Source organism: Eschrichtius robustus, chromosome 17 (genome assembly GCF_028021215.1).
Source record: "Eschrichtius robustus isolate mEscRob2 chromosome 17, mEscRob2.pri, whole genome shotgun sequence".
NCBI lineage: Eukaryota > Metazoa > Chordata > Mammalia > Artiodactyla > Eschrichtiidae > Eschrichtius > Eschrichtius robustus.
In genome coordinates, this window is record NC_090840.1 from 45,162,542 (window position 1) to 45,306,720 (window position 144,179).

Genomic DNA, 144,179 nt, shown 5'->3' on the forward strand with positions numbered 1-144,179 from the left:
CAGAGCAACTAAGCCCATGCACCACAACTACTGAGCCTGCGCTCTAGAGCCCACGAGCCACAGCTACTGAGCCCGCGTGCCACAACTACTGAAGCCTGTGCACCTAGAGCCCGTGCTCTGCAACGAGAAGCCACCGCAATGAGAAGCTTGTGCACTGCAACGCAGAGTAACCCCAGCTCGCCACAACTAGAGAAAGCCCACACACAGCAACGAAGACCCAACGCAGCCAAAAATAAATAAAATAAATTTTTAAAAAATGTGTTAAAAAAAGAGTTTTTTAAAAATCAAAGTTGGAACTTATGTTCCCATTACACATATGTTGGTGTGCTGAATGGTGACCCACATTTTTCTGAGGCTCTGTTCAATTTTCTTCTATCTTTTTTCTCTTTGTTCTTGGGATTGCATAATCTCTTATCAAGTTTGCTAATTCTTCTGTCAGTTAAAATCTACTGTTGAGCCCCTCTGCTGTGTTTTTCATTTCAGTTACTGTATTTTTCAACTTCAGAATTTCCATTTGGTTCTTTTAAAAAATAATTTCTTTCTCTTTGATATTCTTTGTTTATAGCAACTCTGGATATTGACATCCCCCTGTTCCCTGGAGCTTGTTAATTATAGATGGCTTATTTCCTTAGTGTTGGATGGACTGTTTTAGTGATGTCTATTTCCTCCACATTGTGGAGCCTCTGTTATTGGTCCTCAGATGTCACTGCCTTGATCATGTACACATACACTCTAGCATGACAGTGATTTTAGTAGGGCTCCTTACCATCTCTTTCCTTGACCCTATCCAGCTGTTAAGCTCCACTAGTCATCAGCTGATTGCTCTATTTAGTTTTCAACAATCCCCTGGGGCATAAATTGCACCACAATCTGATCCAATTAAATCCTGGCTCCTTTGAAGTGTAGTATTAGGGAACAATGTTTTTGGTTTGTTCTAAAGCTAGGAGGGCTCTTGGCTCTCTGTTTCCCTGGTTCTGTCTGGTAAGCTAGGTGGCCTATGGTTTAGCTGGTATCTCTCTTTTTTTTTTTTTTTTAATTTATTTATTTATTTATTTTTGGCTCTGTTGGGTCTTCGTTTCTGTGCGAGGGCTTTCTCTAGTTGCGGTGAGCGGGGGCCACTCTTCATCGCGGTGCGCGGGCCTCTCACTATCGCGGCCTCTCTTGTTGCGGAGCACAGGCTCCAGATGCGCAGGCTCAGTAGTTGTGGCTCACGGGCCCAGTTGCTCCGCGGCACGTGGGATCCTCCCAGACCAGGGCTCGAACCCGTGTCCCTTGCATTGGCAGGCAGATTCTCAACCAGTGTGCCACCAGGGAAGCCCTCGCTGGTATCTCTTAAAAAGCTACCAGCTTCCTCTTAGTCGCTTTCCATCAAAATATCCATTGTTTGGAGTCGGCTTAGACTTGATCTTTCCTACACTCTGTTTCAAATAAAGTCAGTTCCTTTGGGGATAGCTTTGGAGCTCTGTTTTACATCCTGGCTCTGTCCCTAGGCAAAATCACTGAGCCACAGCTGTGGAGCTGGGAGTGGAGACAGAGTTATGTGTCTGAGTGACACTCTTACTTTAGGAGCAGGCTTCTGGGTGGGGATGGTCTGGTCTTCTTGACATGCCTCTCCCAATGGAAACTCTGTCTTACAAATTAGCTGGGGGGAGAGTGATCAGGGGCCCACTATTCTCAGTGTGCCATGCCTGAGGTAGAGCCTCTATTCTAAAAGTGGGGACTAAGTGAAAGAAGGTAGCCCCTCATTTCTTGGCTTCACTTGCTTGGAATTTAGCCTCTACAACACGTGGCTGGGGGAGATGAGAAATTCTGGTACCCTACTCCTCTCAGGAAGATACTGTAACCCTTGGCTGGGTACTGAGGGGCTGTACACACCTGTAGTGGAGTTTCCATCATGCTGAGCTGGAGGGAAAAGGGAGGATTCCAATACCACATGGGGTCAAATGCTACAGGCACTGGCTGTTCTTACAGAGTTTTAGCAGATATTTTGGAATAAATATTTCTTCATTTGCTATATGTCCTTAGATCAATTTCCAGAGATTTTTAAGTGGTTGTTTTTTTTAAAAAATCATTGTCGGAGGGCTTTCCTGGTGGCGCAGTGGTTGAGAATCTGCCTGCCAATGCAGGGGACACGGGTTTGAGCCCTGGTCTGGGAAGATCCCACATGCCGCGGAGCAACTAGGCCCGTGAGCCACAATTGCTGAGCCTGCGCGTCTGGAGCCTGTGCTCCGCAACAAGTGAGGCTGCGATAGCGAGAGGCCCGCGCACCGCGATGAAGAGTGGCCCCCACTTGCCGCAACTAGAGAAAGCCCTCGCACAGAAACGAAGACCCAACACAACCATAAATAAATAAATAAATAAATAAATAAAAATAAAATCATTGTCACCAGTTAGGTTTTTTCAAGGGGGCTCCTCACACTGCCATTCCAACTGTGGGAGTGTATATGTAAACTTTAAGGCTATTAAGGACTGGAGAAAAATTTAGCAGGTCATTTACAGGACCTACTAATCAACTTTCTCTCTTGATAATATATTGTTAAAGAAATAGAATTAATGGAATTATTGCTTACCTGAAAACTTGGGGCTAGAGCTATTGAATGAGGGAATGGCTGTTTGTCAGTCTGATAAATGTCCTACAGAAATGAAAAAATAGGCCCAAGTAATTGATGCAAATATTCAGTTATAATACTATTTAGTGGATTTCATAACCACAGTGACAAAGTACAATGAAATGAGGATAATGTTTACCCTGTAGGGTAAGTGGTGAGAAATAAAAATCAGATTTTTAAGTAAAGCATTTTAAGTTCTTGCTACATAGCTAGTGTTTTGTAAATGTAACCTATTATTTTCTCACATTAAGTTTTTGTCCAGTTCCTAGTACAAAGCAATGTAAGCACTTTCACAGCTCCTATACAGTATTGTCTTTTAAAAAGCATTAAGTGTTGCATTAGAAATTAATTATTCAAGAGTTAGCCCTAAGGGGGAGATAAAAACAGCCCTAAGGATGAGCTTATTAAATAAAATATAAGTATATTGGATCAAGTAACTAGCAATGTATATTTACATGATTCTAAGGACTTATAATTTTTATAAGCAAAAAAAGTGATACACACATACACACATATATAATTTTTTTTAAAATTTGAGATCCTTTTTTACTCCCTACTCAGTGAGCATTAACATAAACAAATCTCAGCCATTCTATTATTACCTTATATGATTGGATTTGAATTTTGAGTCATCTTTAATGGTGAAATGCAAAGAATTTTCATGGTCATACTTTATTTATAGGACCAGCTCTGAAATTAATCCTGCTTTAGTCACACGAAACATGTATGTATGACCAGAGTTAGGGTCTGGTTTCTTTTCATCACTACCTGCTTTCCTGGAGCAGAGAACCAGCTGGAAACTCCTGTTTTATAGTTGCTAACTTAATCCAGATGGAAGCAGGGAAACAAAGTGATGTCATGTCATTTTGTTCCAATCACAACTGCGGAATCCTCTAGTTAAACACTTCCACTGGCAAAGAGCAGAAGTTAACATACCTTACTAAAAGTTAAGGAGGGAGGAGTTTCATTGTGGAAATAAATATCAGGAGCCAAGACCTCTTAAGTAAGCAGTGTCTCTCATTTGCTGCATGGTCCCTCACCAGACATCTGCATCTCACTGCATCTCCTCTGTTCTCTTAACAGTTAGTTACCTATGCTTACTCATTTTCTGCTTTTTTATTCCTTTGGCTTGGCCTATTCCTAAACCTGGGTCATGGCATCATTTCAGCTTCAACTCCAATTTTTTAATTGCCTTGATCTATTATACTCATTTCAAGTTTCTGAGAGAGGGAATCTGGCCCAGCTTGAATTTTTGGACTAGGCCACTGGCCATATTTAGTAACAATAAACACTTATTGAGCATTTACTTTGTACTAGTCACTATACTATATGCTTTGACATAATTCTTTCATTTAATTCTTTGACAACTTTATAGAATAATTAGTATTATTATGTCCATTTTACAGATAATGTTCATACAGCAAGTAAATGTTGTTAACTGGGATTTAAAGCTAGATTTACTCTCTTGGCTGGCTTCTGGCATTTATCTCAGATTTATGGAAATGGGAGATCTAGGAGATGGGGACCTCTTTGGCAGAAAGAACTGAGCAGCAACCTCCGCCAAAGAGGTTGAGACAGGCTGGGACCTGGTACCCTTTGCTGCACTGCTGCAATGCCTGTACCTGGACAAACGTCTCCTCCAGCTACAACATATTGATACAAAGAAACTATAAGGGACTAAAAATAACTATGTGCGTGCACAATTGGGACGAATTATGGACAAAAAATACAAAAAGACCAAAAAAAACCCCCAAAACCCCAAAACTAACTGCCACCTATGAAGACCCGGAGCAAAAGCAGGGTACTACTGCACATGCCCCCTGCACACACCACCACCACCAAAGGGGTGGGCAAAACACTTGAGTCATCGCTCTGGCCCGACCACTGGACACACCCCTACCATCATCCCATATAAGGAACCAGCTCACCGCCCTCAGGGAGTGAGCAAGGGAACCTTACTTGTTATTGCTCCTCCCTGCTGTAGCAGGGGCCCCAATAAAGCCTTGTCTGAATTTCTTGACTGGCCTCTGATCAATTTCTATTGACTGGGGAAGGCCAAGAACCCTGTTCAATATCAGTTCCAGATTATTCTCAGGTGCGTAAGCTTTATTCAAGGAAACAGAAGCCAAGAGACCATGTGATAGAGGCTAACGTGAGGTCTCAGTGTACCAGTTCTAGAGCCGTCTGAGTGCAGCTGCACAGTGCGCAAAGGGCCCTCTGCCTGGAATCTAGGCAACTGCAGCAAGGATGGGCACCCCGGGAAGCGCCCCTGGTGGGTGGTCTGTGTTGAGACCAAGTCTCTCGATTTGGCTAACGCTGCGAGGCATCCTGAAATCGACGAGTATTTAGAGACTACTGCTGGGCACTAATTAATGGAAACCGAGTTGACAAAGTGAAGGGAAGCCTAACCCTCCCGCAGCAAACAACTGCAAAGGCTCGGTGGCCAATTGCCCAGGAAGCGAATGGAGAGGGGGTGGGGCCCGTCGCCAACCGAGGGGAGCGGATTGGCTGCTGAGGATCGGGGAGCGGAGCCACGTCCTAGTGTCTGGGAGCTCCAGCATCCCAGTCGCAGGCCGCCGCTTTCCTGCCTGCAGCCCCCAGCGTCTGGGTCTCGGGTTTCGGGGGCGGGCGTTGCTTCTTCCTTTCCTCCTGGGCTTCAGAGAGTCCCGCGCTCCCCCAGACGGCTTCACAGGGTCGTGGGCCCCGCCCCTCCTTGTCGCCTCCGTGGGACTCCTGGAGGGCGTCACACCTCGTGCGGGTGGTCTCGGGAGGACAGCCTAGCCACCAGCTGTTCGCGGTGCCCCAGGTCCGCGCTTGTCCGGGGCGCGGCCGGTTTGAACTGCTCGCAGGCGGCCAGCGGCTGCCCGGCGGGGGCGTGCCCAGGTGCGCGTCGAGGTGCAGCTGCCCAGTAGATACTGTAATCCCGCCGGCGGGCGGAGCAGCGGGTGCGCCGCTCCCCGCGTGGATACCGGCGGGCGCCGGGCGGCGAGGCGCCGTCCGAGCTCCGCGGCCCCCGGGTCCATTCCCCAGGCTGCGCCTGCATCGCCGCCGCCGGGGGAGTGGAGGTGGCCGACTGCCGCGCGACGTCGGGGCACCGGGGAAGCGGAGAGGGAGAGCCTGGGACCTCGGGGTCCGCGGCCAGTCGGGGGCCCGAGAGTTCTGGAGTCCTGTGGGTGATGCGCCCTTTCTTCGGTCCCTCCAGAGGCACTAATGTTCGCAAGCGTTGTTTTTGATTTTATGCGGCGTATGCAAGTAGCCAGCAGTTTGGGGCACAGCTGCAAACACAAATGGAGTGAAGCGCCGCCGGAGCGGTGGGGGACTCTGGCTCTTGGGTGCGCTCACTTATTGCTACCCTCTCCCGGACGCTCCTGGTAGAGTTGACCTTCTCTGAGACTAATTCCACTACAGCTACTTAGAACTGCAGGTTGGGGGCGGGGGGGTCGGGAAGTGAGGAGGCTTTGATTCCCTTATTGTTCCTGAAGTTTTCGAAGTGTGGTCATGGGAAAGATTTGGCGCCTACTTGGGAGCTGGGAACGACCTGGTGAAGAGTTCGTTCAAGGCACCTTGATGGGAAGAAGGAGCAAACCTAGTCAAAGCAAAGTGCAGCAGTCGAGTGTGGATGGAGGGCGCCCCTGCTCCGGGAAGGCCTGGGCCGCTCTCTCCCTGCGGCCCAGGCAGTGGGTGTCTCTGGTGATAAGGGTGTCCTTTTACCTCCAGAGGCAGGGAGGAAACCTTTCACATGGGAGACTCAGTTCCTGCTCTCAGGAGGACAGGGAGGAGGGTCAGTGCCCCTCTTGTATCAGCTATTTCTTAAGTAACTTTAATTCAAAATAATTAATATGCCACTTAGGCATATTTGGGGGCAGCCTGCCCTGAGCCCCAATACCCCTTGAGATGATCAGTTTATTATGAAAGGATATAACTGAGGAACAGCCAGATGGAAGAGATGCACAGGTTAAGGCGCAATGAAACAGTGCAGAGCTTCCGTGTCCTCACTGAGCTCGCAGCTCTCCCTGAATCTCCGCTTGGTCACCAACCTTGAAGCTCTCAAGAAGGAATGACTTTTTTGTAAAGGTGTTGAGGCATAAACCAGATAAAGGGCCTTAATATATATATATATATATATTTCCCCTGCTTATTCCAAAAGGTTCTTAAATAGTTTACATCAATATAGTAGCACAAGATAAACAAATTGAAAATAATTGGGGGAGGAGTTCAGAATAGGGAAATAAGGACGAGTTAGGTTATGTAAGTGGATGGTTTGGCTCGTAGAATGGAAAAGGGAGGAGTAGTGAGGAGAGGTGAGAGAGCGTGTATGACACCAAAAGGGGTCACTTAACACACACACACGTGAATGAATGCAGTTTTTTTTTGTAATGCTGAAAATATATAGAAGGCCTATAGTTAACAATAATGGACTAACGTTCCATTTCCTGTTTTGATATTGTACTACAGCTATATGAAATGTCACCATTGGGAGAAGCTGGGTGAAGGATATAGTGGAATCTTTGTGTTATTTTTGCAACTTCCTGTAAGTTATTTCAACATAAAAAGTTTTATTTAGAAAAACTATAGGGCTTATGGAATAAGTAGGGTTGGGACACTATCCTGAAAAACTTCGTCAGTGACACTTCTTTAAAGAAAGAGATAAAACCAGTAACACAGCTTTACACATGTTAAGTGATTGCAAAATTTATAAGTACTACAATAAATATGACTACCTTGAAATAAAAATTGGTATAATTTTACTTACCTCCAGCTCTAGCAGTTGGTACTGTTAGCTTAAGTGTAATATGCACTGTTCAATGATCGTGTATGCCATTCAAAGATGGCTCTTTTATTCCAGAACTCCTCTTTTCCCTACCCCCTCTGCTCTTACTGCATTCCCCCCCCCCCCCCCCCCCCCCCCCCCCCCGCTTCTGTTTTCTCAGCTTCTGTTTTTCCATTAACTCTTTTGAGAACTCACATGGTGCCTATTGACTAATGCCCTTTGGACCTGAGACCATTATTTAAGATGTGCCCCGAGTCCCTGTCTGGGTGTGTGAAGAGAATCATGCCTACAGCTGTTACTTTACTCCCCAGGCATACAGTTAGTAAGCTGCCAGTTGGTGTAAACCAAAAAGTGAAGAGATCAGCAAGTCGCATTTCATTGAAGCAGTTGTACTTGTTTTTATAGCTGTTGCTATTTCAACTGTTATTGTAAACATTCGAAACTTGCCTGACTTTAACAGAATTACACTCAGCCTGTCATTTTGGCTGTACTTGAGAGCTATTGTGGCATAGTGTGACACCGTGAGCCAAGTATCAGTTTTCAAGTGTAGCTTTCTTGATAGTTTGGTTCTTTAGGAAGCTTAATTTCAACACTTTCATATCAGATCTTTTTCCTACTGATAAGATAAGGAGGTGGATAGGGGATGCAACTCAACATGTTTGGGGGGAGTCACACGATTAGGAAGAAGAGAGAATAAAATATAAGTATTGTGGCAAAAAAAAAAAAGAAAACTTAATTTCTCAGTTGCCCATTTGGGGAAGGCACAGGGTAGGGTTGTGTTTCTTTCTGGAGAGGGGGCATGCTAGTCTGACTTTCTTTCTTTTTTTTTTTTTTTGGCCATGCCCCGTGGCTTGTGGGATCTCAGTTCCCCACCAGGGATTGAACGCGGGCCCTCGGCAGTGAAAGCGCCGAGTCCTAACCACTGGACCGCCCCTAGACTGACTTTCACTGCTTGGTTTATTTCAGATTTTTAGTTTCCAAATGCTAAATATGCATGAGATTTATAGCTGCACGTCTAACCTTAATGCACGGCCCTTCCTCTCCACATGGACTGTGGCCTGAAGAAATGGTTTTGTGGTTTAGGGAGCTCTGCGTCCAGTGCTGTCAGCCCCCAAATTTGAGGTCACAACTGGGATTATCCGCTGTGTTGAAGGGAGGAAGTCAAATGATGTGCCCTTTGCTCTGGCCTTTGGGGTCAGATTGTGGGTTTAGGTGTTCCTTTAAAAATCTCAGGGAAGGGCTTTTTAAAATTTTGGCAAAAATGGTCAGGCTGCTTCTAAATCTGTGTGCATTTACAGTGAAAGAAAAATTGTGTTAGGTGTTGATGGTTTCTAGTTGCCTTCCACATGCAGTAATAACAACAACATTAACATACACACGATTTATCAAGTTCTGTGCAGCCTGAACGGTCTGTTTCATGCTCTTACTCTCCTTGAACCCTCCCAACAGTCCTATGAGGCGGATGGTTTTAGGAGAGGGGAAATGGTTTCCCAGGCTCACAGACGCCTCCCTCTCCAGCACAAACACTTTTATTTCAGCGTTTTCTCTTTCTCTTTAGCTTCTCTTGTAATAAAATGGTTTCCAAGGAGTTTAACTTGTCAACCCTTGATTAATAAAAGAAAAAAAAAAAACAAAACCTTTTTTGAAGGGAGCAACAACCAATATTTTTATTAGAATATTAAAGGTGGTTGTTTAAGTGTGCAATTAGAGGATCTCACTTCCTGGTATTCTCATGCTTCTATTTGGGTAAGTTTTAGGAAAAACCTTGTGGGGGAAAGACTGATTCTTGGGAAATTTGGTTTTCACCCCTTATTTTCCCCTTTATAGTCTCCCATTCAAGCACGTGGTGGGGTGCGGGATGCATTCTTTGGTGGGGTAGGTAGGGCACTGGCAGATTCTTCCAGTCGGGGAGACCCCGGCTTGTGCCAGGTGTGGAGGAGGGCAGAGCCCCTCAGGGCCTGGCTGAGTGCAGCGCTGGTGGGGACACCATGCTTGGCATGGAAGCCACAGACCCAAGAGCTCATGTGGGCTGGAATGAGAGAAACTTTGGCATCGTGTTAAGACCCAAAGCTTGATACTCCCCTAGGAAGGTGAGTGAGACCCCCAGGAATGACCTGGGTTACATTTTCTGCCAGCCTGGCGGGATGGAGTCTGGAGTCAGCTGTAACACTGAATGAGACTGAGATTCATACCAGTTATGTGAGTAGACTTTTGTATAATAGGTGGATGATATCAAACTTCTTTTAGAAGTCCTACTCTATGTGAAATAGCCGAAGCTGAACCATCCAGCCTGAAGCAAAAGGAGAGGTGTTTGTTCTTGAAAGGAAGGTTGGGTTCAATTCATTAGATTACAGGCATACCTCGAAGGTATTCAGTTCCAGACCACCACAGTAAAATGAGTCACATGAGTTTTTTGGTTTCCTAGTGCAAATAAAATTATGTTTATGTGGTACTGTAGTCTATTAAGTTCATATGCAATAGCATGTCTTAAAAAATCAATATACATACCTTAATTTAAAAATACTTCAATGCTAAAACATGTTAACCATCATCTGAGCCTTCAGAGGGTTGTAATCTTTTTGCAGGTGGAGGGTCTTGCCTGGATGTTGACAGCAGCTGACTGGTCAGGGTGGTGGTTGCTGAAGGCTGGGTTGGCTGTGGCGATTTCTTAAAATAAGACAGTAATGAAATGTGCTGCATCGATTGACTGTTCCTTTCACAAATGATTTCTCTGTGGCGTGCGATGCCGTTTGGTAGCATTTTACCAACGGCAGGACTGCTTTCAAAATTGGAGTCAGTCCTTTCAAACCCTGGTGCTGCTTTATCAACTAAGTTTATGTAATATCCTGAATCCTCTGTTACTTCAGCTATCTTCTAGCATCTTCACCAAGAGTAGATTCCATCTCAAGAAACCGCTTTCTTTGCTCATCCATAAGAAGGAACTCCTCATCCGTGAAAGTTTTATCATGAGATTGCAGCAATTCAGTTGCATCTTCAGACTCCACTTCTTTTTTTAAAAAAATATTTATTTAATTTATTTATTTTATTTCTTGGCTGTGTCAGGTCTTAGCTGCAGCACGTGGGCTCTTCGTAGCGGTGCGCGGGCTTCTCTCTAGTTGTGGTGCGTGGGCTCTAGAGCATGTGGGCTCTGTAGTTGTGGCATGAGGGCTCTCTAGTTGTGGCTCATGTGCTCAGTAGTTATGGCACACAGGCTTAGTTGCCCCGAGTCATGTGGGATCTTAGTTCCCTGACCAGGGATGGAACCGGTGTCCTCTGCATTGCAAGACGGATTCTTAACCACTGGACCACCAGGGAAGTCCCCCCCAGACTCCACTTCTAATACTAGTTCTGCTGTTTCCACCACATCTGCAGTTAAGTCTTCAACCCCTCAAAGTCATCCATGAGGGTTGGAATCAACTTCTTCCAAACTCCTGTTAATGTTGATATTTTGACCTCTTTCCATGAATCATGAATGTTCTTAATGACATGTAGAATGGTGAATCCTTTCCAAAAGATTTTCAATTTACTTTTCCCATATCAATCAGAGGAATCACTATCTATGGCAGCTATAGCCTTACAAAATGTGTTTCTTAAATAATAAGACTGGAAAGTAAAAATGACTCCTTGATCAAATGATCCGTGATGGGCTACAGAATGGATGTTGTGTTTGCAGGCATGAAAACAACTTGAATCTCACTGTACATCTCCATCAGACCTCTTGGGTGACCAGGTGCATTAATGAGCAGTAATATTTGGAAGAGAATCTTTTTTCCCAAGCTGTAATTCTCAACAGTGGGCTTAAAATATTCAGTAAACCTTGTTGTAAACAGATGTGCTGTCATCCAGGCTTTGTTAGTCCATTTATAGAGCACAGGCAGAATAGATTTAGCATAATTATTAAGGGCCCTAGGACTTCCCAGTGGTAAATGAGCATTGGCTTGAACTTCAAGTCACCAGCTGTATTTGCCCCTAATAAGAGAGTCAGCCTGTCATTTGAAGTTTTAAGCGAGGCATTGACTTCTCCTGTCTAGCTATGCAAGTCCTAGATGGCATCTTCTCCCAACAGAAGGCTGTTTCATCTACATTGAAAATCTGTTGTTTAGTGTAGCCGCCTTCATGAATTATCTTGGTTAGATCTTCTGGATAACTTGCTGCAGCTTCTACATCAGCACTTGCTGCTTCACCTTGCACTTTTATGTTTTGGAGCTGGCATCTTTCCTTGAACCTCATGAACCAACCAGCTTCAGACTTTTCTTCTGCACCTTCTTCACGTCTCTCGACCTTCATAGAATTGAAGAGAGTTAGGGCCTTGCTCTGAATTAGGTTTTGGCTTAAGGAAATGTTGTGGCTGGTTTGATCTTTTATTCACAGCAGTAAAACTTTCTCCATGTCAGCAATAAGGCTGTTTACTTTCTTATCATTCGAGTGTTCACTGAAGTATCACTTTTAATTTCCTTCAAGAACTTTTCCTTTACATTCACCACTTGGCTAACTGTTTGGTGCAAGAAGCCTAGTTTTTTTTCATTAAGTTCACTGTCTTATTATGGCCATGCTTCGTGGTACCCCAAAACAACAACAATAGTAACGTCAAAGGTAACTGATCCCCAATAACAAATATAATAATGGAGAAGTTTGAAATATTGTGAGAATTACCAAAATGTGAGAGACACTAAGTGAGCAAATGCTGTGGAAAATGGTGCCAATAGACTTGCTCAACGCGTGGTTGCCTCAGACTAATTTGTATAAAGAAAGCATTGTGGGCTTCCCTGGTGGCGCAGTGGTTGGGAATCCGCCTGCCAGTGCAGGGGACACGGGTTCGAACCCTGGTCCGGGAAGATCCCACGTGCTGTGGAGCAGCTAGGCCCGTGTGCCACAACTGCTGAGCCTGCGCTCTGGAGCCTGTGAGCCACAACTACTGAGCCCATGTGCCACAACTACTGAAGCCCGCATGCCTAGAGCCCATGCTCTGTAACAGGAGAAGCCACCACAATGAGAAGCCCGGTCAAGGAAGAGTAGCTGCAGCTAGAGAGAGCCTGCACGCAGCAGCGAAGACCCAATGCAGCCAAAAAGAAATAAATAAATTTATTAAAAAAAAAAAAAAAAAAAAAAAAGAAAGCATTGTTTGTGAAGCACAATGAAGTGAAGCTCAGTAAAAGAAGGCATGCTTGTATTCTCCAAGGATGTTCAAAACCTGGTACAGTGAGCCATGCGAAGAGCATTGAGGGAGTTGTGCGGGGGGTGCGGCAGGGGATGGGAGGAAGGAGGTAGGACTTCATTCTTCTGGGGGCTTATTTGTGCCAGACACTTATCCTTCCATCCACATTGTGAGGTAGGTAGTGATACTTGTACTTTACAGATGAGGAAACAGGAGACTCAGGAGAGCACTTGCCTGTGTCTGAAGAACTGGCGTGAGGGTAGTGGAATTTGCCACACAGGCCCGTGCTTACCGCCCTCTCTCAATTTCCTGGAAACTCTTGGGTTGCACATTTACCTATCAAAACAGTCAACGATTTTGAAGCGCCTCAGGTAAAGGTCCTGGCCAGTCTCTCCTGCTCTCCATTACCTCCTCTCTGAGGCCTGCCTTCACCCTCAGAGACGAGTCCATTCTTTGCAGGTTATAGGTTGAGTTATGTCCCCCAGAAGACATGTTGAAGTCCTCACCTGTGAATGTGACCTTATTTGGACATAGTCTTTGCCGATGTAATCAATTTAAGATGAAGACATTAGCGTGGGCCCTCATCCAATGTGATTGGTGTGCTTGTAAGAGGAGAATGCCATGTGAAGACACAGGCACACAGGGAGAAGTCATGTAGAGACCGAGATTGGAGTGACGCGTCTACAGGCCCAGGAAACCCAAGGAAGCTAGGTGAGGCATGGGACAGATACTCCCTCTGAGCCCTCAGGAAGAGTCAGCCCTGCCCACACTTTGATTCTGAACGTCTAGCCTCTAGAAATCTGAGAGAATAAATTTCTGTTGCTTTAGTTACCCAGTTTGTGGTACTTTGTTACAGCAGCCCTGGGAAACGAATACACTACACTGCCTAAGAGTTTGTAACATGAGGCCCTTCACAGGTTTTCTTGTAACTGGTGGCTCATCTATCTCTCTCCTGGCTCACCTGTGGGCTGGGTTGGTCTTCTCTCAGCCCTGTAATCATAGACTTTGAGCCTCCTTTCACATGTGGCCTTAATTTTGTGTGTCTTAAAAGGCCAAAAGCTAAGGCTTCTCTCAAGGCTAATGCTTCCCAAGGGCTCTGGGGGGATGAGACCAAGGAGCAGGTGTAGTGAGTGAGTCCAGCAGTGGGTGCCAATAGCCCTTCTGTGGCTTCTTTGGCCCTGAGGTGGGCAGAGCATGGCTGTGGCCAATGCTGGGTTGGTGGGCATCATGGGGGCGCCTGCAGGGCCACTGTTGCCAGCTGCATTTGAGGTGCCTGTGGAATGCGCCTTGGATACGTGTACACATTTAAACTCTTCCAGAGGAACAGTACCATGAAATGGTGTGGGTCCTGCCCTCTTCAAGCTCTTGACCCAACCTGTGGGTTTCAGTGTTGGACACCATGTTTTTAAACTTTCTATGTGACTTGAAAAGATATTTTGGGAGCTAAGAACTGGTTTGTAAAAGAACTATCACTGCTCAAGTGAAACAGAAGATCTCCTTTTCCATTAAAAATAATGTCTCATTTAAAAAGGCAAGCAACACAGTTTAAAGAGGCACAGCAAGCATCAGAACCAGACACAGCAGGGTTGTTAGAATTATCCAACTAGGCATTTAGGATATGGTAACATGCCAAGGGCTCCAATGTACAAAGTAGACAGCATGCAAGAACAGATGGGAAATATAGGCAGGAAGATGAAAATTCTAGAAAAGAATCAAAGAGAAATGCTAGAGATAAAAAAAACAGTGGAACAGAAATGAACAACGTCTTTGATGGACTTATTAGTAGACTGGACATGGCTAAGGAAAGAATCTCTGGGCTTGAGAATATATCAATAGAAACCCCAAAATATACAAAGAGCTCTTAAAACTCAACAATAAGAAAACAACCAGATGGGCCAAAGACCTTAACAGATACCTCACCAAGAAAGTATACAGATGGCAAATAATGCTCCATGTCATATGTCATCAGGGAAATGCAAATGAAAATAACAACGAGATACCACTACACACCTATCAGAATGACCAAAATGTGGAACACAGACAACACGAAATGTTGGTGAGGATGTGGAGCAATAGGAACTCTCATTCATCGGTGGTGGGAATGCAAAAGAAGACAGCCACTTTGGAAGACAGTTTGGTAGTTTCTTATAAAACAAAATCTACTTTTACCATGCAACCCAGCAATTGTGACCCTTGGCACTTACCCAAGGGGTTGAAAACTTATATCTACACAAAAACCTGCACATGGATGTTTATAGCAGCTTGATTCATAGTTGCCAAAACTTGGAAGCAACCAAGCTGTCCTTCAGTAAGTAAGTGCATAAATAAACTGTGGTGCACCCACATGATGGAATATTATTCAGTGTTATAAAGAAATGAGCTGTCAAGCTATAAAGAGACATGGAGGAATCTTAAGTGCATATTATTAAGTGCAACAAGCCCATTTGAAATGGCTACAAACTGTATGATTCCAACTATATGACATCCTGGAAAAAGTAAAACTATGGAGACAGTAAAAAGACCAGTGGTTGCCAGGAGTCGAGGGGAAGGATGAATGGGCAGAGCACAGAGGATTTGAAGGCAGTGAAACTCCTCTATATTATGCTGTAATGATGGATACATGTCATTATATGCTTGCCTAAACACCTAGAATGTACAACACAAAGATTGAACCCTAATGTAAACTATGGACTTTAGGTCATAATGATGTGTCACAGCAGGTTCATCAGTTGTAACAAATGTACCACTCTGGTGGGGGATGCTAATAATAGGGGAGGCTACATATTTGGGGGCAGGGAGTATACGAGAAATCGTTACCTTCTTCTCCATTTTGCTGCAATCCTAAAAACTGTTCTAAAATTTTTTTCTCTAAAAGAATACTGATGGCTCCATTCAACAGGCTGGGATTTTGACTAAGTTGGTCTGAGTATTAGGATTGGTTAAATCTCCCTAGGTGATTCTAATGTGCATCAAAGTTTGAGACCCGTGGCTATAATGCATGCATCAGAATCACCTGGTGAGTTTGTGATTGCACAGCTCTTTGGGCTCCATGCCCAGACTTCCTGATTCAGTAGGTCTGTGGTGGGGTCTGAAAATTTGCATTTCTAGCAAGTAATCTGATGATGGTAATGATGCTGGCCCAGGAAGAACACTTTGAGAACCACTGTATGAGAGTGATGTCAGTTAACATTTTCTTTTCTACCCACTTGCTCCTCCCTCCCATACCAACCCCTGACAACTAGTAGATGACTCTCTTAGTTTAGTTATATCTACCCAGGCAGAGTACATTCAGTTTAGGAAAGCTATGTCATGAATAGGGTTCTGTTACAAAGCAGGGAGAAAAATTAGAGAAAGATATTGAGAAATTCTTTTTCTCATTTATTTCTCATCACTTGAGTGGAAGCGATGGGTAACACTGGGACAAGTGAGAGGGTGAGGCTGAAGGAGATCTCTCTTCCTTTAAGTTGGTCAGTCTGGGAGCCAACTCCATCACCCACTGCTTTACTAAACATTTCTCTTAAATTGCATTCTTCAAGGAACAGAGACTGATTTCTGCCCTACTTAACACATTCCATAATTTCAACATTCCATGGCTGTAAAAGTGGGAGATACTGCAGTGGTGGGTGCTCCCCAACACTGTGTGACACGGCTGGGATTCCATGGTGCTCCATTTCAGTATCCTCTGAAACATTTCAGTGGTGCTGAGAGAGACTCATTTCTTTACATCTAAAATCACTTTTTTGCTAGAGAATGAAGTTGTGGAGTTAAGGTGTGTTTTATTAGTTTGCTCATTTGTTTCTCATCAAGTCTTCAAAATGCTAGGGGGTCAAAACTCAAAGACCAGTGTTACGTTTTAGGCCAACAGGAAGTGTAAAGCCAGTTTTCTGGTTGAATACAATAATGCTGAGAAACATTCTGTGTGTAGTTTTAATTTAACACAAATTTATTTCATTGAGTTTTCATTGTCTTCTCCTGGAAAACTAGAAATCAAATGAACATGACAGTATTTATTATCAATGTTTATGTAATGAATTACCCCAAAATTAGTGACTTACAAAAATTAACATTATCTCATAGTTTCTGTGGATTGGGAATTTGATAGTGGCTTGGCTGGGTGTTTCTGGCTCAGGGTGTCTCATGAAGTTTCCATCAGGATGTTGGCAGGGACTATAGTCATCTAAGGCATGACTGGGGCTGGAGAATCTTCTTCCCAAATGGCTCACACACATGGCTATTGGCAGGAGGCCTCAGTTCCTCACCATGTGAGACTTTTCCAAAGACTTCCTGAGTGTCCTCCACTAGTACATGCCCAGCTCTGAATCTGGGGGTGAAGTCTGAGTCCCTGGTTCTCCAGAGGAGAGTTGGGGTGCAATGGTGAAAGAAAGTTCAGTGTATTCTGGACATGAAAAACAGCAAATGCTTATGCCAGTCTTTATCTTTGTGCTGCAGGCTGCTTATTTAGCATAGCAGATAACATGTAGTAGACATCCAGGAAAACTTTCTTGAACTAAATATAAGTCCTGCTTTTAGGGAGACAAAATTTGGTGATGACAAGTAAACATACATTTTAAGTACAGTGTGGTAAATGTTCTGATGGGGGCCATGGAAGCACAGGATGGGGCACTGACAGGCCAGTGGTGGGGAGAGGGCCAGAAGAGGCCATGTCTGAGCAGAGTCTCTAAGTCAGCCTTGCGTTAGGCTACATGAGCTCCAGCAGAGAGACTGTGAGGAGAAGAGTATGTGGCACCATTGGGAAGCTGTAGATCAGTCTGTGTGACTGAATCAAGGTGTAAGGAGTTGAGACCATGGCAAGACCAGAGATCAAAGAGATGGACGAGGTCTGGCAGGCCTTGCATGCCCTGCTGGGGACTTTGGGTTTTATCCTTAGGGAGATTCAAAATGATCTGATTAATGTCAGAGAAAGATCCTATGGCAGCAGAATGCTGGCTGGATTTAAGGAGAGCAGGGGATGTGTGTAAATGATGGCAGAGGGACCAGTGAGCTGGTCACTGGAGCAATTAGGTCACATATAATAAGGGCTTTAACTGAGGCAGAGATAGCAGCAAAGAGGATGGAGACAAGGGACGAGAGTAGAGAAAGAGTAGAGAAGAAACTCTTTCCAGTTTGATGTGGCAGGTACTGCTAATTGTCTCCCAACACCCATTCCCCCCTTCTTCCTTTAGAGTAGGATACTACTATACCTCCAAGTACTTTAGCTGGGCACATGGTTACCCAGAACCATGACTACATTTCCCAGCCTCCCTTGCAGCTAGGCACAGCAGCCCTGTGACTAAGTGCTGGCCAATGGGATGTGAGCAGAAGTGGTGTGTGCAACTTCTTAGTGTGTCCTTAAATGAAGTGGAGTGTCCTCTGCTATGTCCCATCCCCCACCCCTTTCTGCCAGCTAGAATGTGAACAGGATGGTTGGAGGTGGAGCAGCCATCCCACACCATGAGGTGAATACCTCACTTCGAGGACAGCAGAGCTACAAAGACAAAAGGAGCCTGGGCTTCTGACATATTACCTCTGGGTCTCTTTCCTACAAGAGCTAAATGAACTTTGTCTTTTTATTTTTTTTTAAACCTCTTATTTTTATTTTTAATTTTTTAATTTTTATTTTTTGGCCATGCCTCGTGGCTTGTGGGATCCTAGTTCCCCAACCAGAGATCGAACCAGGGCACCAGCAGTGAAAGTGCTGAGCCCTAACCACTAGACCACCAGCGAATTCCCTGAACTTCTGTCTTGATTGATTCTTGTTGTTTTGGATTTTCTGTCACTCACAGCTGAACTTACTCCTAATGAATAAACTTGGGAAGGACTCATGTCATTTATCCATTCTGACTTCCTGTCTTTAGACAAAACTTCAAACCATTCTAAATAGAGACAAGCTTGCTGTTTTAAAATATTTGAGAGGGTTTTCTCATGAAATCTCTTTTGCTTTTCATTGTTGATTTTTAACAGGTGTTTGATGTAAAATGCTTAATATAGTGCCCAGCACATGGTCAGTGTAGCTAATGTGAAAGAAATCGCTATCTGGAAGAGATATCTGCACCCCTACGTTCATTGCAGCCTTATTCACAAAAGCCAAGACATGTAAACAACCTAAGTGTCCATCATGTGGTATATATATACACAATAGAATACTACTCAGCCATAAAAAGAAGGAAATCCTGCCATTTTTGACAACATGGATCAACCTTGAGGGCATGAGGCTGAATGAAATAAGACAGGCAGAGAAAGACAAATACTGCATGATCTCACTTATATGTGGAATCTAAAAAAGTCACTCACAGAAACAGAGTAGAATTGTGGTTGCCAGGGGTAGGGGCTGAAAGAAATGAGGAAATGTTGGTGAAAGGTTACAAACTTTCAGTCAGAAGATGAATGAGTTCTGAGGATCTAATGTACAGCATGGTGACTGGAGCTAACAATGCTGAATTATATACGTCCTTGAAATTTGCTAAGAGAGTTAAGTCTTAAAACCCCACACACAGAAAAGGTAACTATGTGAGTTAATGGATGTGTTAACTAACTATATTGTGGTAATCATTTCACAAATATGTGTATCAAATCATCATATATACTTTAAATTTATACAATTTTATTTGTCGATTATATCTCAAAGCTGGAGGAAAAAAATCAGCGTGATGTAACTGAGGAGAACCCACAGAAAATAAACATATATGTATTTTGCATTCCTGAGACTCTTCTATTGCACTGTCTCTAAATATTAATTAAATGTTTTTGTCTTTAAAAAAAATCTGTGAAAACTGCTGAAGAATAGGAAAGTTATAATTAACGGCTATGATTCCACAACTAAACTCATCCTTGTTAAGTCTGTGGAGATAGTTTATCCCGGGATCTGACTTCCTCTTGAGGGGGCAAAGTATGATTTAAAGTGATTATTGTCATAACTGGCCGGCTGCTGCTTTCCTGGAACCTGGATTGTGTGGTCGGCGTCCAGGCCACTGACAAGAATGGCTGCAGAGGCCTAATTGCATCCATCTCCAGCTTGGTGGGTTCCAGGCCTCCCCAGTTTATGAATGTGATTCACAGTGTTCTTATTCCAGAAAATACACCAGCAAAGGAGCCACAAGGGTAGCAGTCAAGATCCCAGCAGGAAACAGATGAGCAGCACTCAAACAGTTAATTGAAGAGAGGTACGGGCAGCCGTAATGGGCCCACAAAGCATGGAAAATTACCCAGGGCTGCCACTGTTAGCCCTGAAGAGGCAAAGGGGGCAGGGGTGTTACTGGAATCAGGGGAGAACTGTAGCCTTGAAGGGGGGCCACCGGATAGGAGCCACTGCTCAAAGTGAGGTACCACAGCAAGGGAGGGCAGTGGGGGTGGGCAGGAAGTGCATACCTGACCTCTTCCCCCTCCTTCTCTCCTCTCCTGCCAGTGCCTCCCATTGGGTGAATCCAACTGGAAGCCAAAGACAAGGGGACCCAGGCCTAGAGTCCATAGAAATCAGCCCCTTTGCACTTAGTTTGTTGTCTTAGCGATGGACAAGGGGCACCCCGCACAGATGGGTACCACCTCCACCCAGTTCTGTGAGGCCAGTGTGGATGATGAAGGGCCACGTTTTCTCAAGCAGTGTGAGTTCCCGACAGTGTGCTGTTGCTAAGCAACCTGCTAACTTCCCTAAGAAAAGCCACTCAGTTCCTATGAGAAGTCAATGAAATTTACAGCACCACTTTGAAAAGGGATATTGGCCTGGGAAATGCCAGCAATGAGTTCAGTATTGTTGATTATCTCTCAGACCCTGGTTGTCAGTGCCCCTTGAACACAAGGTGTCCTCAAGGTGGTATCGTGGTGGTGGTCATGGGATGGGGGATTCCTGTGTGAGCACAGGCAGCTCTGGAGCTACCGAGGGCCTGGGCAGAGTCAACGAGAGGCAGGTAAGTTGTGTTCATCTATGGTGCCCCATTTCAGTCTTTTTTCCGCAACCTGATTCAAATTTTCTGCCCTTGTCATGTTCTCTCTCCCATCTTTAGACATGTTTGCTTTGTGCATAATTCTATTATCTAATATTTATTTAATGTTCTGTAGTCACTGAGCACTGGTGATTTTATTTTTCAGTTTTGTTTTGGTTTTTTTGCTGCGAATGAAATGCTAATCAACTTCTGCCATGTGTTACCAGGAGAGCCCTGACAGCTGGTGTAAATGATTCTCTGACCAGCTCATGATGGTTATTGTTGAGTTTGTTGGGTTGAATTACTTGACGTTCTCTTAAACCTAACCCAGGTCACTGAGAATACTGTTGGAATAATTGCACTTGCAACGAAGTGTAATGAAATCTTTTATCTTCTATATATATTTAAATGATAGTTTTATTTATTCTAACGAATACTTGACAGTGTGTAGTTCAACAAATTGTGCCAATGAAATGCTCCAAGATGCTATGTCTCTCCTTCATAAATAGTTGAAAATTAGGAGACTTTTATACTGTATGCTTTATACAAGGTTCACTTTATGGGAGAAGCAGGAAAATATTGATGAGAAGCAAGAACAGGTTGATTATTTCACATTTTCTTGTTCGGCTAGAATGCCCTGGTTGAAGTCTGAAGTCTGTGGCTTAGCAACACGCTGGCCTTTGGGAGGCCCTGGATGATTACCTACATCACCTAATGGCAGAGCTGCCTCTGTCTTCTAGTTCTCTCTGTAATTAGATAGTATAGACTGAAAGCAATCCATGTTCAGTGTAAAAAAAATCAGGAAAATTGAGAAACCCATGAAGAAAAGGTGCAAAAATTTAAGTGGATTGAGGATTTTGGAGAAGAAATCAACATTCTGTGGGTTTGGACAATTTTATAATGTCATGTTTCCATCATTATAGTATCATACAGAGTAGTCTCACTGCCCTAAAAATCCTCTGTACTCTGCCTATTCATCCATCTCCCTTCCTTACCCCAAAGACATGGCAACCACTTATTTTTTTACTGTCTCCATAATTGTGCCTTTTCCAGGATGTCATATAGTTGGAATCATTCAGTATGTAGCCTTTTCAGATGGGCTTGTTGCACTTAGTAATATGCACTTAAGGTTCCTTCATGTCTTTTCATGGCTTGACAGCTCATTTCTTTATAACACTGAATAATATTCCATCATGTGGGTGCACCACAGTTTATCCACTCACTTACTGAAGGACAGCTCAGTTGCTTCCAAGTTTTGACAATTATGAATCAAGCTGCTGTAAACATCCATGTGCAGGTTTTTGTAAGTTTTCAACTCCTTCGGTAAATGCCAAAGAGCACAACTGTTGGATTGCCTGGTAAAAATAGATTTTGTTTTGTAAGAAACTGCCAAACTGTCTTCCAAAGTGGCTGTCCTAGTTTGCATTCCCACCAGCGATGAATGAGAGTTCTTATTGCTCCATTTCCTCCCAAAATTTGGTGTTGTCTGTGTTTCAGATTTTGGCCTTTCTGATAGGTATGTAGTGGTATGTCACTGTTTTCATTTGCATTTCCCCGATGACATATGATATGGAGCATATATTTGCCATCTGTATATCTTCTTGGTGAAGTATTTGTTAAGGTCTTTGGCCCATTTAGTAAGAACAACAATGAGGCTGTTTTCTTACTGCTGAGTTTTAAGAGTTCTTTGTATATTCTGGGGTTTTCTATTAATAGATTCTCAAGCTCAGAGATTCTTTCCTTAGCCACGTGCAGTCCACTAATAAACACTCAAAGACACCCTTCATTTCTATTACAGCGTTTTTGATCTCTAGCATTCTTTTTGGTTCTTTCGTAGGATTTTCACCTCTCAGCTTACATTTTCCATCTCTTGTTGCTTGCCCTCTACTTTATTCGTTAGAGCCCTTAGCATATTCATCATAGTTGTTTTAAATTCCTGGTCAGATAATTCCAACATCCCTGCTATGTCTGGTTCTGATGCTTGCTATGTTTCTTCAAACTATGCTGCTTGCCTTTTAGTGTCTCTTGTAATTTTTTCTTGATAAATAGGCATAATCTACTGAAGTGCTGTACTTACGCCTTTAGCATATGTGGGGGAAGGTGTGGAGGAAGGGGAAGCATTCTCTAGTCCTATGATTAGGTCTTGGCCTTTTAGTGAGTCTGTGCCTCTGGAATGTGAACTTCACAAGTGCTTCTCACTTTCCCCCACTTAGGTGGGAAAGGATGGCTAGAGTGGCCTGGGGTTGGGTATTTCCCTTCTCCCAGGACACTTAGGCTCTCATAAAGCCGCAGCTGTTAAGCTGTGGTTAAATAGTTTTTCCTGAGGGCAAAGTTCTTTGTACAATTTTGGATAACAGTCCTTTATCAGATATATCTTTTGCAAATATTTTCTCCCAGTTTGTGGCTTGTCTTCTCATTCTCTTGACATTGCCTTACACAGAGCTGAAGTTTTTAATTTTAATAGTCTAGCTTATCACCTATTTCTTTTGTGGATCATGCCTTTGGTATTTTATCTAAAAAGTAATCACCATACCCAAAGTCATGTAGATATTCTCTGTGTTATCTTCTAGACATTTTATAATTTTTCATTTTAGGCCTATGGTCCATTTTGGGCTAATTTTTGTGAAGAATGTAAACCTTGTGTCTAGATTTTTTTTTTTTTTTTTTTGCATGTGGATGTCCAATTGTTCCAGCACCATTTGTTGAAGAGACTGCCTTTGTTCCACTGAATTGTATTTGCTCCTTTGTAGAAGACCAGTTGACTCTATTTATGTGGGGCTCTATTCTGTCCCATTGATCTATTTGTCTATTATTTCATCAACACCAAACCGTCTTGATTACTGTAGCTTTATAGCCTTAAGGAATTTTCAGGAAGACTGATAAGCAGAAGAAACAACAACCACACCATGCAACTGCCCTAGAACAATCCCTACCGCCTCTGCTTGGACCTTAGGTCACATGCAGAGCTCTGGATGGGATTCTGGGAAATGTTGATTTTTAGCTTTCCTTACAGAAAAGAAGCCACTAGAGGGTCATTGGGATGAGTGATGTTGAGCCAATTTATCATATATGCCACAAGGATGATCCAATTTTTAAAAAGAATTGTGCATACAGATGAATAGGAAAAGGACTGGGAAGGGTATATGGGCTTTCCTTGCTTTGCATGGTTCCAGTATACACTGATGTCATTTACCTTGGTTTAGTTAAATAACACCAGTCCCTCCACAATACAGTTCAAATTTCAGTTACCATGGTCTATTAACTGTAAGGAATTAAATGAAGTATAAACTTCGCTGCCAGGCCTTCAATCTATGAGTCACTATGGAAATAACAGATACATGATGAGTCATGATCAATGACCCATTAGGTCACTTCTTTCAAAGTCTGTGATTGGTAACTGCACATCTGTTAGTCAGTTCACACACAGACAGCAAAGCATGTTGATTCATTGACTCCCAGAGAGAACCCCAAGTGACATTTTACAGAAATGGATCATTGAAAGAGGGAGTTGACCAACCAAAATAAAGCTACGGGAAAGAAAGAAAGAAAAAGTGATAATGTTTGAATGAAATTGGAACCAAATGTAAATGGAGTTGTGGAATAAATACCTGACCATGGGTATATCAATGTTGTCACTGTTCAGAGACTAGATATGCGACCAGAGGAATTTCGTGAATGTATTGCTTTAAATGAAGAAAGACGAAGATGTCCCAGAGGAAGTCACATCAGCAAAAAAAAACTTAACATTAAAGGACCTGTCAGAGATATTTCATGACATTGAAAGCACAAAAGATAAAATTTTGGAAGCTGATCCAAATTTAGAAAAAAGTATGGGAATTTGCCAAGGTGTGGAAAAGATGATCGCTCCATCTCATGAGTTATATTATGAGAAGAAGGCAAGCTCTGTTGAAACTACTTCTAATAAATTTTTCTTTTTTTACCTTTTGGGTTTATTTATTTATTTATGGCTGTGTTGGGTCTTCGTTTCTGTGCAAGGGCTTTCTCTAGTTGCGGCAAGTGGGGGCCACTCTTCATCGCGGTACGCGGGCCTCTCACTGTCGTGGCCTCTCTTGTTGCGGAGCACAGGCTCCAGACACGCAGGCTCAGTAATTGTGGCTCACGGGCCCAGTTGCTCCGCGGCATGTGGGATCTTCCCAGACCAGGGCCCGAACCCGTGTCCCCTGCATTGGCAGGCAGATTCTCAACCACTGCGCCAGCAGGGAAGCCCACTTCTAATAAATTTTTTATGAGGAAATAAAATATTTTAATTTCGAATATTTCTAATGTTTAAATTACAATGTACTACATAAATATTAGTTTTTCTATTTTTTCAATTCCCTGTTCATTGATAACCATCAGAGAGCTTTTAATGTTCTGACAAAAATTTTTAAAGGTTATGAAACAATAGTAATGTTTTCCATTGATTATTGAGATCATTTTTGCATCGTTTCAGCTTGCATGGCCATTTTTATGGTTCAGCACTACTATGCAAAGCAAGGACTGCCTATATATCAAAATGTTGATAATGGTAAAGTGATAGGATTATTGGCAATTTTTAATTTCTTCCTTTTGCTTATCTGTATTTTCTAGTTTTAATTCCATAAACATGTATTGATCTTGTAATTTAAAAAGTGGCAAAAAATTATGAAAATTTTAGAAGAATTAAAACGATACAGTTTTGTGCAGATATAACTATTAGAAAGTGTCCATTAAGCCTTTTTTTGGCGGGGGTTGGGGGAAGCTCTGAGGAACTAACACAGATCTCTTGTGGTTAAATATTATCAGTAATAATGAAAACATTTCATGATGGATTAAATCTCATTCTCTAAGAAAAGTAGAATCAGCAACCTAATATTTTAATTGGAAAATCAATGAGAACTGATTATGCAGTTTAGTTACTACCTAAAGTGGTGTAACAGCAGCAGCAGTAACTATTGGATTCACCATAATTTAATTAGACCAACAGTGTTAATATTTTAGAATAGATTTAGGTATAAAGAGTAATACATTTTGTAATTGTTTTATGTTTTGACTGCTTTTTAAAGTATTTGAATCAGAATCAGCCATGCTAAATTTGTTCATTGTAGTTCACATTGTTTGAGAGATTAAATTAGAATTAATATTTAAATGTTTAAGAAACATTGGTTCTCAAAAATGTGTTTATTGGATTTAACTATGTGAGCAATAAACAAAGTCCAAATAGTAGTGAATGCTCCTCTCCAAGCACAAGAAATCCTTGGATGGTATAGAATCTTATCCACAAATACACGGAAAGGATTAGTACTCTGAGTAACCCATGAATGAGAGGATACTTAATGAGCAGCCCTTATGTGACATATATTGGAGAATAAGGCCACCTGAAATCCTTTTAAGAACAAAGTGGAGGAAAGAATGAATGGACATTGGAAAGTGTATGCATCTGTAATCAAATAAGATGATTACGTTTTTATAAAATTGTAAAATTCCAGCCAGAATAATTTTTCCAAAAATCACAAAGGCCCAAAGGAGTCTACCCTTAACAAATAGTAAGTTAGCTTGTTTCATTGTTAAGATTGAATGATTCTTGTCCTAGTAACAAAACTCATGATGGTATTCGAACATTTTTCTGTACTTTGGTTGAAAATATTTCTCTCAGAAGATGCTGGTCCTAATACCTTAGTAGCTACTGTCCACGCTATGGATCTTGAGAGCAGTGGCATGTTACATAAAATTGCAGGAGGAAACAATAAGGGGGACTTTGACCTGCAGAGAGTCAGAAAAGTAGAGATAAGGGCTTAAGAATGAGGGCAGGACACAGTCATATCCATCATTTTATTTGAGCCTGATGACAACGCTATAAAAGTCATTGTTATCCTCATTTTAGAAGAGACAAAACAGGTTCAGAGGGATTGATTTGCCCAAGTTCCCACAGCTGTGCCAGAACTGAATCCAGAATTGAATTTCTGGCTTCTGTCTCATGTTCTCTACTCTATACCACATTCCATGTGGAAATCTCAGGATTTAGCGTGAGTCTAGACAAATGTTTCTCAATTTCTTCTGTTTTCTTATGGCCTCCTAGGGAGCCTTTTCAGGTATTCTTTTTGCAATGGTTTCCCCCATGAAAATTTAATACCACAGACATACTGTATATATCTGTCTATGTACCTGAATGTAGGTTGTGCTTTATCCATAAAAAAAGAATTTTTCACTCCTCCAAGAACGAGTTTTCTCCTCTTTGGGCCTAATATCACTCCCTTAGAGAATGCGTGGTCTAGAGAGCCAGTCTTTTTCACCTTGTGGATTTGGGGGAGAAGGTGATCGCTGCTGGTATATTGGTGAGACTCAAGCACCCACTGGGCAATCCCACTGGATCATACTGCACACCCTAGGTAACACAGTTTAAAATCCCCTAATTTCTTTTGAGAGACAGATTATATGAGACACACATCATCCTTGGCCATGGACACCTTCACTGACCAACAAGGAAAGACATCTTTCTCTATCTATGGTAGAATTACGAATTCTACTGTGAATTTTTCTTGGTCCAAAGTTAAGCACTCTAGTACTTTGCTCTAGGACATTTCTATGGGAATTTCATTGTTGGAGTTGCTAACACCAGCTCGTTGCGTTCATTATATCAGCATTTAGAAGCTGAAATCATGGGGCTTCCCTGGTGGCGCAGTGGTTGAGAATCTGCCTGCCAATGCAGGGGACACGGGTTCGAGCCCTGGTCTGGGAAGATCCCACATGCTGCGGAGCAACTAGGCCCGTGAGCCACAACTACTGAGCCTGTGCGTCTGGAGCCTGTGCCCCGCAACAAGAGAGGCGGCGATAGTGAAAGGCCCGCGCACCGCGATGAAGAGTGGCCCCCGCTTGACGCAACTTGAGAAAGCCCTCGGACGAAACGAAGACCCAATACAGCCAAAAATAAATAAATAAATTAATTAAAAAAAAAAAAAAAAGAAGCTAAAATCAGCTGTGGCAATGAGTCTCAGTTCAGTAAGAAAGCAGACTCTTAAAAGCAAGTGCTTAGAGGCAATGCCATTCTATTGGTCTAGACACCTTGTCCAGGGGTGCGCTGTGAAATGCAGCATCGTACAACGGTTGCCTCGTGGCAATGGATCATTAAGATATTGCAGGGACAAATCATTCACGTGATGCAGTGTCCCAAACTGGGAACTGGCAACGACGAGGTATACTGAGATTTTAGGGATTACAAAGAACAGACAATCATCGTCATGGAAAGAAACAAATCTCAATGAAGACAGGAAACTCAGGGAAAACACAATACTGCTTAAAAGTCTCTTTAATTCTATCTGCAGCAGCTGGCCTGAAATGGATACTAAAAAAAATCTTTAGGCGTTTAGTTACTCTCTCTCTCCTTGGAGCTAAACCTGGTTTCGTATCTCTGCTTCTCCTTGTATGTCTGCTCCATTCTCATCTCTTTGTAGACCCGCTTGCTCTGCTTACGAAGGACTGCTTCCAGCTCCTAGGCCTCGTGATCGTCCAGGTCCAGTGCCTGCCACAGGCAGTGTTAGTCTCTGGGCCCCTTAGTTCATCCGTCGAAGGCATGTGGCAGAAGTCACAGACTGCTGACCAGCCAGGGGGCTGCCTGCCTTTGGCTAAGTGACGGTCCCTGGCTCTCCCAGGAGCTCATGGGGGGCAGCACCACCTGAACTGTCAGAGTAGAGGAGGGCAGGGTATCAGAAGTGACCTGCTTCTATTATCAGCACAGCTGAAGTCACCAAAAGCGCAAGTGCTTTGCAGCTAGTTAGAGCCGAGAGCTGAGTTCCCCACACATTTGCAAAAGGAATGTGGCTCTTGGTGACAGTCAGGGTCGTTCCAGCATCTAGGTTTCTCGTCGCCCGTGACAGTCTTGCGGCTCTTCGTCTCGAGTCCTGTGTTGTTCTCTCACAATGTAGTTTGGATACATGACAGGCGGCTGAACGGAAGACCTTTACCTCTGGACAGTACAAGTGTGGGGCCTGCTGTGGCCATGGGCGGATCAGGCACTGTGCCGGGCGCTGCTCCTCAGGCTGCCACACCAAGCCCTGGCAGTCCTTCTCGCTGCGGGGACTTGTGGGGAAAGCGTGAGTGCGCGTGCGCAGAGCATTCTCCTTTCCTGTCTCGCTGCTGACCTTGCCTCCAGACCGAGGGGGTGTGGCTCCCGGAGAAGCACGTGAAGGAATTGGGTCAGGTCTGATTTGGCTTAAATGACAGCCTGAATTATTCTTCGTTCATAAAGGTCCTTCCGGGGTTTTGTTGTTTGTTGTGTACGGTGAACTTCGGGCTTCTGAAACGTGGCTGAGAATTCCTTTCATGCTAGAACAGTGCTTCTCAAAACCACCCATGGTGAAGAAGGAGTTTTTTGTTTTGTGTTTTAGTTTCAATCTGTTACAGACTGACGTGTGGTTTTCCAGTTCACACTGCATGTTGAGCTGTCACGCAGGCCCCCAGCCTCCAAACTCTGCTGAATGCGCCCGCAGGCCAGGATGATGTCCACGTACTGTGAACATTTCCAAACTCATACTTTCAATCCCAGTACTTAGCTCGACGCAGACCAGTAACAAGCAGTTTGCGGGCTGACACCAGTCTGTGGACCCCATTTTAAGCATTGCTGTTCTCTGACTTTGTGTGTATGGGGTCTGAAATCAGGTGATTTGAAGCAGTCACATCGTTGGCCACCATATTCTCATCTGTCCTGATTCTGAGCTTGTCTGGATAACACTTTGGAAACTCATCTTATGCCATGGATTGAATGAAGTCAAGTGCTTGCTAAGAGCTGAGCATCTGCCTTGGTCACTTATGATTCTTCCACAGCATGAGGAAATTGAGAGTAAATATGGCCTGTGGTGCCCAGGTTGATATGTTAATGTAACAAAATTCTTCTAGCTACTGAGAATGTCAGTAAAGTTCTGGGGTCCAATTCTGAAAGCACACCTTGAATTTTTGTCCTATCTGTATGCAGAGAAATTTTTATGTTTTCAAGCCTTTAGTGTAGAGGTATATAGTACTTGGAAGTAAAACAAAAAGAGATCAAAATGAAAGTTCCCATGACTTCTTGTCTCCAGATGCCCTGCTGATAGACCGGACGTGACAGACTACCAACTAGTCAGAAGGGCTGTGCCTTTTTCTGTGAAAACTGGAAATGCAGAAATGGAGGCACCTGTCTGGCCCAGACCCTGACTAAGGTTGTCTGCCACTGTAGACAGGGTTATACAGGAAGGTGGAGTGAGGCTGGCAGGTCGGAGCAGAAAGATCTCGAGGACGCAGCTTTGACTCCATCGTGGCGATCAGCATGTGCCTGTTCCTTGTATTAGGTAAAGAAGATCTATGTTTAGTTACCCATTCAGCTGGGAATTATTTATGGGTAATATAAAGACAGATGTTTGCAATGTGAATGCTGCCTTGTAAGAGCTTTAAATACGTTGCTTGGTTGTAAAACCTAGAACATAACAGTGAATCACAAGTCTTAGGAGCAGTTTAGTAATGCTGTAGGTCAGAGAAAGGAGATAAAGGTTTGCAGCTCTGGTTTATAGGGACGCATTTGCTTGTATGTGAAATGTAGGTGCTACATGTTCAATAAAATGTCTTATTTAGTTGGCAAATATTTATTGGGTGCCTGTTATGTACCAGGGACTGTACTAGGTAAACAATGCAACCACTAACCTGCTCCTTCCCACTCTACCCTTGAGAGCTTAGGGTCTAGCAGGGACATTAGACTATTAAGTAATCGCAAGGAGGTGAGATGAATGCCAGGATGTGGATGTGCAGTGCTATGGCAACACGGAACAGGACTCAGAGAAGGCTGCAGAGAAAGTTAATGTAAGAGTAAGGAATTTATGTTTGATAGCTATAGGACTCACTTATTATATCTCTCCAAAGATCTATTTTTGGAAGTCTCTATGAAGATGTGATTCAGTTAGGTGTAGCAGGATAGCTAGATTACCTCTGGGACTTCCCTGGTGGCACAGTGGTTAAGAATCCGCCTGCCAATGCAGGGGGCACGGGTTTGAGCCCTGGTCCAGGAAGATCCCACATGCCGCAGAGCAACTAAGCCCGTGCGCCACAACTACTGAGCCCGCGTGCCACAACTACTGAAGCCCGCGCACCTAGAGACCACGCTCCACGACAAGAGAAGCCACTGCAATGAAAAGCCTGTGCACTGCAACGAAGAGTAGCCCCCGCTCTCCACAACTAGAGAGAGCCTGCGTGCGGCGACGAAGACACAACGCAGCCAAGAATGAATAAATTTATTAAAAAAAAAAAAAAAGACTAGATTACCTCCAATCACCAGCCTCATGTTATGTTCCTTCTTCCACGTTGCGAAGTATCAGAGGTGATCTAGGTATGAATACCACTCCCAAAAGGCCACAAGATGGCAGTGTAACTATTAGCAAAATACTTGAATAGTTTAAATTACACATTCGTAATTGAATTGTATTGCAATGGCTTTTTAAAAAAATTTCAAATAAATGAATTGCATTTAAATTTATTTATATTTATGTGATTCTCAGAGGTCCTTTGTGAAAAAAATCTTTAGGGTGCACAATAGTAATAATATCTCTATTCATTTTTTTTTTCATTATAACTCTATTTTCCTATAGTAGTCAGTGGGGGAGGCCAGATTTCAGAAGGCAAGAGTTTATGACTTACTGGAAGAACAAGAATGCTGGGAGGATATAAGAGAAAATATTTTAAACTCTCACGAAGTCTTCTTATAACATGAAGGCTTCATGAGGAGACTATGACCAGCTACTGCTGTTTATTATCAGCATAAAACAGAAACTCCTACTTGAATAATTGTTGAGCATATACAGAATATGGACCTTGCAAGATACTCTGTGACACATAACCAACATAGTAAAAGTGTTTGCTAGAATTCCACTTATTCTTATGATATTACTAAATCTGGTACCATCTCTTTTGTGAATTTTTCCTTGACCTAAAGTTACACACTCCAGTGCCTTTCAGGTCCTGTGTCAGCCTTCAGGCCATTTGATTAATTAATAATTACAACAAGCTTCCCTTCCCATCTTCCTTTTCCTTCCCGTATTCCTCCTCCAAGGGGAGATGTCAGCACCCAGCATCCAAGCGTTTGGGGGCAAAGTGAGGAGTTGTTGCACGGCGACTTGCCTAGCATTAGGGCTTGTCCCGAAGGCAGCCAGGGTCACTGGGTTGTAGGACTTTCACTTTTAAAGCTGGGACAGTCCTGGCCAAACCAGGATGAGCTGGTCACCCTATTGGTGTCCAAGGAAGCAGGGTGGTCCGAGAAGATGTTGCGGAGAGAGGATGATGGAGGAAGTGTAGTAAAATATTAACAATTGAGACATCTGGGTGAAAGGGTTGTGAGAGTTCTTGCAACTTTTCTGCAGGTTTACAACTATTTAAAAAACAAACAAACAAACAAACAGCAAAGTATCTTCTTTTGGCCACGCTGTGTGGCTGTGGGATCTTAGTTCCCTGACCAGGGATTGAACCCTGAGCCCACGGCAGTGAAAGCGCCGAGCCTTAACCACTGGACTGCCAGAGAATTCCCGCAAGGTATCTTCTTGATGAAGTAGAATGGTAAGTTTGGCTTCTGGGATCCAGTAAAATGGAGACTCAAATCCCTATTTTACTACTAACTAGGTGTGTGATACCGGGTAAGTCACTTAATTCCTTTGAGACTCCGTTTCCTCATCTATAAAATGGGCACACTTAATAGTACTTACCTATTGTAGGACTGTTATGAGGCTTAAATGAGATGGTATATGTAAAACACTTGGCACAGTGCCTTGTTCATAAATGATAAATACTATATTAGCTATTATTTTTTATTATATGTTTCAGGTGTACAGAATTATTATTCATCATCTGTGTATACTACAGAATGATCAACACCACAAGTCTAGCTACCATCCATCACCATACAGCTGACCCCCTTCACCCATTTTTTTTTTTTTTTTTTTGGGGGCTGCGTTGGGTCTTCATTGCTGCACGCGGGCTTTCTCTAGTTGCTGCGAGTGGGGGCTACTCTCCATTGCGGTGCGCGGGCTTCTCATTGCGGTGGCTTCTCTTGTTACGGAGCACGGGCTTTAGGCACGCAGGCTTCTGTAGTTGCAGCGCGTGGGTTCAGTAGTTGCAGCACGCAGGCTCAGTAGTTGTGGCTTGCGGGCTCTACAACGCAGGCTTAGTAGTTGTGGCACATGGGCTTGGTTGCTCCACGGCATGTGGGATCTTCCCCGACCAGGGATCGAACCGGTGTGCCCTGCATTGGCAGGCGGATTCTTAACCACTGTGCCACCAGGGAAGTCCCCCCCTTCACCCATTTTGCCCACCCCTCAACCACCTTCCCCTTTGGTAACCACTAATCTGTTCTCAGTACCTATGTTTTTGTTTAATTTTGTTTGTTCATTTGTTTCATTCTGTCTTAGATTTCACATTTGAGTGTATGGCATTTGTCCATCTCTGTCTGACTTATTTCATTTAGCGTAATATCCTCCAAGTCCATCCGTGTTGTTGCAAATGGTAGGATTTCATTCTTTTTTATGGATGAGTAGTATTCCATTATATACATAATCTTCTTCATCCATTCATTTATCAATGGACACTTGCAGGTTGTTTCCATGTCTTGGCTATTGTAAATAATGCTGCAATGAACATAAGGGTGCATATATCTTTTTGAGTTAGTATTTTCATGTTCTTTGGATAAATACCCAGAAGTAGAGTAGCTGGATCATATAGTAGTTCTACTCTCACTCTCTCTCTTTTTTTTTTTTGGTCCATGCTGCGTGACATGCAGTATCTTAGTTCCTCAACCAGGGATCGAACCTGTGCCCCCTGCATTGGGAGCTCAGTGTCTTAACCACGGGACCACCAGGGAAGTCCTTGGTAGTTCTATTCTTAATTTTTTGAGAAATCTCCATACTGTTTTCCGCAGTGGCTGCACCCAATTTTCAGTCTCACCAACAGTGTACAAGTGTATATGAACTATTATTTTTAATGCAGAAATGGGTTATATTTCCTTCTGCCACATTTAAGAGCAGCAAATGATTCTACATGGGTAGAACTGTCAAAGCTTAAAGGAGCAGGTTAGTTAAACTGATGTTAAGAAAGAAAATAGAAATAGCCCATGAAGATGAACTACAATTTCAGAAACCTAGAACAATTACTTAGCCCTCTTTTTAAAATTATTATTAGTGCTTATGAATTGCAGTGAAGGAATTTATGCTTAAGTATAATTCCTCTGGCATGTAATTTTATTTGTGAGGAATAAGATTCTAATGTAAAATAGCTCATCTTTAGAAACAAAAAACTCAGCACATATAGATACTGAAAATGTCATCAGGCAGCGGGCCATGACAGAAAGACTCATTTTTTGGTACTTGCAGAAAATTGCTTCTCTTTCTGTTTTTTAACATGGTGAAGTATTTCCAAGAAAAGTTTCAGTTGGAACATTTAAATCAATTTAAGTACAGCATACGGTCTAATTATAATTTAGAGTTATCAGGTAGAAGGTGGTCCATTATACTGAAGCCCAAATAAGGGCTCAAATTCTGGTTTCACCAGGATTGTTTGCTGGGAGACTTTGGGAAAGTTACTTAACTTCTCTGATCCTCACTTTCTTCAGCTGTAAGATGGGGTCATAATACCTACCTTGGAGGATGTTGTAAGTATTGAATGAGAAAATGAGGGTAGAGTACCTGGTATGAGTCATGGTATATAACCAATGCTCCATAATAGTTTGTTTCTATAAGCCCATAACAGTTTTCATGGGTTTTGAGGAGATATTTGGGACTGTAAAAACATGAATACATTTTTATACTTCTTAAGAATAATATGTTTTATTTAAATTTTTGAGAATTTAAAAACGTTTACAGAAGTACAAATAATAATATACTAGACATATGTTTTCACCATCCACCCAGAATTGACAAATGTTAATTATAAAATATAAATATTAAATATATAAATATTACAGATAAAGCTGCAGTACCTGTGACCCTTCCACCACCCCACCTGCCCCTTCCTACCCTACTCCTGTCCTAGCCCCTTTCCCCTCTCTCTCAGAGCCAAACAGTGGAAAGACTTTGCTGTGCAAGCCTCAATAAAGTAGTGTTTCAAACTTTTTAGTCTCAGGACCCTATTACACTCTTAAAAATTATTAAGCACTCCTAAGAGCCTTTGTTTATGTCAGTTATATCTATTGATATTTACCATATTAAAAATTAAAACTGAGAAAAACTTAAATATGTAATTCATTTAAAAATAAAAATAACAGGCCTATTATGTGTTAACATATAATTTTTATGCAAAAACCCTTTATTTTCATTAAAAATATAGTGAGAAGAACAGCATTGTTTTATATTTTTGCAAATCTCTTTCATGTATGACTAATAGAAGACAATGGATTCTCATATCTGCTTCAGCATTCAAACTGTTACAATATGTTCTTTTGGTAGAAATATCAAAATTTCTTTTCAATGAAAAGCCAGCCTCGGTGCTTCCCTGGTGGCGCAGTGGCTGGGAATCTGCCTGCCAATGCAGGGGACACGGGTTCGAGCCCTGGTCTGGGAAGATCCCACATGCTGCGGAGTAAATAAGCCCGTGAGCCACAATTACTGAGCCTGCGCATCTGGAGCCTGTGCTCCTCAACAAGAGAGGCCGCGATAGTGAGAGGCCCGCGCACCGCGATGAAGAGTGGCCCCCGCTTGCCACAACTAGAGAAAGCCCTCACACAGAAACGAAGACCCAACACAGCCATAAATAAATAAATAAATATATAAAGCATGACACAAATTAAAAAAAAAACAAACTTAACATTAAAAAAAAAAAAAAAAAGCCAGCCTCATATAGCTATGTAGTTGAAAAAGGAGAATGTTATGAGCATTTTCAGATAGCTGTAAATTCTCTTCTTTGATACTATACCAAAACTCGAGAGTGGTGGGTTTTTTTGTTTGTTTTGTTTTGTTTTGTTTTATTGGAGTATAATTGCTTTACAATGTTGTGTTAGTTTCTGCTGCACAGCGAAGTGAATCAGCCATATGAATACACATATCCCCTCCCTCTTGGACCTCCCTCCCCCCCATCCCACCCAACTAGGCCATCACAGAGCACCGAGCTGAGCTCCCTGTGCTATACAGCAGGTTCCCACTAGCTATCTATTTTACACATGGTAGTATATTTATGTCCAACTTAACCTCCCAGTTCATCCCACCCTCCCCCTTCCCGCCGTGTCCACACGTCCGTTCTCTACGTCTGCCTTTCTATTCCTGCTCTGCAAATAAGTTCATCTGTACCATTTTTCTAGATTCCACATATATGCGTTAATATACGATATTTGTTTTCCTCTTTCTGACTTACTTCACTCTATATGACAGACTCTAGGTCCATCCACATCTCTACAAATGACCCAATTTCATTTCTTTTTATGGCTGAGTAATATTCCATTGTATATATGTACCACAGCTTCTTTATCCATTCATCTGTTGATGGACATTTAGGTTGCTTCCATGACCTGGCTATTGTAAATAGTGCTGCAATGAACATTGCGGTGCATGTGTCTTTTTGAATTGTGGTTTTCTCTGGGTATATGCCCAGTAGTGGGATTGCTGGATCATATGGTAATTCTATTTTTAGTTTTTTAAGGAACCTCCATACTGTTCTCCCTAGTGGCTGTATTAATTTACATTCCCACCAACAGTGCAAGAGGGTTCCCTTTTCTCTGCACCCTCTCCAGCATTTATTGTTTATAGGTTTTCTGATGATGGCCATTTTGACTGGTGTGAGGTGGTACTTTACTGTAGTGTTGATTTGCATTTCTCTAATAATTAGTGATGGTTGAGCATCTTTTCATGTGCATCTTGGCCATCTGTATGTCTTCTTTGGAGAAATGTCTGTTTAGGTCTTCTGCCCATTTTTGGATTGGGTTGTTTGTTTTTTTTGATATTGAGCTGCATGAGCTGCTTGTATATTTTGGAGATTAATCCTTTGTTTGTTTCTTCATTTGCAAATATTTTGTCCCATTCTGTGGGTTGTCTTTTCGTCTTTTTTATGGTTTCCTTTGTTGTGCAAAAGCTTTTAAGTTTAATTAGGCCCCATTCACTTATTTTTGTTTTTATTTTCATTATTCTAGGAGGTGGGTCATAAAAGATCTTGCTTTGATTTATGTCAGAGTGTTTTTCCTATGTTTTCCTCTCAGAGTTTTATAGTGTTCAGTCTTACATTTAGGTCTTTAATCCATTCTGAGTTTATTTTTGTGTATGGTGTTAGGTAGTGTTCTATTTTCATTCTTTTACACGTAGCTGTCCAGTTTTCCCAGCACCATTTATTGAAGAGGCTGTCTTGTCTCCACTCTATTCTTGCCTTTTTTGTCATAGATTAGGTGACCATAGGTGCGTGGGTTTATCTCTGGGCTTTCTATCCTGTACCACTGATCTATATTTCTGTTTTTGTGCCAGTACCATAGTGTCTGGATTACTGTAGCTTTGTAGTATAGTCTGAAGTCAGGGAGCCTGATTCCTCCAGCTCCATATTTCGTTCTCAAGGTTGCTTTGGCTATTCGGGGTCTTTTGTGTTTCCATACAAATTGTGAAATTTTTTGTACTAATTCTGTGAAAAATGCCATTGGTAATTTGATAGGGGTTGCATTGAACCTGTAGATTGCTTTGGGTAGTATAGTCATTTTCACAATATTGATTCTTCCAATCCAGGAGCATGGTATATCTCTCCATCTGTTTATGTCATCTTTGATTTCTTTCATCAGTGTTTTATAGTTTTCTGAGTACAGGTCTTTTGCCTCCTTAGGTAGGTTTATTCCTACGTATTTTATTTTATTTTTTGTGATGGTAAATGGGGTTGTTTCCTTAATTTCTCTTTCTGATCTTTCATTGTTACTCTATAGGAATGAAAGAGATTTCTGTGCATTAATTTTGTATCCTGCAACCTTACCAAATTCATTGATTAGTTCTAGTAGTTTTCCGGTGGCATCTTTAGGATTTTCCGTGTATAGTATCATGTCATCTGCAAACAGTGACAGTTTTACTTCTTCTTTTCCAATTTGTGTTTCTTTTATTTCTTTTTCTTCTCTGATTGCCGTGGCTAGGACTTCCAATACTATGTTGAGTAATAGTGGTGAGAGTGGACAACCTTGTTTTATTCCTCATCTTGAGGAAATGCTTTCAGTTTTTCACCATTAAGAATGATGTTTGCTGTGGGTTTGTCATATATGGCCTTTATTATGTTGAGGAAGCTTCCCTCTATGCCCACTTTCTGAGAGTTTTTATCATAAATTGGTGTTGAATTTTGTCAAAAGCTTTTTGTGCATCTATTGAGATGATCATATAGCTATGTAGTTGAAAAAGGAGAATTTTATGAGCCTTTTCAGATAATTGTGGATTTTCTTCTTTGATACTATACCAAAACTCGAGAAAGTGGTGTTTTTTTATTTTTTTATATGTATATATGAATTTATTTATTTATTGGCTGCGTTGGGTCTTCGTTGCTGCACGTGGGCTTTCTCTACTTGTGGCGAGTGGGGACTACTTTTCGTTGCGATGCGTGGGCTTCTCATTGCAGTGGCTTCTCTTGTTGCGGAGCACAGGCTCTAGGCATGTGGGCTTCAGTAGTTGCGGCATACGGGCCTAGCAGTTGTGGCTCGCAGGCTCTAGAGTGCAGGTTCAGTTGTTGTGGTTCACGGGCTTAGTTGCTCCGCGGCATGTGGGATCTTCCCGGACCAGGGCTCGAACCTGTGTCCCCTGCACTGGCAGGTGGATTCTTAACCACTGCGTCATCAGGGAAGCCCAGTGGTGGTTTTTTAAAGGTTAGTTGCAATTTGGAATCTGCAATTGTATCAGTTAACTTTTCGAACTCTGTTCTATTAAAATCCATTGCTCTGTCTTGTAATTAGAATGCATCTTGTACCCATTACAAAAATATTGATTGGTTTTCTGAATTATATGACCACCCAAAAGTTGACACATTTTATTCCAATATCCAAAAAAACCTAATTACATCACCACCTATTTCATTAGAAAAGTCTGTAAGCATTGGAAAGCTGTCAAGTTCACAGTCCAGAATTCTAGTTTTTACTTGAAAACTCAAAATTTATCATTAGCCACAAATACTGTCAGTTGTTTTCCATGAAGTGACAGACTCACTTCGTCCATTTTTGAGAAAATGTCTGCCAAATACCCAAGTCTGAATAACCATAATTAGTCTGTCCTTGTTCTTTCAAGTAAAAATGGTGTTTCATGAAAAAGCTGCTAGTTCGGATCATAGCTCAAATAGCTCAAGTTGAGACAACCACTGTACTTTGCTTTCCAGCAGAGGTGCTTTATGTGTGTTTCTCATCTCATATAGAGAATATTAAAAAGATATGACATGTATTCAAGGTTCAAGAGTTAATAAAATTAATACTTGTTACTGTGTCACCGTGGACATAAGTGAAATCGTCATTTTTTAAAACTGCTAGTAAGTGGTGTTGGTGAAAAACAACGTCACTGCTTTGATGCATGCTGAGTTGCTACAAGTTCTTCCCACCATTGCTTTTGAATCATCAGCGCAAATGTTAACACAGCAAAAAGGCAAATTGCATCTTAGTATTGTGAAAATAATTCTGACCTCAAAGACTCTCTGAAAGGATCTGGGAGGTCCTCTGGGGATGGCAGACTATACTTTGACAATGCCACTTCAGTCCATTTATGTGTACATATTTGTATGTATACATACATACATATCTATGGACAGTATATGGCATTCTGAGGGTTTTATAATTCACACATATCATATTGTACTTATTTTTTCCATAACTTGCTTCTTTTGACTCAGCAGTATGTTTTTGAGATCTATTCATATTCTATATACTAGTAACAATTGGAATCTGAAATTTAAAAAATTATTTGTAATAAAATTTAAATAAATTGTGAAGGAATTTAAATAAATTTAAAGGAAGATGTGAAAGATCTCTGTGCTGAAAAACTACGTCATTCTTGAGAGATACTAAAGAAGATTTAAATAAATGGAAAAATATGCCATATTTATGGATTGAAAGACTCAAGATGTCAATTCTTCTCAAATCTTTCTATAAATTCAGTGCATTTTATAAATTTATTTATTTATCTTTTTATTTTTGGCGGCACTGGGTCTTCATTGCTGTGCATTGGCTTTCTTTAGTTGCGGAGAGTGGGTGCTACTCTTCGTTGCAGTGCGTGGGCTTCTCATTGCAGTGGCTTCTCCTGTTGCGGAGCACGGGCTCTGGGCACAAGGGCTTTAGTAGTTGTGCGTGGGCTCAGTAGTTGTGGCGTGTGGGCTCAGTAGTTGTGGTTCGTAGGCTCTAGAGCGCAGGCTCAGTAGTTGTGGAGCATGGGCTTAGTTGCTCCGCGGCATGTGGGATCTTCCCGGACCAGGGCTTGAACCCATGTCCCCTGTATCGGCAGGCGGATTCTTAACCACTGCACCACCAGGGAAGTCCCTACCACATCTTCCTTATCCATTCATCTTTTGATGGACATTTAGGTTGTTTCCATGTCTTGGCTATCGTAAATAGTGCTGCTATGAACACAGGGGTGCATGCATCTTTTCAAATTTTAGTTTTATCTGGGTATATGCCCAGGAGTGGAATCGCTGGATCATAGTTCAACTCTATTGCTAGCTTTTTGAGGAACCTCTATACTGTTTTCCATAGTGGCTGCACCAATTTACATTCCTACCAAGAGTGTAAGAGGGTTCCCTTTTCTTTACACTCTCTCCAGCATTTATTATTTGTAGACTTTTTAATGATGGCCATTCTGACTGGTGTGAGGTGGTACCTTATTGTAGTTTTGATTTGCATTTCTCTAATAATTAGCGAAGACGAGCATCTTTTCATGTGCCTATTGGCCATCTGTATGTCTTCTTTGGAGAAATGTCTATTTAGGTCTTCTGCCCGTTTTTCAATTGGGTTGTTTGTTTTTTTGTTATTGAATTGTATTAGCTATTTGTGTATTTTGGAAATTAAGCCTTTGTTGGTCGCATCATTTGCAAATATTTTCTCCCAGTCTGTAGATTATCTTTTCATTTTGCTTATGGTTTCCTTTGCTGTGCAAAAGCTTATAAGTTTGATTAGGTCCCATTTGTTTATTTTTGCTTTTATTTCTATTGCCTTGGGAGACTGACCTAAGAAAATATTGGTACGATTTATGTCAGAGAATGCTTTGCCTATGTTCTCTTCTAGGAGTTTTATGGCGTCTTGTCTTTAAGTCTTTATGCCATTTTGAGTTTACTTTTGTGTATGGTGTGAGGGTGTGTTCAAACTTCATTGATTTATATGCGGCTGGCCAACTTTTCCAACACCACTTGCTGAAGAGACTGTCTTCCTATTGATATTTTGTTAATTTAGGTCCTCATGATTTTATTACTCTAATACATGATTTCCAAGCTGTGTTCTTTAGAGCCTAGGATAGAGTTTCAGGAGTGGGGGGAGTGATGCAGGGGTGGTTTTTACAGTGATAAGAGGACTAATACCAGGACCCCAGGAAGCACCAAAATGAAAGAGTGGGAGAGAGGCAGGGCAGAATCCAGAAAGAGGATTGCACAGCAAGAGAACAAGGCAATGGTTGCCACTGAAGCACTGATTTACTTTCACGTATGGAGGAGCTACTTCCATTTATTTTTCCTAAAACTTTTCAAAGCTCTACCATTTCATTCTGGAAAAGACCATAAGCCATCAGTCTTATCCTCTCTATCGAACGTTGGAAGCAGCCTGAGTACAGTGGAAAGATCACCAAAGCTCTGGCTCCACCCCTTGTTTGTTGGGAAACCTTGGGCAAATGATAACTCTGGAACTTCAGTGTTTTCATTGGTTAAAACATGTGTAACAGGGTCGTTTATAGGAGAAAACTAGAATCATGTATATGAAGAAAGCACTATATGATATTTGCTAACATTTGCCCATGTTTCTAGATGTCAGGCCTTGTTTAAAAAGCTTACCTGTATTATCAAGTTCTGCCTTTAATTCTCTTATCAACCCTAAGATTAGGCACTATTATAATTCCTGATTTACAAATATGAAAACTAAGGTTCAGAGAGGTTAGTTTGCACTCAGTATAGATCGTGTGCACGATCTATGAATACATTTTTTTCAACTTCGTTAATAAAAAACACAAGAACATTACAGAATGAAGGTAAATGTAAAAATGGGCTTAGTAACTCTAGCCGGGATATCAAGAGAGTTAATCAGGCGCTAAACACTGAGTGCTAGTCCTGAGAAGCAGCAGAAAAGCTAGATCTCACGTGGGCCATCAGGTGTCTCGGAAAGGGGGCGGAGACGCTGGCGCCCAAGACAGGAGGGCACATCCGCCGAGAGGACCTCGGTAGTAGGAAATCTCAGAAATGGAAGTGGGAAAATTGAAAGCACCGAAACAAACTTTGCCTAGATCACAGTTTGAACCTGTAGTGCTCACTGCCTTTTACGAAGACAATGAGGCCTATTGATGAGGCTGTTTCATTTGCTCGCTGAGAAACTCCCAGGGAACCGGGAAAACCAACCTGCGACCCAGCTTACCCGCAAGCCGTCTCCCAAGGCAACTGGGAGGAGGCGTGGTCTGAGGATAGGTCCCGCCCACTTTCTCCAACTCAAATAACGATTGGCTTGGAGGCGCGGCGGTGGCGCCGGGAGGCGGATCCAGGATACCCAGCTCTGGCTGGGCCGCGCAGCCATTTTGGACTGTGTGGGTTTCCGGGACGTTCCGAGTGCGTCCTAGGTCCCAGGGGTTCTGCAGATCACAGGCCCAGGGTCCACGTCCGAGTGTCAGGTTGGAGCCGGGAAACGTCCCGGGGGGTAGCGGCGGCGGGGGCAGGATGAGCGCGGAGGCGGCGGACCGGGAGGCGGCCACCTCCAGCCGGCCCTGCACCCCGCCGCAGACCTGCTGGTTCGAGTTCCTGCTGGAGGAGTCGCTGTTGGAGAAACATCTGCGCAAGCCCTGCCCGGGTAAGCGCGGCGCCTGCAGCTCGAGTGGAGCGGAACCCGGCCACCGGCGCTGCCCTCCCGTCTCTCACCATCCCGCGCCTTCTCGGCCACGAACCTGCGGCTCGGGAGGCGGGGACCGGAGCCGAGCTCTGGCGAGGCCCCCGGCTAAGTATTAAACACACCAGTGCGGGGGCACTGCTGTGGGAGGCCAAAGAAAGGCGCAAAACAAAGGCGCTTCCGCATCCACCCCCTTTTACTGTTCGGGGTTTTAACACCTGCGAGATGGCCTTCTGAGAGTATTTGGTTTGGGGAGGCTGGCTCGAACCCTCCTCTTGACAGAACCCCGCACAGTTTGGGGAGATGGGGAGAAATCAGCTGTTCGGGGGCTGATCCTGACACTAATTAGTTAACTATCTTAGGTTCCTATTTAACTGTTTTATTCCTCAACGAGGAGACTTTACCGACTCTTAATTATATATTTCAAAGTTAGGCTGTAAATCAAAATGAGGAAATCTTTGAAAGCAGAAAAAAACTACAGTTGCAAGATGGTTATTGTATAATGATGATCATGATTAATATCCCAGTTAATGAGTGCTCTCAGGGAAGGTGGAAAACCCCAGGCATTTCTAGAAAGAGGTACTGGCATGAAAACGTTAAGTTCCTTGGATGATACTTTGCTGATTAAGTTTGAATCCAGATGTGGCTTGTTCAGTCTAATAGCCTGGCCTTAGTCTCCTGGTGGAGACTGCTGTGCGAGAAGTTAGTGTACTTCACTTGGGCAGTTTTACCACCTGTATTATGTTCTTTTAATTCATTGCTTTTGACTAACGCTTGTTGAGTGTTTCTGTGTGCCAGTCATTGTGCTTAATGCTTCGTATCTGTTATCTCATTTAATCGGTCTTCATAGTAATCCTGTGAGGTAGGTGGCATTATCCTCTATTTTGCATGACAGAAACAGGTGCAGAGGTAACTTGATGCAGGTCCCACTAATTAAGCGTTAAAACAGTGTTTCTAAAGAAGACATCTCTTTCCTCTAATTGACATTCGTTGTTTGCTGAACTGGAAATCTATAACCATTATGTTCTTCCCTGTAAAGTGCTTTCTTCTGCAGGAATCTGTTATCCTTTCTTCCTTACACCCTTCCTGATCTTTCCCTTTAATCCCCAGGCACACTTCTTATAAATCATAATCCTTAGTTATTCTAACTACATAACTGTTTGGATTTTTTTTTTTTAACTTTCTTTTTAATTGAAGTATAGTTGATGTACAATGTTTCAGGTGTACAGCAGAGTGATTAAGATACATATATATATATATTCCTTTTCAGATACTTTTCCATTATAGGTTATTATAAGATATTGAATATAGTTCCCTGTGCTATATACAGTAGGTCCTTGTTTATTTTATATGTATCTGTCAATCCCAAATTCCTAATTTATTCCTCCCCCTTTCCCATTTGGTAACCATAAATTTGTTTTCTTTCTTTGTGAGTCAATTTCTGTTTTGTAAATAAGTTCATTTGTATCACTTTTTTAGATTCCACATAAAGTGACGTCATATGACATTTGTCTTTCTTTGTCTGACTTACTTTTCTTAGTATGATAATCCCTAGGTCCATCCATGTTGCTGCAGTGGCATAATTTCATTCTTTTTTATGGCTGAGTAATATTCCAATGTATGTATGTACCACATCTTCTTTATCCATTCATCTGTCAGTGGACACTTAGGTTATTTCCATGTCTTGGCTATTGTGAATAGTGCTGCTATGAACTTAGGGGTGCATGTATCTTTTCAAATTAGAGTTTTCGTCTTTTCTGGATATGTGCCCAGGAGTGGGATTGCTGGGTCATATAGTAACTCTATTTTTAATTTTTTAAGGAACCTCCATACTGTTTTCCACAGTGGCTGCACCAGTTTACATTCCTGTCAATCATGTAGGAGGGTTCCCTTCTTTCCACACCCTCTCCAGCATTTATTATTTGTAGACGTTTTGGTGATGGCCATTCTGACTGGTGTGAGGTGATACCTCATTGTAGTTTTTTTTGTTTTTTTTTTAATAAATTTATTTATTTTTGCTGTGTTGGGTCTTCGTTTCTGTGCGAGGGCTTTCTCTAGTTGCGGCGAGCGGGGGCACTCTTCATCGCGGTGCGCGGGCCTCTCACTGTCGCGGCCTCTCTCGTTGCGGAGCACAGGCTCCAGACGCGCAGGCTCAGCAGTTGTGGCTCACGGGGCCAGTTGCTCCGCGGCATGTGGGATCTTCCCAGACCAGGGCTCGAACCCGTGTCCCCTGCATTGGCAGGCGGACTCTCAACCACTGCGCCACCAGGGAAGCCCCTCATTGTAGTTTTGATTTGCATTTCTCTAATAGCGATATGGAGCATATTTTCACGTGCCTGTTGGCCTGTTTGGATTCCTTTGTGGTCAAAAACTAATACAGTGAATCCTTTGGATCTTCATAATTAGAACTTAAGTTCAAGAATTATTTTCTTTTAAATCCTAGATCCTGCACCAGTTCAACTTATAGTCCAGTTTTTGGAACAGGCTTCTAAACCTTCAGTTAATGAACAGAACCAAGTTCAACCTCCACCTGATAACAAGAGAAATCGTATTTTAAAGCTTCTTGCTCTTAAAGTTGCTGCACATTTGAAGTGGGACTTAGACGTATTAGAGAAAAGGTATACAAGATTTAAATGAATTTAGTTTTAGTACTTGGTTTATTTCAATATGTGTTCTTATAATATTGGCCCTTGGTTTATTTCAATATGTGTTCTTATAATATTGGCCCTTAAAATGAAAATTATTTTTCTCTGCATTCTTGGTAAAATATGCAAGTAGTTTTCAAAAGGTGTAAGAAAATATTTGACTATTAGATGAATTTAAATAACCTTTTAAAGTATAAACTTGGTGTTATCAATAATGAGCCATTTTATTATTGTTCTTTTTTTGATGTGATAAGTAGAGAAAATCCACGCCTAAACAGTTTTAAATGTTCAGTTTACTTTTACATATCTGAAGAAAATGAATAAAGATTAATGATGGATGGTACATAATGTTATGGATGATTCCCTATTGAATAATTAAGTTAATTTTACTGGGCATAAATCAATCACTATCTCCCAAACCATTAAGCTGTCTTATTAGAATCAGTGGTTATTTGTTTACAAATAAATAATTTCAGAGGCGTAGTTATAAAATGATTTGTTTTCATCCCCTTCTCACAATTTAAAAAGAAATACCTTACAGAACATTTGGGAAAATTCAGAAAATAGGAAATAATAGAGGCGGGAAGAGTAGTATTTTTAACATTTTTGTGTGATTTTTGTTGTTTTTCTCCCTTTATTTTTAAACAAAGTTGTGAACATACCTGATATACTGTATTGATTTGTTTTATTTCACATAGCAGGATATCATGAGCATTTTCCCATTTTGTTTTTTGGAGTTTATTCCATTGTATAGATAATTTATTAACTGTTCCTCTATTGACAGTTTTCTCTAGTTTTTCACTTTTATAAATGACAGAGCCTTAAATGTCTATGTCCGTAAACTTTATCTGAATTTCGAGTTACGGCCTTAGCATAGATTGTTAAATTGCTTGGTCGAGTGGTATAAACATTTTTAAAGCACATGATGCATATTACCAGATTGCATTCCAAGGGAGTTGTATTAGTTTATACTCACACTAGTAGTATTTAAACATTGTTTTTTCACCATATCTTCTATAGCATTAAAATTAGAATTAAAAAAAAAAGTTTTATTCTTTAATCTAGGGGGAAACTTATCCATTGATAGATTTGAGGCATATCAGCAGGTAGCATTGTGTACAAAAAAATATGATGTATGTGTTACACTTGGAAAATTGAGCATTGATTGGCTATTTGATGGTAAGCAATTAAAATTTTTTTAGATGTGAAATTTACACTGTCATTATGTTAGGAGGTAATTTTTTGGAGATATATTCTGAAATACTTGTGGAAAAAATGATTTAATATTGGGAATTTGCTTCACAATAATATGGGAAGGAGGGAAGTGGGTGGAGTGGAGATGAAACAAGATTGGCCGTCAGTTGATAATTGTTGAAGCTGGATGATGGGCACATTGGGCCATATTATATTATTCTGTCTACTTTTGTATATGTTTCAATTGTTTTCATAATGAAAGCTTAAACAGTCTTTTTGAATTTGATAGGTATATTTTCATATAAGTTGTTGAGACAGGTTAATAAAATGGTCCTGTAGATTTACTCCTTTAACAGTATAATTATTTTTAGTGAAAATACTGAATTGTGTATTTTGTGCTTACACAGCTTATATATCTTTTGATTCTTCCTTTTTAAGTTTGTCTGTTCCAGTATTGAATATGTTGCTGAATGAACTGCTGTGCATCAGTAAAGTCCCTCCTGGAACAAAGCACATAGACATGGATCTGGCCACTTTACCTCCAACCACTGCCATGGCTATACTTCTCTACAATAGATGGTAAATGTTTTCATAAACCTGAAATGTGTTGGGCAGCCTCTCTTTAATTGCCCTCTGACTTTCAGGAATATGCTTTTAAGTTACCCCTTCTACTCTAGGGATCTCTCAGAGGATCTTGGGAACAGTGAATCTGTTGGTGGAGAAAATTTATGACTGCATAGATGAAAAGAATTCTGATAAAGATGTGGATGACTTACAAAGTTTTTACTATATATCAATTAGAATTTCAGATAGTTTTTAAGTCTTCTAAGGAGTACTTGAAAAAATACTTGAAGTGTTATTTATAGTGTGTTAAATTTTGGTTTTTTGGTCTTTTTTACAGGGCAATTAGGACAATTGTTCAAAGTAGTTTTCCTGTCAAACAAGCAAAACCTGGACCTCCTCAGTTAAGTGTGTAAGTTGGCCAATAAGACACTTACTTGGCACTTTTTTCATCAGAATTTTTTTTTAATTTTCTAAGTTTTTAATAACTCCTGGTACAGAAGGGATAGAGCAGAAATCGGAGGGCAGAAGGCCTGCATAAAGGTGGGTTTGGAGGAGTTAGAAGGGTGAGAGATTCAGATAGTGCTTTGGATATCTAGAGTAGAGAGCTCTGAAAAAGAAGGGGAGCACTTTGTAAATTGTGCCTTTCATCTTAACATTAGCTGACCTGCTTCCAAGTATTCAGATTGTTTTCATTTAATTAAATTTACTTGAAGGAGATATATTTGTTTTGTATGCTGGAAATTATTTTAATTTAGAGTGCAAAAGTTAATTACCATAGTTTGATCATATCCAGAGTTTTAAACCTAGTTCTTAAATTCCAGATAGCAACTTACCCAAATTGGAGGAAGAGAGTATAGTTTCTAACTTGATACAAATGAGCTTTTGCTATCAGTAAGTTTTATTCTTAAACTGAGGGTTTGTTTATCCTTAATGTCTTAATCATTAGTTCATCTGAAGAGTTTAGCAGCATTCCTAGCACATTTTAAATGCCTAAGAAATATCTGATAAGTAAATGAATAAATGGAAGAAATCATTATTTCTAGGCAACATTATTTTCTAATGCTACCTACAAATATCACCTAAAAATATCATTAGTAGAGGGACCCTGGTGGCGCAGTGGTTAAGAATCCGCCTGCCAATGCTGGGGACACGGGTTTGAGCTCTGGTCCAGGAAGATCCCACATGTCGTGGAGCAACTAAACCCGTGCGCCACTACTGAGCCTGAGCAACTACTGAGGCTGCGCTCTAGAGCCTGCGAGCCACAGCTACTGAAGCCCGTGGGCCTAGAATCCTGTGCTCCGCAACAAGAGAAGCCACCTCAATGAAAAGCCCACGCGCAGCAACGAAGACCCAGTGCAGCCAAAAATAAAAATAAATTAAAAAATATATATATCATCATTAGAAAATCATTTTCTGGGTAATGTTTTGATGCTTAGCATCTGTGTTATATTTTTGTTTGTTTGCATGTCTATATCACCATGCAGATGCTTATCTTTTGTTACTTTTTAAACACCAAAAAACTGTTTGAGGAAATGAATAAATGAAGAAGTAAAAAAAAAAAAAAAAAATTGAGAGTTTTTTTGTAATACAAAGCAGATGAGAAAATAATGGTAAAGGAGCATCAGCATTGAGTTCTTGTTTGTTTTTTAAGCATGAAAAGAAATAGCATTAAAAACATTTTTATTTAAATTCAACCTCACTTTCAAGAATGATCTTTAAGCTGTGAATTTTCAGTCTTGCAAGTAATGTTCGATACTCTTCAATCATTTCTCTTCTAGTATGAATCAGATGCAACAGGAGAAAGAGCTAACAGAAAATATTTTGAAAGTGGTGAGTATTGGCATCAGTTACACTAACCTTTCTGGGACATATTTAGAGCATGTGTAGGTGCTTCTTCTAATCTTAGGTATATAGGAGTTGGCAAGGTCTAGATGCAGTGGCATTTAGATTTTTACTTGTTAGAACATAGTTTGGTAATATTCTAAATTGTACATGAAAAAAAAAAAAAAATTAATTAATTAATTAATTTTGGCTGCGCTGGGTCTTTGTTGCTGTGCCCGGGCTCTCTCTAGTTGCGGTGAGCAGGGGCTTCTCTTCATCGCGGTGCGCGGGCTTCTTATTGTGGTGGCTTCTCTTTGTTGCAGAGCACGGGGTCTAGGCGCACGGGCTTCAGTAGTGGTGGCTTGCGGGCTCTAGGGCGCAGGCTCAGTAGTTGTGGCTCACGGGCTTAGTTGCTCTGTGGCACGTGGGATCTTCCCGGGCCAGGGCTCGAACCCGTGTCCCCTGCATTGGCAGGCAGATTCTTAACCACTGCGCCACCAGGGAAGTCCCTGTACATGTTTTTAATGTTAATGAGAGTGCTTTACCACCAATTCTGTTGTCACATATTTCACAGTACTTCAGCAGATGTGAGAAATCACTGTTACAGGTGATATGTTTATATTCTTTTATGTTCTCCCAAAATTCTACAATAAACATGCATTATATTTTAAAATTTTATTTATTTATTTATTTATTTATTTTTATTTTTTTTAAATTTTATTTTTTAAATTAAAAAAATTTTTTTTAAATTTATTTTTATTTTTATTGGCTGCACCGCACAGCTCTCGGCATCTTAGTTCCCCAACCAGGGATTGAACCCGGGTCCCGAGAGTGAAAGTGCAGAGTCCTAACCACTGGACTGCCAAGGAATTCCCTAAAACTACTTATGTAGTCAGAAAAATACAGTTATTTTTTAGTTGCTCTAGTCAGTATAAAAGTAGAAACACAGTAGTTCCCGTAATTTAAAAATGATCTCTGTAATTCTTTATTTAACACCTACAGTGTGCCAGAGATAACAACTAAAGTGCAGGGGCTGGGAGAGGAGAAGGAAGATAAGAGACAGTCTGTATCTGTATACAACAGATAATGTATTTTTAATGTAGAAGCAAAAAACCTGCATCGGTTTATTATTATCTAATGCCTACTAAAAATGGCTGGCACATTGAAGCATACAAAACATTTCTTGAATAAATCAGTGGAACTGTGCACATCTTTAAAACATTTTTCATTATTAACTGTTTTATAGAAGAAAGACATCAATCTTTTCCAATATGTGTTTTCTAATTTCACAATAGGAACCTACTGTTTCATTTAAAAAAAAAAATTTTATTTGGCTGCACTGGGTCTTAGTTGTGGCACTTGGGATCTTCGTTGCCATGTGCTGGATCTTTTTTTTTTTTTTTTTATTCTTTTTTAAAAAATTTTTATTTATTTATTTATTTAATTTTGGCTGCATTGGGTCTTTGTTGCTGCGCGCGGGCTTCCTCTAATTGCGGCGAGCGGGGGCTACTCTTCGTTGTGGTGCGCAGGCTTCTCGTTGCGGTGGCTTCTATTGTGGCAGAGCACGGGCTCTAGGCCTGCGGGCTTCAGTAGTTGTGGCACGTGGGCTCAGTAGTTGTGGCTCGTAGGCTCCAGAGCGCAGGCTCAGTAGTTGTGACACACGGGCTTAGTTGCTCCGCGGCATGTGGGATCTTCCTGGACCAGGGCTTGAACCCATGTGCCCTGCATTGGCAGGCGGATTCTTAACCACTGTGCCACCAGGGAAGCCCCCCGTGTGCAGGATCTTTTAGTTGTGGCGTGCAGGATCTTTAGTTGCAGCATGCGAATTCTTAGTTGCGGCACATGGGCTGTAGTTCCCTGACCAGGGATCGAACCCGGGCCCCCTGCATTGGGAGCGTGGAGTCTTAGCCACTGGACCACCAGGGAAGTCCCTCTTTTTTTTTTTTTTTAAGATAATTTTAACAAATATAATTGCACTCCTGCTATGTTAGAAACATTTTAAAAATAGATTAATACACTAAGCTACTAAGTATCCTGTAAATATTTTTTGGTTAATATAGTCCAGTGCTGCCATTTTTGTATTTTAATAATTTGTTTATTGATCTTCTGTAGCTAAAAGAACAAGCTTCTGATTCTATCTTGGTACTAGAGGCAGCCCTTAAGTTAAACAAGGATCTTTATGTCCACACGATGAGAACTCTAGATTTATTGGCCATGGAGCCAGGCGTGGTAAATGGAGAGACTGAGAGTTCCACTGTTGGATTGAAAATCAAAACCGAGGAGATGCAGTGCCAGGTATTTATTTCAGTATTTAATCAATGCATGGCAAATTTTTGGAAAATCTTATTTTTAATTAGAATTTATTTCTGCCCTTGTCCCTTTGGTTTTGACTTCAGATGCTATTAAGACTTTGCATTGTATTTAATTTGTGAATTTTGTAAGACCTCACTTGAAATTTTTCTAAAAGAAATGGAAGGAAAATTTCATTTGATCTTTTGTCTCTGAACTGGTTTCCCAGTTGTATTTAGGAGACTGACAATGCAGTGAGTATGTAACTAATTTACAGTTCATTCAATATTATTAGAAATCTAATCATACCAAAAAAACAAAACTAATATTGTGCTAAACTTTGAAAAATGTGGGGTACTAGAGAAACACCTAGTTTTTCCAAGATCTTAAGGTTGCCTATTTCTGTAACTCTGTGCTGTAGTTCCTTTGTTGCTTTCAGCTGTTGTTTGTTGTTAGATATTTTTTGTATTGATGTCTTCTTTTTCCCTGCTGGATTGTAAACTCTTTGAGGTCTCTTTTTTTAATATATTTGCCTCTTTCTCACTTTCTAGCACAGAGTCTTGAATATAATAAAAATTTTAAAATATTTGATGATTGCCTAGAGAGGGCCACTAGCCTTTTACTTTCTGTGTTCTTTTTACATTCTATGTTCATTGTGTGAGTTGGCATGACTTCTTTAATCACTATTTCCCAATCTTGAAAGGGCAGAAGTAGCTCTGACTTTAAAGGGTTTGGAGGTACCTTTTCAGATTAGCTGGTTCTGGAGTTGAAAATAATCCCTTTTCAAGACTTGTTAAGATGGAGTCTTGTACAGTAGGAGTAGGAGTCAAGAGGCAGTGACAGTTGGTAACCACTTTAAATGGTCAATGAAACTTCCATGTAGGAGGTTTCTGGTACTGTCATATCTTACACTCACTGAGTCTGTTTAAAGTCTTGGTAACATGTCTGATTTTCACAATGTAGTGGATGATATGACCTGAAAAAACAGAACTCTTACATAAATGTGCAAGGTAAACCCTATCAAATATTCTTTTAATTACATAGCTGAGCCGTAATTTCTGTTTTTTGAATAGCAAGTTAGTACTAATACTCATTTCCTGACATGTTAATGTTTAAAGTGCATTTGCAGTCTTTATGTTACTAAAATTTACCTGACTCAAAAGAAAAATCTTAAATTTTTCCTTAGTTAAACCAAAAGTATTACTGTCCTTCAGGGCAGCTTCATTATCAGATTTGTTTTTTTGTTTGTTTTAACCTATTGACCACCTCTTAACTATAGAATTTAAACTCGTTTTAATGGCTAGTCAGTATAATTATACTTGAAAGTATCTTTTTGGTATCTTGTACTCTGCCTGGAAAGGGGAATTATATGTAACTGTAATATGTATGCATATGTATGTGTGTTTAAATCTTTCTCTATTATGTATACACACACATACTATTTTTAAAAATTGCTTTAACACTCTTTTACCCTAGATGGAAGGAAGCGCTCTAGAATGAAAATCAGCCCAACATTAAATGTGTATTAAATAGTGCAAAGCAGTATTCTGGAGGCTGAGAAGAATTAATCTTGATTTGTTGAACAGGGCAGAACAGTATCTGTAATGCATATCAGTAAAGAGTAGTTCAGTCATGAGTACCAAAGACTATTACAGCTTAGGAGTTCAGAGGGGGAATGAGTATCTGTTGGCTAAGGTTGGTTTGGTGTAAATGGAAATACGGGGTGTGGAATGAAGTTCATTTGTAGATCTGATGTGAATGGGGAATTGAGAAAACTGGTGTGATTGAAATAGAGGAGAATAGAGAGGTTTGGAGAGAGAAATTAGTCCAGATTCTGAGATCCTTGAAGATCAGGCCTTGGGGTTTGAACTTTCTCTTACCTGGGGGAATAATTTGAAGGCTTTTTAAGAAAGTCATATTGAGAAGACAGAACAGTCAGCCTTGTGTAGAGTAAATTTGAGATAGAGTATTAGGAACCTAGAGATCTGGCTTCAAGTCTGGGCTCTGCCAGTATTTGGTTATATGCTTTTAAGCAGAGATGTCACTTTCTGGGCCTTAGTGTTCTTGTTCATAAAATGGCCAAGTTGAGCTCAGTCTTTGAGTTCTGCATTCATTAAATTTAGGTATCAATTTATGAATGTTCTTGGAAAAATACACAGGTTCTATTAGAAAAAGACAACGGGAAATGCATTATCATTTTATAGTCATTAATTCAAATTTCTCAATATTTTATTCTGGCCAATTCTGTGATAGTAGACATTTGCCCCTTCTATCCCTTTTGGAGAGACACCCCAGTGGCTGTCCCCCTATTCTATGTTAGAAGAACCCCCTACCTTCTGAGACTTGATGGGAAGCAGAGCCTGTTTCCTATAATAAAACTGAAAACTCCAGACACTAGCGTTCTCTACCCCTTATCCTGTTCCAGGGCAAGTATGTCACATAGGTGTGACACACAGATACATTTAGTTTAGACTGAGTTAGGAGCTAGCTAGTAAGTCAGTGAAGTGGGGAGGGTAGATAATCCAGTTGTCTTTTTGTGATGGTGAGCCAACAGCAACAGTGACAGTAAAGTCTAGTTTCCAGGGGCAGCCCTGGCAGAAGTGGAGCTGCTGCTTTCAGTGTCTAGTGCTGGTGGCTGCAGGTGACATGATCTGTGGAGTCTGGTGTTGAGATGGCTGCAGTGGTGTTTCACTGCATCAGTTTTGGCTCTTGTTCTGGCTTCTTGCTTCCCTTCCCCTGTTTGTTTTCCAAGCCTGATTCTTTGGCTTTCCCTATAACTCTGTAGGCCACCTGACATCCTGAGGGTAAATCTCTTTTCTGCTTAGGTCAGTCAGGGTTGACTCCTGTTGCTCGTGACTAAGAACATGGATTGTTTCACTGCTCATTGAAATGGTTTTTTCTTTTTTGCTGTATATGTTCCTGTGTTTTGCTGAGATGAAGATGCCTTTGAGTTTTGTCAGCTCTTAAGTTCATGAAAAATTACTGAGCAAATTGGTATTCATTACCATTTTAGGTGTGTTATGATTTGGGTGCAGCATACTTCCAGCAAGGCTCTACAAATCCAGCTGCCTATGAAAATGCCAGAGAAAAATTTTTTAGAACCAAAGAACTAATTGCAGAGGTAAATACAATCATAACAGGCATATGATTTTCAGTCCTTGAAAACATCTATATGTTTTTTGGCTTTAATTTTTCTGATGATAAAAAAAACCCCAGTAAATGTTCATTGTTGTAAATTTGGTAGTTCAAAAAAGTAGTGAAAACATCAAAAAAAATCTGTAATACCCCTTTCGTAGTTTTAGCTTATTTTTTTTCCAGTTTTTATTCTTTATGTTTTTATACAGTTAAGCTCATGCTGTAATATGCTATTTTGTATCTTGCTTAAATATTTGAATAGATATTTTAAATGTATTCTATTCTGTTATATAGTTGTGCTGTGACTTTATTTTCCTAATGTTTGGGCATTTAGATTGTTTATTTTTTTTATTTATTATAAAGTTGCAAAATTTATATCTCCAAGCATAAATTTTTGTTTGGACTTCAGATACTTTCAGGTTAAATTCCTGCAAGTAGAATTACCATGTCAATGGTCATTAATTTTTTAAAGGATGTAATAATATGTAAAGCCAAATTGCTTGTTAGGTACATTTCTCGAAGGCACTCCAATCAGCAGTGAATTTTTTTTTAATTGCTAATTTGATGTGTCATCTAGAATATCTTTTAAAAATTTGCATTTCCTTGGTTCCTAGTAGGGTAAACATTTTCATGTGTTTGTTGTTTGCATTTTTCTTTTTGTGATTCAGAAAACTGAATTTTAAAGTATATAACTAGGTTTTTGTATGCCTGGTGCCCAGAAAAATTCCCACTTCAATCTTTCCTTTCTTCACCAGAGACATTGATTAAATGTACTAGAGATTTACTTTATTGGGAATCCCCATTTTACTTTGCCTGGGGCACTCATCAGATTTCTAATTTTATGGCATTTCAGGTATAGTAGTTTAAAACTTTAATTTTTTAAAAAAGTGTGTCTTTTAAAAATTTTTTTCTGTTTTGGTGGAAGCATTTCTGTTTATTCCAGTTGAGTGAAGATTGAGTTTTCTTTGCTGTCCCCCTTTAAATCTCTGCAAGTATATGTATTTTAAAATATTTTAAGCTTGTTTTTAACAGTGTTCACTCTTTGTTAGTGTCTTAATTTTCATACCTACATAGAGTAATAATAATGTCTACCTTTATGTTGGCCTGAAAACTCTAAACCAGGAGTCAGCAAACTTTTTTGTAAAGGGCTAAATAATAGATATTTTAGGCTTTGTGGGCCATATACAGTTTCTGTGGTATAGTCTAATTTGTTGTTATGGTTTTTTTCCCCCCCTTTACAACCCTAAGAATTGTTCTTAGGTCAAGAAATCTATAAAAACAAGCCACGGGCTGGATTTAGCCTGTGAGCAATATTTTGCTGACCCCTGCTCTAAACCTTTTAACTTTTTATGGTTCCTCCAGCCCTGAATTTTCCATTAGCATTTTCTTGTACTGTTAAAATGCACTAAATGGGTGCTAGACTATTGTTTCTATTACATTGATGGATAATGATATATACCTCTTACTTTACAGATAGGTTCATTATCTCTTCATTGTACCATAGATGAGAAGCGGTTAGCTGGCTATTGTCAAGCGTGTGATGTTCTTGTACCTTCTTCTGATAGTACATCTCAACAATTGACTCCATATAGTCAAGTCCATATTTGTTTGAGATCTGGCAACTATCAGGTAAGATGCGTGATGGGGATACAATAGTGTAATGGTAAAGCACTGGAAGCCAGACAGCTGAGTTCAGATCCTGACACCACCATTTACAGTTGTGCCATTTAGGGCAAGCCAGACTGTCAGATTGGCCTGCAATATAGTTTTAATAATTAAGCTTCTTATGAGAATCAAATGAGAAGTTATAGTTTATAAACTCTAAGGCAAAGCACTGGACAGATGTTGACTCATTATTGATATTATCCTTTCTTGAAGGTATAGCATTTGCCCATTTTAAGTACATTCTATAAGAAACTCTGTAGGCAGAACTTTTAAGTTTTAAAATTACAGGTAGAGAACTTTTAGTTTTATGGAGCCTAAAGTCTTGTGTCTGATCTGAAAGTATGACCTCGTAACCCTGCCTTATTAGCCACTGCGAACATTAAGACTGAAGGAGAGCGTGAGCAGAGCGGTTTTGGTAGGTTTGGATAGTCTATTACATAGCCCATTTTGCCAGGGAGTCTGGTCATCATCTCAGTTTTAATCATGAAAAGGGCTTAAATTAGTCTGTTGAGATTTTTATTGCACCCTCTGTGTATATATCTTTAGTTTTGTGATGAAAATCACTGGGAATTAGAATTTGTACTTTTAAAACCTTTTTTGGAAAGCCTTCATTCTAGGAAGTGAACAGTGCCTTCATGTTATTTAATTCAAAACAGAAATTATGAAATGACAAAGCTATAGCATACCTTTAGTTTTGTGTCTCCAAACGGACTTTTAGCCTAGGTTTTTAGTTCAGTCTTCTCAACTAGAGTTTATTTTTTTTCAGAGAAAAGAGAAGAGAGGGGATAAGTACTTCCTCTTCCTCCCTCTGGCCTCTTTTTTGCAAATTCTGCTTTGCCCTAGGGAAGAAAATTAAACTTTCTTGAAGATAGATTTCAGATACAGATGAAGTTATTAAACACTAGAGATCTTTCAGTTATGTATTCCTAGTACAGGCTTACGGAGGGTGGGGATCAATTATGATAAGATATAGAATCTTTAAGAAGGTCCCTGGAATGGTAAGACCTGTGCAAACAAGACCTTGGAAATATTAGTCATAAATAGGCACATATTACTGTGAATACAATAAAGTGCCAAAATGTGTCACTCAGAAAGTAGTGTAATGGGTAGCTAGGAAGGGGGAAAGAGCAATTTTGTTGCAACTCTGAAATTTATCACTTCAGTTATGTATGCAGGAGTATCTTAGAAATCATGTTTACCTTTTTTTGTTTTTTTGTTTTTTGGTAATAAGATTCTGTTTGTATTAACTGTATATTTTTGTTTTGTGCTGATGAAGTAGTTATTGAACAGTTGTAACAAATATGTCTTCTCACATTTAGGAAGTGGCTTACTTGCCCCTGTGTAGCTTATGTTTTGCTATGGAGGTGAAACAGTGGTTGCTTTATAGTTTTGAAACCATTTTTGTCAGTGCTTTTGTGGTAGAGCTGATTAGCTTTAGCTGTTTCCAGAAATCCCCACACTATCACCCCTTCTTTCTCTCTTCCATTGATAAAGAGATAAAGAGTTGATAAAGAACAGAAAAAGACTCTAATAATGTGGGTGTTTCTGTAATTCACTAAATAATATATTTTAAACCATTTAAATTGATTAGAATAGTTTCTTAACAGGTTATATTTAGATGAATTATTTTTAATTAATTATTTTAGTGTTTTAAAAAGTTTGTTGTATGAACCCCTCCCCCCTTTTTTTTTTGGCTGCACTGCACGGCCTGTGGGATTTTAGTCTCCCTGCAGTGGAAGTGCAGAATCTTAACCGCTGGACCACCAGGGAAGTCCCTGAACCCATATTTAAAGTGGATGAGAAGAATTTAAAAACTTTCTCTCTAATAACATAGCTGAATTACTTCTTATTCATTGATTCTTCTCTCACCTCTCCCTTTTGATCTTCAGTTTTCAAAAAGGGTGAGGGGGTGCTATTTGTATCTAATGTAATTTTAAAATTTTAGAAAGAGAAGATTTTCCTAGCAAGATTTTTTTTTTTCCTAGCAAGATGTTTTAAATGATTTTCTTCACTGTGTAAGTTCTATTATAGAAAGACTTTTTAAATTTTATTAAAAAATTTTTTTTGGGAAAGATTCTTTCATGATCTTTGAAATGGATGCAATTTTGTGTCTGTGTTCTAGGAGGTAACAAAGATTTTCGCTGAAGACAATTTAACCTTCAGTTTACCTGTGCAGTTCCGGCAGTCAGTCCTAAGAGAGCTCTTTCAGAAAGCTCAACAGGGGTAAGGAAGTGAATTACTTTTTGATTTTTGAATAAAAGGGTAAGTGTGCATTTCAGATTTATCAAAAACATCCCTCCAAACTACCTGTATGTCTGACACAATACTTTCACTTTTTTTTAGTATATGCGAAGTTAACGTGGCCAGAGGAGCCACTTTAATGTTCATCTAATCCATTTTAAAAGTGCTTGGGGAAAAAAAATTTACATAGCAGAATTTGATTCTGTTACCTAATCTGTATAGCTAAATTGTCCCTTGATAAATTCAAGAACTTCCCATGACTTAGGTATTTACTAACGTGCCTGAATATCGTAAGATCTTACCTCTCAAGAATAAATGGCTCATTCTTGTGATTTTAGTTTTGCAATATATTCCTTTTTATTAAAAAAAATTAATGTATCTGCTTTTGTATTCTACAGAAATGAAGCTCTAGATGAAATCTGTTTTAAAGTCTGTGCCTGTAACACGGTCCGTGATATATTGGAAGGTAGAGCGATTGGTGTTCAATTTAACCAGCTATTTCTTAGACCTAATAAAGAGAAAATAGACTTTCTTCTTGAGGTAAGATGTTTTTTCCCCTTTTGATTTATAATTTTGCTTTAAGTTTACCAGTGATCTCTTAGCTACCAAATCCAGTGCCCTCTTTTCTGTCTTCATCTGACTTGCCTCTCTGGCTGATAGATGTTACTACTGATAGACCATGATCTCCAACCCTGTCTTCTGCTGGAGCTCTTTTCTGGTTCTCCTCCATCACTGGATTTTCCTTAGTCCTCCACTGACTTCTCTTTTGCTCTCCCTTTAATGTTTTTATTTACAAAAGTTTTGTCCTTGGCTCAATTAACTTCTCATATCACTTTTTATTCTCATCCAAAACTTCAGTCACCTGCTCACTAAAAACCCTTGGATCATACTTCTTGCCTCTCATGTGAGCTCCAGAATCTGTGTTTCTACTGGATCTTTCTCTTTCTTTAATAGTCTTAATGTAATAGACCTTGAGAGGAGTACATAGAGTACAATTAATACCATTTAGTTCTAAACATACAACACTGCCAGTGCTCTAGAAGTCCTTCTTATGCTCCTTACCAAACCCTCTCTGCCTCTCCTTGAGGAAACCACTGTCCTGCGTTTTGTGATAATCATTTCCTTGCTTTTCATTACAGTTGTATCACCTTTGTATGTACCCTTAAAGAATATTCTTTAATTTGCCTGTTTCGAACTTTCCATAAATGAAATCATACAAAATAAATTCTTTGCCTCTCAGTGAACATACTTGAGATGTTTTTTCAAGTTGTATGCAGATGCAGTTTTTTTTTTCCATTGCTGTAAGGTGTTACAACATTATATGACCATGTCACAATTTATTTATTTATTCTTAAGATGATGGACATTTGTGTTATTTACAATTTGTGCCTATTGTGCTTCTTGGAACATACTGTACATAAATCCTGGTGCACCCACATACGATTTATCTGTTACATTCCTGGAGAAGGTTTATCTGCAATATTACTATATAATTTCCAAATGTTTTTGCCACTAGCATGCATGAGAGTTCTCGTTGGTCAGGATCTTTGTCAGCACTTGGTATTGTCAGATTTCCTGTCAGGGTCATGGTATAATGGTATCTTATTGAGGTTTTTAATGTCCATTTCCTTTATTACTGAGGAATTTAGCAGCTTTTCATTTATTTTTTGCACATACAGATTTTGTCTTTTGAGGTACCCATTCCAAGTGGTATGCCTCATTTTTCTGTTGAATTGTCTTTTTTTTTTTTTTTGCAGGAGTTTTTTATATATTCTGTCCTTTACTAGTTTTAAATATTGCAGGTATCTTTTCTGCGTTTCACTTCTCTTTTATTTAACTTTTTATTATTTTAAAAGTTCTTAATTTTAATATAATAAAATTTATCAGTCTTTTCCATAAAGGAAAAGATTAGTGGATTTCTGTGTCTTGTTCAAGAAAGCTTTTCATATCCTGTAGTCGTGAAAATTGTCGTATATTTTACCTTCTAAAAGCTCTAGAGCTTAGCCTTCTTTTCACATTTAGGTCTTTAATCCACCTATGATTGATTTTTGTGTATTAACATGAAGTATGGGGTCTGATGTCATTTTTTTCCTCACTTGTTCCAGTACCATTTATTGAAAGTTCCATCTTTTTTCTACCAATCTCCAGTACTACCTCTCTTGAATGCCAAGTATCCATACGTGTGTGGGCCTGTCTCTGGGCTGTGTTCTGTACCACTTTTCTGTTTGTTTACCCATACATCAGTATCCCTGTCTTGATATCATCTGAAGTACAAACCTTGGTTTTCAAAGTTGTATTGGTTATGCTCGTCTTTTTGCGTTTTCTTGTCGACAGTAGACTCAGATTGTCAAGTTCCGCAAATAAGCCAGTTGGATTTTTGTTTGGAACTACATTACCTTTCAAAGCCGATTTGTGAAAAGTTAGTGTCTTTACAATATTGAGTATTCTAATCTGTGAACTGGTGTAGGTTTTGATTTATTTAGGCATTCTTTAATGCCCTTTAAAGCTTTATAATTTTTCCATAGAAGTCTTTTTATTTTTTTTATGAACTTGAAAATAGTTTATGCATTGGTATAGAGGTATAGTTGAACTCTGTATAATGATTTTGTTTCCAGCTACTTTGCTAAACTCTTAAAAATTCTGTTTATCTGTAGGTTCATTTGTTTTTCTAAATAGTCTTTATCTGTAAATAATGCATTTTGGTTTTTTCATTGTCTAGCCTTTTCATTTTTATTTCTATGTACTTGTTCTTACTGTGCTGACAATGATCTCCAGAACAATGTTTGGTAGAAAGGGCTCTGATGGGCTTCCTGGTTTCATTCTTAGTCTCAAAAGCTTGCACTCTTTCACTGTTTAGAATGATGTTTATCATAGGTTTTTCTTACAGTTACTCCTTATCTGATTAAGGAAGTTTCTGTTTATCCTTAATTCACTGAAGGCTCTTTTTTTAAAAAAATCATGAATTATTTTTAGATTTTATTAAATGCTTTTTCTATGTCTATTATGATAAGCACGTAATTTTTCTCTTCTAATTGGTTAATGTAGTGAAGTATATTAGTTTTTAAGTGTTGAAGTAACTTGTCTGGATAAACCCAACTAGGTTGTGATCTTTTTTTTAAACTGAGATATAATTGACATGTAACATTGTATTAGTTTTAGGTCATGTTATGATTGTTTTTAATATATATTGCTGGATTTGGCTTGCTAATACTTTAAGATTTTTTTACATTCGTGTGTGAGATTGATGCATCTGTTTTTTTTCTTTCTTGTCCTGTCTTTGATTTTGTTACTAAGGTCATGTGTGCCTCATAAATAAATTGAGGTATGGATCATATCTTTTTGCCTGGAAAAGAAAATGGACTCATTGCTTTTTTCAGTGTTTGGTAAAATTTACCAATGATGTATTTGGGCCTGGAGATATTTTTTGTGGGAAGATCTTTGGCATTGATTCAAGTTCAGTGATTTCATCTGCTGTTCTTTTTTCTTGATTAGTTTTGAGAAGTTCTTTTCTAAGAATTTGTCCACTTTATCTAAATTTTTAAGTTGATTAATATTAATGTTTTTAGTTATCTTTTCAGTGTTTATAGCATCTGTAGAGATGTCACCTATTTCATATTTTTCATTTTTAAAAAGTTGAGGTGAATTCACATAACATCTCTGTTATGTTGCTTATCAGGAGTCACCACATATTCCCGAACACATGACGACACATGTACAATGCATCTCTATATTTGAATAAACAATCTCATGAAAGGACACTAAAGTATTATTTATCGTAAGATCTTACATATGGTAGCAAACTTAATTATGTATACAGTGGGGCAAAATTATTAGAATGTGAATATATTGTACATACTCCAAGATGCTCAGATGTGTTATATACTGATAGCATGACCTATTCATCTGAGCAAAGTACTTCTAAGATACTGTTTCTGAGCATGGTAATTAAAAATACTATTATTCCTTTTTTTCTTTTAATAGCTTCATTGGGATGTAATTCGCATACCATACAATTCACCCATTTAAAATGTACAGTTCAGTGATTTTTAGTATGTTCATAGAGTTGTGCAGCCATCACCTCAGCCAGTTTGACAACATTTCATTCCTCTCCGCCCATCTGCAACAAAACTCCTTATCCATTAGCAGTCATTTCCCATTTTCCCTCAATCCCTTCAACCCTAGGCAACTATTAATCTACTTTTTGTCTCTGTAGATTTGCCTGTTCTGGACATGTCATATAAATACTTCTTCTTTCATTTAATGTTGAAAACTTGAAAAATTTGATCCATGTTGGAGTGGGTATCAGTACTTCATTCTTTTTTATAGCTGAATAGTATCCCATTGACTGGATATGCTCTTCAGTGTCTATTTTGAGTGTTCATTCATCAGTTGATGGGCTTTAGGGTTGTTTCCACTTTTTAGCTCTTACGAATAATGCTGCTATAAACATTATATAATTTAATTTTTGTGTCAACATATTAGAGAATATTTGACAATTTCTTAAGGTTAGGGAGCTTTTACACTAATAATATATATTTTTTGACTTCTTGTAAATAATATGTGGGAAGGAAGCCTAATCTAATAAACTCAATAATATTATAAGGATATTATTTTTAGATAACTAATATTTTCATAGCTGGTTTCTGTTACTCTTTATTTTCATTGTTTAGTTTTTAAACCTTGGTTATCTTCTTAACCATTGGTTCTATATACTTTAACTATTATCGATCATTCTTTTCAACTATCTAAGATGACCCTTTTCTCACTTTTCTGACAGGAACTTCTGATTCTTAAATTTATCACTCCATTTAATTTGGCAACGTACTTTGTAAATTTTGGCAGGACTTGTTCGTATGCTAAATAGATTATTCTTTACTGCATATTCTTTGGTCTCATCTCTTAAATTTCTTAACCAAATCTGTGACTGATAATGTTTGAAAGGAAAATTCAGTTGTTTTTAAATCTAAACTTTTCAGACTGTAGTATAATTATTTTAAAGTACCCATATTCAAATAAAAATTACTCAAATTCCTAGGTATGTTCAAGATCAATAAATTTAGAAAAAGCTTCAGATTCTTTGAAAGGAAACATGGCAGCTTTTCTAAAGTAAGTGCCTTTCTTTTCTTTTTCTTAATTTTGAACTTAGTCCTGTGAGAAAAATATATTTTACTCCTTATTGTTTTGGATTTGCCCTGCCTATCTTATAACCAGGCAATAATTGGTATTTAAGAACAGTTATGGTTTAGATTCATGTAGTCGCATAAAACTTAGGATTCTGTCAGTTACTCCTTTTGTATATTGTAGCATTGAAATCACAAATTTTAAATAAGGACCAAAAAGAAATTTTAAAAGCTGTTTCAAATTATTGTTGTGCAGTTATTGAATGGTGGCTTTTTAAACAGTTTATTAATAAAAATTGGTTAATATGATTGTTTTCCCCAAACTAAAATTATACACTTTTTTGTTTTATAATATTTCTTACTGATCTAGGAATGTGTGTCTGGGGTTGGAAGACCTGCAGTATGTTTTCATGATTTCTTCACATGAGCTTTTCATTACATTGTTGAAAGATGAAGAACGAAAGCTACTTGTTGATCAGATGAGGAAGAGATCCCCTAGAGTAAATCTGTGCATTAAACCAGTAACTTCATTTTATGATATCCCAGGTTAGCTCTGCTAGCTAAAATGTTGGCACATTCTGCCCCTCAGTGTATTTGAGGATATCCTCTTAATTTGTTTCAGATTACACGAATGCTGGTAATTAATAGACATTTACCTGTCTTTTGTAGTCATATTTCTGTCTAAGCAGTTAAGTCTTGGGACTCTGCTGAGTCTCTGGTTCATGGAGATATAGGCCTAGATACATAAAAGATTTTAGCTGGGGAAGTAGACCCACGTAACTCTGCTGCTGTGTTCTTGAAGGTAAAAGAGGATGGGAGGGGAGTGGTTGAGAACAATAAAAGGTACAGGCTTGCATGCATTTCAGCCTGTATATCACCGTGATCCTGTCTTCTGGCTAAACATTCAGCTTTGGTAACATTGCCATTTTTGCCTTATTTATTTGATGATTTTCTTGCATTTTTTTCTCTTATTTTATAAATATAAGTAGAAAATATAGTGCTGCTCATTAATAAGGAATACAAGCTTCAACACTTAATATGGGGGAGACAGAGAATTCAGTTGGCTGAACGAACTTTTAGCTGCTTTGACCCTCATTAGATTTAAACTGCTTTGACAGTCCAGGTGTAAAGGGAAAGAATAATATTAACACAGATAAAATGCTGGAAATGCATTATTGAAGACTATATCTGAAAGCCGAGTTGTAGTGAGGGATTTTAATGATCAATTCTTGGTTTTCTGGGGAAGGCAGTGCCTCCACCTCCTCATTCTCCCCTTCAGAAAACACATTCTTAATGTTTATTGCTCAAAACATTTTATATGTGCTTTTAACACAGTATGTTCCAAAGTAGGAGACTGTCTATACAAGTTAAATTTTTCCATATATCCCACATAATTCTTTCCATGTACCAGTTACTGATTTTTATGTTTTTATTTTCATTATCTTTATTAAATGCATTCATTTATTAAATGAAGACATAATAAAAATTGTGTTAGGCTTTCTATATGAGAGTGAAGTTAAAATAATTTGCATTAAGTTGAATAAATCAGTTTTCAAGATGAGAGATGCTTTTAACTTATAATACTTATAAACATGCACAATTTCTCTCAGTAAATTACCATTCTCATATTTATAGGATTATGTATACCTTTGAATCAAATCATTATTTAAATGGAAACCTCTCCTTCCTTTCTTAGCGTCAGCAAGTGTCAACATTGGCCAGTTGGAGCATCAGCTGATATTGTCAGTAGATCCCTGGAGGATTCGACAGATTTTAATTGAATTACATGGTATGACTTCAGAGCGCCAATTCTGGACAGTGTCTAATAAGGTAAGAAAACCCTCTCTTAAGCACAGATAAGAAGGGACTTCTCTGGTGGTGCAGTAGTTAAGGATCCGCCCGCCAATTCAGGGGACATGGGTTTGATCCCTGGTCCGGGAAGATCCCACATGCCGCAGAGCAACTAAGCCTGTGTGCCACAACTACTGAGCCTGCGCTCTAGAGCCCGCGAGCCACAACTACTGAGCCTGCGTGCCAAAACTACTGAAGCCTGCGTGCCTAGAGCCGTGCCGTGCTGTGCTCCGCAACAAGAGGAGCCACCGCAATGAGAAGCCCACGCACCGCAACGAAGAGTAGCCCCCGCTCACCACAACTAGAGAAAGCGCGCGTGCAGCAAGAAGACCCAACGCAGCCAGGAAAAAAAAAAAAGAACAGATAAGAAAATTATCCTTGTTTTCTGATGTAATTTCATAGAAGAGCTGTTCCCTGACCTTTTTGGGAATAAGAACCCCTTTTATTTGTCAACAATTCATCAACAATGTGAAGGACCTGCACATGAGAGTAATTGTACTTTGAACATCCATTGACAGAGAAAATATGAAATATCCAAAAAAGATACTATTAAATCAGTAACAACAAAAAATGAGTTTATATTTCATTTGTTGTCATAATACCTACATGCATTTTCAGTATAGCTGTTAATATGTGTGTAAGGTATAATATTTATGCAGTCTGGAGCTAATACTTGCTGTGTGCTTACAGAGTATTTTTGGTTTAGTTTTTTCATATCTTCTTGGAGTCTAAAGCCTACAGTTTAGAACCACTTCATTAAAACTTCTTTTTAGAACATTTTTGGCTTTAGATATTCTTTTTAAAAATGCCAAGCTAATGTTTCTGAAGTTGTCTATTTAAGTTTTCCTGTGTGGAAAGTGCAAATGAAAATAGCTTTTTAAACATTGCAGTGGAATGTAGCTTGAGATACAAGGGAAACAGTCCACAGATACAGGTGAAATTAAAGTACTATGGTAGAGCTTCTAATTTAACTGCATACTCCTCCTCTGCTGAATATGTAGTAAAAAGCAGCAAGAAATTGCTGTATATTTTGTGGGGTTTGAACATAAAAGTGCAGTGAAATGAAAAATTGGTCTGAACCTTAGTTGGGCTTCTTAGCATTGACATTGTTATTTGTGTTCATTTAAATAGAGAGCAAGTATATAGCATAATAGTTAAGAGCAGGAGTTCTGGTACTAACTGCCTGAGTTTGAATGCCAGCTCTCTACTTAACTAGCTGTATAGTCTTTGGCAAGTTATTTGACTTCTGTGTGTCTCCATTTTCTCATCTGTGAAATGGAGATAATAGTACCTACTTAATACTGTCGTGAGGATCATATGAGTTAATACGTATTAAACTCCTAGAATTTTTTTTTCCTTCTTTATTTCTATAGGCTATCCTTCAGAAAGTTCCAATCCATTTAATTATTTATTACTAGCTTATTATAGTGATTATGTTCATTTTGATTAGCATTTCAATACAGCTGTCATTTTCCTTTCTCTTTCAAAAATGACTTTTGAATGATTTTTTAAATGGGGTTGACTATTACTGAAAGATTCTTATCTAGATTTGGCTTTATGTGTGTGTATTTGTGGATTTTTATTTCTTCTAGTGGGAAATACCTTCTGTCTATAGTGGTGTTATCCTGGGAATCAAAGACAATTTAACAAGAGATTTGGTTTACATTCTAATGGCCAAAGGTTTACACTGCAGTACTGTTAAGGTGAGTAAAAGCATACATTGACGTCTGGTTAAGAATATGCTTTGTAAATTTAGCATGAAGCCAGGAATCAGAATCAGTTGTGTTTTCCTGATCTTAAAATCATAGTTGTAGGCCTAGGAGGATATTTGAAAAGGCGTTTTGGTTTATTCTTTTTCCTTTTACCCTCATAACTATACGAAAATGGTCTTGGACATATGGCTACTACTCTATTTCTTTTAAAAAACTAGAGAACTTGAATAGTTCTTATTTGTATTTAGGGTTCAGTTAGTAAAGATTGTATTCTAAGCTAAAGAAAAAAACAAAAATCATTAAAATTACTTTTGTAGATTTTACATAAGGATCTATTTGCAAAGTAATCTGGGATGGAAATACAGATTTGGAAATCATCAAAGATCACCCTGGGAGAATATTCAGAACCTAGGGGATCCAGCACAGGGTCCAAAAAGAGTGGCGTGAGAAAGAGTCTGGTATGAAGACCAGACTTGTGGGGTCATAGTAGCTAAGGGGATAGAGGATGTCAAGAAAAGGGAATGGACAGTACTGGGTTGCAGCCCCTAAGTCCAGTAAGGTAACTGAAAGGTATTGAGTAGATTGTGCCATTAGAAGATCTTTGTTTAGTAAGAGCTATTTCTTCTTCACGATGTGGGGGATAGAAGGCATATTGTACGAGTGAAGGAATCATGTGGAGAGAGTAAGCGAAGGCTACTCTTTGGAAAAATTAGAAAGAGATGTGTAGGAAAGGGCTTGGATCATAGCTGATTTGATTTATTTATTAGTCAATTATATAGGCTAATAGGGTTGTGTGCAAAATTTTAGAATGTGGAACCTTGTTGAAGGGGGTAAGGTCTAATTCTGACTATCTTAGGTGGAGAAGGGTGTTTAATCATGGAATTTTATACCTGTATGATATATGTATATAATATTTATATAAAACTTTTAGTTTTGTTATTTTAAAAATTTTTTTTGGCCACGCTGCGTGGCATGGGGGATCTTAGTTCCCAGACCAGGGATCGAACCTGTGCCCCCTGCAGTGGAAGCGTGGGGTCTTAACCCCTGGACTGCCGAGGAAGTCCCCTAGTTTTGTTATTTTATAATTTATGTAAAACTTGTTTAGTAATATAGCATGTATATTATATTGATTGTTTATTGGATGTTTTTTAAAAATTACAGGTAATTCCCTGGCGGTTCAGTGGTCAGGACTCTATGCTTCCACTGTGGGGGGCGCGGGTTCAATCGCTGGTCGAGGAACTAAGATCCTGCATGCCGTGTGGTGCAGCCAAAAAAAAAAAAAAAAATTTACAGAAGAATTAAGTATTTATTGGAATAAATCAACAATGCAGAGATGATAAAAAGATGATAGTCTAGCCTCATCTCCCAAGATAACCAGTGTTAACCATTTAAATTAATTCTTCTCCTCTTTGTTCTGTACTTATAAAGACGTATTTTTTGACTCCAGAGGAAAGGTGATTCAGGCTATTCTGCTGTTTCTTTTTATAGGACTTTTCCCATGCTAAACAGCTTTTTGCTGCTTGTTTGGAGTTGGTGACAGAATTCTCACCAAAACTTCGTCAGGTCATGCTGAATGAGATGCTGCTTTTGGATATTCATACACATGAAGCTGGAACAGGGCAATCTGGAGAGAGACCGCCTTCTGATCTTATTAGTAGGGTGCGAGGATATCTGGAAATGAGGCTTCCTGGTAAGACTTTTTTCACAAAGCCAAATTTCAGAAATTTAGTACTCAAGTAACTGTAGGGAATATTCTAAAAGAATATTTACTGGGCTTTTTACCATCTATGAAAAAATTATTTGTCTTTTAAAACAGAATTCAGATGTGGAGTTCACTTGAAAACATTGGGGAAAATGTAGGAAATTATTAATTTCCTAGGATTGCCATAAATAAGTACCAGAAATTAATTAATTAATTAATTTAAAATTTATTTATTTTTGGCTGCTTTGGGTCTTTATTGCTGCAGAAATGAATTTTTTCATGATTTTGGAAATGAGATTTCTGAAATCAAGGGGTCTGCAGGGCTACACTCCCTTTAAAAGCTCTAGAGAAGGATCCTTCCTTGCTTCTCCCTAGCCTCTGGTGGCTCCCAGCAGCCTTTGGTGTTCCTGGGCTTGTAGCTGCATCACTCCAGTCTTTCCCTGTTTCACGTGGCCTTCTCCTGTGTGTGTGTGTGTCCATGTCCTCTCCTCTTGTAAGGGTAGCAGTCATTGGATTTAGGGTCTACCCTAATTCAGTATGACCTCATTTTAACTAACCACATCTGCAAAAACCCTGTTTCCAAGTAAGATCACCTTCTGAGGTTTCGGGTGTACATGAATTTTGAGGGGACAGCATTCAACACACTACAAAAACTATATTGCAATTTTAAGATATTCTGTTAAAAGATTCAAAATGTCCTTGAAGCTGCATGTTGAAGGTTTATTTCCTCATAGCTGCCATAGACAGCCCTCAGCATGATTGTCTGTGGGTCAGGAAGTCACTTGTGGTCACTTTAGGAACAGATTTTGACTGTCCAGTTCTAAATGTAAAGATCTTATTATGAAAAGGAGCTTATCATAAGAATTTTTTTTTATCATAAGAATTATCATCTGTTACATATAATCTTGCTTAGTTAAAGCAGTTTCTTTTACATGTTTTAATAATATTTAGAGCATTTCAATCATACTGTACACATTTAATACTGTAAATAGTACAATTGAAGTGTAAAGCAAGGTCCTAATAATGTGCCCAAACAAATGGCTGCTGGCCCTCTGGGGTCTTTTGAATTAATTTGTTATAACATTGTGATTTCTTGAAGAAATTACAACTTTTTAGCACTCTGTAGATAGAATACCTTTGAGTTTTAATGCATCAGTGCCCTTCAGTATCACAATAAAAATTGATCTAATTAATATATACGAACTGTCAACAGAGTGTTTTCTAAACGCGGCTTGTGGGATCTTTGTTCCCCTACCAGGGATCGAACCTGGGCCCTCGGCAGTAAAAGCACAGAGTCCTAACCATTGGACTGCCAGGGAATTCCCCAGAGTGTTTTCTTTTTAAAGGTTGAAGATTGGTTCTCTAAAATGAAAAGCAAAACGAATTTTAAAAACCCTAACATTTATTGAGTGCTAACTACATGTCAGACACTCTTCTGAGAGCTTAGGTGCATAACTGATTTAGTCCTCGCAGCAGCTTCATGAAGTAGCTTCTTATTTAATTATCCCCGTTTTGTAAATCAAGAAACTAAGGTTAAAGAATTTGGCCAAAGTCATGAAGTAAGAGACGGAACTGTGTTTTGAACTCATCAGGCCAACTTAAGCCTGTGCTTTTACTCTTTGAAATGGTTGGAAATGCCTTCAAATAATTATAGTCTCATTGTACTACCTTTTTGGCCTTTGAGTAGTTTGGAGTTCACTTCACTTTTCCTCCCTCCCTCCCTCCCTCCATTCTTCCTTCTCTCCCCTAACTTACTGAATGTTCATCTATTTGTCCCGTAGTTTGTGTTATAAGCAGTGTTTGAAATGAGAAGGAAAGGATGTACTGTTAGGAAGAACAAGAAAACGTTTGAACCCCACTCTCTAGATGCTGATTCTTCTTTAAGAACCATTGTGGACTCACTAATGAGAGATGCCCAGTGAATAAAGGACGCCTTGGAGCCAAATGCTGTCTGGCCTTCCTTTGGCAAAGTGTATGGTGCACAATGCACAGTGACATGTTGTACACTGGGATGTTAAATTTACTTCTATCTTCACTCCTTCTTTAAGAAGATGATGCAAATAATGTATTTTTACTTAATTTTGGTGTGTTCCTGTGTCTCTTTTTTGTCATCTCCAGTTGCTTTTTGGGATAAAGTGAGATATAAACAAATAGCCACAGGCAAAGACTTTTTAGAAAGACTGAAAAATATAGGTACTCAAGAAGTTTAATAGCTCTCCCCATTTTAAGTTTTAACATTGTTATTTAGTATTCATTGGGTTTCTTTTCCTCTTTCTTGAAATACATTAAAACCTGAGTATTACATACTTCGAGCTACAAAAATTCACAGTGTATTTAAGGTATATTTAATAATTATTTATTTCAAAGGAAATAATGGTCAAACAATTCTGAGTGATTTTTTTCCCCCATATCTTTTTATTTAAAATTGTTACAGGTATAGTAAGTATTTTTTGAATGAGTGAATGATTGGTCTCTTATGAATATTTATCATGTTTTAATCAGGAAAAATTATTAAAAAATGAAAAACATATTAACATGGATTTATTACAGCTTTAAACGTGGTTTACCTATTTCTGTGCTCTAAATAGCTAGAAGTTTATACCATACCATTATATATTTGTTTTGTTTGTGTGGTTCTTCTCTGCTCATTTATTTATTTATTTTTGGCTGCGTCGGGTCTTAGTTGCAGCCCGTAGGCTTCTCTCTAGTTGTGGCATGTGAGCTCCAGAGCTCGTGGGCACTGTAGTTGCAGCACGCGGGCTCTCTAGTTGTGGCCTGTGTGCTCAGTAGTAGTTGCGGCATGTGGGCTTAGTTGCCCCCGTGGCATGTGAGACCTTAGTTCCCTGACCAGGGATCGAACCCGCGCCCCCTGCATTGGAAGGCGGATTCTTAACCACTGGACCACCAGGGAAGTCCCTCTCTGCTCATTTAAATTATAAATTTGTAGAGGCTGGGTACCAACTCCCAGACTTCCACAGTAGAGTATTAGGCATCTTAAGGTGTTCTTAGTAGAGAATTTTGTTGATTAATAGTGGGGACTGTGGCAACCTGTTATTGGGAAACCTTAAACTTTCTAGAGAAAAGTATAAAATATTAGTGTATTTCTATTTTTTCATCTGTAACTATTGTTTTTAATTTGTTCAGCTGGAATCTGAGCAACTATTTGCTTTGTTATTTATTGATTGATTGATTGCCACACCCCACTGCACGGCTTGCAGGATCTGAGTTCCCTTACCAGGGATCAAACCTGCACCCTCTGCAGTGATAGCACAGCATCGTAACCACTGGACTGCCAGGGAAGCCCCATGCTTTGTTCTTTTAGTGTTATGACGGTAACTCCAACTACTTTCTTCTTTGCTGTTTAGATATTCCTCTTCGTCAGGTTATTGCCGAGGAGTGTGTTGCTTTTATGTTAAACTGGAGGGAAAATGAATACCTTACCCTGCAGGTTCCTGCATTTCTGCTTCAGAGTAATCCATATGTAAAGGTAATTCATGTTTAATCTAAATAAAAGGGTTATTAGGCTGGGATTATTGGACCAGTTTCTCTAGATCTGTACTACTTAGGGAGCTTGTCCAGTTTCTAAGATTCAGTCTAAGTTTGGACAGATGCTTGTTGGTTTGTAGGTAAAAGTATAGTTTTTGATAATTCAGGCACTTGAGTTTGCCCTCTCTAATATTTTTTTCTTCTACCCTATAGTTATAAGAATGCAAGCAAAAATTATTTCGTTAATAGACAACATTTTGGTATAATCCTAAACTAGTGAGAAGTTAGTCAGCTTTTCTTGCTTTGATTGATGTAGTCAAACCCCGGTTTCAGCTCTGGAATACCCGGGTCTAGCTGGGTTGGACTCGGGGGGCCGTTAGGGGTGAGCTGCACCCATTTTTCCATTTGAGCACTTTACCCTTCTTCAAAGCCTGTTAAACTCTCCAAGTTGATACCTGATTCTTATTAGGCTACATGTTTGTTATTAGTGATTATTTCCATATGAAACAGTTCATTCAGTGAATTGATGGTATGTTGTTTGTTTATTCTCCTTTCTTAATTACACCTATCCTGCACGACTGAAAATGCTTCTGGGTGGAGAAAACATCAAAAATAAAGAGAGACAGGAGGTCTTCCCTAAGATTCTTTCTTTCATGTGTTAATATTATGTTTACCCTGAATAAGCAGTGAACTTTTCTCCCTTTTTGGTCTTGTAGTTAAAAAAAAAAAAAAATTCATGGTTTACCACTTTTTTGTATATGTTTGGTCCTTCAGATTTCCTTACTCTTTTCTTAATGCTTGTGTTACCTTTTGTTCTTACCTGCCATCATCTCATCTTCAGTACACAGTCCCTTAAATGGATGGTTATCTGGAAACCTTGCAACACTGTACTAGTTTTTACGTTTGCCTTTGGTTATTTGTTTCTTCCTCCTTATTTCATGTATGGCCTTTAAAAAACTGAGCTCATTTCACTTCAACCCTTTGAAGACTTACTGATTTCTTTTGTTTTTTTCCTCCTTTTTGTTTTCTTTATGGTCGTTCATAAAAATTTGTCATACTTGAGTCATCCTTCTCTTTGGAATTTCAGACATTGGATTATATCTGGTTTTTTAGTGAACTTTCTGAGATAGGAGTTCCTAATATCTAGGGTATTTGTCTGATTATGCCCAGCAGTCTCTTGTCTTTAGTAAACTCTCAGATGAGACGACTGTTTCGTTTCAAGATTATCGTTTCCACTTGGAACGGTAGCTCGTTGCTTAGTATTATGACAGTGCAGTAGCTTTTCTCTTTGCTTCTCTTAGCTGTGAATTCTGTGGAGCTGTGCACCAGGAAGCCTGGCCGCATGTTTGAGGGCCTGCAGTGTGGAAGGGCACGGGGTATTGTGTTGTAGGTTGCCTAACCTTGGGCTAGGTTAGCTCACTGCTTCCTGCACTTCCCCTTGATCTGGCCGCAGAGGAGGAAGGGTATGAGGTGACCTTGCTGCAGGGGCCACTGAGGCATCTCATCGTCTCATCTGGATTAGGGTTTTGTGTGTCTCCTTCCCTAGTTGGCCCCTTGTTCCCTTGTTAATGTAGAGGAGAAAGTAATCAAATTGAGAAGTCTAGAGTAAGGGATTAGGTATTAAAAATTACACAATTTAGAGCAGCTTTCAAACTTTGAATTTGGTGTGGAATATATATACAGATGCTTAGGGAAGAGTCTGGACGGATATTAACAGTCATTATCCCTGGGTAGTGAAATATTAAGTGATCTTTAATCAATTTTATTTTCCATTCTCTTAGGAATGGAAAAAGGAAAGGAAAAAATCTTAAGCATGTGACTAAATATGACCTTTTGAAATAATAAAAACAGTCCAGCCTCTCCCTTGGATCAGTATGGGAGGTAGTGTAGTATATTGGAAAATGTACAGCATTTATGGGCACTTGGCTTATGAGAGACTAGCTAGTGGGAGGAGGAGGAGAGGTTGGTGCCAACAGTCATAATGGTTAAGACAAAGACCATGGCTTTTGCCATGGCCTGCAAGGCCTTTTAAGGTGTGGGAGCTTCTCCTTCTCCCTCCCTGTCATGCCAGCTCTGTCTGTGGTGCCGGAGTGCTCACGGCCCTTGTACATACAGTGCTTTCTCAGGCTTCCGCACTTTTGCACTTCTGTGTGCTGTTTGTTCATTTGGCCGAGATGCTCTTCCCACTTTTGCCTGTTTGTGTAGTTTCTTTGAAGCTTTCCATAATTCTTTTCTTCGCAAACTTGCTGTTCTTGTTACTTCTGTACTGTTGTGCTGTGGACATATTTCTTTTGTTGCACTTATACTGTATAGTAAATTATTTGTTCACCTGTCTGTCTTCCCCGTAAATCAGTGAGCTTCTTGAGGACAGTTAATTTTCATATTTTCAGTGCTTTGCTTGATACCCAGCACATAGGAGATGCTCAAGAATGTTTGTGGAATTCAACTGACTTGGGGCCTAATACCTCTGAAAATTCCTACTTTTAAGTGAATTTACTTGCTTAATGTAGTAACCTTCAGCCAAGCATGTGATCTCTGACAACAGAAAATGAAATTGAGAACTGCAGTAAATAACTTGTGTATATTGTGATCCTAGTTGTTAGAGAAGAGTATGTGCAGTAGGCACGCAGGATGAAATGTCCTCCTAGATCAGGGACCCTTGATTTCCATTCACATAGTCTAGCTAGGGTTTTTTTTTTTTGGAGTCAGAGAACATAATTTCCTCCTTTTTAAAAAAATTTATTTATTTATTTATTTAATTTTTTTGGCTGTGTTGGGTCTTCGTTTCTATGCGAGGGCTTTCTCTAGTTGTGGCAAGCGGGGGCCACTCTTCATCGCGGTGCGCTGGCTTCTCACCACCGCGGCCTCTCCTGCTGCGGGGCACAGGCTCCAGACGCGCAGGCTCAGTAGTTGTGGCTTACGGGCCCAGCTGCTCCACGGCATGTGGGATCCTCCCAGACCAGGGCTCGAACCCGTGTCCCCTGCATTGGCAGGCAGATTCTCAACCACTGCGCCACCAGGGAAGCCCCCTAGCTAGGGTTTTTAACACCATTTTCACTAGCTTTAGGAAGCACCAGAATTCTTGTAAATTAAGTCAAGTGTTCAGGTATTTATTGAACTGTACTTTCAACTTTTCTATGTTTGAAATTTGGGGGAAAAGCACTGTTTTCACCTTTGTCATAATCCTGCCTCTTTTTTTAAGCAGTGGGACCCCATTATGAACCTTTTCTAGGTCCAGTCGGAACTGGGGATTCCTGATGGACATGAATTATTGTTGGCTGCTTTACCCTCTAAAGAGAAATGATGTATAAGAATTACTAAAGGGCTTCCCTGGTGGCGCAGTGGTTGAGCGTCAGCTTGCCAATGCAGGGGACGCGGGTTCGAGCCCTGCTCTGGGAAGATCCCACATGCCGCGGAGCAACTAGATCCGTGAGCCACAACTACTGAGCTCTGCGCGTCTGGAGCCTGTGCTCCGCAACAACAGAGGCCGCGATAGAGAGAGGCCCGCGCACCGCGATGAAGAGCGGCCCCCGCTTGCCGCAACTGGAGAAAGCCCTTGCACAGAAACGAAGACCCAACACAGCTAAAAATAAATAAATAATAAAAATAAAGGAATTCCTTTAAAAAAAAAAAAAAGAATTACTAAAAACAAAGGATAGAGGGGCCCTCTCTTGCTTAAATTATAGAGGGAAAGACGTGCTGGATTTGGCATATAAGCCTATTTCTTTCTCTACATTTTGGGCCTGTCTTTTCTCTGCCTTTTGCTTTCAGCCCTTCCATTCTTTTTTTTTTTTTTAAACACTATTTTATTTATTTTATTTATTTATGGCTGTGTTGGGTCTTCGTTTCTGTGCGAGGGCTTTCTCTAGTTGCGGCAAGTGGGGGCCCCTCTTCATCGCGGTGCGCGGGGCCTCTCATTATCGCGGCCTCTCTTGTTGCGGAGCACAGGCTCCGGACGCGCAGGCTCAGTAATTGTGGCTCACGGGCCTAGTTGCTCCGCGGCATGTGGGATCTTCCCGGACCAGGGTTCGAACCCGTGTCCCCTGCATTGGCAGGCAGATTCTCAACCACTGCGCCACCAGGGAAGCCCAGCCCTTCCATTCTTTATTTCTGGGTCCTTCCTATACCTTTGGTCCTGAAGGCTGCCTTTATTCAGATCAGTCACTTCCAGTAATCTGTCCTTCCTTAATTCTACCTCCTCACATCAGCAGTAGCTCCATCCCCAGTTGCTATCATTTTTCTTAGAGAAAAGTTGCTCTAGATCTTGTTCCTTTATTCTGCCAACTTCAATGTCCATATTTTTTCCTCGTTTTTTTCATTAAAATTTAAAAAAAAATTGTGTGTGTGAGTGAAATTTAACCCCTATTTTAGTCTCGTCTCTGGACTTTTACAGTTAACATTGTAGTGTATATGTTCCATTACGGGCTTTTTTTTTTTTAAGCTGGGATCATACTATGTGTATTTAACTGTTTTGTTTTTTCCCACTTAATAGGTCACATACCTCTTTGCATTGTCTCAGTTTTATTCTCATTAGACTGTAATTGTTTAGAAACAAGGAAGTTTATAATGTGGCGGAACCAGAGGATCCCCTTCCCAGATTGGATTCAGATCTGTCAGTAGACAGTGAGCTCTCAATTCCTCAGTGCTTGGATAGAAGGCACAGCATAAGATACCTGTGCTTCGTATGTGTAGGCAGTTATTTATCTTTCTTCAGATGTTCCTCAGTAATAGATAATAGCATGTATGACATTACAGATTATCTTTTGTGTATTTTCTGTCTGTTTTTCATGTTATAGCTTGGACAGCTTTTAGCAGCTACATGCAAAGAACTTCCAGGCCCTAAAGAAAGTAGACGGACTGCTAAAGACCTTTGGGAAGTTGTTGTTCAGATCTGTAGTGTGTCCAGTCAACACAAACGAGGAAATGATGGCAGAATTAGTTTAATAAAGCAGAGGGAGTCTACATTAGGTATAATGTATCGGTATGTTTCTATCAGTTTGTTTTTTTAGTTATTTATTTATACTATTTGTACTGTTGTAAGAACATCTACCATTATCCTTGGGTATCATAAAGATGGACAATGTAAGAATTCTGTGGTGCTGATCTCCGATGGACTTGTCTGATATGGCCACCTTAGGAAATACCTTGTTTATATGTTACTTTAAGAGACTACTTATTAATCATTTAATATAATCAAACCTGAGTTCAAAATCAACAGTTTTGGTTGGATAGTACTGAAGATGTCTCATGTGATTAAAACAGGAAAGACATTTTATTAGGTTAGTACGACAGTAGAATATTATACTCTTTTATACATGCAGGACTGGAAAGTTAGGAATAAACCTTCATGTATAATTTACTTTCTTGTTTTTATTTTTAATTTCTGATATTAAATGTATATACACAATTTGTGTTTTTTGTAGGAGTGAACTGCTTTCTTTTATCAAAAAATTACGGGTAAGCTTTATAAAAGTTGATCTAATTACTATTGCTGATTTCTGTAGAATATGATGAAAGAATATTGAGTGTTTAAATGCTGATTATTTAAGTAATCTGTTAATGTGCTTTTTATCTTCAGTGATCGTTTTTTTGAGGATGGGATAGTCTGAATGGAGAAGTTTGTTTTGCATTTACCTTACCATGTTTTAGTGAATAGAACAGGTGTTTTTTAAACTGTAAAGAATTCTTCATAATAGGGCTAGATGGGTGAAGCCTAACTTTAATTTCTCTTGATAGGATTAATGTCATATTTATTTATTGGACATAGATTCCACTCTTTAAATTCCATCCTTTAAATATTATTTTAAGGAATAAAAAGTCAACTTTTTCTAGAGGTAGCTGGAAGTACTAGTTGGAGAGAGGTCTATTTACTCAATTTCAAAAGATGTGAGGACAGACACCTAAATTTGGTCATTTTTGTGTAAATTGTGTGTTGTCATTTCTTTCATGAGATTAAAAATAAAGTTGATCTTTAGTGTGCTGTAAACTAAAGCAGGTGGTAATTTTAAAAACCATAAGAATCTTTTGAAGGAAAATACTTGGTATCCTTGAGGTTGATGGGAGAAATATTAAAATATATATAATATTTAAGGATACTGTGTTTTCTTTCTCATAGGAACCGTTGGTTTTGACTATTATTTTATCACTCTTTGTGAAACTTCACAATGTTCGGGTAAGTATTTTATAATTTCATCTAAAAAATCTTTGGAAGAAATTTCCTTTTAAATCATGCTTTTTTTTTTTTTTTTTTAAAATAAGGAGGACATTGTGAATGATATTACAGCTGAACACATTTCTATCTGGCCATCCTCCATCCCCAAGTAAGAAGTATTATAGCTTACATTTTATTAAATTGTTTATATATTTAGAAACCATCCTGACTGATATAGATAACCTTGAATAATTTGATGAAAAGGCTGCAATTTGTTAGGACTCTATAGCCAACTTCATGTTTCTCTATTAACAGTAATAATCTTCCTAAAAATTATGGATAAGGCATAACTAAGTAAGAGCTAAGGTATACTAGCCTTAAGTAGAACCTAGACAGTCTCTCAGTAGTCCTGATTCCTTGTCAGTAGTAGAATTAGAAAATTGAGGCTAATGAAAGAATGACTTTCTATCAGGTTTTTCTAACAGTGATTGTCAGAGGTTCCCAACCCTTTTTAGTTGCCTTAAGAAGTCCTTTAAGTAATTTAAGAAATCTTCTCTCTTAACTTTCATCACCTGAGAATCACAGTAAGAGGATGGGGGAATTTTGGGCGGGAAGAAGAAAAGGTTCCTTTTCTGGAAAAGAAACCATTTATATTTTTCTCTTCCCACACATAGCAACTTCTCATTCAAGAGAGTCCATTTGTTTCCTCACAAAAGTTACTTTTCCTTTTCTCCCTTCCCCGCCAATCATCTTCTTTTTGCCTGAAGGGCAGATCTAGGCCTTATTTTATTGCTTTTAGTGGCATTTTTGAAGAAGAAAAGATGGTAGTAGGTAGGTAAGCAGGCAGTAGAATGAGAGCAATTTGCTTCTGTCTCAGTCTTAGAGATTGGAAGCTGTTCTCTCTCTGACAGGGTTTTGGAGAGTCTAAAGTGGGTGAGTGACCCTTTCCTCTGCTTACTGAGCTTTAGTTCCCACAGAAGCACTATGCTTCCTGAAGCAAATAACTGCAGATTTTTACATAAAATTTGGTATGTTAGATAGCAATCCAAGAATCAGGTAGAGGTCATTTTGCCTTTTTAATTGATGGTTGTAATACCTCTTTGGTGTTACTTCTTTGGCCTAAGTTTAGACTGTAAACTAATGATTGATTTTTTTCAGTGTGTGTTTATAAATGGGGCAAAAGAATGGTTTATCATAGAGATTCTCAGCCAGACTCAGAGATTGAGTCCCGGCCTCTCCACTTCTCAGGTATATGACCTTGGGTTAGTTGCTTTCTGTGCCAGTTTCCTCATCTGTAAAACGGGTATAAGAATAGTACCTACCTTGTGAGGATTAAATAATAAACTTTCTAAGCTAGGTGTTTAGAATAAGGGCTGCCACATAGTAGGCTTAACTATTATTTTCATGATAAAATTATTTTAATGTAAGTTAACCCAGAGAAAATAAAATGTGACTAAATGTTTGACCAGAAAAGATATTTCTCTTGAGCAGGAGTCTTTATTGACTCCAAGAATAGTGTGAGGATGGCATGGATTAAGTATTACTATTTTAAAATTGATTGTTTGATATGTAGATAGAATTCTTAGACTTAACATTTTATAATTTCTAGGAAACATAAACCAGTGTAACTCATTTAAATAATTGTAAATAAATTAGTTGTAAATCAACAGTTGGGTATTTACTAATGGCACCACAATACTTTCCCACTGTACTGGGAACAGTGGTGAGTTATGGTAAAATCTAACCCCTCAGGGCAACAGGAGTACTTTGTCCAACGTTGTTAGATGATAGAGCCAGGACTTGAGTCTCGGTGTGTTTCTGAAGCCAAAGCCTGTTCTCCCCCGCTGGGTCTCGCTGTAGGGGCTGTCAGCGTGTTTCTTGGGTGCTGGCTTGGCCTTATCCTCACAGTTCTACCTCCTAATTCTGCATCTCAGGACTTTCAGGCTTAACTAGGCTCAGAGCAGCTGGCCCCCTTCCGTACTCTTTTTTGGATTCTTCATTGCTTCCAAATGCGCTGCAGTGATACCCTTGCCACAGCTCGCCCCAACCCGGTGAAACATCTAATCCAGAGGAGTTAGTTAACCCTTACAAGAAACCACAAGGTGAATTTAAGGCCACGTAGCAGTACTGTTAGTGTTTGAGCCCTTATTTTCTGTAGCTTCCTCTAGATAACAGAACTTAAAAATCATTTGGAAAATTTTTATGAGTCTGTCTCTTTATAATTTTGTTACCTGTAAATTGTGCATAAAAAGTGGAGACAGGGTTTTATCCTACGACCTTTTTTGCGCATTATATTGTCGAATATTTAAAGATACTTTTTAGAGTGGCCTTCTTTGGCATTTTGGGGAAAAAAAGGAATCAAAAATCAGATTGTTTTCAGCCCCTTATAAAAGGTTAGCTGATCACACTTCCTCAGATTTAGTTGTTTTGATAGTTTTAAAATATTTACTCCTAGTAATATTTAGCATTGTATTGATGATCACCTACATTTTGACTAAGTCTTTTTGTTTTTTAATAAATGTGTGTATGGAATTTGAAGTTGACTCTTAAAATAGAGATTATGTTTATTGTCTTTCATATAGCCTCCAGTGCGTGGACTTTGAAGCCGTGGCTATCACAGTGAAAGAGCTAGTTCGGTATGCCCTCAGTATAAACCCAAACAACCATTCCTGGTTAATTATTCAGGCAGACATTTATTTTGGTAAGTGAGATGTATGGTTGCTTTGTGTTTTGTTTTTGTAGCAGTTTTAGAAGTGAAAATAAATATATTACACTTGTTATTACAATACTTTATTAAACTTAAGTCTTGTTTTTGACATTCTCTAACTCTTCTTCCTAGGTAAAATTGAAAGTAACTTTTATTGTTATATGTATGCATTTTTCTGAGACTTTGATTCAGATGCTTTTGGTTTTATGTTGACTACTTTTTTTCTGTTTTTTTTAAATAGTAAATGGTCATCTAAAAAGTTGGTAAAACATTCTTAAGGAAAGAGGTTAAAGTTTAGTTTACAGAATTGCTCTTTAAAGGTTCTAAAATATGTCCATGCACTCTTGATAATTATTTGCATTCTTGAAAATAGATTCCTAATTTTTCCCCCCCGTTGTATGTGATAGATTTTCCAACATGATAGGGAATTTCTAATATTTCTATTACTATACAGATCAAATTAAAGTTCTGACTGGTGTCATTTCTGGGTCACTTTTTTAGGAGTTGATTTTTTTAAAGAGAAAGTTCACAATGTAAGAGTAGAGAGAATAGTATAATGAACCCCCATGTACCTCCTGTGTCTGCTACCCAGCTTTTTTTTTTTAAGTGACTTATTGCAAGCAGCCTTAAGTCATTTTTATTTTTTTCATTTTTTAAATTGAAGTATAGTTGATGTGCAATATTACATAAGTTACAGGTTTACAACATAGTGGTTCACAGTTTTTAAAGGTTATATTCCATTTATAGTCACTACAAAATACTGGCTGTATTCCTTGTGTTGTACAATACATCCTTGTAGCTTATTTATTTTATAGATAATAGTTTGGTGCCACCCAGCTTTAACAGTAATTAACTCATGGCCAGTCTCATTTCATGTGTACCCTCACCTACATCATCCTACTCTCTCCTGGATTATTTTTGAAATAAATACTTGCCAATTTTAATGCTCATTTTTACCCCAGCCCTGCAAAGAATTTATTATCAGGATCTTAATATCTTTATTCAGAATAGATTTTCTGATTCTAAACTGCCTCAGAAAAATAAGGTCTGTTTCTAGTATAGTCATTTGGGAAATAAATACCTCCAAATACTAAATTCTGTACCAGTAAGTTTGACAAGGAATCTGAGCTAAATATTTGGCTAATCAGTTTTAGAAGGAAAGACTCTATTATACAACTACTTTAAAGTGGTTGAAAAAATAAAGCCAATTTTTCTCATTGTTGGCCTGGCGAAGTGTTATCCCTAGGTCTGTGGTTTGAATCTGCTTTTGTCAAACATGAAGTAATACCTGACTCTTCACAAAAGAGGTCCTGTTTTTCCAGCTGTGTATTTAATGGCAGGTAATTCTTTATCTCTGTTTTCTACTTCAAGCAACAAATCAGTATTCGGCAGCTCTTCACTATTACCTCCAGGCAGGAGCTGTGTGTTCTGATTTCTTTAATAAGGCTGTGCCCCCAGATGTTTATACAGACCAGGTAGGTTGTTTTTGCGGGCTTGCTTTCTTCTTGTCTGTCTTTAAATGTTCTTCTTCCTGGGCCTCTTTTTGCATGAGCTTATTCATTTCCATGTATGTGGTGTTAACTCCCAAATTGATTGCTCTAGACCAGATTGCTCTCCATATTTCCAGTGCCCACAGCTATTGCTGCTTTGATTTCCCAAAAACACCTCAAACTCAACCTGTCCAAAACTGATTCAGCATCTTTTTTTTTTTTTTTAGTATTTATTTATTTATTTGGCTGCTCCAGGTCTTAGTTGTGGCTTGCGGGCTCTTTGCTGCAGCATACAGGCTCTTAGTTGCGGCATGCGAACTCTTTCTTAGTTGGCAGCATGCGTGTGGGATCTAGTTCCCTAACCAGGGATCGAACCCGGGCCCCCTGCATTGGGAGCGCGGAGTCTTACCCACTGGACCACCAGGGAAGTCCCCTGATTCAGCGTCTTACTTTACCAGTCTCTCCTCCTGATGACCTTCCCACATCAAAACAAAAACAAAAACAGAAGACCCCACTGAAATAGCAGTCACCTTTGTTTAGTCCTTTGAGTTGACTAAGCATAAATCCTGAGTGTCATCCTCTTTTCTTTACTAACCCTCCCACCAACATCTATTCAGCCTTCAAGGCATATTGATTCTGCCTCCTACATCTCAAATTTTGTTCATTTTCTCTCAATATGCATTACCCTTTCCTCTGGTTTTGGCCACCAATATCATAATTTAATAAATGGCATTTTTTAATATTTACAATAATGGTTTTTGAAATAAGATTTAAAATTTTTTAATAACTAGATTTTTTTTAACTTAAAGTTCTATTTTTTGGAGCAGTTTTAGATTTATAGCAAAATTGAGTGCAAAATACAGAGTTTTCATGTACCTGCTGTCCCTGTACACATACAACCTACTTCACGATTGACATCCCACATTAGAGTGGTACATTTGTTACAATTGACATTAACTAGTTTTTGAAAATAACCAGAATTTTGTTTTTGTAGGTAATAAAACGAATGATAAAGTGCTGTTCTTTGCTGAATTGCCACACACAGGTTAGTTTATAATATTATGATGCTGGTCTGTTTTCATCAATATTAGAGTTTATAATAAATATAAGGCACTGGACTGGGAAGTAGCTTTTATTTTCCATATCATAATTGCTTAAATTTATGGTATTTAAGAATTTGCATGTTCTTCAAATTTTTTTTAAATAGTTTACAGAATTTTAACTAAAATGAAAGTATGAGTTAGAAGACATTGGTCTTTGAACTTTATAAATGGAAAAAGCATTCTCAAGTATGTTTTCTTATATTTAAAAGGAGATATGTACATTAATCATTAGGGAGATGTAAGCACCACAATGAGATATCACTTCACACTCACAAGGAGGCTGTAACTGAAAGATAGTAACAAGTACTGGTGAAGATGTGGAGAAATTAGAACCTCATATGTTGCTGGTAGGAATATAAAATGGGGCAACCTCTTTGGAAAACAATTTGGTGCTTGCTCAAGAAGTTAAACATTGAATTACCTACCATATGACCCAGCAGTTACACTCCTGGGTATATAACCAAGAAAAGTGAAAACATATGTCCACAGAAGAATTTGTACGTGAAATGTTTATAGCAGCATTATTCATAATAGCCAAAAAGTGGAAACAACCCAAATGTTCATCAGCTGATGAATAGATAAACAAGATTTGGTGTGTGTGTGTGTATATGTATGTGTGTGTGTGTGTGTGTATATATATGTATATATATATATATATATATACACACATATACACAATGGAATATTATTCAGCCATAAAAAGGAGTGAAGTACTGATATATGCTACAACAGGGACGAATCCTGGAAGTTTTATGTTGAGTAAAAAAAAGCCAGATACAAAAGGCTTTGTATTGTATGATTTCATTCATTTGGAATGTCCAGAATAGGCAAATCTATAGAGTCAGAATGTAGATTAGTGGTTGCCAGAGACTGCGGGGTGGAGAGGTAGGGGAGGAATGGAGACTGACTACTAATGGGTATGGAGCTTTTTGTTTTTTTGCGGGGGGCAGGTAATGAAATGTTTTAGACTTAAAAGCAGTGATGGTTGTACAATTTTGTGAGTATTCTAAAAACCACTGAATTTTATACTCTAAGAGGGTTTACATTATGGTATGTGAATAAGAATCAATTTAAAAATCTTTAAATATTTAAAAAAGAGATCAGCATTATGACCTACATACCTGACTGAAATGGATCTGTTTTCTATGTTAAGCAGACTGGCCTACATTTTGCCAAAATGAGCTTCTGTACTTGTCAGCTGTGAAAGGTTTAATTGGACGTTCTATATGTCCTTGAATGTTTGACACTTATGTTTGGCAGTTTTCCATTTCCTTCAGTTTTCTAAACTGGCTTTTTGCCAGCTTCTCATTCAGGTAAAGCTCTAAAAATTTATGATTTAGGTCACTGGGGAAGAAAATATTGGGCAGACAGACACTTGTGTAAGGATTTTTTACAATTAAAATTGGATGGATTCCATACATATGAGCTGATCCACTCAGCCTGATCTGCAAGGCCTCTTATATTAAATAATGTACTCTTGACATGAGAATCATTAAAAATTACCCCTCCAAAACCAGTAGTCATTGTTGATACTAGTTACATGAAACCATTTTCAATTCTTTTTTTTATGTAGGTGGCAATTTTATGTCAGTTCCTCAGAGAGATTGACTACAAAACAGCCTTTAAATCACTGCAGGAACAAAACAGGTATGAATGGTTTTTGAAATAAAATGAAGTTGAAATTTTTCTGCTTAAGAAAGAGGAAGTAACTGAGTTCTGTTTTTCAGTCATGATGCTATGGACTCCTACTATGACTACATATGGGATGTTACCATTTTGGAATACTTGACTTGTATCCTTCATCAACATATGTGTGTGATGTTAGAACAATTCATTTCTGTAAATTAAAGAAGTGCTTAATATTGTATATTTTCTAAATAAAAAACAAAGAACAGTTGAGAATCTATCATGATATTTAATAGTATCAAATTTATTATTCTTAACTGATTCATTTAGATCTTCATCACAAAAGAGGAGAAACAGATAAAAGACAAATTGCGGTAAGTTATTTTATGCCTTGATTCTTCAATGATGTGCTTAATTTCCCTAATACTAAACTATTTCCTGTCTCATACAGCATCAAAGTCCTTACAATGGCCTGCAAGGCCGCATGTGACTTGACCTCTAGCTATTCATTCCACTCTCCCTTGCTAACTTCTCCTACACCAATACCCCTACTGTTCTTTGAACATGCCAAGAACATTCACTACCAAATGGCCTGTGAAATTTTCTCTTTCAGGAACGTTCTTTTAACTTCCCTCAGGTCTCTTCTCAAATGTCACCTTCTTAAGAAGTAATTGTCCTTTCCTGACCATCTTATAAAATAGCAATGTCTCTCCCCCCTTTCCCTTCAATACTCTTAATTCTCATTTCCCTTTTAAATCTTGTCTCCATAGCACTTACCTACAACTGACATACTGTATATTTACTTATTTATTGGCTGTTTCCCCATGAGGGTAGGAATTGGTTTTGTCACAGTTGATACCTAGAATGGTGCCTGGCAAATAACAGATGCTCAGTAGTTACTGGATGGATGAATTATTTATTTAAATTTGACTTATAAACCAAAACATTACAAATTCATGGTCATTTTTACTACCCTAACATTTGCTGTGTCACTGTTACCATATATGTTTCCTCTTTGCTCTTTCACTCATTAATAAAAGTATATGCTGTTATATTAAGTGTCCTTTAAAGCTTTGTACTTGGACTAAATTGTATGGCCATTATTTAGAGGAAACAGAATAACAACAGCATCTTTCAAAAAAAAAAAAAAGAGAAAGGAAAAAGAATATGGTGCCAGTTCCACTTAATTGGAGACTACTCATTCTCCCATTTCCAACTTATCCAGGGCTGGAAGGCAATGCTGAAAATTTCCCAGTTCCCTGATGGCGTTTCTAGACTATCTCTACTTGTATCATTTTTTAAGCCCTTTCTCCTTGGTAGCTTACACCTACCTCACTAGCTCATCTAAACAACTACCTGGCTGTTCCTCTACATGCATCAAAAGACATGTGATCAACTTATCCAACAACCCTGGCACTCCAGGTTCCATTATTACCTTTACTCTTCATCAGCCACCCACGGCCAGGCATTTTTGTCAGAATTGCTCTACATAAGATCTCTGTGCCAGGGCTTCCCTGGTGGCGCAGTGGTTGGGAATCCGTCTGCCAATGCAGGGGACACGGGTTCGAGCCCTGGTCTGGGAAGATCCCACATGCTGCGGAGCAACTGGGCCCGTGAGCCACAACTACTGAGCCTGCGCGTCTGGAGCCTGTGCTCCGCAACAAGAGAGGCCACGATAGTGAGAGGCCCGCGCACCGCGATGAAGAGTGGCCCCCGCTTGCCACAACTAGAGAAAGCCCTCGCACAGAAACGAAGACACAACACAGCCATAAATTAATTAATTAATTAAAAAAAAAAAAAAAAAAAAAAGATCTCTGTGCCAGTAATCTATCCCTTTCTTACTTCCGGGCTCCCATGTTCCTCATGATCAGTGACACGTTCAAGTTCATGACCAAGTTTTCCCCAGTCTGTCAGCCCTTTTCCAACTTCCGTTCCTTTCCTACTGACCTTGAGTACAGCAAATACTGGCCTGTGTACTCTCAGAGATACTGATTCATTTGATTTGAGATGAGACCCTGGGATCCAATTTTTAAGTTTTCCCAGGTAGTTCTGATTATAAACCAGATTTGGGATCCCCTTCTATCTATGGTTGACTGTCGGGACTACTCTGATTAATATTTTCAGCATCTTTGCTTTTTTGTCTTTTGCTTCATCTGGAAAAGTCCCAACCCTGAATCAGTTCAAAAATTTATGCTTTTTTTTCCCTGAGCCACTGAGTTCTGTTGGAAATAATCCTACAACTGTATAAACTTGTGCCACTACCAAACCATGGCCTCCAACCTTAGCTGGCCACTCATTTCTTTTGTTTACCTGCCAGTGGTCAGTGGTCTGCATTCTTTTTTAGGGAATATTTTAGACTTTCACCCTATTAAGCCCCTGTCCTCTCTCTCTTTTCCATTTTCAGTAACTTCCTTGTCTGTTTGGAGTAGACCAGAAAAAAAGACTGATTCAGCCCCCATCCTTGTGAAAGTTGTAGTCTTGGGAGTTGTGGCCCCCTGAGTGCCAGCTGCACATTCCTGTTTCAGGTCCCTGCTTTCCACCTTCAAAATAATTGACAACTGTATTCATTGTTAAGTCCACGCTTTTAGTCAGTAAAAGCTTATGCTACTCCTTGATGAAGACAAGTTTTTATGCTTTTGATTCTATCCTTTCAGTGATTCTGTCCCTTTCAGTTAGTTACCTCCTCTCCTATACTGTCAACCCCTCCCATACCTGTAAACTATTTCATCCTTAATAGAAAACTTCTCTTGACTGTACTCTCCACCTCTCTCTCATCCCTTCTCTGCCTAGTTTTTTAAAGCTCTTTGACCCAATACAATTTGACTTCTGCCGTCCCCACTCTTTAACTGTTCTCAAGGGTCACCAAATGCCAAAGCCAGTGAATACTTTTCAGTCTTTATCCTGTTGTTTACACGCCTTCCTTCTTGAAATTCTTTATTCCTTTGGCTTCCCTGGCATTTTTACTCATTTCTTCTCCCTGACTCTTCTGCCTTTTCTTCTTTGTGGGTATTTCCCTCTGTCTACCCCTTAAACTTGGTTTTCCCAAGAAGTTAGTCCTTGGGTATTTTCTGATTGCCCTACATTCTCCCTAGGTAACCTCATCCACTCATGGTTTTGACCACTACCCACCTAGGATGTGTTATTTCTCTCAAATATCTGGCTCCTATTCCAATTTCTGCCTTATACTTTGAACTTTTATAGCCAGTCGTCTTCAGGATACTTTGTTTGAAATAACTCTTTAGTTATACCCCACTACTAGGTTTTTCCACATGTATTCTTTCATATTGAAATGGCATCATCCGCAATTCCTCCTACCCGCGAACCTAACTGATGATCATTTCTGGATAGTCTTAGCTCCCTTCAAGCTACCTATCAGAATAGTCTCTGTTGTTTAAAAAAAAAAAAAAAAAAAAAAAAATATATATATATATAGGAACTTTTTTAAACAAAAGGTAATTTTAAGGTCCTAAAACATGCTCTCACAAAACACTCCATGGCAGAATACTATTATGGATTTTTATCAGGCTCAAGTATTTCTAATCATGAAAAAGAAGGGTCACTATGTATTATATAGTGCTGAGCAAACTAGATATTTTTTACATATTAAAAAAGTGAAGCCCTGAAACATGAATTTTGATATTTCAAGTTATTTTGTAGGAGCCTTAATTGTAAAAATGTGTCAGATTACATGTAGAGTTTATTTACTGTTTTTCTAAAAATATTTAATTTATTTATTTGGCTGCACCAGGTCTTAGGTGCAGCATGTGGGATCTTTAGTTGCAGCATGTGGGATCTAGTTCCCTGACCAGGGAATCGAACCTGGGCCCCCTGCATTGGGAGCATGGAGTCTTAGCCACTGGACCACCAGGGAAGTCCCTTTACTGGTATTTTTAGTCAAATAAATTTACTTAATGTTACTGAAGATAATTCCACAACCTATGGTTCAGTAATTGAGTGGCTCCAGTCAGTCTTTATGTTAATTTCTTCTACACCTCTTAGCATCTACAATTAGAGGTTCAGTTTATCATTGTTAGCAAGTAGGTAGTTTTATATTTTGTATACTAGCAAAACTTTGTTTTTGACCAGACCTCTAATAACATCACTTTTCTGTTTTGGAAGATCAAAGCCATCGGCCAGACAGAATTGAACGCAAGCAACCCAGAAGAAGTGTTACAGCTGGCAGCGCAGAGAAGGAAAAAAAAGTTTCTTCAAGCAATGGCAAAACTTTACTTTTAAGCAGTTAGTTAAAATTTTTTACCTTTTATTTTTTAAACAATGGGCTAAAAATAAACAGTATTAAAAGATTAAGTTTATATAATACATATTTACATATTTAGTGGCGTTTTCTTTTCAGACAAAATACTGAAACATATTAGTTTAAAAACAAAAACTCTACAGAAGACTTCACACCATAACAATAAGCTTAAATTTATAATTTCTTCAAAGGAAGAAGAGATTCACATGTCCAGTAACAGGATAAACTAGTAATCTAGTATAATTTTTCTAATCAAATCCACTTTTGAGGCTGAAATTTCATTTTTAAAAAACTAAAATATTTATGTAGAAGTAGCTATATACAGCAAGTTCTTATGTCAAGGTTTTGTTTTTTTTTTAAATAAATAGATTTCTAGGAGTCGTATACATTTACTGCTTTTCTGCCTTAAGAAAATACAAGTTTAGGTCAAGTGTTAAGCTTTATCACTTTGACACTGTCCTTAACTCATAATGTAGGAATTTAAAAAGGACCTTAGCAGTTTTGCAAACATAAATAAAGCCTTAGTCACACTAAATTGAGATAACCCTAAAGATTTTTTTTTTTAGAGTAATAAAGTGACTTTCTCATATAAATAGTTTGAAAGGGTACTTAAGTTTTTCACCCAAATTGTGATGTACGAAAAAGTTATTATAAAGCAACTTATACGTCAAAGCCCCATGGAGGAGCCACAGCATTTATCTTGTTTATAATTTCTTTGGTATTCCCACTGTTTAGAGCACAGTTTAAACACCATGTTCATCTAAGATTTACTGGTTAAAAATGTTATGGCAAGGCAAATAAAAATAGTCAAACAGATTAAAGTTCACCATTTTAAAAAATTCAAGTTTTATATAGCTTGCTACAGCAGCTATAGATAAATTAGTCACCTTATTACAAAACTAAACCTTTGTAAACAAGTTTAAATTTTATTTTCAAGAACCAAATTGCACTAGTTAAGAGTTTATAAATTTTGAGAATCTAAAAACTAGATTCAAAGTACTGTATCACTTAATGTACCCTTTAAGGTAGCACTTATCTAGTCAAAAACTCCAATGATGAAATTCCTAGTTTATCAAGATAAACACAGTAACACCATATCAAAAAAATTCTTATGTCATGAACCATGGCTGGCTTCTATCCAGTCAGTGTTGGGAATGAAGTCATCTTTGTAAACAAGTCCTGCTGTTTCTTTAAACAGCGAACATAGGAATTAAATTTCCTCCTTAGTTAGTGCCAATTTTAAGTGGTTTTTTAAATCAAAGAATGCCAGTGAAACTTCTGAATCGGCCAGGATAGCCACAGCACTATTTTCCTGTAAAACTTAAGTAGTTAAGTTCTATGAAATGCTACGCAGCGCTTCATCAGTTCCAACTTGTTTGTTCAGTTAACTTTAGCGTTTTCCTGGTGGTTTTTCAGTGCTCTTCGGTGGTGTCATAATGCCTCCATTGCAAACTGGTGACAACTGTCCCCCCTTTCTGAAGGTGTTCATGTAATTTACTTCATCCTATACATGTGAAGAAATCACGCAGAGATTAACAGCTAAGATAAAGCATTGATATGGTAAAACAAAGTCAAACCAGACTTCTGTGTACTAATTTGACACTACTTAGGCCTAATATAATCATCTCTTTATGTGTTTGCAACTGTGATTAGTCATATTTTAGAGGTTCAACTGCCTGCAACTTGTATTTTTAAAAACTCTTACCTGGACTATTGGCATTAATCTTGAGACACTTCACAAATCTTGCTTTGACTTCAAAGTTATTTTATTAGCTTTTCTACATTTTGAAATCAGTGTGCCCATTGGAACTTTCTGTCCCCTTACCATCTTATATAACTGCTTGAAATATTATTCCGTAGTATCCTTACTATCAGTTTCAGTGACTTACCAAATAGTAAGACCAAAAAACTACAAGAAAGAAACATACCAGCATAGCCAGATAATTTGTATGTGTCTGTATATTGTGTCTGTCTTCCATAGAAATCTTCTTAAAAACCTTCAGCTTCACTGGGCTAGTACTTTTTACTGTGCTGACAAAAGGCACCATCCAGTCTACACATTCAGAAATGTTGTCCCATTCCAAACCTAGATAAAGAAAAGTTAGAAAAATGTAAGGTTACATCAGAAACATATGCCTACTTATTTGCTTGTGCTTCAAAATTTAAAGATAGTTAATTTAAAATTCATGTAAAAAAGGAAACCAAAACAAGCACATAATATAAACCAAAATCAGCAAGTTTATGTGGGATTAGCAGATGTAAACTACTGTATATAGGATGGATAAACAACAAGGTCCTACTGTATAGCACAGAGAACTATAGTCAGTATCCTGTGATAAACCATAATGGAAAAGAATATAAAAAAAGCATGTCTCTGTATGTATAACTGAGTCACTTTGCTGCACAGCAGAGATTATTAGCACAACGTTGTAAATCAACTATACTTAAAAAAAATTAAAAAACAAAAAACAAGTTTAGCAAGTCAAAACAGACTATCACTCTCAAATGTGTTTATAATGTGACTATTTTGAGGGAGAAAAAGACTTAGAGCTTCTTAGCCAGTACCTGCTGCATAGGAAACTGAAATTGTCAAAACCCAAAGAACTCTTTAATGTGGAGCTATAATTACATTGACTAACTTCAAATGGATTTAAATTCCATTAGACCTTACTTTTTGTTTGTGGATATTTATTGAGGATTAGAAAGTACTTCTAACAGAAGGGAAGATGATCGCTAAACTGCTAAAACTCTTTTCCATTAAAATTTTAAATTCTTGTTTAGCAGGATGCTAAGTTCAAAATAGTCCCTTTAAAAGTTGTGAATGGGTAAGAAGAGAACAAAATATACTGTCTTACCTGAGGCTTTCTTAACCACTTCAAGAGAGGTAAAATGGCACAAGGCAGCAGCAGCGAGTATTCTGTACTGGAACTCTAATGAATCGATGGCAAGAATACACAGATCTAAAAGCTAACAGAGGAAAAAGTATAAGAATTTAGGAGAAGGATGAGTACTACATGTCACTACTAAACATCCCTCAGCTAACATTTTAGATTGCTTATGATGTGGACCATATGCCAAGAATTGCTAAAACTACAGGGATCCAAAGAGAAATAAGCTGCCACCCTGAAGGAAGTTCAGTCTTGTTAATAAACAAGTAAAGGATTGTTACGATATAGCATGATGTGTACTATTAGGAAGTGCACCTGATCCAGAGTGGGAAAGACAGGGAAGACTTCTGCTTAAATGAGTCTTAAAATACAAGGTAGCCAGGAAGACTGGGAGGTAGAGAATGTTCTAGATATAGGAAACGGAATTTACAAAGATAAATGAGAAAGGATTACTTTTCTTTGGAACTCAAGTAGTTCAGAACACATAAGGTAAAAAATATGAAATAAGGAATATCTTTCCTTCATTATTTTAAAAAAAGGGGGTTGCTGGAGAGGCATGGCCTAGGTTAGATCATAAAGGGTCTTTAAGAAGTCAGAACTTTAAAGTTCTTACTGATTATTGAAATTACTAGAAGATTTTAAATCAGGGCAATTACATTTTAAGAACAATCCCTTAGACTATGGTGAAGCAGAAACACAAGAAGGGAACATGTTTCTAAATAGATGAATTAAGAGGTAGTACAATCCAGGCAATAAGAGATCTGAACAACGATCAGTGAAATTGTGTAAAAAGGTTAGATTTCAGAGGCCTGAGGTGATACCTGTCCAGTGAAATAAAACTTATTTTTGTCCCCATGGGTCCAGAAGACAGAAACATGAGTAGAGGAGTTGGAAATGAATTATTACTATTATATACCTCTAGAAACTTTCCACACTGTTTATCAGCTTATCAAAGGTTTGCCCTATCAAAAGCGTTTAGCTGCCTAGGATAATCTGGGATGCTAGGAAATCTGATGGAAAAGATTAATATGACTTCATTAGAAAGTTCTACAAAATGAACCAATTGTAATATATTTACTGGTTCTCCAGTTTTAGTGTTCATAATGAGTTTACTAGATTTAAAACACAAGTTGAATTTCAACGTAGGTTACTTAAAACCCATCCAGAGTACCACAGTTTCTTCAATTCCATGTGTAAGATTTTCACATCCTACACAGAATAAGAATCTGGGTGTTCTTCACTTATATATGGCAGGTACAGCAGCCTTAAGATCCTACTTATGAGAAGCAGGCAGGAAAGAATGGTACCGTCCTCCTGTAATTACTTTCTTAGAATATTTGTTATACACTGGCCTAGGAAAGTTTAATTTAAACTTAAATTTTTAAATAATGTTATAACTAAATTAGGTGATTTTAATTTTAACACGTAAAATAGGTTCCCTGTGTATTCAAATATAATTTTACAGAATAATTTCACACTATTATAAAACCTAAAACAACTGGCTGAAAAATACCTTTCCCCATGTTACATCAAAAAGAGGTATTTAACTCTCTACCTCATACTCCTAAAGAGTAAAAAGTGCTCATAATATATTTAAAGAAGCTTTTTTATTTATTTATTTATTTTTGGCTGTGTTGGGTCTTTGTTTCTGTGCGAGGGCTTTCTCTAGTTGTGGCAAGCGGGGGCCACTCTTCATCGCGGTGCGCGGGCCTCTCACTATCCCGGCCTCTCTTGTTGCGGAGCACAGGCTCCAGACGCGCAGGCTCAGTAATTGTGGCTCACGGGCCTAGTTGCTCCGTGGCATGTGGGATCTTCCCAGACCAGGGCTCGAACCCGTGTCCCCTGCATTAGCAGGCAGATTCTCAACCACTGCGCCACCAGGGAAGCCCTCATAATATATTTAAACGCAAGTTTTAAAACTTTGTTTTCTAGAATTTTCAGTAAGCAATGTAAATACTGGGGACAGAATTTTATGCATCAGAAGTTTTGTTCTAGTCAATTAAGGAATGAGTTTAATTCAGTATGCTGTCATTTTGTTGTGTAGCCTATTTAACACTATAAATACACTAAACAAAACCTGTAATTAAAAACATTAGCAAATATTCAATAAAAATATCAATACCTGAGCTATTTGAATGAACTTTTCCTGAGAATACTGAGGTAGAAGAACTTTAGGAGCATCTTTAAGAGCATCAACTTGGAGGAAGAGATTTAGCCAGGAGATGACTGTTACAGGACAAAGTTCCCATTTTAAAGCCTGTTAATGAAATTAAAATGCCTGTTAATAAATGTAGGTATATATACCACATTATATAGGTACTTCCTTAAATAGTCATTTAAGAAACTTTTTGCTTTGGGCATATTTCTTCCTATTTTCATAACAATATTTATAGATACCTCACAATCTAAGGCTGCTTGTGTTTTAGTCTATTATTGATACAGACCCCTTTATTATTCTCTAGTTATCTTTATTGACAAAGTTCCTTGGACCTATTTTTCATTCCTACTTTTCTCATTTCTTGCAGCCCCTCGTCTTCCAAATGTATTCTCTTCTTTATCGAAACTGCCCTTTTAATTTTATTCAATAACTCCACAGCTAATTCCATTCAGATCTCTGAAGAACTGATTCTACACTTTTTCTTTCTGTGATCTATAATGGCTTCTGTTCAACATGTAAAAGCTAAAAAAAAGACAAATCCTAATTTATGATATCTTTCTCTCCATGAAGCCCTGGGACTTTACCATTTATAAGAAGTCAAAAATAATTAGGAGAGAACAGAGAGTCTTAATGCCTGTAGGACCACCCAGAGAATTCCATCTTCCCATTATATATCCTCCTTATACTATACTTCAAGTCTGAATCTGGATAACTTTGTTACTAGAACATAGCAGAACTATATTCAATGTCTTATAATACCCTATAATGGAAAAGAATCTGAAAAAATATATATATATAAAACTGAATCACTTTGCTGTACACCTAAAACTAACACAACATTGAAAATCAAGTATATTTCAATAAGAAAATTTCTTTTAAAAAGAACAATATCAGCATGCCAACAAGATCCCATTCTTACAGAGCTATCAATCTGAATGTTTATAAACATAACAAATTTATAATGTATATAGATATCTTGTAAATGAAAGTCATATTGATTGTGTTTTCTTGTGTCCTATTTATAAAACCAGGATGCTCAAATTTCATAACATACCTTCTAGTAGCTAACATTCACCCTTTAATCTCTAATTCAAGGCCCAATTAAACATCTTAATGCTTCTCTACCCTTCTATTAATAGCCCTTCCCATGCATATAGAAAAGAAAAAAGGCAGTGAAATAATTCTCATTCTCCACCTGCTGGAAGAAGTGGAAACTCAGAACTAAGATTTGAGAATCACTGTTGGAATTCATTTATATACACATGCTATGCTAACTACCTATAAGTTTTGAAAGTGTTAAACACTTTTAAATTAAGAAATAATATTCTCAATATAGGAAAATTGAAAGATACAGAAAAATAGAGTTTACAGGTTAAGCAAATTCCCTTCCCATCTTAGAACTGGATCCTAGTACTAAAATCTCAGTTTTGACTACTTAACATTGTAGTCTTTGAGTTTAGTAAATTACAGAGTTATTAAATTGCAACTAGAAATAATAAAGATATATTATTACCTTTAAGATAATGAGTTCCATCCTTAAGATATCCTCTTCACTGCAAGCACCATCAGTGACATAAGCAAACTCTTGCAGCTTAGGAGCGTAGATTTCCTTTAAAATAGATTTAATTAATATCAAGCACAGTTGAGAGTGAGATTAAAACAATAGAATTATATACAAACCAATCTAGGCTTCATTTTTAAAGGACAAAATGATTATAAATCTTAATAAAATAATTCTACGATAGCCAAAGCAACCTTACCTTTAAAGATATTTTTCGTATCTGGGTATCTAAATTAGCCAACTATATTGATTGAAACATTTTTATAGAACTGATTTTGAATCTGAGTTAATAAACAATTAGACTATTTTAACCAGTCATTTCAGTGACTGGTTAAAACAAAAAGCCAAACTTGTTTTAGGATTGCCTAGTATATCAGACTAAAACAAGATACTCAACAAATAAGGTCTAGAAATTGAAAACATTAACTTTAGCCTAGTACAGAAGTATGGTTATTCAAACAATAATTTGTGCAGTTTGGTTGATGACAGGTCTGTCTTAACAGTTCAGAGAATAACAACTAGAATGATCAGAGGAGTAGAAGAGACGCTGCCACAGATGAGAACAGGCTAAAGATCAAGATTTCAGTCTAGAAAGGTATCTGAAACACACAGTATGATTCCAGGTAAGGATACACTGAATGCAAACTTACTCAGCAAATTTGGCAGAATTTGGGGATAGCCCTTAAGGCTCAAAAGACAAATGTGGAAGAGGAGAAAAATACACTGAAGGAAATTAATGCATGATTCACAGTCCCTCTTCTACCCTCAAAACAATACAGGCTTCAAAAATTTCAGATGAAGGTACTAATGATATCTGTTGAATTTAAGAAAAGTAGATTGAGATCATGTGAAGGAAAATCTCAGGCAGGAAAGGTGTTTCCTTCTGTCCTAGCACCATCATCAGATATAAAAATACTAGGCTGGATATAGACCATTATTCTAACCTAACATAGCATTTATTGCATTTGATTGGTTAATTAGGTTTCAGAGACCATTTTATTGAATCCAAGTGCCATAACTAGGTATAGAGAGACAGCGTTGGTCTTTCTGTTTGGCACAGTTAGCCATGGAATATTTCACCTAGATACTAGCTCCAGAATCAAACCAGAGACTTACAATAGGCTCAGATACTTTGAAGGGAACCATGATAATTATCCTTCCACCCAAATCATAGTGTTCAGCAAATGTATTGGAAAAAACTCACTCATCTTTCCTAAGGATTAATATATCAAAAGTGGTACACAGTATTCTCTGGGATTAATGCATTGGTTAAGACAAAAAAAGTTTGCGGTAAATATATCTATGGATAAACTTTGAGAACTTACCTCAAGTTTGGAAGCAATGAATAATGAGGTAATTCCAATGAGTTGAAGCATATTTTTATTTATATCCTTTTGTGTCAACATAAATCTATCAAAAAAGTCTTGCGCAAGATAAAATGTTTCCCTATGAAGTGTGTATACTTCACACACCTAGAGAAGAATCCATTTAAATATTATTCCATTAATTTCTCCAAATTAGAAAGTTACCTCTTAGCATACCAGATTTCAGAACACTTTCTGAAGCCCAACTTGCTTTTTAGGATACCAAAGCTAAAATGGGGGAAAAATTAACATGTGCTAATAGGATAAATCTATTACAGTCCTCTTAGTTTTATAGGTTTTTTTCACATAGACTTACTGTGTTTATTTCCAGATACATTTACACTTTTGCTGACTATGGATGAGTACTTTTTTCCTATTAAGTTTCTAATTTCTTTAAAATTAATTTTTATTGGAGTATAGTTGCTTTACAATGTTGTGTTAGTTTCTACTGTACAGCAAAGTGAATCAGCTTTACGATACATATATCCCCTCTTTTTTGGATTTCCTTCCCATTTAGGTCACCACAGAGCACTGAGTAGAGTTCCCTTGGCTATGCAGTAGGTTCTCATTAGTTACCTATCTTATTCATAGTGTCAGTAGTGTATATATGTCATCTAATTTTTATTGATGACAAATGGGTAAGTTTTTATGCTTAGTTTATACTCTAATAGTTCCAACTGATTCTCTTCATCATTCTACATATACATTTAACTACAAAATGACAACTCTGTTCCTTTCAATGTTCTTACCTCATTTAAGAATTATAGAAGAAAACTGAATGAATAACAATGGTGATTGACAAAATTTTTATCTTATTCCTTGTTTCTGACTATAATGGGAATTCCCCTAATGTTTCACTATTGTTATTAATAATAAGTAGTATCTGTCATTTCCACACTTAATATAGGGAAAGCTTTTAATTCTCAAAATAACTTCATGAAGTAGGAAACAGAGGGACAGACATACATGAGTTTCTAATAAACACTTAATGTGTTAAGGAAATCTATCCCTAGTTTATTGCATATTTAAAAATCAGGAATGTATACTGAATTTCAAAAAATAACTTTTACATCCATGATATATAACCTTATGATTTTCTCCCTTAAACTATTAATAGATTTTCAAATGTTGGACCATTTTTGCATTCCTAGATTGAAAGAAATACTAAGACAAAGTAGAGTTTAATGCTCTGCTGGATTTTATTTATATTATATTTGGTTTTGTATATATAATCATATATTTAATGGAAAATAGGGATAAATTTGATAGACAACCACTGAATAAAAATCAATGTAACATAAAAAGGCAAAATAAAATAACATCAAAATAATTGTGCTTAAGTTGCATCTATGATCATTAGACATTCAGAAAAGTCAAAATCCAACTACATTCTTGTACACACATGATTGAAACATAATCTTCCCTTCTAGTCAGAATAAGGAATAAGATGACCTGACTCAAAAGGACAACATTTTGCAGTCTTAACGAACTTTTCTGATAGCTTCTGAGATCTGTTCTGCCATGTGTTTCTCCACCAAAAAGCCTGTGGTAGTTCCCCCTTAGAGTTCATTGTCTCTATCTATATTAAAGACAGGGAAACTACAGAGCAAATATCCAAGGGCTGGGGGAACAGTAGTTTGTTATCAATATAAGTAATCATCTCAATAATTTTAGAGATTCTTTCAGAATTATTATCCAGAGAAAGGGAATGGGCCTAAACAAGAGAGGGCACAGATATTTAGGGACTTCTGGATAACTATTATTCCTTTAGATTAATGGTACAGCTCATTTCTGAAAGGAATAGAGGGATATAACAAAAGCAAGCTACATGGAGCCTCGAGGGCTTAGGGCTACTGGATATTCAAAGCCTCCTTATCATTTAGGATATAGAAATTAGGATTCCAAATCATAATTTGATTTTGGTGATGAAGAAAAGGACTTCTGAGGGTCCTGAAGCCTAGTCCTGGTTCTTTACATTGCACAGCAGAGTTCAAAACCTTGTCAAATTCTGTTCATCTTGAGTATCCTTGGCACCAGGCACAGTGCCTAGTACACAGCGATACTCAGATACCACAATTTCTGAACTGGGTTTGGGTTGTATGGGATCTAGTGGCTGTGTCCTCATGATTTTACTCTTATCAAGCAGACAGTCAGTTTCCATTTTGGTATCCTCAACTACAGTGAGTAGCCCCCCCCAGAATGGCTCCTGGCAATAGGTAATATACCATGAAGGCACATGGAAAGCATATTTATGTCTAAATATTTTTCCACCATACAGACAAAAAAGGAAATTTGTATTGCTGGAACATACCTCTAAAAGCCAGTCTAGAAGTATTGACCTCATCTGTGGCTCCAATTCAGAATGCAGAACTTCAAAATGTTTGTCATGAACATATCTGGTCTCTTTTTTTAACATGTTTAGCCAAACATCCTGTGAGCATCCCCAGCTATGGAAAGCAGCAAAATAATTGTGTGACCTACATAATATACAAGCTACCTGTTTCACATAGAGTAAACTCAACTTTCAAACACTGAAATCCAACTTTGAATTAGAATTTGGAAGGACAACCTCTTAAAAGTAAATCAGGAAAAATTGCTACTTTTAGAAACCATTTCTTTAGCATGAAATTATACAGCAAGAACTTGGACTATGAGAATCTAAATTGACAGATTTCAAGAGTGCTTTCTAGTCCCCATTTATTTATAATTTACAAAGGCACCTGTTTAAGATAACCATGTTTTCTCAAGAGCAACACTAAAAAAGTAAATATTTAAAGCATATGATCCCAGCAGAGACAGTCTCAATCACCTCCAAATAGATCATCACTACATTACAGTGGGGTTAAGGTGGGACAGTATGGAGAAGAGGAAGACTGGTGAGTTTAAATGTATGAGTCCATTAATTTGCTTATTAAAGCCAAATATAAGTTATTACACTACACATTTTATATAATTTGTACCTCTTAGTCATTCATTAACTAGAAAAAAAAAAGTATAGACCTTAATAAGTAGGCTTGGTAAGAAAAATAGCTGATCTATCAAGTGAAAATGCTGTACATGTTAAAATTCTTCCATGTTAACAATTTAGGTAAATTATTTAAACTCCATTAAAAAGGTGATTCAGGGTTTCCCTGGTGGTGCAGTGGTTAAGAATCCACCTGCCAATGCAGGGGACACGGGTTCGATCCCTGGTCCAGGAAGATCCCACATGCCGCGGAGCAACTAAGTCTGTGCGCCACAATTACTGAGCCTGTGCTCTAGAGCCCGTGAGCCACAACTACTGAGCCTGTGTGCCCTAGAGCCCATGCTCCAAAACAAAGAGAAGCCACCACAACGAGAAGCCTGTGCACACCAATGAAGAGTAGCCCCCCCTCACCGCAACTAGAGAAAGCCTGCGTGCAGCAATGAAGACCCAACGCAGCCAAAAATAAATAAATAAATCAATAAATCTATAAATAAATAAATAAATTAAAAGGTGATTGAGTTCTTCTGATAAGGCTTACAGTCTTCAGCAAGCAAGTGAAAATAATGATATAGAATCAATGTTTTAAATACCCATGTCATTTGCATATAGCATTACTGTCAGATAATATATGCTTAAAGACTAGTTAAAAAAAAAGCAGTATTTCTACAAGTTTTTCTAATAATGAAGGCAAAAAATAACTCAAAATAGCACCTTATATTACATCAGTAAATTTTAATCTCCGACATTAAATTACTGAAATTTTTCTTACCTTAAATCAGGCAAAGGTGAAGGATTAATGAAAAGATTTTTAAATCTGTAATTTGTAAATCTGGAGAAGTCGCTTGTTCCTGTTTCTTTGTGGGGTGTTTCAATGATAATGCAAGGACTGATCCCCCCAGATAATACAGGTGGCCAACAATTCTGTCATTTAAAAAAAATAAAAATATCTTTGTGAAATAGGAAACCAGCTTTTGTCTTGGATCTTTTATAAATGAAAGCTAATACTTCTAAACAGTCTACATTTTTCCCCAAACACCATCGTTAGCTAACATTGCTGATTAAGCTGACATACATATTTTATAAATAAGCCATATAGCTCATTTCAATCTTCATAAAGAATAACAGGTAGGATGTTTTAGACAAAATACAATTCTGGAAATACAAGACGTTAGGTATTGAGGGAGAGGAGAAACAACAACAAAACACGTGTGTAGTCAAATATTAATCACTTTCAAGATTATAAAATTTTCCCTCTATGTTTAGCAATAGTGGCCAGGGCACCTTGCTTTATAGACAGCTACCCCCGGCCCCCCACTCATTAAGGCCTGTTCCAGTACTTTCAAATACAATACAAAGACAAGACCTTAAAAGTGGAAACAATTACTTAAATACTTAAAGGACCTTTTCGCCAGTCAATGCTGGTTTCAAAGAGAACCACTGTTTCTAAAGTGTCTTCTGTACGACACATAGGAAGAATAGGTAGCAAAGGGCTGGGTGCCAGTCTGTCAGTGACCTCACATCCTATTTATGCCCTAGGAGCAACCATTAGGACTCTCCACTATAGTCAGACAGGGAACAAAGAGCAGTCCATTGGACAGATTAGGCGGGCCCTGGTGCACCAGGCAGCTCCTAGAGGGAGGGATTTACAAAGAGGAACCAGCTGCGTCAAGGCTTACTCTGTAGCTGTAGTAGGATTCAGGGACATAAAAACCACCCAAAGACAAGCGCCTTCCCGCTGACCTCTAGGGGCATTAAAAGTGTCAGAGGACCCTTCCTATCACAAAGCAATAACACAATTCTATTCTGTTTTGTCCTGCATTTGTCTCCCCCAAACCCAGCCCAGTTCTGCATTACCCTAATCTCATACTGATGTTTCTTGATGACCTTCTCCTCTTTTCTTTTTTTGACATCCTGGAAAATAGAAAAGGCCATTGTTAAACTAAGGTCCCTGCAAGGAATCTTCTCTTTCTCCTCTCTCTCTTCCCCCCCCTTAACTCACCTGGGCCGTTTTTCTCTTCTTGGCCTGAATTATCTGGGTTTCTTGTGGGGAATCCGTCTGACTGGGCTGGGGCTGCTGTTTAGCTTGTAAACGGCTACTATAGAGTTTTTAAAAAGGAAGTTTAATTAGTAAGTGACGCATTTCAAAGGCAGCAGCCAACTCTGAAACATATCTCCAAGACAAATAACGTTACCTGCGTCTTGACATTCTCTTCTTTCAGGTGTATGAAACCTCTGGAGGGGAGAGGAAAAACCAGAGTCAAATACATTGTCATCCATACTCTCCAAGGGCCATTCAGAGGTTATAACTAAGTCCCTCAGGAGATGACCTGAGCCGTCTTACCACGATGATTTCTGCAGTATATTAGTGCATGATTTCGGACTCATGCTTTTGGACACATGCCTGCATTTCCTCAACGAAATGTACAGCCCGGATGAGAGCGTCTTCAGAAATTTGCAAACCACCCTCAGCGCCCGGAAAGCGCAGGGAGGCAGATGGGTCTCTTCTGCGTCCTGCAGTCTCTCCCCCGGACAGCCCGAGTGGGGCTTGGGCAGCGCCCCTACTTCCCCCCTCCCATCCTGCCCGAGCCGCGGGGAGAGGGGGCTGTGGAGGCGAAACACTGTGGAGAAGCCGGTTCCGCGCCAATTTGGAGAGCGGCGGTGGCGGGGAAGCAGGGGGCGGAGGGAACTTGTGTCACGTCCTTCAGTCTCCTTTCCCTCCTTCCCAGCCCCAGCGGACCCTGCCCATCGCTTGGAGGGGCACCGGGACCCCGACTACAGATGGGGGATGGGAGTGAAGGAAAGGGAGTTCAATTAATAAAGGGGGAAACTGGGCTTGTGGGGGAACTTTTCTCCCCGTGAAGGAGACCCAGACCCCCATCCTCTCTCCTGTGGGATAGCTCCCCAAATGGGGATGGCAGAGAGAAGCCCCTAGAATGAGAGGCTTTCCGTGGCCTCCCACTTAGGGGCAGCCCTCCATCCACCGCCGCCTCCCAGGCCCCCTGCCAAGGGTCCTGACAGGGATGGAACGCGGGGACCCATCGACCCCAGATGCCTAGTTCTCAGCCCTCCCACTTTTCCTCCCCCAGGCTCCCGCCCGCGGGATGGATCGGCCCTGAGGGGGGGCTTTCTCTCCTCCCGCATCCCGCCCTACGCCCAAGCACCTCCTCACCGCCAGACCCGCTACAGCTCGCCTCTCAGCTGGCGCCGGCGCCAACCCAATATATAGGCCGGGCCAGGCCCGCCCCGCACGCATGCGCCTCAGACTGACACCTCCGGACCGTGCGCTCCCCTCCCCCGCGCGCCCGTCCGCAGGCCCGCGCGGCGCGCCCTGCCGTGAGTCCGCGCCCGCCCACCTCGAGGGGTCGCAGAGCCGGCTCGCCTAAGCCCTCGGTCCGCGGTCACCTGAACTTCACCTGCCTGTGCGGCGGGAGGGAGTCTCTCAGAGGCTCCTCTTCCGCAGCCCGGCTCCCCGCCGCTCGGCTTCATCTCCCGCCAGTTCGTTTCTGTCCCCTCCCTCTCTCAACTCTCGGACGCCGGGGGTGTCAGGCCGCGGCCTGGCCCCGGCGTACGGCCAGGTGGAGGCGGCTCGGGCGAGCATAGCGTGGCTAGGAAGTGGCCATCCTGTGGCGCACCCTGGCTGTCCCGCCTGGGCCTCCAAGAACCCGGGTTTTCCTAAGAGACTCGGGGACCAGGAGGGCCCGCCCCTGCGGGAGGAGCGCAGCGTTGGCTGGCGAGCTGGCCAATGGGAGGCGAGGACTGCAGCACAGCGTGGAGCGGCTGCAGAACGTAAACACAGCCGGGCGCTCGGCTGGCCACGTGTGTTCCCGCGCGCCACCCAGTCCCCTGGGAGCACCGGCGGCCGCCTGTGGCACCCCAGGACAGCCATGCTCAGGGATGCCTGTCGTGCACTTTGCTCTAGCCCGCCGACCGAGGTACGTATCAACCCTGTTTTCCCGCTCTCTGCTCCGCCGAGCCGGTTACCCTCCCCGTGGGTGGGTCATCCGCACCCCGCCGCCCTGCCACTGCCTGGCGGCTTCCCACTCAGTAGTTCCAGCGCAGGAAACGCTGGCGCCAAGCCGCGCGCTCCCTCTCTCCTCTCAATCTCCAATTATGGGGCCCCCAAGGGTAAACACCTCTCCGGAGCGGGGCCGAGGGTGGCATTGCCCCTTCCTCAAGAGAACAGTGGCTCTCCGGGGGTCACGCCGGGCGGGGAGAACGGTTCCACCACGTGCAGTCTCGGATCCCGCCCCGCCGCCAGCGCGCCCTGCAGAGCCCGCGCGAGCCGTCAGCGCGGGAGGGAGCCGACCGCCTCCGAGCTGTAATGGGAGGAGGCGGTCCGACGCGTTTCCCTCCTCTTCTCCCGTATCCAAAATTTGGGTTCCCTCGCTGCCTCTACTAACGCCCCGCTCCAGTGCGCACCAAGATTGGACATCTCCATGCCGTTGATACTCCGCATACTGGGTTTGCGGCGGGAGCAGTGGGGCTGGGGGACGCCGGCGGGAACAAAGACGCCCGGGGCGGAGGAGCCTTGCGAAGGCTTCCTTGAACCCGCGGCAGCTCGGGCCGGAAGCGGGCAGGCCGTGTTCGTCTCTCTGCCCTGACTCGAGTGAGCCGCTGGAGACGCCGAGGAGACCAGGCGTTGCGGCCCAGGCGGGAGCCCTTCCCGAGATGCACCAGGAGGCGGCGGCGGGGACCGTCCCGGGGTCCCCGCCCTGCGCCTTTTGTGTCGCGCCGCCCGTGCGGGGCTCAGAGCCTAGAAATAACGAGTGCTCTTCGGCCAAAGTCCTCTTTCAAGATTTTCCCTCCACAGTCTCGAGACGCCGGCAAAGTAATTGTTTTTCTCCCAAATTTACGCATGAGGAAATGAGTCTTGCTCAAGGTGACATGGAATCAGAAAAGACCCAGAATCTTGTCAGTCCCAAGAAACGTCATACTATTTATGATGCTTTGATGGCTTTCTCGGAGGGGTGAATTGGCTCTTTTTTGTAGTTACCTCAAAACGCCGTGCTGTTCCGGTGTAAAGCTTAGAGAGCTAACAGCGTGATAATAAGAAATGGGAGGCTTTCCAGCAAGCGCGGGTGACCTGAACATAAGCAAAACTGGTGGCCTCCATGAGTGAATTTGGTAGTCAAACCGAAAACCAAGCTTACAGTGTTGACGCCCATCACTGGGCCAACTAGTAGATTACTTGTAATTGAGACACCGTGATTAGAAGTGTTCTTTGGACAATGCCGTTGACTATGAAATGAACAGGGTGCAATCCTAGTAAAGGAGAAATTAAAAACAATCCTAAGACTGCTTTGTGTGGAAACGGACAGGGTGAGTTCTGCCGTATTACAAGTACCTGGTCACTGGTCAAGTGGGACTAAAAAGAACATGTGCTTACCTTTCAGATGGAGGGAACTTCCCATGTTGCTCTGGCTGTAAGTTATTGGATCCCTCTGAGCATGCGTTTCCTCTAGAAAAGATAAGACACTCATTTCAAGGGTTGTTTCAAAGATTAAATTTTATACTGTGTATAGAGACCCTCTCTTGCATGTGTACCTGTCACAGAGCAGATGCCAAGTGCTATCTTCACTCTCCTATCCACCCCCCTTACTAGTTTATACCTATAGAAGTTAAGAAGTAGTTTTAAGGATCCTGAATAAAACAGGAAGCCGAATTATGAAATTGCTGTTTCCCAGAGTTTTGTTCTTGTAGTTGTCCTTCTGGGTACCTATTTTAGGTATCATCTTTCAATATGTTGTCTTTGTTTCATATTTGTATATGTTCAATTTTAGCTCCCTCTTTTTCTACTCATCCCAGTTTTAAAATTCACTTACTTTGAAATGTATGGAATTCCTTTATACTTGTAATAATTTTAGAAACTTTGGCATTTTCTAAAGTATACTTTCTCCATTGAAGATGCAAAGTTAAAACACCATGGTAAATAAAGTATTGGCCTCTACAGTGCTTTCATTTTCAGGAAAAAGAAAAAAAAAAAAAGATTCTTAGAAGGACAGATTTTTTAAAAAAAATCAGGCCCAGCCCAGTTATTTCTTGTTTCTGCACCTTTCCTGTGCCGTATCTCCTCTGTGAAGCCTTCCCAGACTTCTTTCTCTGTACTCTTCGGTCATGCTCACCTCCCAGGACAATAATTACCAATTAAAATGTCTTTTATCTCCAACTAGGCCTTGGACCTTGTTTTGTTCATTTTTTTTATAGCCAGTACCCACCAGTTCAGAGGCATGCATACATAATAAGACATTGGTAAATACTGAATTGAATTATGGATAGGATATCCCATTATAGAACTTTAATTCTGTAAGGTTAGAGTAATGGATGAAAATTATTCCCAATTAATATTAGGATTTTTTAAGTTAATAAACTGTTTTTTAGAAAAGTTTTAGATTTACAGAAAAATTGAGCAGGTTGAACAGAGCTTCTATGTACTCCTCTACCCTTCCCCACCACAGCACAGTTCCCCCATTATTGACATCTCATATTAGTGGGGTGCATTTGTTACCATATGAACCAATGTTGATGCATTATTATTATAATGCAAAGCTAATAGTAATTATTAAAGTCCATGTATCATTCAGATTTCCTTAGTTTTACCCTAATGTCTTTTTACTGTGGCAGGATACAGGTATCACATTTAGAAGTCATGTCTCCTTAACGTTCCTCTTGGCTGTTGACAGTTTCTCAGACTCTCCTTGTTTTTGATGATATTGACAGTTTTGAGGAGTACTGGTCAAATATTAATATTTGGTAGGATACCTTTCTAGGGGAATTTATCCGAAGTTTTTCTCATGGTTAGACTTTCTCATGGTTAGATGGTTATGGGTTTGGAGGAAGAAGATCACAGAGGTAAAGTATCATTTTCATCACATCATATCAAAGGTACATGCGATCATCATGGTTTATGGCTGCTGATGTTGACCTTGATCACCTGGTAGTGTTTGTCAGGTTTCTCCATTGTAAAGTTGCCCCCCATCCCCTACCCTTTCCATACTCCACCTGCTCTTTGGAAGGAAGTCACTGTGTGCAGCCCACTCCTAATGAGTGGAATGTTATGCTCCCCCCTCCTTTAGGCTGAAATATCTACGTAATTTATTTGGAATTCTTCTGTGTGTGAGATTTGTCTCTTCTCCCCCATTTATTAAGTCATTCAATGATTTATTTATATCTTTATCTTGTTGCTCAAGTTGTTCTACCTTTGGTCAGGGTAATACCTGTTTATTGTTATAGGGCTGATTTGAAGTTAAAAATGAATGTGGCTAAATGATAATCAGCACTTCTCACGTAATAGGAGAGGAATAAAACTTTTCCCCCCATTTGATTAGACTTGCTTATTATCCCTATTGGCCAAAACACAACTATAGGAGAAAAATCCTTCCAAATTTTAATACTGGATTGCCCATCAGACTGTTCCTTTTATTGCCTCATTAAGGACATTTTTCAGTAAACTGGCTTTATTTTTTACATGGCAAGTGGTGGTACAATGACTCCTAGTGTAGTTTGGTGCCGCTGCCTTGATTTGTGCTAGGGCACCAACAGGTTTAAATACCATTGCACTTTCGTCATCAGAGCAAACATTAACACAGTGAAAAACACAAATGTCTTAATTTTATTGTGAAAATAGTTGTGACGTTTTGGTCCCCCTGAAACGGTCTTTGAGACCCCCAGACATCCATGGAACACACTTTTGAGAACTGCAGACCTAGTTTCCAAACCAGAGTGCTGGGAGTCATCTTAGTCATTCCTTTCTTCTTTTTTCTGAGCTCCATAATTACAGTTAGCACTTCCTGAGTAAGATGTTGTGAAGCTCTACTCTGAGCTTTCACATTGTATTGACTCCTGTAATCCTCCACCACTGTGAGCCAGGTACTGTTACTGTCACTCCCACTTTACAGATGAGGAAGCCAAGGCACAAACGTAATTTGCCCGAGTCCCATAGTAGAGTCTGGCTCCAGCCCCCCCCTCCCCCTCGCTGCCCCCAGTTACCATCACATCATTCCCAAATTCTCTTTTTTTCTTCTGCCTTAGTTCAGGACTCCATTCTCTCAACTAGTGCAGTAATCTCCTAACTGGTTTTCCTGACGTGTGTTGCCCCTTCAATTCTGCCTTACAGTGTATCTCCCAAGCTCTCTTTCTAAAGCACAGATCTGCCCACGCAGCCACCGGCCTGTTATGGATCACTTTGGGTTAAAGGCCAAAGCCCCTAACTTAACACACAAAGCCTCTCGAACCCAGGAAGTCCACCTGGGTGCTGTTCTGCACATCCCTGCCTTCTCACTTATGGCCTTTGCACCTGTACCTCTCCGCCCCACCTCCACTGTCTTCCCTAGCTAACTCCCAGGGATCTGTTAATATGCAAATATGCCTTCTGCAGAAGCTGTCCTGCCCTGCACGAGGGAGGGCTCTTCTCTACGCCCTTTCCTCCGCGCTCTTCTCGTTCTTGCCGCTACCACTGCCCTTCCCAGGCTGCTGGCAGCTCCTGGGGGCAGGGGCCGCCTCCGTCGCTGGGACCCTCACGCCGGGCCTGGGGCCTGGCTGACCACAGCGCCCTTTGTGGGATGAATGGCGGGGGCAGTAGAGGTGTGCTCCCTGGGGACGGCCCTCCTAACTAGACTCCAGTAACCGCTCCCTTGAAAGAGCTTTGCAGCTGGCACCTTGGCGGGCCAGCAGGGCCGCGGGTGAGCTCTGCCCTCTAGAGGCGGAACTGTTCCCGGCCTCGGAGGCTGCAGAAGCACTACGGAGACTAGGCCGAGAGCGCTGGCTCTGCGGCAGCTGCCCTTGGCCGCCATCTCACAGGGAGGCCCTTGAGAAGGAAGGCATCGTAGGGTGTGAGAGCTAGAGGGCACCCTAAAGACGATTGGTCCAGCCCCCTCAGGGTTCATGATAGTCCACCGTGCGAAGAAAGAACAGGGATAAACGGCAGCGTTGGAAATCCAGAAGCTCCGGGTGGAGGTTGAAACAGGCAGGGGGGCGCTGGTTGGCTCAGCCTGCTCTGGGCCAGGCGCTGTTGTCGTTAACTGCAGGGCGTGGACTGTCCACAAGAGCTTACATTCTGTTGGTGTTGGGACAGAGAACAGATGTGTAACAAATAACTATCAATGAGCACTATGGAAAAGGTAAAATGTTCTAACAGGAGAGAGGGGACTACTTTAGCTGTAGGGGGTAGGGAGGGATATGGGATGGACTCAAAGAGGAGGTGCTATTTTACCTAGTGCATTCATTAATTCAACAAACACTAGGGCATAATATGTAATAAGGTAAACAAAAATTCCTGTCCCTTCGGAGCTTAATTCTAGTATGGGGGGGGGGGCGGGGCATAGAAAACAAACATGTCAGATAGTAATAAGAACTCAGAGGAAAAATACAGGCAGCGTAAGGGAAGTGATGGGAAGTACTATATTAGATAGATGTTCAGGGACCTCTCTGGTGTGACAGCTGAGCAGAGAGCTGTGAAGTGAGAGAACAAGCCGTGTGGATAAGGAGGAAGAACATTCCAAGCAGGGGAAGCTTGGCATAGTTAATGGACCACAAGGAGGTCAGGATGGCTGGAAGGGAGTGTGCAAGGGACAGAGTGGGAGAAGAGGCAGCAGGAGGAAGCGTTTTAAAATGATCAGCGTGACTGCTGTATGGAGAACAAATTCTAACGGGGATAGTAGAAGCAGGGAGACCACTTAGTAGACCAGTCGGTCCAGGTGAAAGACTGTGCTAGCTTGGAACAGGGCGTGGTTGCAGGGTTGCATTCAGGACATATGTTGAAGGTAGAGCTGAAAGGATGTACTGATGGATTAGATGTGTGGGATGGAGACAACCCAAAGGTGAGCACCTAGATGAACGTTTGTCACTTATTGGAATGGGGAACATGAAGGGAAAAGTGGCTTTAGGGCAGGATGAAGTCAAGAGTTGGTTTTTGACAAGTTAAATGTTAAAATGTAGGGGAAAATTTTTATTATAAAAATTTTAAATGTTCAGCAAAATTGAAAGGATTTTATCATGGGCACCCATATACTCACTACCTAAATTTCACCAACATTTTGCTATGCTTGATCTCTCCATCTATCCATCCCTCTTCCATCCATCATTCCATTTTATTTTTTGATGCATTTCCAAAAAAAAAAAAAGTTGGGGTTATCAATACACTTACCCATTAACAGACTTCAATATTTGTTTTGTTTTTGTTTTTGTTTTAGTTGAAGTAGAGTTGATTTCTAATATTAGTTTCAGGTGTACAACATAGTGATTCAATATTTGTATAACTTATATTCCATTTAAAGTTATTATAAAATCTTGGTTATATTCCTTGTACTGTACAATATATCCCTGTATTTATTTATTTTATACATGGTAGTTTCCTCTCCTCTTCCCTCTCCCCACTGGTAACCACTAATTTGTTCTCTGTATCTGTGAGTCCATTTCTGTTTTGTTATATTCATTTGTTTTATTTTTTAGATTCCACATATAAGTGATAAAATACAGTATTTGTCTTTCTCTGACTTATTTCACTAAGCATAATACCCTCTAGGTCTATCCACATTGTTGCAAATGGCACAATTTCATTCATTTTTATGGCTGAGTAGTATTCCATTGTATATATATACACATCCTCTTCATCCATTCATCTGTTGATGGGCACTTAGGTTGCTTCCATATCTTGGCTATTGTAAATAGCGCTGCTATGAACATTGGGTTGCATGTACCTTTTTGAATTAGTGTTTTCATTTTCTTTGGGTATATACCCAGTGGTGGAATTGCCAGATCATATGGTAGTTCTATTTTCAGTTTTTTAAGGAAACTCCATGCTGTTCTCCATAGTGGCTGCACCAGTTTACATTCCCACCAACAGTGTACTAGGGTTCCCTTTTCTCCACATCCTCACCAACATTTGTTATTTGTAGACTTTGTGATGACAACTATTCTGACAGGTGTGAGTTGATATCTCATTGTGATTTTGATTTGCATTTCTCTGATGATTAGCGATGTTGAACATCTTTTCGTGTGCCTGTTGGTCATCTGTCTATCTTCTTTGGAAAAGTGTCTTTTCAGTCTTCTGACCATTTTTTTAATTTTTTTTTTTTTTTTTGATATTGAGTTGTAAGAGCTAGTTATATATTTTGGATATTAACTCCTTATCGGTCACATCATTTGCAAATATTTTCTCCCATTCAGTAGGTTGCCTTTTCATTTTGTTGATGGTTTCCTTTGCTGTGCAAAAGCTTTTAAGCTTAATCAGGTCTCTTTTGTTTATTTTTGCTTTTCTTTTTTTTTTTTTCGCCTTAAGAGAAAGATCAAAAAAAAAAAATGCTGCAGTTTATTGTCAAAGAGTGTTCTGCCTATGTTCTCTCCTAGCAGTTTTATGGTTTCAGGTCTTACATTTAGGTCTTTAGTCCATTTTGAGTTTATTTTTGTATACAGTGTGAGAAAATGTTCTAATATCATTCTTTTACATGTGGCTGTTCAGTTTTCCCAGCACCATTTATTGACGAGACTGTCTTTTCTCTATTGTTCAGTATTTGTTTAGTATTTTTTTCCTTTGAGGTAAAGTTTCAATGAAAAGTACAAATATTAAGTGTACATTCTTAACAGATAAACTTGCGTAACCCAAACTCCTGACAAATTATAGAACATTACTGTCACTTCCAGAAAGTTTCCTTTCCCTGTTAATTCCCATTTCCATCTTCCTAGAGACAGCCACTGTTCTGATTTTTTCCACCATAGATTGGTTTTACTAGTTCTTTACTAGGGAGTATTTATATATATAAATATATATGGATAAATGGAATCTCACATATACACTCTTTTGTGTCTGGCTTCTTTCTTCTTTGTGGACAAAGCATATTCATTTCTTTTGGGTAATACCTAAGAGGGGAATTGCTGGGTCATTAGGGTAGGTATATGCTTTAGTTTTATAAGATAACTGTCAGACCTTTTCCAAAGGCCCATCAACAAAAGAATGCATAAATACATTGTGGTGTATTCATATTATGGAATGCTGTGCTATGGTTAAAATCAAGTAGAGCCACATGTATCAACATGGGTAAATTTCAAAAACATAATTTTTGGGGGGGCATATTTTAGATCAACACATGCAGTATGATACCTTTATATAAAATTTGAAAGCTTGTGAAAGAAATATTATATATAGTTATGGATACTTACTTATGCAGTAATAGCATAAAAGCAAGCTTTGCAAAAATAATCAATTTCAGGATAGTGGTATCTCAGGTGGGGGTTGGAGAGACGAATGGGATCAGAGGGGTTCATGATTGGCTTCAACTATATCTGTAAAGTTGTATTTCCTTAAAAACATCTGAAGCAAATATGGTAAAAGGTTAAGATTTTATAAAGTTGGGTGCTAGATACATGTTCCTTATATTAATCTCTAGTTTTTGGTTCACCTTATCTAAGGTGCTGCCCCTGCCCTCTACTTCTGCAGGTGGTGGAGACTGGGCTGAGCCCGGATGTGGGAGCAGAGCTGCTTGCTCCCACTCTGTCTCACTCACGTGGCTGCCACGGTTCAGGGGAAGCTCCCCAGAAACCCCAGGTAGGACGGCCTGGCAGACAGCACCCTGACCTGCTCCCGGTTACCGCAGCCTTGCAGATGACTTCCAGCCCTGCCTTCCCCACCTCACTCCTAAATTTAGGTCTGTGACCTGGACCTAGCTCTCCCTCCAATCCCAGTTCCAAACCCTACTTAAAATTGAGTTTATTTTAAAATATCTGTTCTGTTCCATTGTTTTGGGGTTTTTTCTTCAGGAACTCTGACTTTACACTTGTGTAATTTCCTTTGTCTGTCTTCCCTATCACTCCCTCTCTAATGATTTTTATTCATTTCCATTTTATCTTCTTCACTTTTATTTCTATTCTTTTTATCTTCCATGGTGTCCCTTAGAGTGGTGTCTCCTCTCTCTTGTGTTTCTTGTAATTTGGTTTTTGTATCTGAAATGTTTTGTATTTATTTTTCTTACACTTATTTAGTAAATCTACCCATTTCTGTTCCCTGTCCTCCTCTTGTCTGTCACCTTCCGTTCCTTGACCTCACCATCACTTCCTTGAGTTATTTCTGCTTTGTCAGCTCCCTGCATAGCTGCCACTGCCTTGTTACATTTTTGAAAATTCGTAATAGGATGTTGGGTTAAAATTTTCTTCTGCTTTGTGGCCACATTTCTCTGATGAGTTTTCTTAGTCTGCAGGGAAGTTTTGTTACTCCTTTTCAGATTTTCTTCTGACGGTACCTTTGTATGGATGTTTTTCTTATAGTACCTTTGATTGGATGTTGAGTTATAAGTTTTTATCGTTTGGGAATGAGTTGGATTTTTCTAAAACAACTATTGGCAAGAGAATCCCATGATAGGAACAAGGGAGCTTTCCTCATTTCTCAGCTCAAGGCTTCCTTCTGTCGGTCTGGGGGTGTGTACTTTACTTTAGGGCACCTACCTGTAACGGGACCTCCTCTCAATTTAGGATTCTAACCTGGCTCAGCTGAGCTCCTACAACTAGTCTGGAGCTCCCCTTGTTCCTCCCCCAGCCACTGGTTTCCAGGCATTCTGCCCCTTCCTGCCAGCCTGCTCTTCTCATTTTCCTAAGCTGCACCTGTGGGTCTGCCAGGCACTTACGGATTAATTTCTTCCTCTCCCAGTATTCGTGCCCTCTTCCTTCTTAATCCTGCTCACATCTATTCCCACCCAGGCTGAGCACTCTCCTGAGTTGAATTTTTGCTGAGAATTGCTGTACCTCCACCCTCTGGACTCTTGTGCCATTTCTGGTCTTCCCTGGGGCACCTGCTAAACCGCACGTTATGGTTTCCTGTGCTGGTTCGGGGAGTGGGGGGTGATGCTATACACCATATGAAGTTTGTGAAATTTCTCACTTCCTTGTTTTACTGAAGATATAAGCATGTAGGCGTTTCATACCCTTGTTCTCATTGCTCTGAATGATTTTCAGGAAAATTGGAAAGATTCTGAACAAAGCTGTCACCACGTACCCTTCAGGCTGACCTAGAGTCCTTAGCCAGGCATTCGAAGCCCTCCACAGGCTGACGTTGGTTTTTCTCCCTGCTCTTAGGTGTGACCACGGGTCCAGCCAGACTAATCTCCCACCATCCTAGGAACTCACCATGCACATTCCTTCCTCTGTGTTCTAGCTGTTTTCCACAATTGCAGTGTTCCCTTCAGGGGCTTCTTTACAGTAGCCATTGTTTTTGGTGACCCAGCATGTATTTCTCCCTTTCTCTACCACCCATCAACAGGGATAGATGCATAAACCCAGCTTGTTAATCATGGTGCCCCTTCCCTGGGCAACAGTTTCAGGGAAAGCTGAATGGTCCAAGTAGGGCCAGAGTCCCTCCCTGACTTCCTTCCACTAGAGCTAGCTGGGAAGCCTGCCTCTTGCCTCTGGTGTCACTGTGTCAAAGAATATTCATCTGGAAGAACACACCATCTGCAAAATTAAAGGATATGGTGATACAGAGAGAGAGAGAGAGTTTCCTTGTTTAAGTCCTGGATCCACCCTGAAGTTCCTGGTGACATAAGCCAGTCGATCACCGTTTAGATTAAGTGCAACTGAAAGACTCCTAACAAACACAACTTACTGTGTTCTCCCATCACCCTGGTGTTTTTACCTGTCGTAACACACATCACACCATATGGTGATTGTAATTGCCTGTTTATTTGTTTGTATCCCCCACTGAAAGCCCTTTACCGCAAGGTCCACACTGTTCACCATTGGGTGCCGGGTACCTTGCATTATGCCTGGCCAGCATTGGGCCGTCATTTAGTATTCAGTTGAAACTTCATTTCTGCCTTTCCTAATTCTTCCCATCACTCAAGGTCTTAGACTCCAAGTTCTTTTTGACGCATTCCACATCAAGTTGGAGAATCTACATAAAATGTCCAGGATAAAGCAGGCTCTCATCAGAGCTGCATCCTCCTCGTCCCTAGTTACTCGAGTCAGAAGTGATGTCTCCCTCGTGGGAGCTCCTATACCTCATTTAATCAAATGGTATCTACTCATACTGTCTTAAAAGAGAAATGCAAATGACTTATAACTAACGTAAGTTTTCAAATGTGATTGTAAATGCCAGAAGCAAGGACCTAGTACAGTGCCTCATATAAAAGAATCCACAGTTGTTGAATATACAGCTGAATATACAGCACAATGATCAATACTTTAGAGGTTAAATGGAAACTGGTAGTCTGTTATTGGCTGTGGGAGTCCTTATGTTAAGTGAGTCACGGGGTAGATTCAAAGGAACCTGAAAGAAGGATAAAGCTGAATCACACTTTTGCAGAATGCATGAATGCTGTTTGAAAATCGAATTAAGCCATAACAACTGACCACAGCTGAAAAATAGTCGTGGTTATTTTCTACGCCCAAACGTCTCATTACTTGGTAAAGGCTGTTAACTTGTCCAAGCTGAATAGTTGGAAGGAGAAATGAGGCATGAGGAGGGCAAGTTAGAGTTTATTGTGCCTTCCCTTTCGATAAGGGGAAACTGAGTGTGGCTAGGAAAAGAAGCCTGAAGCTCTGGTTCCAGAACTATGTTCATACCTCTCACATCAGCCTCATATTTTTTTTTGGCTGTGTCTTCCATATATAATTAGTGATAGCCTGATTGATTCAATTCTTCTGGTGGGATGTAAGCTCCAAAAGGCCAGGGACTTGGTCTGTCTTGTTCAATGCTGAGCCTCCCAACACCTAAAACAGTGCCTAGTCCTTATGTCTGGGGCCATAGTAGGAGCTCCATACATATTTATTGAATTCATATCTCTACAATACTGGACACAGCTTGTTTACCTTTTATGTATCTTGCTAAAATATTTATATGTCCAGATTTCCTTTTCTGATGCAGATGTTAAAAGAACATCTTCAACTCCAAGTTCTATGATATCAGTGACCTCCAGTGTCTTATTCACTAAAGTATCTCTAGTGCCTAAAACAGGAGACGTTCTGTCAATACTTATGGAATGAATGATTTAAGTATTTGATTAGTGAATTTTAAATTGAGCGAAAAAATGGAAATGATTGGCTCAGACTTTTTGGGGTTTTTTTTGGAAACTTTATTTTCCGTCAACCTACTTTCATTTTACGAGTTTGCGGAAGAACAGCTTAAGACCACTCAGTGGTTGTTCCTACCCATTCAGTGGCCTGAGCACTGGGAGCTGCAGACCAGTCTTCAGTGGCAGGCTGAGCACTCCAGTCTTCAGTGAGGGACTACTGAATAGGCACAGAGGGCACCTGCACAGCTCGGACCAGTCTGCCCCCTCAGGTTGCGTAGCAGTGAACTCAGAAGCTGGAGCAGATCATTCACCCTGAAATTCCTCCATGGTCACAGCCTTCTCAGCTGCCGCCTGCTCTTCCTTTTCAATCTCTTCAGGATCTCCGTAGAAGCAGAGATCAGGTATGACCTCCCATGGGTGTTTGCGGGAGATGGTGCCACGCATGCACAGAACTTCCCGGGCGAGCGTCCACTACATCAGACCCCCTGAGTGAGTTCCCTTGTTGTTGCATGGGAGGCAATGTCCACATAACACAGAGGAGAGTCTGTGTTACACAGAGCAAAGGTAGGCAGGTTAGCGTAAGAGGCCTCTGTGAGAGGCTGGTGGTCAGCCCTGGGATCAGTAACCACCGGAAGTCTTGGCTCCCGGAAGGCTTCCTGGATCTGGTTAGTGAAGACTCCAGGAGAGAAGCAGCCAGCAATAGGAGGGGCTACAGTGACAGCAGCAAACTTCAGCACAGCTCACTGGCCAGTATTCCTAGAGGATACGACACTGACATCAGCTGGGTTTTCAATGGCAACAGTGGCATGAGCTGCCAGCAGAAGCTTCTCCCAGGTTCTCTTCAGATTTATGTTGTAGACGCCATCACTTTTCCTTTTGTAGATGTACTGTTCCATTTGGAAGTCTAGGTTGGTGCCACCTAAGTGGGTTCCTGCTGCAAGAAATTTGAGTACATCCTCCTCCTTCATTTGCAGGAAATCAAGGGCTCTGGACATTGTGAAAGTTTCCCTTTAAGTTACAGTGGGAATCCAGAACAACACCATATGGACCCCTGTCTGGGTAGTGTGGAAGGTGCTCAGACTTAGTAAGAATGTTCTGCTATGTTTGTTTTAACCTCTACAGTTTATAAGTACCCTCACAAATATCCCCTCACTTGAATCTTACAACAACCCTATGAGATTTATTTTGTCAGTTTTATAGATGAGAAAAAAGGCTCAGAGGAATTACGGGGCTTGTCTAAGGTTACATAGTTGGCAGATGGGGACTTGAACCCTAGACTTGACTCCAAATTGTATGATCTTTCAACTTTTTCATGGATACCAATTGAAGATGAGGTGGAATTATTAGAACACTGTCAACATTGTATCATTGGAATTATAGAGTCTTAGAGGTGGAAGTGGCCTTATGCATCACAAATTCCAAACCCCTCTCTAATTTTTCAAAATAGGAAAAGAAGGTTTGGAGAATTTCTATGACGTGTCTAAAGGCACACCTCTGGTTTGAGAAGTCATTACGCCGAAGCTGGCTCTTCCACTGACTGCTTCTGGCTTGTCCTCAGATCTCATTGTCAGTTGGAGATTGTGGACTGAGCTTGTGGGAGACCAAGCTCCCCTCTGCTTTCCTGCATCAGAGGCCCCGGACACCGGGCCCTTTCCGACAGGAGCCTGGCCCTCGCTGAAGGAAACAGGGTTTTTCTCTCTCCCCCTTTCTGTCATTTCTTTTTCCTCTTTCTTATTTACCTAGCAGGTGAGGGGCGAGGGTTGTAAAAGAGGCATCCAGTCTTCAAGGTTCCCTACTCCCTCCCCTATAAGACCTGGTTTTGATAAAGGTTTCCAAGTTTGAAAGTTAATAAAAATAATGCCACTGACCTCTTCATTTATTTATTGTTTTTGAACTGTCTACACTTCAGAGTCCAGTTTTGTTTTCCTTTCTTTCTATGATGCCCTGGGTATAGACCCTGCTGGCTACCTGAGGGTGCGCTTTGCACAGAATCCAACAGAATCTTGCCCCTGTCTTGTAGGAATAGCTACCAGGCCTTAGAGAAGATAGATTCCATTGTTTGGCTTTGCACGTCACAGTTTTTTTATGAGTCAAATCTGATAACAGAAGAGCACAAATCTAAATTTTACCAGTAATCAAAGAAGTGTAATGAAATACCCTTTTGACCATCAAATAGGCAAAAAGTAGAGAGATTGATATTTTGTGCTGGCAAGAGGGTGAGAAAACGAGCGCTCATATGTTGCTGCTGTAAATATGAATTGCTGTACCTTTTGGGAATGAGGCCAGCTATCTATTTAAAAATACAGAGATTACATTCAGTACTGTCATTTTTGTTCATTTAGCCTGTGGAAATCAAGGTTCCAGTTTGTAAGGTTATACGTTCAAGAAAGTTTACTAAAGCTCTGTTTGTAATTGCAAAAACCTAAAAACCCCTTGAATTTCTGTCAGGAAACGTTGAATAAATTATGGTTTGTCTGTAATACAGAGTATATCATATAGTAATAAAGTCACAGAGTAACATTCATGGAATTATCTTACTTTTGGAAAAAGGAAGAAAATCTTCATATGTGTGTATACGTGATTACAGATCTTCCCGGACTTACGATGGGGTTACATCCCAATAAACCCATTGTAAGTTGAAAATGTATTTAATACACCTAACCTTCCGAACTTCATAGCTTGCCTTCATAGCTTAGCCTTAGCCTTGCCACATTGGATTACTGGACTGAATGTCAATATTATGACATAGTATAAGTGTGTTTCATGTTTGGTAATTGCAATCATTGTTGCTTTTGTTGTGGTCATCCATGTACAATGCTTGGTGTCAGTCTATTTATCTCTTGTAAAAATAAAATACAGTGTGTGTGTGTGAAAAAAAAAAAAGAAAATGCGTTTAATACACCTAATCTTCCGAACTTCATAGCTTAGCCTTGCCTACCTTAAACGTGCTCAGAACACGTCTATTAGCCTAGAGTTAGGCAAAATCTTTGAACACAAAGCCTATTTTATAATAAAATGTTGAATATCTCATGTCATTTATTGAATACTTTATTGAAAGTGAGCATCAGAATAGTTGTCAGGGTACAGAATGGTTGTCAGAGTATTGGCTGTTTCCCCTTGTGATGGTGTGGCTGACTGGGAGCTGCAGTTTGCTGCCACTGCCCAGCATCTCGAGAGTATCAGACCACATATTGCTAACCTGGGAAGAGATCAACATTCAAAATTCGAGTACAGTTTCACTGACTGCGTGTCGCTTTTGAACTGTAGTAAAGTCAAAAAATAGTGAGTCAGGGAGTTCCCTAGTGGCCTAATGGTTAGGGATTCGGCACTTTCACTGTGGAGGCCCGGGTTCGATCCCTGGTCACAGCTAATAAAATGTATGCCTCGAGGGTAGAATTGGGATTGGGAAACAGACGTCAACATATCTGTGTTGTTTGTCTTGTTATAACGAGCATGCATTGATTTTGTGATTTTTTTTTTTTAATAAAGTGAAAAAATTTTGAGAGAGTGGGTTTGAGAGATAGATGGGTTATAATCTATTTTCTGTCACTTAATAGTTGTGAGAGGTTTGGTGAAGTACTTAACCTCAGTCCTCATCTGTAAAAGGGAAATAATATCTACATCACTGTGTTTGATTAAAGGAAGTAAAGTATACAAAGCATGTAGCACATTGGAATCCATCTATAAATGTTGGTTTCTTTTTCCCTCTACACAAGCAATTTGGAGTAGAATATTAAAACACATGCAAAATGTGTTGGCGCTGCTACCAGTCTGTGTTATCCTGATGTGCACAGTGTGGCATTGGCCTACCAAAGGGGTGATTTAGTGACTCTATTTGCCCCCTTAATCCTTATAGAGACGAAGAATAATGTACAATGGTGCCTTGGCCCTCCGGGGTTATTTACCTGGTACCTCAGTTATTAGTAATCCAGTTGCAAAGTCGGGAGGAGGGAAGAGGACCTCTGAATAGCCAAAACAGATGTCTGAAGTTCAAGCTCCTGCTGGATCATTTATTCTTATTTTAGGTAACCCAAACAAGCTTTTCCAGTGATGATGCTATGGCAGTTACCCAGAGAGCAGCCAGGAGGGTCCGAGCCCAGGGGTGCATGGTAGACTAAAATGCAAACACAAGTACTCAGGAAGCCGGATGGTCTGGGGCCAGGCCCTGTTTTCACAATTAATAACTGATCTTAATAATGATGATGCTGGATTATTAGGGAGAAATTAATTCATGCTTCATATAATCTTGTAAAGGCCCCTAATTAGAGTATGATACAGTCTAGAAGTATTACCACCAAAGATGATTAAACTTTTCAGTTTCATTGTGTAAAAAGTGAGTTTTCTTTTTGTATTAGTGCCAGAATATAACAGAGGTCTTTATCCTATGAGGGAAAGATAGAGTAGATGCCTATAGTTAGAAATCTGGACAGCCAAGTGTGGCAGATGTTAGAAATTGTTCAAAAAGGATTTTAACCTGGAACAATGGAATGATGTCTCACAAGTGCATTATTTGCTTTTTGACTAAAAGAAGGTCCACAATCTATAATCCAAAATCCCTGGGGCCTGGTGAGTTTTGGAATTCAGAATTTTTCAGACTTCTTGAGAAGTAGTATGTAATGTAGTAGCCCTAGCAGGGTCTGAGGCAGCACACGATAGTCAAACATATTAATATTTCTGTAGTGAAGTATTTATTAGAACAAATAGTGTATAGTTTATTTAAATAACAAACCACTAAATGAAATAGTGGGATAAATACAGAATATAAATATTCTAGTAATCTTATTTCTAAGAAAACATTTTATAAATCTTTAAATTTATGCAGGTTCGATTTCAGCTAAATGTGCTGGGCCATACACAAACCGTGAACATCCATCTCCTCTGGTTGCTTGAGCATCTTAGAGGAACCTCAGTGCCTGTCACCAGCAGCAGCTGGAGGGGCACCTGTGATTGCAGGAGCAGGACTAAGGGCCATTTTAAGCACTTTTTCCTGGGTCAAATGCTTCATTAATTTAGGTTTCCATCTAAGCAGTCCCTCCTAAATTATGAAAACCACCATAAGCTCGTGTTCATTGATAAATGTGCATGGTTCAAAGCTAGCCACTGACTGATCACACATTTTCACCATCTCATGTAGGGATTTTTTCACCACCTGTGTTTACAAATTCGTCTCCATCATCACTGTTATCCTCATGATTAACTATATTTAAAACCATTTCACACACCCATGAGGATAGCTACTATCAAAAAAAACCAAACAACGACATTCACAGAAAGATAGACAAGATGAAAAGGCAGAGGGCTACGTACCAGATGAAGGAACAAGATAAAACCCCAGAAAAACAACTAAATGAAGTGGAGATATGCAACCTTCCAGAAAAACAATTCAGAATAATGATAGTGAAGATGATCCAGGACCTCGGAAAAAGAATGGAGGCAAAGATCGAGAAGATGCAAGAAATGTTTAACAAAGACCTAGAAGAATTAAAGAAAAAAACAGAGATGAACAATACAATAACTGAAATGAAAACTACACTAGAAGGAATCGATAGCAGAATAACTGAGGCTGAAGAACGGATAAGTGGCCTGGAAGACAGAATGGTGGAATTCACTGCTGCGGAACAGAATAAAGAAAAAAGAATGAAAAGAAATGAAGACAGCCTAAGAGACCTCTGGGACAACATTAAACGCAACAACATTCGCATTATAGGGGTCCCAGAAGGAGAAGAGAGACAGAAAGGACCAGAGAAAATATTTGAAGAGATTATAATCGAAAACCTCCCTAACATGGGAAAGGAAATAGCCACCCAATTCCAGGAAGCGCAGAGAATCCCATACACGATAAACCCAAGGAGAAACACGCCAAGACACATAGTAATCAAACTGGCAAAAATTAAAGACAAAAATTATTGAAAGCAACAAGGGAAAAACGACAAATAACATACAAGGGAACTCCCATAAGGTTAACAGCTGATTTCTCAGCAGAAACTCTACAAGCCAGAAGGGAGTGGCATGATACACTTAAAGTGATGAAAGGGAAGAACCTACAACCAAGATTACTCTACCCGGCAAGGATCTCATTCAGATTCAATGGAGAAATCAGAAGCTTTACAGACAAGCAAAAGCTAAGAGAATTCAGCACCACCAAACCAGCTCTACAACAAATGCTAAAGGAACTTCTCTAAGTGGGAAACACAAGAGAAGAAAAGGACCTACAAAAACAAACCCAAAACAATTACGAAAATGGTCATAGGAACATACATATTGATAATTACCTTAAATGTGAATGGATTAAATGCTCCAACCAAAAGACACAGGCTTGCTGAATGGATACAAAAACAAGACCCATCTATATGCTGTCTACAAGAGACCCACTTCAAACATAGTGACACATACAGACTGAAAGTGAGGGGATGGAAAAAGATATTCCATGCAAATGGAAATCAAAAGAAAGCTGGAGTAGCTATACTCATATCAGATAAAATAGACTTTAAAATAAAGAATGTTACAAGAGACAAGGAAGGACACTACATAATGATCAAGGGATCAATCCAAGAAGACGATATAACAATTATAAATATATATGCACCCAACATAGGAGCACCTCAATACATAAGGCAACTGCTAACAGCTTTAAAACAGGAAATTGACAGTAACAATAATAGTGGGGGACTTTAACACCTCACTTACACCAACGGACAGATCATCCAAAATGAAAATAAATAAGGAAACAGAAGCTTTAAATGACACAATAGACCAGATAGATTTAATTGATATTTACAGGACATTCCATCCAAAAACAGCAGATTACAGTTTCTTCTCAAGTGCGCACGGAAAATTCTCCAGGATAGATCACATCTTGGGTCACAAATGAAGCCTCAGTAAATTGAAGAAAATTGAAATCATATCAAGCATCTTTTCTGACCACAACGCTATGAGATTAGAAATGAATTACAGGGAAAAAAACGTAAACACAAACAGATGGAGGCTAAACAATATGTTACTAAATAACCAAGAGATCACTGAAGAAATCAAAGAGGAAATAAAAAAATACCTAGAGACAAATGACAATGAAAACACGATGATCCAAAACCTATGGGATGCAGCAAAAGCAGTTCTAAGAGGGAAGTTTATAGCTATACAAGCCTACCTCAAGAAACAAGAAAAATCTCAAATAATCAATCTAACCTTACACCTAAAGGAACTAGAGAAAGGAGAACAAACAAAACCCAAGGTTAGCAGAAGGAAAGAAATCATAAAGATCAGAGCAGAAATAATGAAATAGAAACAAAGAAAACAATAGCAAAGATCAATAAAACTAAAAGCTGGTTCTTTGAGAAGATAAACAAAATTGATAAACCATTAGCCAGACTCATCAAGAAAAAGCGGGAGAGGACTCAAATCAATAAAATTAGAAATGAGAAAGGAGAAGTTACAACAGACACTGCAGAAATACAAAGCATCCTAAGAGACTACTACAACTGTATGCCAATAAAATGGACAACCTGGAAGAAATGGACAAATACTTAGAAAGGTATAACCTTCCAAGACTGAACCAGGAAGAAATAGAAAATATGAACAGACCAATCACAAGTAATGAAATTGAAATTGTGATTAAAAATCTTCCAACAAACAAAAGTCCAGGACCAGATGGCTTCACAGGTGAATTCTATCAAACATTTAGAGAAGAGCTAACACCCATCCTTCTCAAACTCTTCCAAAAAATTGTGGCGGAAGGAACACGCCCAAACTCATTCTATGAGGCCGCCATCACCCTGATACCAAAACCAGACAAAGATACTACAAAAAAAGAAAATTACAGACCAATATCACTGATGAATATAGATGCAAAAATCCTCAACGAAATACTAGCAAACAGAATCCAACAACACATTAAAAGGATCATACAACATGATCAAGTGGGATTTATTCCAGGGATGCAAGGATTATTCAATATATGCAAATCAATCAATGTGATACACCATATTAACAAACTGAAGAATAAAAACCATATGATCATCTCAATAGATGCAGAAAAAGCTTTTGACAAAATTCAGCACCCATTTATGATAAAAACTCTCCAGAAAGTGGGCATAGAGGGAACCTACCTCAACATAATAAAGGCCACATACGACAAACCCACAGCAAACATCATTCTCAATGGTGAAAAACTGAAAGCACTTCCCCTAAGATCAGGAACAAGACAAGGATGTCCACTCTCACCACTATTATTCAACATAGTTTTGAAAGTCCTAGCCACGGCAATCAGAGAAGAAAAAGAAATACAAATTGGAAAAGAAGAAGTAAAACTGTCACTGTTTGCAGATGACATGATACTATACATAGAGAATCCTAAAACTGCCACCAGAAAACTACTGGAGCTAATCAATGAATTTGGTAAAGTTGCAGGATACAAAATTAAGGCACAGAAATCGCTTGCATTCCTATACACTAATGATGAAAAATCTGAAAGAAATTATGGAAACATTCCCATTTACCATTGCAACAGAAAGAATAAAATACCTATGAATAAACCTACCTAGATAGACAAAAGACCTGTATGCAGATAACTATAAGACACTGATGAAAGAAATTAAAGATGATACCAACAGATGGAGAGATATACCATGTTCTTGGATTGGAAGAATCAATATTGTGAAAATGACTATACTACCCAAAGCAATCTACAGATTCAGTGCAATCCCTATCAAATTACCAATGGCATTTTTTACAGAACTAGAACAAAAAATCTTAAAATTTGTATGGAGACACAAAAGACCCCGAATAGCCAAAGCAGTCTTGAGGGAAAAAAACGGAGCTGGAGGAATCAGACTCCCTGACTTCAGACTATACTACAAAGCTACAGTAATCGAGACAATATGGTACTGGCACAAAAACAGAGACATAGATCAATGGAACAAGATAGAAAGCCCAGAAATAAACCCACACACCTCTGGTCAAGTAATCTATGACAAAGGAGGCAAGGATATACAATGGAGAAAAGACAGTCTCTTCAATAAGTGGTGCTGGGAAAACTGGACAGCTACATGTAAAAGAATGAAATTAGAACACTCCCTAACACCATACACAAAAATAAACTCAAAATGGATTAGAGACCTAAATGTAAGACCAGACACTATAAAACTCTTAGAGGAAAACATAGGAAGAACACTCTTTGACATAAATCACAGCAAGATCTTTTTTGATCCACCTCCTAGAGTAATGGTAATAAAAACCAAAGTAAACAAATGGGACCTAATGAAACTTCAAAGCTTTTTGCACAGCAAAGGAAACCATAAACAAGACGAAAAGACAACCCTCAGAATGGGAGAAAATATTTGCAAACGAATCAACGGACAAAGGATTAATCTCCAAAATATATAAACAGCTCATGCAGCTCAATATTAAAGAAACAAACAACCCAATCCAAAAATGGGCAGAAGACCTAAATAGACATTTCTCCAAAGAAGACATACAGATGGCCAAGAAGCACATGGAAAGCTACTCAACATCACTAATTATTAGCGAAATGCAAATCAAAACTACAATGAGGTATCACCTCACACCAGTTAGAATGGGCATCATCAGAAAATCTACAAACAACAAATGCTGGAGAGGGTGTGGAGAAAAGGGAACCCTCTTGCACTGTTGGTGGGAATGTAAATTGATACAGCCACTATGGAGAACAGTATGGAGGTTCCGTAAAGAACTAAAAATGGAATTACCATATGACCCAGCAATCCCACTACTGGGCATATACCCAGAGCAAACCATAATTCAAAAAGGCACATTCACCCCAATGTTCATAGCAGCACTGTTTACAATAGCCAGGTCATGGAAGCAACCTAAATGCCCATCGACAGATGAATGGATAAAGAAGTTGTGGTACATATATACAATGGAATATTACTCAGCCATAAAAAGGAACGAAATTGGGTCATTTGTTGAGACGTGGATGGATCTAGAGACTGTCATACAGAGTGAAGTAAGTCAGAAAGAGAAAAACAAATATCGTATATTAACGCGTATATGTGGAACCTAGAAAAATGGTACAGATGAACTGGTTTTCAGGGCAGAAATTGAGACACAGATGTAGAGAACAAACGTATCTACACCAAGGGGGGAAAGCAGCGGGAGGGTGGAGGGGTGATGAATTGGGCGATTGGGATTGACATGTATACACTGATGTGTATTAAACTGATTAAAAAACAAACAAACAACAAGTGTTGGAAAGGATGTAGAGAAACTGGAAGACTTGTGCACTGTTGGTGGGAATGTATAACGGTAGAGTCATTGTGGAAAAGAACGTGGCAGTTCCTCAAAAAATTAAAAATAGAATTACTATATAATCCAGCAATTCCACTACTGGCTAAATACTCAAAAGAATTTAAAACTGGGTCTCGAAGGGATATTTGTACACCCATTTTCATGGCAGCACTATTGACATTAGCTAAAACATGGAAGCAACTCAAGTGTCCGTCACTGATGAATGGATAAGCAAAATGTAGTATATACAGCCTTAAAAAAAAGGAAATTCTGCAGTATGCTACAAGATGGATGAACCTTGAGGACATTATGCTAAGTGAAATAAGCCAGTCACAAAAAAGGCAAATACTATATGATTCCACTTATTTGAGGTACTTAGAGTAGCCCAAATCATAAGGACATAAATTGCAATGGTGGTTGCCAGGGGCTGAGGGGAGGGCAGGCTGGGGAGTTGTTTATATAAGGAAAAGGGTTTAAGTTTCACAAAAGAGTTTTGGGGATGGATGATGGCAATGGTTGTACAACAGTGTGACTGTATTTTAATACCACTGAACTGTACACTTAAAAATGGTTAAGATGGTAAATTTTATGATGTGTATTTTACCACAAGAAAAAAAAATACATCCACACAAAATCTTAAAAAAAAAACCACTTCAGCAATTTCCCCACTCAAGACATGCATAATGGAAGTATCATTGTCAACGTGGAATGTTTCATTGATGTCAACTTAATTTATACTTTTAGCTGATAAACTTTTAGCAAAGGGTGGTCTTCTCATTAGTAATATGAAATCCTTCAAAGTATTCATCTGTGGATTTAGCTTCAAACACCACTGTAAACCAAAGTCCAAGCACAGACTTTTAATTTTGAAATAATCTTAGATTTTCAGAAAAGTTGCAAAGGTACTACAGAGTTCCCATATACTCTGCGTCCATCTTCCACTAATGTTAAGTAACCATGGCACATTTGCCAAAACTAAGACATTAACAATGGTATCATACTATTCCTTAATGCCCACACTTTATCAGATTTCACCAGTTTTCCCATTAATGACCTTTTTTCTGTTCTAGGATCCAATCCAGTTTACCCCGTTGCATTTAATCATCATGTCTCCTTGGTCTCCTTGAGTCTGTGGCAGTTTCTCAGTCTTTCCTTTTTATCACCTTGAAACTGTTGTGGTGTGCTGGTCAGGTATTTTGTAAAATGTCCCTCGATTTGAGTTTGTCTGATTTTTCTCATGATTAGTGTGTGGTTTTGCATCATATCAATGACAAGCACTTTTGATATTGATTTATCACCGTAATTCCAAGCCTTAGCGCCTGTATTAATGGCATAGTGAAGACTGAACTTTTCCAGGAAGTCTTTGATTCTGAGGCCCTCGTTAACTGCTGCAAGCAAGCACCTAGGGCAATTTTTGTCTTATTTCTCAAGTGATTTTACTTGTTCTTCCCGGAGGGTAAAATTTCACATTGGCATCACAAGAAGTTCAGGATGGGCATGTGGAACACTTCTCTAGGAAGAGTAAAACCTCACAGTCCTTCCTGAGCAGCCTGCCTGCAGTGAACGCCCACTGCCATGGTAAAATCCTTCTTGACCCGTCACAGTACAGTAAGTCCCCTACTTACGAAGTCTCCGTTCAGAGAGCACCATTCGTAAGTCCAATTTGTAAGTCCAGCAAAGTTAGCCTAGGTACCCAACTAACACAATTGGCTATATACTACTGTACTGTAATAGGTTTATAATATTTTTCACACAAATAATACATAAAAAACAAACAGAAAAAATAAAACATTTTTAATCTTACAGTATGGTACCTTGAAAAGTACAGTAGTAAAGTACAACAGCTGGTATACAGGGGCTGACATCAAGTGAACAGGCAAGAAGAGTTACTGACTGGAGGAGGGAGAGGAGGTGGGAGATGGTAGAGCTGAAGATCGTTGGCAATAGGAGACGGAGAGCAAGTTGCACTTTCACTCACGCCTGACGTTATGGCACAGGTTCTGGTTCCTTGCTGGATTCAATTCTATCTACCCTCTTCAAAAAATGATACAGTGATGTCTGGGTAGTAGCTCTTTTTTTCTCATCACAAATGACACAGTAGCACTGGATTGCATACTGAATGGCTCCTGCAACCTTTGTGTACCATTCTACGTTTGGGTCCTGTGCCTCAGAACCTAACAGTACCTCCTCAAGGAAAATCCCCTTGCCATTTCCTGTGTTGTGAATCTCCTCGGTTCTTCAGTTACTTCTTCTTCCTCTTGTCTGTCTTCGTTCTTTCTCTGGGCCTCCAATTGCATCAGGTCTTCATTAGTAAGCTCCTCATTTTGCACAGCAGGGCGTTCAGTGAAGTTGTCCTCTTGCAGATCTAGCTCCAGCTTCTCGCTGAGGGTCACTCAGTCGCTGAAGACCTCTTTGGACTCCTCATCCACCTTCTCGAATCTACAAAAATAGTGAACAAACTGCAGGCAAAGTTTCTTCCAAACCTCATTCATGGTGACGGCTGTAAACTCACGCCAAGCGAAGTCAATGTTTTTTATGGCCTTGTAGATGTTATAGTCCTTCCAAAATTGTCACAAGGTTTTTCCTGGTTCATCACTTGCCTTTACTGCCTGATGAAAAGTGTGATGTGAATAATATTTCTTGAAAGTCTCTATAACTCCTTGGTCCATAGGTTGGATGAGCGACGTAGTATTCGGTGGTAGATGCATTACTTTGACATTGGGATGAAAGTCATCCATGAATGGGGGGTGTCCCAGAGCACTGTCGAGCAGCAAGAGTTTTTTTTTGTTTTTTTTTTTAATTTTTATTTATTTATTTATTTATTTATTTATTTATTTATTTATTTATTTATGGCTGTGTTGGGTCTTCGTTTCTGTGCGAGGGCTTTCTCTAGTTGCGGCAAGTGGGGACCACTCTTCATCGCGGTGCGCAGGCCTCTCACTATCACGGCCTCTCTTGTTGCGGAGCACAGGCTCCAGACGCGCAGGCTCAGTAATTGTGGCTCACGGGCCCAGCCGCTCTGCGGCACGTAGGATCCTCCCAGACCAGGGCTCGAACCCGTGTCCCCTGCACTGGCAGGCAGACTCTCAACCACTGCGCCACCAAGGAAGCCCCAGCAAAAGAGTTTTGAATAGGATGTCCTTCTTCAAGCAATATTTCTCTACCTCCGGGATGAAGTGGTGGAAAAACCAGTCCGGGAAAATGGCCTGTGTAACCCAGGCTTTGGGGTTACTCTTCCACACAACAGGAAGCGAGCCCTTGGCTATGTTTTTAAGGGCTCTTGGGTTCTCTGAATGATAAACTAAGAGAGGCTTCAGCTTCATATCGTCGGAAGCATTGCCACCAAACAACAGAGTTAGCCTATCCTTTGCTGAGTTATAGCCTGGCATCAACATTTCCTCCTTCCTGATGTAACTTCGGTCTGGCATCCTCTTCCAGTACAGTCCTGTCTCATCCACATTAAAAACCTGCTTGGGTAAATACATGCCTTCATCAAGAATTTCTAGAAGTGTTGCAGGAGATTCCCGGGCAGCTACCGTATCTGCACTCACTGCCTCGCCACTTACTTTTACATTGTGAAGGTTGGTTCTAGCCTTGAACAGATGAAACCAGCCATGGTTGGCATTAAAAGATGCGCCCTCTGATTCTTCACTGTGTTTCTTCTTCAAGTCTTCATAAAGGCTTTTAGCTTTCTCTTGAATCAGCATTAAGCTGAGCGGGACTCGATGCTGATGCTGATCCTGCATCCACACACTGAGAAGTTTCTCCATCTCCTCCATCACTTTTCCATGCTTCCATATTATTGTCGACATCATCGGCACAGCAGACTTCACATGTTCCATGATCTTGTCCGTGTTCTTTAGAATCGTGCCGATGGTTGAACGATTCATGTTATAAGAATGAGCGACATCTACCATCTTTTCGTCTCGCTCCACTCTCTCAATTATTTTCACTTTTGTTTCCATCGTTATCACTTGGCACTTCTTAGCAGTACCAGCTACATCACCGCTGCTTTTATGCTTGCTTCCGGACATCCTGGGCTTGAAGTAAAGATACTGTACTACTGTACAGTAAAGTACACAAAAGCACAGCCACGTGTAGAGGATGCACACACGTGACAATGTACGCCAGACACATGAACTAACAACGTGGTTTGAAAGTTTGAAACTTGAAGGTTCACGTGTAGGGTACTTACTGTATTTCTCTGGTTACCTATGTTTTGTTTGCACAGTGCAGCCCAGGTAAGGCATGTACACCTTTTGCACATCTTGGATGCTGCTCTTTCCAGTCACTGCCAGTTTTGTCTAACGTGGGCAGCAGCTGTGGCACACCCAAGACCTGTGCATCTCACTCTTCAGAGTTGTTGATGTCTTTCCAGGAATGTATCTCCAGGAAAGAGCTGTTTCTTCAGCATTGTCAATTTGCTCAAGAATAAGGTTTTTACCAGATATGATTTTATCAAATTTACCCACATAATTTTCTGATCATTAGAAGCTTTTTCCACTTGATTTTCAGATTATTTTACACAATGATGCTTCTTTAATATCTGTAGCCAATTCTAATAAATGTTCACACATACCTTCAGGTTCCATTCTTCATGGCACAGTCTAGCTATATTCTAGATATATGTTCCCTTCTTGTGGAATCCACTCAACCAAAACATGGTCAAGATCTTACATTTTTGTCCTATGCAGCGTTTTCTTGTTTTTATTAATTTTTGTTAATTATCACTATATATCTTAAACAACTTCTGTTTCTTTAAGTCATATTTAACAATTATTCTACTCCATAATCTTCAGTAAAATGCCTCGCAGACGCCAGGATCAAGCTTCTGTAATAACTTCACTGTCTGTGCCGTTGTTAATGAGAGACGCTTCTTTTCTTCTGTTTATCTTCTCACTGTTACAACAGGGGTATCTTTGACTCTGTTTGACGTTTTCATGGTTACAAAGAACAAAAAAAAGCAACAAAACACCAGCACTCAGCAGATATTTTGGGAGGAATGTTATGACACAACTGTGTCTTAGGTCAGTTCAAGCCAGGTTTTGCTGCAAAATAAGTTTTGTGCCAAACTTATGGAACAACTTTTGGTTTTAAGAGCTTTCAAACTTCAGAATTGCCAATAAGGAATATGGGCCTAATTTTTTGGAAGAAATTTTTTATGTAGTGAAAGAAATAACAGTTTCCTCATACATTCATTAAAACATGTTTCCTGAGCACCTAGGACATTGACTCACAGTTTTTTTGTTTTTAACCAGAGACCCCGTTAGCCTTGGAGCTCTATATATACAACTGCCAAACACAGGTTCTGATCAGTATGGATAACCAGCTTAACCAAACTGAAATGTCATTTATAGAAACAACAAATATTTTGACTTGTATAATAATTCAGGCTATGCATAAAATTTATTAGCTTAATATATATTGTAGTTTAAATATATGTTGAAAATAGCATAGATTCGAAGTCCAAGGGTCTCAGGCTGCTAACTGCCACATATGTCCCAGGTTCTGCACACAAAAGTAAACGTACAGTTCTTAGAAGTACAAAGTGAGTAACATGGAGCCCCCCATATGAAGCTGAGCCGTAGGTGTCCATGGCTCAGGACTTACAATTTAGAATGAGCTCTGAGAAGTTTCATAGATCTTGTACTCAAGGCGAAAAAGCAAGCAGAAGTAGAAGTGGGACTTCAGAGGAATGAGTGACTAGGAGTCCGCCTAGGGAGGTTAGGGAAGAAATAGGAAGACCTAACAGAGTTAAGTGTTGCCTGTCCTTGACTTTGTAGAATGAGTGGATTTTAGTGGATGAGTGGGAGAGATTTCTAGACATTGCCCACCCTGATATCTGTGCCCTCCCCCTTTATCAGTAGTAGATCTTCTTATTTGGCTGAAAGAAAGGCTAAACTTCCCATTCTCCCTTGAAGCTAGGAGAGGCCACTGACTGAATTCCAGCCAGTGGCACATAAGCAGAAATGGTGTATACAACTTAGGGAGTGAGACATGAACGTGTGGTGAGTCTGAAGGTCATTAAGTAGCTGGGAAAGTAGCAAGATGGCATAGAAAAGAGAAGAAATAAAGCCTTGTGCAAGTTCTTAGAGGCTGATGCAATACTTTTCCCTCTGTTGTTTCTCAATAGCAGTTCAACACTGAATCAACACAGCAAATAACACGGAGACCAGCCAGATCCTTGTCCCGTGGGATCAGTGCCACCCAACAGCAAGAAACTTCCTTAATAGAGACATTGTCCACCGGTCCATCCATCTGAGTGGGAAAGGCCAGTGCCCTGCCTTTAACACCTCATCAATGACCCGGCTCCTTTTACATCCCAGCCGTCATGTCATCCTGTCAGCCACTTAAGTGTATTTAGTATTTACATTTAAAGGAATTACTACAGAGTAGGCCCAATTTTAGCTTACTTTACTTATTCAAAACAAAACAAAACAGCCACAAAAGATAGACTTAGAAGACAAACCACTGAAAAGGGTGGTATCAGTGTACAAGTTCTTATAATAAAAATACTACAATCAGGACTTCCCTGGTGGTCCAGTCGTTAGGACTCTGTGCTTCCACTGCAGGGGGCATGGGTTCATCCCTGGTTGGGGAACTAAGATCCTGTGAGATGAGAAGTGCAGCCAAAAAAAAAATTTTTTTTTAAACAAACAAAAAACTACAATAATCTAAGGATTGCAGTCCTCTGGTTTCTACCTGTTCCCAAGGATCCTCATGTGACAGCTATGGAGGCACTTACTAACATCTTCAAATTAGCCTTACATCCTTGTGGTAGTTTCACATACTTACTGGAATTTCAACTACAACACTGGTGTTGCTGTGCAATACAACCAGAACCCATGTTTCCCAGTGTCTGACTAGGATATTTCCTCCCAATATAACAATTGGAAAATAGAAGTGAAAGTAAGTTCTGCCAAAATTCACAGTAAAACTTTGGGTTTGAAATGGGTTATTTTTATGTAATAACCAGGTATTTGAATTACCCGTAAGTGTATGGCAATGGCACCCCCCAAAACTGGTTGTAAAACTACAACACTACAGAGATTTTAGAAGATGTCAATAAATGTACAGAGTCTATTAAAAAAAAAAGAGGGGGGCAAAAATTTTAGTTGGAACCTAAAACTAATGTCATCTCACTTTGTCAAGTCCTCCCCTAAATGTTATGGCCTCATGCATTAATGTTTTACCAATCCAATTTTATGACAGGGTATACAAGGAAGAATTCTTAAGTTTATTCACGTTGCTTTAAGAATATAAAATGTCAAATTCTCCATGTTTGCTTTTTATTTTATTTTATTTATTTATTTTATTTTTTTTGGCTGTGTTGGGTCTTTGTTGCTGTGTGCAGGCTTTCTCTAGTTGCAGCGAGCGGGGTCTACTCTTCGTTGCAGTGTGCGGGCTTCTCATTGTGGTGGCTTCTCCTTGTTGAAGCTTCTCTTTGTTGTGGAGCAGGGGCTCTAGGCGCAGGCTCTGTAGTTGTGGCTCATGGGCTCTAGAGCACAGGCTCAGTAGTTGTGGCACACAGGCTTAGTTGCTCCGCGGCATGTGGGATCTTCCCGGACCAGGGCTCGAACCTGTGTCCCCTGCACCGGCAGGTGCATTCTTAACCACTGCACCACCAGGGAAGTCTCATCACGTTTGCTTATTAAGGGCAAAAGTATTAACGGAAGTTTTGTTATGCTAATAGGCCCCTCAGGTACTTCTGCAGAACTCTGGGGCTGCAAATTCATTCTCCAGCACGTGTTGCCAAATGCAACATATTTTTGGATCAGCAAAACTGTTTTTTGTAAGTTGTTCCTTGGTTCCAAGACTTTCTAACTTGCTCTGGATTTCTGGATAGATATTTGTAACTTTTTTTTTTCCCAGAAAAACTACTGCCTACTTGTAAAACTCAGGAACTTCTAAGTGCAACGTACTAACCAGTTTGACTCCCTTCCCGAGCAGTGCCATTGGCACAGTCTGGGCTCATCAGGGAGACAAAGCCAGGTGCTCTTCTTGTCTCCTGCGGCCCAGGCTTGGTTTGAAGCAGGGGACATTGGCCAGGGCCTCCCAGGGTTTCAGAGGTAATAGTGACAGGGTGGGTCCTGGGAGGCTGGTTAAGAAAAAGCTGTCCAGGGAAGCCACCACTTCAGACTCTGTTGCTGTTACTTTAGAGGCTTTGTTTATCACAGACAAAGCCTGGTCAGCTCTTTAACTACTAATCCATTTTTCAGCTTTACAAACTTCTCTAAGGTGAGCTTGTTAGAAATGCAGAATCTCTGGCCTCACCCTAGACCTACTGGATCAGAATCTGCATTCTTAATAAGGTCTCCCAAGTGATTCGCTTGCACATTAAAGTTTGATAGCACTGGGTGTGGGGTCTTGAGGAGAGTAGAGAAGGGGAATTGTATAGAGTTGACGAGGGGCACACAACAGGACGGCCCAACAGTGGCACTTGAGCTTGTACCCCTGAGTGTCTCATGGCCCCGATCCCCACAGTTGGGTGATTTCCTCCGGTAGCTCTTAGGCAGCTCAGGCATAGAAACAAAGTCCTGCATTCGGATTGACAGGAGGTTGGAGATCAGCAGAGCAGGCATGTCTGAAAGAGAAAAGATTCAGAGTTGAGCATGTGATCATGAGAATGGCCCAAATGGTGCAGAATGGCGTCAAGGCTGGATAGGAAGGAGGGTGGCCGTGAAGAAAGAGGATGACAGCCTGTATATTTCTAATAACTCGAAGCAGGTGAAGTGGAGGGGAAAGCTGCATGGCAGAGTAGTGGTCTGAGATTGCTACGTAGGAGCTGTGGAACTGTTGATAGGTCTAGAGAACACTGCCCAGTAGAACTTTATGGATGATGGAAATGTTCTATATCTGAGCTGTCTAATACAGTGTCCCCTGGCCACATGTGGCTGTGGAGCAGTTGAAATATGACTAGTGTGACTGAGGAACTGAATTTTAAATTTTGTTTGATTTTAATTAAAATAAACACATGTGGTTAGGGGCTACCATACTAGACAGGCCAGGTCTAGATTTGCAGTATTATGGGATCCTAAATTGTAAATTCAGGCAGAAGTTTTTGTTTGAAGTATGAATTTGTATGCTAAAGAAGGATACGTTAGTATTTTATTTTATTTTATCTTTTTTTTTTTGGCCCCGTGGCGTGTGGGATCTTACTTCCCCAACCAGGGATCAAACCCACGCCCCCTGCATTGGAAGGGCAGTCTTAACTACTTAACTACTTAACTACTGGACCGCCAGGGAAGTCCCCGATACCGTAGTATTTTAAACCTAAAATTAACCCAAAGACACAGAACTCAAATCATACTACTTCTCAGTTGCATATAATCCATGATCTAATGAGCCAGATGACTGAGGAAGAAAGGAGATCAAGAAAGAAGGATGTGACAGAAAACAGCACAGGGAGCAGTCACACTCTTTTCTGGCTGGCCCCCCGAGACCAAGAAGGAACTTTATGGTGGGGGTGCTGGTGCCTCCCTATGTCCAGAGCAGCAACGTGAACAAGCAGCCTTCAAGAGCCAGACCCCGTGGCTTCCTCCACTCAGCCAACTCGTGTCTGGGATTTCCTCTCCCAAGGAGAGGGTTAGGGCTCTCGACCGGGGAAGGAGGAGGACTGGATTCTAGCCCATGGAATTCCTGACAGCACAGTCTGCTGACTTCCCTCTACTGACACCAGGGGTTCTCAACCTCAGCTGCCTAAAAATCACACAGGGAGCTGGAAGAACCCAGATTCCCAGGCATCCTCCAAGATTCTGATTCAGTAGGTCTGGAATAGAACCAAAAAACTGAAAAAAAATTTATTTAGTTTTATTTAAGTAGTGTTAAATACAAAAGAATGTACACGGTGAAAAGTATATCTCTCTCCAACCCTAGCTCCTAGACCCCAGTTCTCCCTAGAGGAAGTTTCACGTCTAGCCTTTGGGAGGTATTAAATAAGTATGTGCGTATATATCTTTTAAGAATTGTGAAGGGACTTCCCTGGTGGTGCAGTGTTTAAGAATCCGCCTGCCAATGCAGGGGACTCGGGTTCGAGCCCTTGTCCGGGAAGATCCCACGTGCCGCGGAGCAACTAAGTCCGTGCACCACAACTACTGAGCCTGCGCTCTAGAGCCTGTGAGCCACAACTACCGAAGCCCACGCACCTAGAGGCCCTGCTCCGCAATCAGAGAAGCCACTGCAATGAGAAACTCGCGCACTGCAACGAAGACTAGCTCCCACTCGCCGCAACTAGAGAAAGCCCACGCGCAGCAACAAAGACCCAACACAGCCAAAAAGAAAAAAAAAAAAAAGAATTGTGAGATATTCATCCATTCGTGTATAACGATGTATAACACATAACTACAGTCTTATACCTAGGCGAAGAAATAGGACAGGTCCAGGGTTTTGGGAGCCCATCTTATACTGGGCCCTGTCAAACACACCTCCTCTGCCCTGCCTGCTAACCACCATCCTAATCTGGGTAGTAATCATTCACTTGCTCTTCATATTTGTGCAGCTATGAATACTCTTCCAAATGATGTACTGTTAACTCAGCCTAACTCTTGAATTTTATATTGTTGAAATCATACTGCAAACATTCTTCTGTGATTTTCTTTTTTCACACATTTTAAGAATCATCCATTCTGATGTGTATGGCTACAGGTTGTTTACTTTCACTGTTATATAGTAGTGTATTGCACGAGTGCACCACAATTTATCCAGTCTACCACTGGTGGACATTTGGGTTGTTTCAAGCTTCTGGCTGTTGGAAAAAAAATGCCGAAATGAAAGTTCTGGTACATGAGTCCTGATGCACAGAAGCGCACATTTCTGTATTGGTCTACACCTGGAATGGAATTGCCAGGACACAGGGTATGCATATCAACAGTAAACCATCTACACGTGTTATTGTCAGTGTTGAATTTTTGCCAATCAAATGAATATATAATGGTATTTCACTATGCTTTTAGTTTGCATTCTCATCATAATTAATTAGCATCTTTTCAAATATTAGTTGGCCATTTGAGTTTCCTCTATTTTGAAGTGCCTGTTCAAGGCTTTTAACCATTTTTCTATTACATTCTTTTAAACTAAATTTTATACCTAGTACACTCCGAGAAGAAATTACTTTTATTTATTTATTTATTTAGGCTGCTCCGGGTCTTAGTTGCAGCATGCGGGCTCTTAGTTGCGGCATACAGGATCTAGTTCCCCCACCAGGGATCGAACACAGGCCCACTGCATTGGGAGCATGGAGTCTTACCCACTGGACCACCAGGGAAGTCTTCTATTACATTTTTGAATTTTTTTTTAATGTTTTGTCAGATTTCTTTATGTATTCTTTATGTATTTCCTTGTTGATTATGTGTTGTGAAAATCTTCTCCCACTTTGTGGCTTTTCTCTTCACTCATTGGAACATTTCTTATTTTGAAGTAATTTCAGACTTACAGAAAAGTTGCAAAAGTATTACGCTTCATCTAACTTCCCCTAATGTTAAAAACATATAATCACAGTACAATTATCATGATCAGGACATAAACGCTAATGTATTAAATAAGATTACAACTTTATTTGAATTTCACTTAATGTCTTTTTTCTATTCCAGGACCCCACATTGCATTTAGTTGTTGGGTCTACTTAATCCTCTGACAATCTGTGACAGTTCCTCATTCTTTCCTTATTTTTCATGTCCTTGACACTTGAGATGAGTACTGGTCAGGCGTTTTGAAGAATGTCTCTCAATTTGGGTTTGTCTGATGTTTTCTCATAGATCAAGATTAGGTCTTTTTGACAAGACTGCCACAGAAGTGATGTGTCCTTCTCAGTGTATCACATTAAGGGGGTACCTGATGTTAATATGTCCTATTACTGGTGATGTTAACCTTGATCACTTGGCTAAGTGTTGTCTACTGGGTATCTCCACTATCGAGTTACTATTTTTACCTTTGTACAATGATTGATAAATATAATGGGGGAGATACTTTGAGACTATGATGCCACATTTCAAATCTTCAAATCTCTGCCCACAATAATTTGCCTGTGACAGTTATTACTGTGGTGTTTGCCTAAAGATGATTTTGTATTTTGCTTACTCTATTTATGAACTGGAATTCTTCCTTATAGAAGAGCTCACTCTTCTCCCCCATTTATTATTTTTATCAATATAGAGTCATGGATACTTATTTCATTCTATGAGTAATAATTAAATATTTAAAATTTTTTGTTCGAATTATTCCAGCTTTTCACCATTAGGAGCTGCCTCAGTTGGCTCCTCCATCTTCTTTACATACCCTCATCCTTTTTCAAGGATTTATTTTCTGGCTCCCCGAGATCATCTTTAATATTCCTTGTGCAGCCCTGGAATGAATCACTTCTTCAAGGAGCTCTGATTTCTCTTATTGGAGAAAGAGTATAGGAACCAAGATCTGGGTGCTAGGTGTTAACATAGCTACTCTCAGGGGCCCTCTCAAGGAAGTGTTTGTGTGTGCGTGTGTGTGTGTACATTAGCACACATACACATCTGTATTTATTTCTATATTTATCTGTACATCTATTAAAAATTAGTTCACCCTGACACCTTCCATTCCATTTTAACACCATTAAAGCCCATTCTAGTCGTCCCCATTTCCTTAGTTGTAACTTCTTTCTCCAACAGTTTAATGCATTTTCTATGCTTCATAATAAGTTACCCCAAATTTAGTGGCTAAGAACAACACCCATTTATTATTTCAGTTTCTGTAAGTCAGAAGTCTGGCACAGCATACTAGGTTCTCTGCTGCCTTCTCATCTGGAGGCTTGACTGAGGCGGGATCTGTCTCCATGCTCCCTTGGGTTGTTGGCAGATTCATTTCTTTGTGGCTGTAGAATTCCTAGCAGCTTGCTTTTTCAAACCCAGCAATGGAAAGAGAGCTTCAAGTCCATGACCTCTAGACTCTCTTTCAAAGGGCTTGCCTGATTGGTCAGTCCCATCCAGGAGGCTAGTTTCATCTTAAAATCAGCTGATTAGGGACTGTAATTACATCTGCAAAGTCCCTTCACCTTTGCCATATTCTACTGGTTAGAAGCAACCACTGCACTGGTTCAGCCTTCACTGAAGGAAAAGGGATTACAGAAGCTGTGACTCACTAGGGGTCACTTTAGGGTATGTCTGCCTCACGGGGTGTGTTCAGTCCTAATATACACAATGGCATTATACAAAATGACAGAATTATGAACTCATACCTCTGTGAACAACAGATTACTACTAGTTTATTTGTGCACAGTTCTTTTCATCTTAGCCTTATAGTACCCAGTCAAAATACTAATTTCCAGTTACTTAATTCTTTTCGTCCCAATTCCCTACAGTGTGGTTATGTTATCATTTGTAATAGGTCCAGTTGTAATTGGTTCCTATTTGGGGTTCCTCCTTCACCCACACACACCCTGGTTGATTTTCATTTTTTATTTTGGGAGGTGTTGGAAGCATTACTATGGTTCTAAAAGCCAAAGCTATACAAAAGGGATACTCAGAAATATTCCTCCTTCCTCACCCCCAAGAACCTGTTCCAATTCTTCTCTTCAGTTTTTTTACCTGCCCTCTGAAGATTTCGTTTCTGGTTTATTCTTCCTATGTTTTGTACAAATGAGCAGATACATGCGTGTTTTCTTACATCTTCTTCTTTCTTGCATGGAGGGTATCTTACTCTAGATACTCACTTGCACTTTGCTTTTTTACACTTACTTAAGAGCCTCAGAAATCACTCCAAATCAGTTCACAGATCTTTTTTATTTTTTTTATTTATTTATTTATTTATTTATTTATTTATTTATTTATTTATGGTCTTCGTTTCTGTGCGAGGGCTTTCTCTAGTTGCGGCAAGTGGGGGCCACTCTTCATCACGGTGCGCAGGCCTCTCATTATCGCGGCCTCTCTCGTTGCGGGGCACAGGCTCCAGATGCGCAGGCTCAGCAGTTGTGGCACACGGGCCCAGTTGCTCCGCAGCATGTGGGATCTTCCCAGACCAGGGCTCGAACCCGTGTCCCCTGCATTGGCAGGCAGATTCTCAACTACTGCGCCACCAGGGAAGCCCCTTTTTTTTTTTTTTACTATTATTGATGTGCGTTGACCTCCATTGTGCAATGAACCACAGTATTTTCAACTATTCTCCTGTGTGTAAACATTCGGTGGGTCCTAATATTTTACATTTTACAGACAGTGAATATTCTTCTGGTCAGTCCAGGTTCAAACAAAGGAGCAGATAATCTTAGGCCATACGTCAAACTGTGAAACCCCGGCAAACCCATCCCCCACAAGCCACCGTTGCTTCTGACCCACCTGCATTAGACTCCATGCAGTCATTGCCCTTGAGATGTGATGGCGCTGCTAATAGAGTCCTGTGACATTCCAGCCACCTTGTAAGTGGACCTTTTTAAACACTCTTCTCAGAAACAACCACTCACCCGCCACTCCAGGTTAGGCTCGTGACCTTATTTTCATCTTTGGAGTGACCCCCTCTTCTTCACCCCTGCCCCCAATCTTTTCATCTCAGCTGAGAGTCTCAAGAGATGATAAAAATGTCTTGAAATAATAAGCTATAGTTCTAGAATGCTTATCTTCCCCGAGGATCCATTAATATAGGAGTTGTTATTCCTTGTGCTTCCTATTCAAGTATTCTGAATGTTTCTTTACTGGCCTATTTAAACTACAGTGCCACAGGAATTCCCTGGCTGTCCAGGGGTTAGGACTCGGCGCTTTCACTGTCCTGGCCCAGGCTCAATCCCTAGTCGAGGAACTAAGATCCCACAAGCTTTTGTTTTGTCGTGGCAAAAACAATCAAACAAACAAAAAACCCAAAAAACACTACAGTGCCACAATACGGGGTTATCAGTGGACCTCAGGGATGTCCGTATTGTCCTGAAATGTTTATGTAAGATTGTGTCTGCATTTATCTGGAAGAGGAGCTATTAAGAATTCACCAAGCTTGCTTTAAAAAGGCTAAGAACCAGTGTATCAAATTCTGTATTTGTTTTTTAATACAGATTGGCTGGAGGGAAAAGGTTCTGGCTGCGGGTCATCCTCAAATTCATGTTCACATAAATGATTATTCGTTTTAGATGAAAAATGTTAATATGCTAATTTATGCAAGTTTAAAAAAATATTTAAAGTGCTGTACAGCAGGAACTAACACAACATTGTAAATCAAACATGCTCCAATAAAAATTAGTTTAAAAAAAGTATTTAAAGTGCATATTAAATATATCTTTTGGACAAGTAAAACTAAAAAGCAAGTATTTTAAGTAAGTTGTACATAGTTTTAAGACTAATGACCATAAAGACAAAAATAAGAGAATCTGACAAATGTGAAGTTAAAGGACATTTTATTTACTGACAGATTAAAAACCATAACTCCAGGTAGTGCAAAATACACCACTGAACCCAATTACAAAGAACTGGTGTTAATACACAATGTTTAAGCAATGCTACACTTATTTTTGGCAAAGTGCTGTATTGTTTAGTCTGTGTATAAAACTGACCATCTGTGAACTAATCAGTATAAAAACCTTCTATGAAAACAGAAAAAAATATTTAGACAGTGGCTCAAGAAAACAAGCTGCCATTTGTGCATAGATTGATGTACAGTATATAACCTACTCTAATGTCCCTTTTGAGTTTTCAAGTTGTCAAACAAAAATTGTGTCCAGAAACACATCAAGAAGGCACATAGTACAACCTACAATACTCTTCAGTCTCTAGAACTGATGCCCTGCCCTTGAAAAGCAAATGTGTTCACAATTTTACTTGAGAAACAAACAAACAAAAACAAAAAACTAAAGCCACTTAAAAAACACACACACAATTACTGATTAAGGTTCCAAACCTCTGGAGGAAAACACAACCAAAAAGCAAGCAAAACCACTCATACACAGCAAGCCTGGAAACACACACATCCAACCTCCCCAAGTACTGGTTTGGTTTTTAGAAGCCCTCCTAGAAAACAAATACTAAAACTTCAGGCAAATACTGAGCAAAATTGGGCATTTAACAATGATACAATTTAAAAAAATGTTGTAAGGAAAATTCTCAATGACACACAAAAGAATATCCACTTAAGCTGCCTTCCTTGGAATAGTTAACTTCTCCTCCCACATAAAGGATACTGTTGCCAAGAGGAAAAGATATCCTTATCTGTATGCTTTCCAGGACCTCTTTCTCCACCCCAAACCACTGTAACTGGTGTCACATTTCAAGTGAAACTGGTACATGGCAAGGCTGACACCACTATATTATATGTTTTCTAAATAAAGCATTTTATATAAAAATTTAAGCATTAAGTAGATAAGGATGCCATTTATAATAATCAACAGGGCCGATGGCAGTGAACCTATCCATGATAGTAGCCCAACGTTTTAAAGAATTTAACCAGTATGTACGGGACTTATAAAATAAAAAGATAATTTTAAGGTAACATTACAAACATATGCTAGTATCTCCAGTACAAGGAGCAGTCTCTTAACCGATTCTAAAAACAAAAACTAATACTTGGAAACTCTTAAACTTTCTCCACTAAGCTATTTAAATTTCAATGTCTATCTTCTAGGTGGAGTCCTTCATTTTGTTTGTTTGTTTGTTTCCAACTCAAAGAAAATGAGAATAAGAAAGATACCCTTCTTTGCTCTCTTTTCTTAAAGAGTATATAAGACAATATATTTCCTTGAGGAGGAAGAGAAATAGCAAAGACACTCAGATTCAAGGAAGACATAGAGATTACAAACCAGTGTACTACACAGATTTGAGAAGTAAAAACATTAGGCAATGCTGAATGGCCCTCTCAAGTTTTAAGTAAACTGTCATCTCACTAGAATCAAAGTACTGATACAACATGGAAGGTATGTAAACAGGAACAGTTTGCATGGGAACTGAAAACATGCACAGGAAATGAATGTTAAAAAAGCTCCCTGGAACAGTAAGTAAAAAATCCAATCACTTTGCACCTTCTGCAAAAAATTCCCCACCCATCCAAACATATATCATAAATTGCCACAGAAGATAAATAACGGGTGGTTAATCTTCAACTTAAACGGTGCAGTACATAATCAAACTAAGTGAAGAAGAAAAAGTAATAAACATAGGCTATACATTATAAAATGTTTTATTAACAAAAAACACAAACTTCTTTGAGAAACATGGTGCATTATAAAAACTAAGAAACTCATTCATGAAACACTGCTGTGTGCACCACATATTCCAGACTTTTTCCAAGTTAACATTCTATATTATCAGTTTAGAAACAGAGCGCTAAATTCAAAGGGGTCTTATTTCTCACTGCTTGAATTTTTAAGGAATATGCACTAAAGCACATTGTAAACCACTAATATTTACAATAGCAAAAATAATAAACTTATAAGAAGCTGCATGTCAGCCATGTTTCAAAGAATACTTAACAGGTCAACATCACTCTCTGTTATTATTGGTCTTATGTCTCGCACATAGTAGATCCCTAACAAACATCTCATGACCAAGAACTTCAACTGCATTATATAACCACTTTCTTTAATGCTTACATCTGCCAATTTTAGACAGAAACCTTAGATACTGATACAGAAACGACAGTATGATATCACGGATGGTGTGTGGTAACCCTTACACTGAAAAAACATCGCGAAGACTGAAATCATTTGTTTTCCAGGTACAAAGCATAAAAAACTTGGCCCAAATAAGGCAAACAAAAAGTCAATAACTGATAGAGATGTAAATGTATTTAAGGTATTTGGAAATCTGAAAAAATAATAGTAAAAAAAGACCATTGCAGTTTTGTATACAAATCTGTTCATGCTGCCAAACAAATTCTCATGG

General features: G+C 39.6%; 3 protein-coding genes and 1 pseudogene across 11 annotated transcripts in view; 1 reads left to right on the top strand and 3 right to left on the bottom strand.

Moving 5' to 3' along the window:
* The first annotated feature begins 42,125 nt into the window (after positions 1–42,125).
* Positions 42,126–89,237, top strand: INTS8 (integrator complex subunit 8). The gene is made up of 27 exons (XM_068525843.1): positions 42,126–42,379; positions 44,859–45,033; positions 46,693–46,833; positions 47,156–47,227; positions 48,597–48,648; positions 50,752–50,934; positions 53,942–54,049; positions 55,537–55,692; positions 57,851–57,951; positions 58,368–58,509; positions 63,005–63,075; positions 63,460–63,635; positions 64,786–64,919; positions 66,533–66,643; positions 68,141–68,342; positions 71,720–71,841; positions 76,637–76,821; positions 77,264–77,297; positions 77,956–78,012; positions 78,099–78,160; positions 80,574–80,692; positions 82,070–82,173; positions 83,183–83,233; positions 84,865–84,938; positions 85,019–85,083; positions 85,248–85,291; positions 89,037–89,237. The coding sequence occupies exons 1-27, from the start codon at positions 42,250–42,252 to the stop codon at positions 89,151–89,153; spliced, it is 2,988 nt and encodes a 995-aa protein (XP_068381944.1). The 5' UTR covers positions 42,126–42,249; the 3' UTR covers positions 89,154–89,237.
* Positions 89,238–90,034: 797 nt separating this feature from the next.
* Positions 90,035–103,698, bottom strand: CCNE2 (cyclin E2). Of its 7 annotated transcripts, none has more exons than XM_068525564.1 (12): positions 103,522–103,698; positions 102,301–102,340; positions 102,108–102,201; positions 101,963–102,019; positions 100,878–101,029; positions 99,455–99,590; positions 97,105–97,251; positions 95,732–95,827; positions 94,183–94,317; positions 92,028–92,139; positions 91,101–91,258; positions 90,035–90,676 (listed from the first exon to the last, which is right to left on the bottom strand). In XM_068525564.1, the coding sequence occupies exons 2-12, from the start codon at positions 102,312–102,314 to the stop codon at positions 90,563–90,565; spliced, it is 1,215 nt and encodes a 404-aa protein (XP_068381665.1). In that variant the 5' UTR covers positions 102,315–102,340; positions 103,522–103,698; the 3' UTR covers positions 90,035–90,562. The 7 variants fall into 7 exon arrangements, with proteins under 7 accessions (XP_068381665.1, XP_068381666.1, XP_068381663.1 ...); XM_068525565.1 differs by lacking the exon at positions 103,522–103,698 and adding an exon at positions 103,278–103,296; XM_068525562.1 differs by having other exon boundaries at positions 90,036–90,676; positions 102,108–102,204.
* A 12,506-nt stretch (positions 103,699–116,204) lies between these two features.
* On the bottom strand, positions 116,205–117,095 carry LOC137751306 (small ribosomal subunit protein uS2-like; annotated as a pseudogene).
* Positions 117,096–141,686: 24,591 nt separating this feature from the next.
* The window catches only part of TP53INP1 (tumor protein p53 inducible nuclear protein 1), a 16,274-nt gene continuing 13,781 nt past the window's right edge, over positions 141,687–144,179 (bottom strand). For all 3 annotated transcript variants that reach the window (XM_068525395.1, XM_068525397.1, XM_068525398.1), the window contains one exon: positions 141,687–144,179. This exon is cut by the window's right edge and continues 2,410 nt beyond it. The gene's annotated coding sequence lies outside the window, so the exon portion shown is untranslated.

Coding starts and splice junctions, on each gene's coding strand:
- INTS8 (XM_068525843.1), top strand. CDS start 42,250: ATGAGCGCGGAGGCGGCGGACCGGGAGGCGGCCACCTCCAGCCGGCCC. Junction 47,228..48,596: donor GGACCTCCTCAGTTAAGTGT/GTAAGTTGGCCA, acceptor TTTCTCTTCTAG/TATGAATCAGATGCAACAGG. Junction 76,822..77,263: donor ACATTAGGTATAATGTATCG/GTATGTTTCTAT, acceptor TGTTTTTTGTAG/GAGTGAACTGCTTTCTTTTA.
- CCNE2 (XM_068525562.1), bottom strand. Junction 94,318..95,731: donor TGGAACTCATTATCTTAAAG/GTAATAATATAT, acceptor TTTCATTAACAG/GCTTTAAAATGGGAACTTTG. Junction 90,677..91,100: donor CAAATTATCTGGCTATGCTG/GTATGTTTCTTT, acceptor TCACATGTATAG/GATGAAGTAAATTACATGAA.